We start from the raw sequence: 144,179 nt of genomic DNA on the forward strand, positions 1-144,179 counted from the left end.
GGTTTCAGATTTTGCATTTCATTTATATCATTGATAAAATAATAATTATTATTTATCATACTTAATTTTGATTATATTATTAGTATATAATATTATAGATGTTCCCAAAATTGTTTCATATTTTTCGTACTATTTTATTTTAAAAAAATTATTTTTAATTATACATCATGGGTTAACCTATTTGACTTGAAAGGTTGAACTACTAACCTACCCCCTAGATAGGAAGATGGTTTAATTTCCAATCGGTTTTAAGTTATATATTTGATGTCCACCATTGATAAAATTATGTCTATTTTATCATAGTTATTTTTTAATATGACAAATATATAATAATAGAAACGTATCCATTTTTCCAAAATTTCTTTTATTCAATATTTTTTTATTTTTTGTATTTCTGAATTTGTATTATTTATTTATGACATCATGAAATTAGCCATTTGACCTAAATGGTTGAAATACTTACCCACGACCTAGATGGAAAATATGATTTCATTTCTAGGTTTATTTTAAAAATATAAAATTTCATTCTTTTAATAATTATTGTATATGGATTTATTAGTGGAATTTAATGACGATAAACAAAATTATTTTTTAAATTCTAAATTTGTATTATTTATTTATGACATCATGAAATTACCCATTTGACTCAAATGGTTGAACTACTCATCTACGACCTAGATGAAAAATCTGATTTCATTTCTATGTTTATTTTAAAAATATAAAGTTTCATTCTATTAATAATTATTGTGTATGAATTTATTAGTGGAATTTAATGATGGTAAACAAAAGTATAAATGTTGGATTCAATGAGAGAGAATGTGATTTATAATTTGTATTATTTATTTATTACATCATGAAATTACCCATTTGACTAAAATGGTTGAACTATTTACCCACCACCTAGATGAAAAATATGATTTCATTTCTATGTTTATTTTAAAAATATAAATTTTCATTCTATTAATAATTATTATGTATGGATTTATTAGTGGAATTTAATAATGAGAAACAAAAGTATATATGTTGGATTCAATGAGAGAGAATGTGATTTATTTAATGACTTAAATGTGAGACTTAATGAGAGGTAATTGAATGTACTTAATGGTATTCTTTTAATTACATTTTTTTCGCTTTCAATGGAGATGAACTAAATTCAAGATGAGGGGTATTTTAGTAAAGAAAAATTCCAGAAGCCAATACCTCCTCATTCACACTTTTATAAGTAGTGTATATACATATATATATATATATATATATATATATATATATATATATATATATATATATATATGTGAAAGTGGGAAAATTCCCATATTCGTTAGGGTCTAAAAAATACAAACTAATGAAATCAAGCAAACTGATCAACTTGATCCGAGTTGGTCAGTTTTCTAGCATCTTCATTTGGCTTCAGTTTAGCAATTTCCCAACCCGACCAGGTTGGATTAATTTTGGTTTGGCCATTCATAAATCAACCAAAATCAAAATGATCCAAACACACACACACACACACACACACACACACACACACATATGTATATAATACAAGAAATTAGGAAATTCCCATATTTATTAGTCTAAAATATTTTATATTGTAAAATTAGTTTTTATTTTTAAATCTTTTTAATTGACCGACCAAACAAAAAACTGAATGAAATTGATACTTGTGTTTTCAACCCATTGTTAACCCGATCGGTTGAATTGTTCAAACTATTACTTAACCTTGATCTTGGGTAGGGATGACAATTTCTACCCAACTCGGTGGGTACCCGCCCCTACCCTCCCCAATGGGGTGGGTTTTTTTTGCTTGAAGGACAGGTTTTGGGGCGGGGACGGGTTTTAGGATTCTACAACCCGTACGGTATAATATTAGGATAAACCAGACCCTACTTGACCCACGTATTGTTGGAAAGGATATAAATTTTATGTACTAGGTGTTGAATTTAATAATATTTTTAATTTTATGTAAAGAATAATGGTTAGTTTGTGTTTTTTTCATGTCTTAATCAAATAATTGGAAATAAGTTATATATTTTTGTTGTTTTACTTATATATAACAAGAATTAATAGGAAATTAGATGTGGGTTCTAAACACAACCCACCCCTACCCTTGAATGCCGAGAGGGTATGTTCGGGGAGGATTTTGCATTTTCATGTGTGGGGGAGGGTTTGGATTCTCAAAATCCAACCCACTACGGGTCTCGGGGCAGGTATGGGTTTGGAGGTTTAGGAAGGCGGGTAGGGTCTAGAATTTACAAACCCTCACTGTTGCCATCCCTAACCTTGGGTCCCGTTTTATTGAAACTAGACTTGTTCATGGGCCGAGATGGGCTTTGCCTCTTTATCAACAGAAAATGTGCAAGCCCAAGCCTGAGCTCGACCCAACCATCGGGCCTAGATCTTGAGCTCGAGCCCGACCCTTATATAAAGCCCGAAGCTTGACCTATACACAAAATGTCTTATTTTCAGTGTACTTTTATAAACTAATATTATATTAATTTAGTACTAATTTAATAAATTAATAAACTAATTTGTATTTCCTAATAGTAAATTAATATTTATTAATAATTTAAGAAAAATATATATTATATATTTATTATATATAATATAAATGCTTTTTTATTATATATAATACTATCGGGCCAGTTTCGGGCCCGGGCTGGGCTTATTTGAGAAAGCCTGAGCCTGACCTGAAATATGACCGTGCCTAGTATTTAAAGCTCGAGCCCGAGCCTGTGGGCTTGCAGTTTTGTCCAAGCTTGAAAAATAACAAGCCGGGCCGTCGGGCTACCCGAGACATTCAACCTAGTCACTAGGTTGTGGGTTGAAAAATTAATGTATGTGTAAACTTTTGGAGGCCATAACTTTGCACTCAGATGTTCGATTGAGGCGATCCTTTATTAATTTTGGGTAACTTTTCGAGATCTATGCATCCCAAGGTGCCGTGGGCACCTTGCTCCACTGTTTTCATAAGAAACCCCTTTTGTGGCCTCAAATCATAATTTTTAATATTTTTATGAATAAACAATTAAAAACTAATTTAGAAAACATAAATTAAATATAAAATACTACATATATTATATGTAAAACATAATACACTATTTATTGATAAAATATGTATTTGTACACACACACACACATATATATACATATTATATGTATATAAATATATATTTATTTAAATATATAGAGCATTGACTGTTGATGTGGAACGGTCTGATCCATTCGACCTGGATGGTCAAATTGGTGAATCGTGACCCAGAGGCAAAAGCATCTCAAGCTTCGGGTTGACTTTTAAAACATTGACTGATGCAACTTGAGTTGGTTGATTTTCATTAATGGTCAATCAATTTCGGGTGACCAACTCCCCAACTCGACTAGGTCATTTTTTTAAATAATATTTAAAATATGACTTAGTTATCAATTTTTTTATATTTAAAATATTTAAAATAGTTACTTACAATATTATTTAGTTATTTAAATAATATTAACTATTAAAAATTTTAAAATATTAATTATTTATTGAATTTAATATTTTATAAAATTACAATTTATACTATTATTACATAATTTCATTTTAACTTTGGTAAAATATAAAATTACTAACAATTCAAGTATTGTGAAATCTATTATAATTAATTACTTTTTACTTTTAAGATTTTTTTTTTCAAATTTATTACATAATTTCATTGTTTTGACTATTTAAAATTTAGTATTGTTAGACAACTCATTATTTAAAACATTTAGTTATTGAAATGTTTAAATAACATGTAAAATATTTAAATTTTATTTATTTTAAAGTTATTGCATAATATTAAATATTGCGTTATATAATTATTTTGCTATTTTTAGTATTTTGTTATTTAAAGTATTTAGTTATTGAAATATTTAAATAATACTTTATTTTTATTTTTAATTTGTTTTTATTTGAATAGCATTTAAATAATTGTTATTTAAAATTTTAAAATACTATTTAATTAGTTATAGAATTGAATAATTGACAAAAATATTATTGTTGTTACATAATTTTGTTATGAATTTTATAAAAGTATTAATAATATAAATATTATTAAATCTATTCTAATTATTTTTGTGTTTTTAATAAATATTTTAAATTTATGACCTAATTTTATTATAATATTTAACTAATTCTTCAATTTTTAATTCTAGCTTTTTTGATAGATATATATATATATATATATATGAAAAGCGGGAGAGGATAAGTAGGAATTATAGATAATTTAGGAGAGAAACTCTCCACTAAATTAGAGATAATGTAGGAGGAAGTGAGGGATAGTGGTGCCACTTGACTAGATATTAGCAAAGCAAATCTCTCTTTCTTGCCTTGATAGCTCTCTTTCCACGTGGTCTAATGAGATGGCTGGATAGGGGGAAAGGAAGAATTAGAGAGCTCGAAAAAAGTAAGGGAGAAAGTTATGGAGAAATGAGAGAAGGGGGAATGGGAGAAGGAGATGGTTGCTAGCTTGGCGAGATCACATCTCCGCCCCACAAGGGGCCACCCCACAACGTCCCACAGCACATCCCCGCCGTGTATTGGGAACATCTCCCGATAATGACATCATCGGAAGATGTTCCCAATACATAGCAGGGATGTACTGTGGGATGTTGTGGGGCGGAGATGTGAACTCTAACGTGACCTATGTTACTATATAATATAGTATATATTATTTGATTGAACGCATATAAAGAAATTCTAAAAAGGAATAGAATAATTACATTTAGAAGCATACAAATATTGCTAATAGCAGGTTACAAAATAGGTGAAAATATTTCATAAAACTGCTGGTATCCTAAAAGAATGAAAGAATAAGACAATTAAACCCTTGTTTTGGCGACAAAGAAGAAAGGTAATGGGAGGAGGAAACCAAAAGAATATACAAAAAATAAACCTATATGTACCTGAAGTCGATCTAATCTAGGGGTGTACAATCAGTGGGTTCAGTTAGAAACAAGGACCTAACTGACTATTTGGTTTGACCATCTTCCCAAACCAAACAATCAAATTAGAGTTTATAACCAAACTGACCCTAACCTAATTCACTTCGGTTTGGTTCAGTTGGGCCCCTAGTTCCACATAAATGGAAGACATTCATCATAATTTCACATAGACAATTAATGGATAATTAAAATTTAATAAGTTTTATTAATTGAAAGTTAGAATGACCTCAAAGTCCAATGCTAATGGAGAATTGCTGAATTGACCATAATTCACAATCAATTAATGAACAACTAATAATTAATAAGTATAAAATATTAAATAGAATATTAATACTTAATTAAGTGAAACCACTAAACCAAACCGATAATAGATTAAATAAAACAACCAAACCGATACCCAAATTAACCAGACCGAACTAATTTATTCAGTTTGGTTTAGTTTAATTTTCGGTTTATAATCCAAATTTGAACACCCTTGATCTAATCTCCTGTTCTTCAAACGCCTCTGTTGAATCAATTTAGGCTTCTTCCGCTATTGTTATTTTGTTCTAATTCTTTGAAGTCTGAACTCTAACCCCCCTCAAAAGTATATATGTTTCTTCTAATTTGTCTGTCGTTATGACTTGGGCGGGAACCAACAAGAACCAGACTGGGCTTATTAGTTTGGGACTTACAGGGATTGGATTTAGATTTTTGGGTTCAAATGGGTCTCGCCCTCAAGACTGCCTAACCCTAAGGAAGTGGGAGTTACCTAAGCCTATTATTATACAAATTAGTAACACCTCCCACACATACATACACACGAAATCCAATTTGTCCTTCTCTAAGACTCTAACTTCATCTCTTGTTCCAAGTATTTCTCATCTTGGTTAACATTGGCAGTACTAGAAAACTAGGCCTCATCAAATGGATGTTAGTGGATCGGTTTAACCGTTTACGTGGAAATTCGTACTGACTCAATCCTATTAGGTTAGGATTTGGTTGACTTAATCAGGTTTTGGTTCAGGTTCAGGTTGAGGTGGACCCACGATGAACCCAGCCCGTTGGTGCTTGGTTGAGCAATGATGCACTATCTATGGGACAGATTGAGTCGAATTCAGCTTGAGCCAAAACTACACCGACCCCAACTCGCTGACATCCTTACATGCACGCCATGTTTGTACTAGAAATCAGCTCTTGGGCTGCGTTTATCCTAGATGCCCAAATAGAGCCCATTGGGAATATACCTGTCGTGGGCCGGGTAGCCCGATAGGCTAGCCTGACTTAGCCCGATCTAAGTTGGCTTAATAGGATTTTAGGCCTATGGACTCGAGTTTGGGCCTAAAACATTGGGCCCGGTATTTTTCACTGGGTTTGGATTTTTTCAAAAAAGTTAAATATGAACCCAAGTCCGACTTGATAATGTATTATATAATAAAAATATATTTTATAATATATATATATATATATATAATTTTTCTTTATATTCTTCTCTTTTTTAAGTAATAGTGAGATCTTTCATTATATTTTATATTTGAGGTCTTTTAATATGAATAAAAAAAGAAAAAAAATATTTTTTCTGATTTACTAGATGGGCCTAGGTTCATGCCAGGATTCAAGCTTTATATAAGGGTCGGGTTTGGGCTCAAGACCTAGGCCCGATGGTTTGGCTGAATTCAGGCTCGGGCTTGAATATATTCTGTTAATATTGAGATGAAGCCTGGCCCGAACCCGGCCTGACCCAGCCCATGAACAGATCTAATTGAAAACACTACTGAGTCTAGATTCCCTTAGATTAGGCCATTAAGAATCAGGGCCAATTTGAAATGATTTTTTGTATTGGGGGCAAGCTGCATTAACTAAGCTGTTTTGGTTGACCACCCATGTTCTAAATAAGCTCTTCAGAGTAGTTTCATGCTACATTCACGGTTCTGGCATTCAGAACGTCCATATTGACTTTCCAAATTTTCACCAAATACAACTCTAGAGGTTTCCATGTGGGGCCTAACTTAGAACACCAAAAGGTGCATCCTTAAAACCCTTTCAAAGGGGCAATCAGCCACCAAGAGAAAACTCTTGGGCCCAAAGCCTCCCTATACAAAACGTAGATCCAAGCTATATTTTATTAAACTAATATACATCTTTATCTTGTCCATGCACAAACCTAGCTGGGACTTTCTCTGACCCAGATTAGGCTCCATCAAAGGGAGAGCTAAGTGAATTTACGTAACTTAGATTAAGGCCCCGTTTATTTTTCGGTAAGTTATTTATCTGGGTAAATGCAATTATTTGAGTTAGTTTTTCCTGCAGAGCACTTATCCGGGTAAGTGCATTTACCCATGTTATTTTATTTCCTAGGTAAATAAGGTAATGATCATTTTAGCCTTAAAATCCATTATTAAAAGGGGCAGTTTTGTCCCATTCAAGTGTAGCAACTTTCCCCCTAGGTGGGTAAGTGATACCCAGGAAAATAAACTTTCCCTGGTCCCCACATAAATCTGAAAAAAGAACATGGGATTGTTGGTCAATGGGAACCAAAATCCTATTGACCAACTTTCCCCCTCTCAAAATCCAAAAAAGAACACCCCCTAAATGTTTGTAGCCCCACTAGTAAATGTATATGTGCTTTGCATGTGGCATTTTTTTATGATGATGATAATGATGATGATGGTAAATATATAATATATTTTCCAAAATTTCTATATATATATATATTTTTAATTTTTGTCTATAAAAATTATTCTTCTTTTTCACACTTATTTTTATTTAATATAATGAATATACAAAATTAGAGATGTACCTAAATGTTTTCTATAATTATTTATATCTTTTATATTTTTGTGTGCTTTCATCTTTTTAAATTTTTATTATTAGTTAACTCTAATATCAAGGGTTGATACATTTTGACCCAAAAAGTTGAATTGTTGACTAACCATCAAACAGAAAAACAACTCCATTATTTGATTGGTTTTAAATTTATATTTTATTTCTATTATTAATAAAAAATAATTATTCTTTGTTACACTTATTTAGTACCCCAATTTGTTCAAATTACATTTTTGTCGTTACAATTAAAAAGAAACTACATTAAAAATTAAGATATTTTAGTGAAACAAAATTTTTACACTCTTATTCACTCTTTCAACGCAAGTATAGATTATTAGGGATATTATCTTAGAGTGCATTCTCTGTTATCCTTCCCCTTGAACTTCATTTTCCATCTCAATCAGCTACTACTCAAGTGGATGTTCCCTAAAAGAAGTAAATGATTGTAAAGCAGCTTCCACTCGAGAAACAACCTTAATTTTCCTGTCATTATCTCCACCTAAAAGTTTATCTGTACACTGTGTAGTAGCCAAAAGAAGATAATAAGCTAGTATATTCATATCATCATGCTTTAGGACAAAGACTGTTGTCTTGTCTTGTTATTTTAATTCAATTACTACTAAGAAATCCTTGTTAGTGGACATAACTCAGTCTCACATCATACTATAGCAGTAAGAAATGGAGGTTAGCTTGTAACTTTGATGGGTGGAAAGATTTCCTGTTCTGAAAATGTGACATGAAGGAAAAAAGGTCACATTTGTTGATTTGCCTGTATTATGAGGAACCAGAACAATGTTTATTTATAATAAAAAAACATCACTGGATGGTAGATTAAATCTTCTTCCTACAACATGGATCATCGAAATTAAATGTAATCAAATCAAAACTTAATTTATTTTAACAGTAAATCCACTTATTAAATTTAAGGAAGAATGACCGATACCCCCAGTGTCAGAATTTGTAGATTCAATATACGATTGGGGTAGATGTCAGTTCGAAATTAATGTCAATTTATGGGTGGGTGTGGATGCATAGAATGTGGGTATCGGTCCATTTGAATGTTTATAGTCCTGCTGTGTAAATCAGAAATCTACATTGTACAAATTCATATGTTTCCATAAATTTAATTCCCCATTGCTTTAGATTGAAAAAGCAAATCAAAATAAGAACAAGGTACTCCATTATTTTATTTGAAATTGGCCCAAAACAACAATGGAATGTGAAGAAAGGTTATTATAAGCTTAGGGGCCAAACGCTTGATAATGGCTCAAGTTGCTGAGCTGAATAACTTATTGCAATTTGTCAGCCAATTTGGCTACCTGATTCAACCAACTAGTCTGTCAAATTGGATTTTGAATTGGCAAATTATAACTTGATTTAGTCTTGAGATAAGATTGTGTTATTAACCAGTTCATGAAAAGATAGAAGGAAATCAAGTAGCACTTCTTTTTCTTTTCTTTTTATTTGACTGATAAAGACATTTTGTAGATATTTTCTTTAGAGAAGGCAAAGAAGATTACTTCTAAAATGCAATATCCAGACTAGACATAGATGATGCCTCTATACCAGTTCAAGAGAGAGAACAAACATGATTGACGCCTTTATGCCAAACTTACACACCTCTCTAGCTAGCACTATTTATTTTTAGACCCATGATGGTTTTCTATTTCTCTTCTACCATCTTCGACCTCTTTCTATGGAAATAGAATGCTTTCTTATTTTTCTTTTCAAAGTTTTATGTTTCATCCATTGACCATGGGATCCAGTTTTATTTCCTTCATATAGGCAATATTCTTGGCCTGTCCAGTTTGGGGTAGTGATAATAGTAATTTATTATTATCCAAATTGTGTCCTTCTAATCTCTTCGTGCTTCATCAAATAATCATTCATTATTAAAGCGTACTTTATCAGTAAGTGAATGCCAAAAGTACATTATCAAATAAACACTTGCTAATAACGTTTTGAGCATTTTAGGGTTGTCACTCTCATGTGCTTTCCTTTGAATTTGAAGGATTTTGACCTTAAACCCTTGTGAATAAAGACATTTATATCACCATTTTAACCGGAAATTGTTGACACAATTGGGGTGCATGGGAGGGTGTGACCCAAAAATTTATATACAGTTTTTAGTGCATAAGAAAAAGGTATCACATCACATGGGCATTGTTTTGAGAAAGGGGCAATAGGCTGAGGATTTTGACATCAGGACTTGTGCATAATTTTCCCTTTTTTTTTTTTTTCTAGGCCTTTTTACAGTTCATTCCACTTCAGAATTGGAGAAATTATTTTTCTAAGTGTATTTATCCCCGACTCCCATTATAAACAGCATCCCGAACTCAAATTACCCCTTTCTTCTATGTAAATTGATGGATAGATAGGACATGGCTTCTCTGGCAGGTACAACCGCACAGCTCTAGAAGCTTAGCTAGCATCAGAAGAGGTATCTAGGTGTTTGTGACACAAGGTTCTCATTTAATTTGGAAAATTCCCCATCAGTGGCCATGGCCATGTCAAGATAAATTATTTTCATTTAGTAACAAATCTTGTTTAAAAAATGACATTAGTGGGGTTCACATGTTACAGCATATTCGGGGTTGAATTATCAGATAAATATAATATGAAAAGTGGAGGATTCTGGATTTCTGGGACCCTTGGATTAAATTTTCTTTGCATAAAGATAACTCCACATCTCTTTAATTGGTCACGCATTGAAAGAAAGGTCTATAAGGTTCACTAGCACATCTTGGGATTGATCTAGTTATTAAAATAACATATAACTAGGGTTTGAAGAGTGTCCTTGCTAAGTTGGTAACAACTAGGGAAGGGTTGGGCATGCTCCACCTTATAGGTAGGCCCCGTTGGTTTTTTTATTTAGTTATTTAGTTGGGTAAGTGCGTCATTTTTTTTTATTTTTTTAACTAATGAATGACTCTGTATTAAGTATGGAGATCGGTAAGGTTAAATTTACATTATGGAATCAATAATGTTAAATTTATATTTATTAATATTTTAAATAATTATTAAAATTTCAAGAAATATTTATTTCAAAAAATAGCTTTTCAGTTATTATGATAAGTAGAGGGTTAGTGATTAACTTAGATTGAATGAATATAGGCAGAAGTAATTGTGAACAACTATTTTTGTATTTTCTGCATTTTTTAAGAATGGATTAAACATGGTATTAGTGGGTTGTGGGTTTTAGCAGCAACTTGTTAGAAAATGCCATGAGTCTAGCTTTCTAGAAAATGAGAAGATCATGTGTCTAGTGGGCTGTGGGTTTTAGCAGGAATTTATCAGAAATTGTCACGTGTCTAGCTTTCTAAAAAATGAGAAGGCCATTTGTGTGAATAGTGATAGTGGACTGTGGGCTTTAACAATAAATTCTTAGAAAATGCCATGTGTCCAAATTTGAAAAAACCGCATGTTTGAATGATGGGGCAAACCTTCCTTTAATATATATAAGTTAAATGATAAAACAGTAAGTGATAGTCAGACAAAAATCATTTACCATGGGACCCATAATTTACAGAAAAAAGAACATAAAGTTATTGGTATCACCTTCTGATTGAACAACTCCCCCTCATTTACCTGAAAAACGAACAGGACCATAGTGGAAATTATATCTTTTTAATGATCTGTTTAAATTTATCGTCATGACTTCATCTAAAATATTGATCGATTGACCTATCTAACTGAACTTAAATTTCTAGGACATAAGAATCACAAAAATCATATTATGATTGATGATAATGGATGTGTGTGTGAGAGAGAGAGAGAGAAAGCCTTTGGGACTTTGATCTTACTAAATATAAAGCAAACTTACTAAAAAACCAAACAAAAGAAAAAAAATAGTAGAATTGGAGAGACTAGACTTTTTTTTTTCAGGCATGATTCATTGCTTCAAATCGATAGGTAATTGCACAGTTCTAGCATCCTCAGCTAGAATAGAATCAGTACAATTGGGAATGGACACTCCAACTTATAGGGGAATTTCACTTGAGACCCACTTGGGAGAGAGTGTGTGCTTGTGTGCTGCAGATTCCAAATCGTGTTCCTATAGCAAAACGAAGAGTCGAAATGATGAAGGAGATCCTTGCAATTGGCCAGCCAAAGTAGGTATAATTCGCCACTGTGAAGATGAAGACTTCTTCAACAGGGACTGATCGAACAATGTTCAAACTTCAAAGAGTCTCCTTCAATGATGATATTCTTCGAAAATTGAAGTTATATCCACTAGCAGTCCAGCACAAGTCCATATATTAAATCAATAACCTCAGCTTCAATAACGGAACACAACTGGTATGGGCTTTGCAAGCCCAACCACAAATTCACCGTGTCAGTCTCTCACTACTACTCCAGCCCCAGCTCTCTTCCATGAAAAATAAATATTAATACTTAATTTTTGGAAACAGTGCAAATATAAATATGTACAATACAAATACAAGATTTTAGAAATTCTATATATAGGGTTTTGCACTCTTCTCAAGCCTAGCTAATTGTCCTCAAAATGTCAACCTATTTGGGTTAATTGCAGTTTTCCTATTGAGCATCTAAGATCAGCAATTGTTCAAACAAAGTCAAATACAAATGATAATTTCAATTCAACTTGATTTAAGGACGTTAGCTTGCTTAGTTGGTAAGTTCATGCTTTTTGATAGTATGTATGTATATATGGACTAAAGTCTAAAATCCACCTCTGCTTGCTTAGTTATTCACCATTAATCCACTTGCCTTCACTAAAAACAAAGCTAAAACTGGAAGGAGATAAAATAAAATAAACTTCCTTGAACTGTAAAGTGGTGTGGCAAAGGACAAAAGCCATGTTCTTAGTTGTGAGTTTAGAGGTTCCCGAAAGTAAAGTTTGACTAGATCCAAGACCAAGTGCAAATAATAGATTGAATCACATTATTGAATTGACGAATAGAATTAGAGAATAATAATTAGGCTTAAACCCTAACTTTTGGGGGCAAAACCAAATTAACTTGCCAACCCCTAAATAATGGCCAAATGAAGTAATAAAGTAGAGGCTAGCAAACCTTAAAAACACCCAACTCAACAGACTATAAAAACATTACAATGCACATTATCACCTTCTAAAAAGAATTTTCCATTTCCTTCTGCACATTAGACAAGAACTTTCATAAGTGGGGGTGGTGAGGAGTATGGAATATTGGTGTTCCTGCGTCTTAACTTTCTAGCTTTCTCTTCACTTGTTCCAAATTCCAATGTACCTGTCCCCACAAATCTTTTCCACCTTTCTTTTATAAATCTCTGTTTATGGGAAATACAAAAGAAACTTGAACAAAAAGATAAAGAGAGAAAGAAAAGTAGAATCCAAGAGAACAAAGTGAAGCGAGAAGACCACCGAAAGTGAGCTGACGGAGGGAGGAGGAATAGTGGATTGCAATTCTGGGGATTTCAATTTCCACTTTCACTATTCATTTATTTACCTGCACAACAATTGCCCAGGTCAAGTGGGTGAACCAAGTGTCTTGTTTGTATGTTCTTTCTACAGACTTCACAGTGTAAAAGCATTATAAAAGCAAAAGAGAAAACAAAAGGGGGCTTACCTTTATCTCCACACAGCCTACTTAAGAAGGAAGCAAAAACAATGATCAAAGCCACCCCAGCTAATAGTCCGATGATAATTGCGAGAGTCTTCCCAACCTCATCAGAAGAATCTGTAATTCAAAGAGAAAAATGACTTCAATATTTCTTTTTTATCTTGGAATTTGATGATTTATAATAATTGAAGCTATTATTAATAACTATTTCATTTCTGTCATGAAAATAAGTGCACTCTTTATATTAAGGCTGGGTTTGTTTAAATAAAAAAATAAGAGAAACAGAATGAGAATTAGTTCATTCTTTCTGTTTCTCTCTTATCTATTAATTTCTCTGAAACCAAGCATAACCTAAGTTTTCTTGGGAAAGATAAATGGAGGTCGAGGCAGGCCCCAACTGCAATAACCACGAGGCTACCAATCATGCAATGTTCATATCAAGTTGATATAAGGACCACATGAAACCAGTAGTGCTATATTTCTCATTTAAATCGAACTTGCATACTGAATTGAAGTATCTTAGGGGCCAATTGATAACAGTTGAAGAGGCTGAACTGAATTATTATATTGGTTTGCCTTATAATGGATAAAAATAGTTTTTTTTTTTTTTGTTTCCTAACAATGGGTAAAAATAGTTACATGCATAATAAAATATTTAAAGGTCAATAATATACCTAATATACCATTTAGCCATTAAAGAGATTACAACCTACTTAGGCTGCGGCATTTCTTATTTCAAGGACTTAACTCCCTTTTACAGTTAAAATGGCCCTAAGAACACTGAATTTTTAAATGCAAAAAGGAGACAAATCTTTAAAATAAGAAATGCCAAATGCAGCCTTAATGACTTATATTCACTAAGAGATTAAGTAATAAGCCATTAAGCTCAGCCACTACAATCCTTCTCAAATGGCTCCTTTGTTTTAATGCCATTCCCATAATTAATACTTCAGGGGTATGGTTAGTGGCATATCTTTGGGTGTAAATTGGGGGGGGGGGGGGTGGGTTGTTTGGCTTCATTTCAAACAATTAAGGATTACTAATAATGCTTCTCTGACAATCACACCATCACCATTGCATTCTTCCTTTGTGTGATAAGACTCATAATGAGATTGTGATTCATTGTGGGCCCTTACATTATGCAGATAATAATGCTAAACAAATAAGTGATTGGAAAGAAACCTTCTAAGAACTTGTGACTAGAAAGTTGTTATATATTCAATACCAACCAGTCCAAAAGCATATTTCATGCCTTCCCCCTTAAAGAATTGTGTGGTGGAAAGTCACCTTACATCTTTTCATTGGCTAAGGCTAGCTTTTGAAAATGAAAGGTGCTATTGGGATTTACTATTTAATCTTTTTTTTTTCTTCACCCTCAGATCTTGTCAAATAGCTCTCATGCTTTAAAACTTGCTCACCACAATCACTATGACTGAAAGGAATTGGCTTAGGTGTGAAGACCCAAATGTCTCGTTATGATGTAGGGCCCCCATAGCTAGCCACCTGTTAAATATTTAGAGGGCCCACCATTAGAGTGCTTACACCTAAAACCAGCCTGATCAGATGGCCTTTAGCTACGTGATTTCTGCATTATCATTTTGAATATTCAAGGAATTGTGATATTCTCTCCCTCCAAATATAGGCTGACCAATCTGATTTCTTTGATGGGACCCAATTGTTGGTGGGGACTTGCCTGAAAAATGGCAAGTTAGCCTCCACTCCACCCCCGGTTTATGGGTGTTGTGTGGTACCAGCAGAGCCATTCCCATATAGACCAAACCAAACAACTAGCAAATCACTAAAGTTGGCTCTCAATAAGTCTATATTGTCTCTGTCAAGGCATGGAAAATTCAATCACAATAGGAGGACATTTTTGTAAATATGTACATTTAAGAACTCATCAACACACCACAAACCAGAATCAACGATACACACCAGAGAACACAAAAAGAAAGAACAAAAAATAAAAACAAGGAAAAAAATTACAAAATCTTCTTTAATATTTTGGATCCACTGAAACCACCCTGCAAATGATTCTTCTCATTTACAGGAGACACGTAAATTCAAAACCAGTTCAAGGAGATTGGTTTCAGCAAAATTTCATCAAGCACACAGACTCTCACTAATTAAACCCAAAGAAAATAATAATAAAACCAGAGAACCAGAAACCACCATCCGTGGTGGCAGAACTGCTTACCGTTATCCGCCTTGGAGTAATAATCCCCTATACCAACAGAGCTGGACGAGTACCTGACATAACACTTGGCCAAGAACATATCGCCGGAAGCAGCCGTGCCACAGTCAGTCCTCAACCGTCCGATCGCCTGCGACAAACAACCCTGACACTCGCTTGGGCTCAAGTCTCCGACACACTGGGCCACACCCTGAACATTCCCGGATCCCCCCACCCTGTATGTCCCACCTCCGCTCGACAGACCGGCCAGCACTGCATCTCTCCGGCTCAAGGTGTCCGAATTGTACCCAATCGACGCTCCACACTTCTTCAGCACAACCGTCTTGTCTTCGACGCCCAGGAACGTGGTGTTGTCATACTTGGCGAAGCACCCCTGCAGCTGCAACGCGCCACCGCAGGAGCCCATGCAGAGGACGCCGAGCTGGCGCACGGCGCTAGCGACGCACTGGGAGCAGTCGGGCATGGAGAGGTCGCCGCGGCATTGGTAAAGGCCGTAGACGACGTCCTGTGAGCTGGAGCCCACGATGGTGAAGTTGTTGTATGTAGAGTAGGAGGCGGAGTTGACCAGGGAGGTGAGGAGGGAGTTGAGGTTGGTCTCGTAAGCTGAGGCCGGGGTGTATTTGAGCTGAGAGCAGCCACCGTAGATGAAGGAGTCTATGCCGGAAAGCGCTGGGCTTGGGAGGAGAGAGAAGGCGAGCAGGAGAGATAACAGAAAGAAGAGAGAAGGAAGTCTAGGCCGAGCCATGTCGTCTTTTCGCTCTCTCTGGTTGGTATGTTTTCTTTGAGTCTTGACGACGAGAGCCAGAGAGAGAGAGCGAGAGAGCGAGAGAGCGAGAGAAAAAGAAAGAGAGATTAGTAGTCATGGATTTATGAAAGATGAGGGTAATCTGGGCCGTTGGTTGTGGAGGACCATGAAGCGTTGAACTTAGTAACATTCTCTCTTGTGTTAATTTCTGACACAGAGTTGCTTCGAGGGGAATTTACGTGCAACGGTTAGTAAACTCCAACGCGAGGTACCGAAAAAAAGGTTGATAAACTCGATTTTTCGTTGGACGGAATCGTCCTTTGTCTTTAGTGATAAGCTGTTTCATGTACTATCTTTATATTTTAATGCTGGTGTCTTCATTAGGACACGTGTCTTACTCAGAGTCACCATTAGTGGGGCCCATTTGGAAGGTAATGGGCCTCACATTCTGGTGTGAAATACATTTACCATGAATGAAAGGTCAGGATCTCATTTAAGTGGGACCCAAGACGGAGGTAGTGTAAATGACGAATTTGTCTTTGGAGCAACAAAGGGAAGCAGATGACGATAGAGGGTGTTATTGTCAGAAGAAGTTTCCTTGAGGTGGGACTGGGAATGGTTTGGTTACGTGGGTGAAGGAAATTTCTAGAAATTGCATGCTGTTTGTGAGAGAAACTACTTTTATCATATATTTTATTTCTTTTCTTGATTTCTTGATGAGCTTTGGCCTTTGGGGCTTCTGATTCACGGGTCAGATAACTGTATGTAAGCAAACTTGGATTCGGATTCAAATATGGGTCACTATAATATGAATTCCGATCCAAATCATGATTGAACTGTGTGGCGATTGGATGGAAGGGGCATGCAATATGGTAGTACTGATGCACCTTGACAAGATCCTTGTAGAAGTAGAACCAATGGGCCATGAGGCCCAAGGCGAACAAAGACAGCAAACTCTACTATTTTATTGACTACCTTTTTGGCTTTTTGCGGGTAGAAGATACAGCAAGAAGAAGCATTGACATTTCAAAATGAAGGGTTATTGGCTATTTGAGCATTTGGTCTCTCAAACTCTTCTTTTTTCCCAGTTTGCTTTTTCAATTATAAGCTTTCTGTCCATTGACCACACGATCCCCAACCAAGAGTCGAGACAGAAAGACAGCTACCTCCACCGACCTTCTTTCATGTCTCACTTGGCTGGTTCAGATCAGAATCATCAGACCAGTTTCAACCCAACTCCTATTAAGTACTGTAAAGGGACATGTTTACTTGAAATGCTTCAAATTTGATGATCCTAGAAGGCTAGAACTGGGTTGATTTCCCTTTTTGAGGGTATAATTGTCAGATGGATGAGTGATTGATTGATCCAGATGAACCTTGGTCTGACCAAGACTGAACCATTTTACCCCATGCATTGATTGCCTTAGAAGCACAAGAACTAGACTTTAATTGTATCACATGCTTCATTCTAGAGGTTAAAGCAGTCAATGGAACAAAATGGTCTATTCTTCCTTTCCAACCTGTGTAATTGTCGGTTAAAGTGGGGCCGAACAGGTGTTATTCAAGCTATAGTTAACCCTGACCAACCATTGCCACTTTGTCTTTTTTCCATTGCCACTTTGTCTTTTTTCCCTCTCAAGATAAAACTCTCGAATGACCAAGGGGCCACAACTATGTGTGTGTGTGAGAGAGAGATCTGGGTTACCATAGCCACATGAAATCTAATGGACAACCATGAGCCCTCCAATTGGCAGAGACAGGATAGGTATCAATTGAAAAATTGCCAAAGAAAGAGAGTTCTGAAGTGCCTAACTCCAGCAGTGCAATATGTTTTGGTATTAATCCCTTGTATAATTTACTAGACCGTGCTTATATGACTTCACTGGCTGAAATTAGACTTCGTTCACTCTCTCTGTTAATAAGGACCTCCCTGGAGGCTTGGACTTGGTGAGTTATGTCATCAAGCATCCATTTGTCCCACCAATCCCTAAAATACACCCAAAATAGAAATTCATTTTGCTGAAGGATCTTAACCATCTGATTGAGAGACTGCTGCAAATATTCTTACAGACCGTCATTCCAATAAAAGAAATGTGCAATTAAAGGAGATAAGCTGGAGATGCACACATATGCAGGTTGATCACAGAATTTGCACCTCTGGTACGCAACAGCTTCCATGGTGGTTGATTTGGTGTATCCTCCATTGAACACTGAGTACCTTGCGATATCAAAATCATGAAGAATTGTTGGAGTACTGAAATACTTAGGGTGGATTATAACAAAGAAAACCTTTATGCTTTGAACTGTATCACAATAGTTTGGGTCGCTCCTATCGAATGGAAGTAAGGTTCAGTTTGGAAGGCGTATAAATAGAAATATGTATAATGTAAAACCTTATATTTTATATATATTTATACCGTACATATTTATATTTATACTCTTTCTGAAACAAAGCCTAAATAAATAAAAGAAGAACAAGCTGACTGACAGAACATTTTAATGAAGTTTTAAAGTATCAGTATCACAATATGTATGGCTAAAATAGGGAATGGATATGTATCATGATTCATGATACACCTTGAATTTGCGTGGATATTCACCATTTGCCACTTCGTAGGATATGAACTTCGAGAATTCGTCGTTATGATTCATAATGCCACTTCAAATTGATGACCCATAAGAGTAGTGAAAAAATTAAGCATAGTTTCAATGCCTCCAATTCCAACTTGACATTTGCTATCTGCTACAGTCCCCTTGCTTTGTAATTGAACATGGATACCAACAGGTGGGAGGTGGCAAAATGAGATAAAATACTCCAATAGGTGTGACAAAATGAGAGAGAAAGGAAGTATACTTCTTATGAGCACCTCACTCATCTCCTTGAAATCTTCCCACTCGAAACAAAATGAACCTCCTGTATCCCTTGGGATCCGATTATTGAGAGCTCGTAGAACAGATTATATACATGAAAGGCAAAATCTCTCCTAAAGAGAAAAGGTAACTCTTATCAAAATCACTCTTGAAGTCTTTTTGCATACTTTCTTTCTCTTTTCCTTCTTCCTTTGCCAAGGTGGCAAAGAGACTGAAATAAAAAAGATCATGGTTTCATTTGTTTTTCTTTAAGTTATTTATCTATTTTCTAAGAAAGGTTTTCCCGGATAAGTGTATTTATCTATTTTCTTTTATAGAAAAAATTTCGATAAATATCTTGTACTTTAGGTCGAGTGCCAAATTAGCATCTGTACTTTAAATCGCAACAACCTAGCACCCCAAACTTTTAATTTGCGACAATTTAATACTTGGTGTTAAATTTTCGTCAATTTGAAGATAAAAAGTCCTAAAAACCCGTCAGTACGATTTAAATCGCAACAATCTAACACCAGAACTTTCAATTTGAGACAATTTGATACCTGAGTGTTAAATTTTCGTCAATTAGAAGATAAAAAGTCTTAAATACCCGCAACTATTTGATTATCGATTAAAATTACGAAAATAACCCATCATCTATTTTGATCGGTGCAAACCACTGTTCATACTTTATTTACAGAGAATCCGAAAACCAGCTCCCTCACGCCGGTGGTGTCAAGCCGGAAAAGTTGATTTCGATGGTCGTACACGATGCAGGAAAAGTTGAAGTTGAAGTCAAAGGATCTAGTAACATTGCTGGAGGACGATTCCTGTTGCACGTCGCTGGAACATTAATGCGCCCACTGTTTACTCAGCCATTGCCGGAGAAAGACGACTTGTTGCTGGCGCCGAAGAGACAACCGGAGAGGAGAGAGACTTCACTCAGTTCCGACCATTTTACCCGGCGTTAACTCCCTTTCTTCATTCTATGCACGCTACACTCAATTCTGGCGTCACATTTTGAGTGCTGGCTTCACACGGCGCTTCACCTGGCGCAGTACAAGTGCTGACTGGTAGTTTTTGAAAGGGGTGAGGGCATGCATTAAAGCTTCTCTACAATTGTCTCTATGCATTCTGTGATACTTGTTCGAAACTAGTTGTCTCAAGTCTCAACCCAACTTGAGCAAAAAGGTTTGCTTCGCCCATATATAGGAAAAGGGAGAAAGAAAAGCAATGGATTACCGGGAAGACACACAGACGGGCCTCTTCCGTTTCTTTCTCCGATTACATAACCGAAAAAGACCTCACAAACAAGGTAACACACTGAGATTGGCAGATTGGGTCTCTCCTTCCTCGTTTGGTTCGTCTAAAACATTGTTAAAATCGTTTTTGGATCTGATGAAGGAAGATTTGGCCCGACCTCGTAATCACTCAACACGTGGCAAAGGCAACAGCTCGACACAATAGCGCGCCCAAGGCGCGAGCACCGAAGGGAGGAATCAACAGTCCAAACTCCCTACCAGCAGTCCGAACTCCCTACTAGGAGCCCGAACTCCCTACAAGGAGCCCGAACTCTCCCTTAGGCCTCGAGCCTCACACAAGGCAATGACCTGAACTGGCCCGCCCCATGGCAGTTCGGGACACTCCCCTATCCGAACTCAAGACTTCACCTCACTCACCACTCCAGCGCTTCGCCTCCAGGACGCCGAACTGAACAAACGTACCATACCTGACACCGAGGAGGTCCGTATCCAAGGGCGGCGCACCTGACTGACTTAGGATCTGACGCTTGACAGCCGCACTTCAACGGCCACCTGCCACCGTCATCGCCAGTCGCAGAGATGACTCCGACAAAGAGAGCAGTGGCGGTTTTGTCCAGCAGAGGGGATGACACCCGAACTGGCAGGAGCTCAGAGATAATCATACCCGACCTGACAGAAGCTTAGAAGTGAGTGCACGAGGTGGTTATAAGAGGCTCCCTACCCCCCAAGAACAAGGTATGTGAACTTTGCGCCATCTGATTTTATTTTTCCTTTGAGAGAATTCTAACTTGAGCTTCGGAGCAATCTCACCGGGTTCCCCCCGGAGTTTCCTCATCTTCTCCGTTTCAGGTTCCCTGTAGCTCCGTTCAGAGGCAAGGTCATCGATAGGTAGGACCGGCCGGATTGCGCACCATCAATTGGCACTGTCTGTGGGAATACGCTTCTAAAAGCCTCCCTCTAAAACTCTCATAACCTCTTCTTTTTCCAAAAACCCTAACACTCATGGCTTCTTCCAGCAATGCTGGACGTGGCACAAAGATGAACACCATCGGGGAACAACTCCAAGTCCCCGTGGTGTGCATCGGACAGTTCACCATCCCCCTTTCGGTGGATGGGATCCCCAGCTTGAATGCGCCACAAACAGTGGCGCCCATAAACCTTCCTGCCATGAACGTCCCTCTTCCACTCCCTATCGAAACAACTTTTGCTGAAGCAACTGCTGTCCTCCTGGCGACCCGCTAGAACCAGTTTGACGACCTGATGCAATGCATGCGGGCAATGCAAGCCCAAATGCAACAATTCCAGCAGCATCAACTCCAGCAGCACCAAGTACTACACCACCTCTCTCAACATCACTATCAGCAGCAGTTCCCCCAACTACCCCTGAACCAGTCATTGCTTCCACCTCGGCACCCTGCTCCGAAGCCGGTTAAGGCCTCCCCTCAGGGTGGATGCCCTCACCGAGGAGAAGCCTCCCAACTCTAGAACCCCCCTAACAGCCAGGCCTCGTCCCCAGGCTGAAGGGAAAGGAAAATCACCCCCGCCTCGCAGCTCGCAGGTGGGTCGGGAACCTCGCCCGCAAAGTCAGCACCTCGGCGCTCCAAGCCTGAGTTCCCGCTCACAGAGAACCGATTCAGCGCCCTAGCAGCAAACTACCAATATTCCGGGCCCGTCGAGCTCGGCAACACAAAGGCCAGCAGCGCCAGTACCAAGCCCACTCAACAACGAAGGCGCCGGCGAAGTCACCGAACTGCCACCCGTGTCCTGCCCGAGATCAGAGGTAAGGAAGAGACGAGCTCAGACGAGGTAAAGGCTACCCCAATTCTCTCAGTTCCTTCCCTCCTCGCATCAGAATTCCTGGCAGTCCCCATGCCCAGAGACTTCAAGCTCCCACCTTTGGACAAGTATGATGGGTCCTTTGACCCCAACGACCACGTCGATGCTTTCTAGTCCCAAATCCACCTCGCTAGGGCCAGTGAATCATGCATGTGCGTGGCCTTCACCACCACCTTTAGGGGAGTGGCCCGCACCTGGTACAGGAACCTAGCCCCCGGGTCAATAAGAAGCTGGACCCAGTTCGTGCAGGTCTTCACCGCACACTTCGTTACCAGCAAGCGGTGCCCCAGAACCGAGGAAAGCATCTTCGGAGTAGTCCAGAGAGAAGGAGAATCCATCCGGGGCTACATCAAGCGGTTCAATGAAGCGTGCTTGCAGATACCGCAATTAGACCCCGTGGTACAGCTCGCGGCGGCCAAGAGAGGAGTAACGCACAAGGAGTTCAAATGACACATGGTAGCCAACCAGCCCGCGATCGTGGCCGAATTCCTCAAGCTCGCGGACAAGAACAGAGGAAGAGATCAACCAAAGGACCGAAGGCGGGGTCGAGAAAAGGAAAAGAGAAGGTGAGCCCTCCAACCCAGGTGACAGAAGAAACCCGGCCCGGGAGGCGAAGCCAAGCCAGCCGTCCCGAGCTCCCTTAGTAGTTCAGACGGATTACACATCGTTAAACACGAGGCAGACCTCTATCTTGATGACGATCAAAGACGCCCCATACGTAAAGTGGCCACCTCGCCTAAAGGGGAATCCAAACGAGAGAAATAAAAATTTGTACTGTAGTTTTCATAGAGATCACGGTCATAGTACCAAATAGTGTAATAATCTTCGGGACGGGATAGAAGGACTCATCCGTCGCGGATACTTGAGAAATTTTGTACAACATAATAATAATAATAACAATAAGGCAGGTCGGCAAGGGGAGCACGGAAAGGATGCCCCCGAATCCAGCAGCAGACCAGCCGAAGCGTTGCAACGACAGCCTCCGGAAGAGAGGCCAGTTCAGGGAACCATCCATGTGATAGTGGAAGGTTCGGTGGTAGCAGGGTGTACTTCGGCAGCAGCCCATACGTCAGTTCGCGAGGCAGCCCGAGAAGAACAAAACCCTCCAAAGAGGCCGAAGATAGAAGAACCGATCTTCTTCACGGAAGACGATGCACGAGGTGTCCACTACCCCCACGATGACGCGCTTGTCATAAAACTAAGGATCAACGACTTCGAAGTCAGGCACGTACTTGTGGATTCAGGTAGTTTGGCGGACATCCTCTTCAAGTTGGCATTTGACCAGCTACAGTTGCAGAGAAGCGAGTTGAAGCCCGCAAACACTCCTTTGGTGGGCTTTAGCGTAGAGGAAGTCAGGCCCCTTGGGAAGATAACAATACCTGTGGAAGTCGACACATGGCCTTGTGCAGCTAGACTCAACCACGATTTCCTGGTGGTCGCGACCCCCTCCCCATACATTGCCATAATAGGACGGCCAATTACGCATATTCTGCGGGCAGTGGTCTCCACCTACTATCTGGAAATGAAGTTCCCTACAGATTTCGGTGTGGGGGTAGAGCGGGGCGACCAGCTTGAGTCCCGCAAGTGTTATGTTGCCGCCCTGAAGGGAAAAACCAAGACGGCCGACGACCTCGAGCTGGAGCGGCCTACGGAGAAGATCGAGGAACGAGCTTCGCCCACAGAGGAAATGGTCGCAATCCCGACCGGCTACGGATCCGGCTCGAACGCTACAGATCGGTGCTTCCGTCAAGGAGCCTCTACGAACCGAATTGGTGAGTTTCTTACTTCAAAATTTAGATATTTTTGCATGGTCCGCGGCCGATATGCCCGGTATTGACTCTGGCCTTATAACTCACAAACTTAACACTGACCCTGTAGTCAGACCCATTAGACAGAAGAAACGCAACTTAGCCCCGGAGCGCTGGAGGGTGGTCGACGAGGAGGTCGAAAAGCTCCTCGTAGTAGACTTCATAAGGGAAGTTCATTACCCGAGCTGGGTAGCCAACCTAGTACTGGTGAAAAAGGCAAACGGAACGTGGCGTATGTGCGTCGACTACACCAACCTGAACCGAGCTTGCCCAAAAGACTGCTTCCCCTTCCCCATAATTGACCGCCTAGTGGACGCGACCTCGGGACATGAGTTGCTAAGCTTCTTGGACGCCTACTCAGGCTACAACCAAATCAGGATAGACCAGTCTGATGATGAAAAAACCAGCTTCATAACCAAGTTCGGCCTATACTGCTACAAGGTCATGCCCTTCGGACTGAAGAATGCTGGGGCAACCTTCCAAAGACTTGTAAATAAGCTATTTCGGCCCTTAATTGGAACGAAAATAGAATGTTATGTAGACAACATGGTCGTTAAGACGCAGTTCTCACAGGAATTAATACAAGACTTAGATTCTGTCTTCCAAATTCTGCGTCAATTTAGCATGAAACTGAACCCCAACAAATGTGTCTTCGGTGTCACTTCGGGTAAGTTTCTAGGGTACATTGTCAACCGGCGTGGCATTGAGGCCAACCCGGACAAGATAAAGGCCGTCCTAGATATGAGACCACCCCGTAAAGTAAAATAAGTTCAGAGGCTAAACGGCCGCATAGCCGCTCTGAGCCGCTTCATGTCCAAATCGGCAGACCGCTGTCTGCCTTTCTTTAAGGCAATTAAAGGCAAAGGGTTCGAATGGACCCGAGAGTGCCAGCTCGCGTTCGACAAGCTAAAGAGCTACCTCGCTACTGTGCCAACCTTAGCCAGACCCGAGGAGGGCGAGGTCTCAGAACTGTACCTCTCGGCAAGCGACGAGGTGGTCAGTTTGGTACTAATAAAAGAAGTAGATCGGGTCCAGCAGCCTGTCTATTATGTTAGTAAAATTCTGCAGGGAGTAGAGGCGAGATACCCGTAGATAGAAAAGCTAGCATATGCATTGGTAATTGCAGCTCGGAAACTCCGCCCATATTTCCAGGCTCACACTGTCATGGTCTTGACCGACAAACCTCTGAGGCAAGTCTTACTCAAGCCCGAGGTTTCCGGTCGGCTAACGAAGTGGGCCATTGAGCTCAGCGAGTACGATCTCCAGTATAAGCCATGAACTGCTATTAAGGCCCAAGCCTTAGCAGATTTTATCGCCGAGTGCACGTTTAGCCTCGAAGCCCCTGGGCCGGTTGAGCCCGAGATCCCCAGTTCGGGTGAGCCCGGAGCTCCCAAGCCAATAGAGTCTGGACCCCGTAAAGTAGCAGCCAGTGTGGCATCTCTCCTGGTTAGGCCAAACGCGAACTGGGATGAGGAGCCCTGGATCCTTCACGTAGATGGATCCTCGAACCAGCAGGGCAGCGGGGCTGGAATAGTCCTACGCGGCCTGGGTGGCACGAAATTGGAATACACACTACGCTTTGAGTTCGCAACATCCAACAACGAGGCGGAGTACGAGGCACTGATAGCCGGACTGAACCTAGCGCAAAAGGTAAGAGCAAAGCACATAGTTATCTGCAGTGATTTCCAACTCGTGGTCAACCAGGTTACGGGCGAATACAAAGCATGCGAGCTCACTATGATCACATACTTGGCAAAAGTAAAGGAGGCTCTGCTCAACTTCCAGTCACACTTTATCAGGCAAATCCCGAGGTCAGAGAACACTGAGGCCGATGTCCTGTCCCGGTTAGCCAGCACGAGTCACAACACCATGAGAACCGTGTACATAGAGGACTTACCTCGGCCTAGCATTCTTAGTGGGGCAGAGGAGGTCGCTCCCGTCTTTGAAGCAGAGCCGAGCTGGATCGACCCACTCGCGAGCTTCTTGCTAGATGAAACCCTCCCTGCGGACCGCAATGCAGCCAAGAGGGTGCATCGCCAGGCAGCCAAATACATCATAATAGACGAGCGGTTGTACCGACGGTCCTACACGCTCCCCTACCTGCATTGCTTGCGACCTGCTGAAGCCGAGCTCGTACTCCGCGACACTCATGAAGGTCTATGCGGCGGACACCTGGGGGGCAGAGCCCTTGCCCAAAAGGCACTTCGACAAGGATACTACTGGCCAACGATGAAGGCAAAGGCTGTCGAGCTCGTCAGAAAATGCGACAAGTGTCAGAAGCATGCCAATATCCACCATCAGCCTACTGCTGACCTCAAGTACCTCACCAGTCCATGTTCCTTTGCGCAATGGGGCATCGACCTCTTGGGGCCATTCCCGCCAGCAACAGGTGGGAGAAAGTTCCTAGTGGTGGTAGTAGATTACTTTACAAAGTGGATAGAAGTTGAACCTCTGGCAACAGTTATAGCCCGAAACATACAGAACTTCTTTTGGAAGAACATAGTATGTCGCTTCGGGCTACCTCGGGTACTAATCTCCAACAACGGCAAACAGTTCGAGGATATCAAGTTCCAAGAATGGTGCCTAGATATGGGAATTCGTCAGAACTTCACATCAGTCGTACACCCGCAGGCAAACGGTCAGACAGAAGTAATGAACAGAGCCATCCTCCGCGGACTGAAAGCACGACTAGACCGAGCTAAAGGGTTGTGGGCGGACGAGCTACTAAGTGTTCTATGGGCTCACCAAACTATGGAAAAAACCGCCACGGGAGAGACCCCCTTTAACCTCACCTACGACACTGAAGCGGTAATCCCGACGGAAATTGAAATACCTACACTACGACTAGAAGCATATGACGATCAGACAAACAGAGACGAGTTACGTACCAAACTTGACCTACTGAACGAGGTAAGAGACCTCGCGCACATTCGGACAGCGGCCTACCTTCCGCGTCGGCGACCTGGTTCTCCGTAAGATCATGGTACCCGAACCCGGCGTGGGCAAAGTTGGACCAAATTGGGAAGGGCCCTACAGAGTAAAGAGAGCGCTCGGGGGGGGCATACGAGCTCGAAACCTTATAGGGCAAACAAGTACCCCGAGCGTGGAACATCGTCAACTTAAGGCGATACTACCTATAGACCACCAAGCGAAGTGGACAAGTTGCTACTAGAGCCTAAGGGCTAGGGTGCCGAGCTAACGAAGGAACCTCGACATAGGCAAGCAAAGAAAAGTGTCAGTCAAAGCCGAAGCGGAGACAACGAACTAATAGGGACATCGACATCTCAGAGACTAAGTATTAACACCAAAACAGGCTGTGCGAGTGCAGTAACCCGGGCAAGAAACAGATCGGGCATATGGTCAGTTCGGAAAATACGGTCAGTTCGGGAGAAAGAATAACCAACACTTAGCCAAAAGAAAAGTCATTCCATTTCAAAATAACGGAGTGTACATTTCGAACAAAAAAAAATTTACATTTCACAGGCCCGAAGCTACTTCTTCATTATCAGAAGGCACTTCAACGATACCCGAAGGTCTTGCCTCGCCCTCGGAATCTGACTCACCATCAGCAGCATTGGCTATCTCTTGAGTTATGTGCAAAGTGGATATGACACTGATATCGAGCTTGGGGTACATATTCCGGATCATCCACCGGCTTAGTTTAAAACCCCTTCTGTACGAGTCCACCATCAGATTATCAAAGCGCGGCGAGGCGATGTACTCATCGACGACCTTCTTCTTGGCATCTTCGATGCCTTGAGGAAAGATCTGCGTCCTCTCCCTAATATCCTCCTGAAGGTTTTCAACCTGACGCTGCAGATCCAGCCTCAGGTCCACCATGTGCTTCACCACTACTCCCATGGCCTCGGCATCTCTTTGAGACCTCGCCTGCCTGGTTTGTGCAATGCGAGCAGCCACCTCAGCAGCGCGAGCAGCCGCCTCAGCAGCTCGGGAAGTCGTCTCGGCAACACGGAGAGCCTCTTCGGCAGCTCGCACCTGCCTCGAGCTCCTTTCCACTTGGGCCGCCAAGGCATGGATAGAAGAGTTCACCTACCAAAAGGAAAGAACAAGTGATCAGAAGAACGACAGCAAGAGGGATAAAAGCAAAAGAGCTCGACAAAAAATCTGACTTACCACCATGGCATGAGTGACAGCATGACAGGCCACCTGGTTCAAAGGGAGATCGGTCCATGCCGCGACCTCCTCGGGGTAAATGGCCTCCTACTCTTCTAAAGAGCGTGGTTCGGCGACAACACACTCCTGAATTCCCCTTGGGCTCCTGAGCCTGAGGGCCCAGCTCGCGTATAAGCAGACCCAGAGTAAGCGAGAGCACCAGAGTAAGTGGGAGCCCCCGTGTAAGTAGTCTCAACATAAGGGGCCCCTGCCGCTTCTTGCATTAGAGAAGCCATCTCAGGCTCCTTGGGCGGATCCTCTGATGGGTAGTCTGGTACCTCTGGCTCCGCATCCCGGGGCAGCTCGGCATGAGTTCGTTTGGCGATTCGCTTCCTCCTCTTCATGCCTTGAAACAAGTGCCCACCACGAGTCCTTTCTGAGTCCATTACACCTGCAAAAAGAGTTCGGCATCAGAAAAAACAAAAGAACAAAGCAAAACAAAAAACCTTTGAGTAAGGAACCTACTCGAACTCAGGCCGGCCGCAATGAGCTTGGCCTCCGTCAGATATTGATGGCATTTTAGCCCAAGCCGCGCCCATTGCCGGAGGCCCTTCACCGTCTCTTTATCAAGCGTAACACCGGAGTCAGGGGTGGCCATTCCCCACACGGTCTGAAACGGCCACCCCAATACACTTCGCACCCCGAAGTAGTCCCGCTTCCACGCCGGGACCTTGTTGGGAAGTTCTTGTAAAAGCTTAAAACCCGGGCGAGGAGACAGGTAATACGCCCGCCTATGCCCGGGAAGGGGACCCGCTTGCTTCTTAAGCATTAAAATGGAAGAGAAGATCTCCAAGTCTAAAGGAAAGCCCTGTTCGCAAAATAGGGAGATTGTCCCCACCAAGTTACGAATGAAGTTTGGGTGAAGCTGGCCGACAGTAACGCCGAAGTGGTTCATGACCTCGACAAAGAGAGGGTGGAAAGGCAAGCACAACCCCGCAGCGAGCTGCTCTCGGAATATCACGATCTCATCAGGACCGTGCTCCCAAGGGAAACTGCCCGAAGGTATGAAGTAGGTGTACTCCCCAGGCAGGTTAAACTGGGTAATAAGGGACTGAAGCCCCTCGGGCGTCATGGTCGAGGGCCCAAACTTGTCTAACATCCGACCTCGATGAGAGGTGGACGCCAAACTGCCCGAGGCGACTCGGCCTACGGGCTCGAATTCTTCCTCAAGTTCTTCCTCAGGTTCGCTAGGACCGTCGGGGGATGCAACTCGGTTCGTAGAACCTGCATCGGACCCCCTTGAAGAACTGTCTGAGCTATCCGAGCTAGACATCGGGAAGAGAAGATGGATTCCAAGAAAGTACTCACCCGGAAAAAGGCTTGAACGGACTGCGGAAACTTGAACACGAGCTAAAATCTTGAGTGCGAACTAAAAGCTTGGACGCGAGCTGAAACTTGGACGCGAGCTCAAGAAGCAAAGCGCAGAAGTGACAAAGCGACTAGGGTCCCCCACTATTTATACCCACAGTAACCGAGAATCAACAGCTCAGATCAAAGCCAATCCGACGGCCCGCAGTCGCGCTGGCCACACGTCTCTTGAAACCGAGATGTGACTGGCCACACGTCTCTCGAAACTGAAAGCGCACGTCTCCTCACATTAAATGCGGCAGCGGCACGTTTTCAAATTTGAAAAGACGCCTGCTGTCACATCCCCCAGCGACGCACTTTTTGAAATAAAGCGCGCGCTGTCACGTCTCCCAACGGCGCGCTTTTTGAATTTTTGAAATAAGGCGTGCGTTGTCACGTCTGTTAGCATTAGTAGGCAGGTCGACGCATTTCCCGTCTTTTGGGCACTCGAGAAACCCAAAGAACCTTGACAACGCCCCTCGCGCTATCAGTCAACCGAAATTCAAAGTGCGGGACAAATCCACCCGCCACCTTGCGAACTCCCCGCGCCAGGGCAAGACCCTTAGCACGAGGATTGGAGGCAATTGATGAAGGAAGATTTGGCCCGACCTCGTAATCACTCAACACGTGGCAAAGGCAACAGCTCGGCACAACAGCGCACCCAAGGCGCGAGCACCGAAGGGAGGAACCAGTAGTCCGAACTCCCTACCAGCAGTTTGAACTCCCTACAAGGAGCCCAAACTCTCCCTTAGGCCCCGAGCCTCACACAAGGCAATGACCCGAACTGGCCCGCTCCATGGCAGTTTGAGACACTCCTCTATCTGAACTCAAGACTTCACCTCGCTCACCACTCCAGCGCTTTGCCTCCAGGACGTCGAACTGAACAAACGTACCATACCTGACACCGAGGAGGTCCGTATCCAAGGGCGGCGCACCTGACTGACTTGGGATCTGACACTTGACAGTCGCACTTCAACGGCCACCTGCCACCGTCATCGCCAGTCGCAGAGATGGCTCCGACAAAGAGAGCAATGGCGGTTCTGTCCAGCAGAGGGGATGACACCCGAACTGGCAGGAGCTTAGAGATAATCTTACCCGACCTGACAGAAGCTTAGAAGTGAGTGCACGAGGTGGTTATAAAAGGCTCCCTACCCCCAAGAACAAGATATGTGAACTTTGCGCCATCTGGTTTTATCTTGCCTTTAAGAGAATTCTAACTTGAGCTTCGGAGCAATCTCACCGGGTTCCCCCCGGAGTTTCATCATCTTCTCCGTTTCAGGTTCCCTGTAGCTCGTTCAGAGGCAAGGTCGTCGACAGGTAGGACCGACCGGATTGCGCACCATCAGGATCTTTTCTAATATTTTGTGTCTTTTATTGTCCGTTTCTATGATTCAGATCTAGACGGAATTGATCTCCGTCATTGGGAGATAAGGGAAAAATGTTGCCACATAAGCAAGCCGAAGAAGCGATTATCTCGAACTTTAACGAGACGGAGCATGAAGGAAAGGAGGAGGAGAAGACAGATCAGTCCATGTTTAGCGTGAAGAGCCTCCTTTGGCATGGCAGCTCCGTTTATAACGCCTGGTTCAGTTGCGCTTCGAATCAAGTAAAACCCACAAAGACCGGGATAATAAAAATGAATTCCATTAGCTCCTTTGCTCAATCTTGTCTGAGGAAATTCAATCTTGCCTTTCATTACAGGTAGATCAGTCCACCTTTGGAGCTTGCTGTGCGACGACGGTGTTCATACCTTCCTTCCACAATTATCGGATTTGGTCTTTTCCAGCAACAACAGCTTACACCGCCTGTCTGGCCAAGCCCAGCAACAACAACTCCTGAATGATTTGTCATGCTTCTCTCAACCACATCTTAGTTCATCCACTGTTAATAGATCTGTTCGTTCCAAGACCCTGATCCCTTCAAACCTTGAGGATCACTTTACTGCTGAAATCTCCTCGTCGTCCCGGTATTCAGATCAGGCAGCATCAGAGGTCTTTTCCCCATCTCACAAATCAGCGATTCTCAACCAGTTCCAACAACAACAGAGCATGCCATCGCCAATCAACACGAATGTTTTTTCCCCAAAAATCGCTGATCATTCACTCTTATAGGCATCCTTTGGTGTTCCATCCCCGGGCAGGATGTCACCTCGAAGCATGGAACCTCTCTCCGATGAGCTCTCAACTCTTGCATCTTCTCAGTGTGAGAAGCAGCAGCAGCGGAGTACCTGTCGGAATTTCTCTCCCACTTGCAGAGAAATTATAGTTGGCGTCATTTTTGTAATTTCGATTGGGGATCCATGCATTATTCGAAATAGTTAGGGGTATTTAGGACTTTTTATCTTCTAACTGATAAAAAATATAAAGCTTGGGTATTAAATTGTCGCGATTTAAAGTACGGATATTTATTGGAAAATTTTCCTTTTTTTTATTTCTCATATAAATATTTATTATTAAATGGGATATTTTTGTCTAATTTAAGTATTGACAATATTGAATTAATGATAAAGAAAGAATATGAATTTTTTGTCTAATTAAATTAGACAATATTTTTGTCTAATTTAAGTATTAATGTAAGTGATAAAGAAAGAATATGAATTTTTTGATTAATGAGAATCAAAATCTCATTGATCAATTTTTAAGAGACGATTGTTGAGGTAGTTTACGGAGACAGTTAATTGAAACAAAGTTTGACATAAGAGATGGAGGTTGGGACCCCAAGGAGGTGACTTCATGTATAGATGTTAGTATGGATTATGGAACCGAATTTAGAAATCCTGTACCATCTTTATCAAGGAAATTTCCAATAAAGAATAAAAATTTCCAATAAAGAAGTGCATGGTGCAATCACAGACCTCTCTGAGACATCTTCTCATACTTGTTTGCTATGGCAAGAGGTAAAGAAGCAATGGTGCCCGAGCTTTAGGAACAGGCAGATAGTATAGCAGTTGGGAGTAGAAAGAATATACAAAACTGGGAAAATGGAAAAGTGGAAGGTTTCTTTCAACTCCAAAGCTACCAGCAAGACACTAACATAAATGACCTGAATTTGGGAGTGGGACAAACTGTTTAATCTAAAACCATTACCAAGATATTTGATTCTACCTCTTCTTTTTGACTTCCCATGCTATGTGGTTTGGGCACGTTGAATAGGGGTGTCCACGGTTCGGTTAACCGAATCATGCATAGCCATTTTTTGTAAACCGAATCAGTGGTATCAATTTTTTCATTTTGTCAAATCAATATCACCGATTAACTAGTCCGCCGGTTTTGGTTTTTGACCAATTCGATTCTTCGGTTTTTTATATTTATACATATAAATATAAATACCGGTCAGTTTAGTTAACCGTCGGTTTTAATATATTAAAAATATACATATAGACAAAATTATCGGCACTCCACTCCCATAACAATTTTATGGAATGTGTGGATGGAAAGGAATGGGATAATTTTTGAAAACCTGGAATCACAGGATGATTTCTTTGATCTCCGTGTGCAAAGAATGCCAGGATATTCAAGTTCTCTTTTTTTTTTCTTTTGATTCTGGACATGCATTTCATTTCTAGCTATTTCTTTAATTAGTCTGATAAGAGTCAAATGCTTAAATGTGTAGTCTCTCTGTCTAGGAATGTTTGTTCACCTATTGTACTTATTATTACATTTTATTTTACCTTTTCTCTAAAATTAAAAAAAAAATGATTTGGTTATGTACATGGAAACCTTTGGAAACCATCTATTGCAGAAGCAAGGAGTTATCTAATGCATGTTCAAGGTTCCAAAAGAGTTCCCGGAAGCCAAAAGAAAATATCTAATAACCCATAATCTGACAAAGTACATTGCCTTTTATATAGTATTAATACAATAAGAACTCATATTCTGACAGAGGATATCGCCTTTATGTAGTGGAAGCAAATAAGCTTTGTTATGTATATACCAGTTTTTTTTTTTGTGTGTTTTTTAATGATTAAATGAAGACAAACAATTACTGTTCTTACCAAGAAAATCTCAGCAAGAGTCACTTCATAGCAGTTAAACTGTTACTCATAATCAGTTATGACCTGTTGAAAATAATATTCAGGAATACTTTAGACATCCTGCAACACTCGACAGCGGTATTCTCCAAGGGCCCATATTGGAAAGATGTTCCGGTATGCAGCATAAGTGATCATACAGTTCTTATTGAACACTCCCGTAATTTCCTGCTACAAGAAAAAAGTATAAGATAAATGGTAATGGGGACTCTTAACTGAAATACAGAGACTTGAAAGTCAAATCTCTTGAACACTTATTAATTATTTTCCGATTAATGTTAGGTTTTTTGATAGTTTAACAATCATACTATACAAATGAGATGAAATTTGACCAGTAATACATTTCACGAGTGATTTGGAGAATTACCTCCTGTGGAAAATCACCATTCTCCATTTGGGAATTTATCAACAATCTTGCTGCCCGTTGCAATGGCGTTTGGTCCCTCTCAGCCTACTCAAGAGAAGATTTCAGAATAAATGAAGGAAAAAGGACACCTAAGCACATACACACGCACGCAGAAACAAGATGTTATATCTTTCTTCTTAAGTACCTCCTTAACAATGATCCATCATCCGTTTGTCAATACAAGTATTTGACATGAAAATGTCACCAAATTAAGATATTAGAGTTGTAAGTAAAGTTTGTACCATTTTATTACATTACAGGGATAGAGTTTGGTGAGAGTCATACAGAAACAAATTACTTTACTGCTAGCTCCTATGAGCTGATATAATGATGTGTGTCTCAAAACATCTGCCATGTTAATAATATGAAGGTATCTCACTAATATGGTAGGTACTTTTTCCATGTGACCAACAATAAAAATGCCTGCTACCATTGGCCTCCCATCATGGGTCACCTTGAGAAATATTCTACTACCCTGCTTCTACCATATTCATTTTTCTTTCTTTTTTTTTTATTTTTGTAAAAGAAGGCAGTTTATAAATCTAATAAGAAATGTAGGGGGTTCATGTCTGACCTTCCTTTCCTCAATATGACAAATGGGAAACAATGCTTGCGGTCACCCAACAATGTTAGAACAATCAGAAAATAATAGAACATACGTAACTGATTCTCACACATGAAGTGATAATTGCATTGATTGGTTTTTTAAGCATTAAACAATTAGATCAACATAATAAATAGTGGATAACTACGTATAATTTATTCAAAACCAAGTGCATCAATCTCAAATCAAAGGATTTTTGAGCAATCCAATCCCTCTAAGAAATGGGAAACAATGCTTTGCCTGGGTGCTGTCAATGGAAAACATATTGACTATTGACAATTTAAAATCTAGGGGCTTCCACATGGCTACTCTGTCTTGTGTACAAAAGATATGAGAATGATGTAAAATACTTGTTTTTCATTATAGTGGCAGATTTCATCCGGTCACATTCCATTGTTTTTTTTAATGATAATTAACAGATTACTTTTATCAAAGAACAGTGTTATGAATCATGTATGAAGGCATTATCCCTGCGATTGGACATATTTCATTGTATACAAGGAGCTGGAAGGAGAATGAAAATGTTTATCATGGAAACAATTGAACATCACATATAAAACATGCCAACAGCTTCATCATATGAAACAAATTCCAAATTCTAACTTTCTGGCCACAAAATAGCAGGATCTCTCCTGGAAATTCCATATATACCTGCCCAGAATCAATGAGAGCCAACATGGCCCATCCAGTATTTACAATATGTGCCTTGTTGCCCTCTAAATCTGTATAGACCTGTTGAACAGTCATTGAAATTATTTTCAATCAGGAACTGCAAGAACCATCAAAATTTGCATAAATTGTTCCATTGTTTCATATATTTTCAAGATTTCCATGATGCACTCCTTCAGATTATAGAAATCTTCGGTTAAAGTTGGTTAAGATGTCAGATGTCATAGGCCAAATACATGAATAAATAAAACAAAGTGATTTGGTTCTTCATCCACTGGTGCAGTCTCACCTCATCTCACTAATTGAGATTCTGTTTTTCTGTGTTATGAAGTATCTAAATGCTCTATTATTGTTGAGTGGGCCGATTTGTGTTTAGTTTATTTCCTTTTAAATTAAGATGTTGTTGGGCCTTGGGCCCATTAGTCTTTATTTTTTAAAGAGTTGTAATTACTTAGGTTGAGTTGCCGCCCTACTTAGGGCATCTTTGTAATATCTCATACTTAAGTTAATTATAAATAGAATGAGGGGCTAGCGGCTAGGGTTAAGTCAATCTATCCTAGTCGACCTTCTCTTTTCTTCCCTTTCCTTTGTCTCTTGCTGAAATCCCCCTTTCTACTCTTCCTTTCACAAGAAGCTTGGCCGAAATCAGCACATAAGGTTTTCTACTTGGTATCAAAGCGGGTTGAAGGTTCTTGAAGAGATTCGTTCCTGTAGCCCTAGATCGGCCGACTGCATGGAAATTTAAGAGGCTGATCGAAGCTTTCAGGTAAGCCCAGTTTTTGGATTTTCTTGGTGGATCTGTATGCCCTATAGCTGGTCTAGGGTTTCTCATCAGAATCAGGAAAAACTGGAGAAAGGGGAAGAGTCCTGATTTTGTTGGACTCTTCAATTTTGACCTAGGTAGTGGCGTCCTATTTTTTTAGGGTTCCTCTGGGTTTTTTGTAAGGGGCGATTCAAGTTCCATGTGGTTTGGAGGCCTCTAGAGAGGGCGGTTGCTTCTTCTCTCTCTTCTCCCCATCCCACCGAAAAGGAATCTTTCGTGGGAAGAAAGTCCAGGACACCAAAGGAGTGTTGTTGGTTCCAGAAGGTATTCTGTTTATTCTTGTTGCATTTTTTAGTTGTTTTCTGTACCTCTTTGAGACACATGGAGGGACACAGAGTTGAATATAAGCCCGGGAATGAAATGGGACCAGTGGGAGGAGGTGCTGGAGACCCCTTCGGAGCCGGAACCATTACTACAATTAGGTTGGATGGTACAAATTACTTGGAATGGTCCCAATCTGCAAAGATGGCCATTGGGGCTCGTGGAAAATTGGGGTATATTACTGGCGAAGAGGTAAAACCCGAAACTGGCAACTCCCGGTGGGTGCAAGAAAATTATATGGTAATGACATGGTTGTGTAATTCTATGTTGCCACATATAAGTAAAAACTTTTTATGGGCAAACACTGCTAAGGAGATATGGGATGGGGTGGCAGAGACCTATTCACAGAAGGAGAATGTTGCTAGGGCTTATCAACTAAGAAATCAGATTATTGCTACTAGGCAGGGAGATAGATCTGTTGCAGCTTATTTTTCAGTCCTTAAGACCCTGTGGCAGGAGATTGATCATCTAGAGACCTTTGCTTGCGAAACCACCAAGGATGCAGTTACCTATCAAAGACACTTAGAGAAGTATAGGGTGTTCGAATTCCTTGCTGGCCTTAACCCTGAGTATGACATTGCACGACATCATCTTCTTTCCAGGGACAGTGTCACTCTCTCCCAAGCATATGCATTCGTGTCAGGGGAGGAGTGCAGGAGGGATGTAAAAATGAAGAATCTCATGACCGATCAGTCTGCTATGGTAAGTGCTGTGAAACCTAAACAGAATGGCAACGGGAACAAGAAGGAAGACAAAAGGGACTTAGTCTGTGACTACTGTAAGAAACCGAAGCATACAAGAGATACTTGCTGGAAGCTTCACCCACATCTTGTGCCAACCAGATTGAAGAATAAGAAAGGAAATGCACATATGGCAGTTACTGGTGACACTCCGGCCCCTCCTACTACAGCTGCCTTGGAGTCTATTGCAGCTGCTGCAGTAAGGGCCGAGCTTGAGAGGTTTGGGTTACTTCTGAATCAAAGGGATACAGCTAGTTCCAATTCAGCCGCAACCGGACAACAAGGTACAAGTAGCACAGGTGGAACTCACTCTACCTCCCTTGCCCACACAGGTAGTCCACATGTCACTGCAAAATATGTTTCTGCTTCAGGTAAGGAGAGATCTCCTTGGATTATAGACTCTGGAGCCTCAGAGTATATGATCCATTGCTCCACCATTTTCTCCTCTTACCAGCTCAGTTCTGGCAGAGATAGGGTCTCTACAGCTGATGGATCCCATGTTCCTATTGCTGGGAAGGGATCTGTCAAGATTAATGATTCCATTTGTTTACCCTCTGTCCTCCATGTTCCTAGATTGAGCACCAACTTGTTATCTGTTAGTAGTTTGACTAAGAATCTGAACTGCCCAGTATTTTTTTCTCCTGGACATTGTATTTTGCAGGATCTGGATTCAAAGAGGACGATTGGGAGTGGTCGTGAAGTGAATGGAATCTACCTCCTGGATACTCTTCCAATTCACCAAAGTCATCATGTTTGCAAGGGCAGTGAGTCAAAACTTGTGAATCAGATTATACTTTGGCACAATCGTCTGGGCCATTTGTCTTTTTCTTCTTTAAGTTCTTTGTTTCCAAAACTGTTTGAGTCTGTGAGTCTGTCAAGGTTGAAGTGTGAAGGTTGTGAACTTGGAAAGCATTGTAGACACTCTTTTAAACCGAGTAATAAAAGATGTTCTTCTCTTTTTGATGTTATTCATTCGGATGTGTGGGGCCCTTATCATGTTCCCTCTATGGGTGGCTATCGCTATTTTCTCCTGTTTGTGGATGATTTCTCTCGATATTCCTGGATTTACTTGATGAAATCACGTGATGAGGTACCATCCTTGGTGAGACAATTCCATCAGATGGTATTAACACAGTTTGGAACTAGAATCAAGATGTTCAGATCTGACAATGCTAGGGAATATTTTGAGAGACATCTTGCCTCATATCTGTTGGAGTATGGTGTTGTCCATCAGAGTAGTTGTTCCTACAATCCACAACAGAATGGTGTTGCAGAGAGAAAGAACAGACACATTGTTGAGACGGCAAGAAGCATGATGATCACAACGATAGTTCCGGTTCGTTTTTGGGGTGATGTTGTTCTCACGGCAGTATATCTGATTAACAGGATGCCTTCTCGTATACTTGAATTCAGCACTCCATTCAGCCTTCTTTTTCCTCAGGGGGAGATGTTTCAATATTCCTCTAAGGGTGTTTGGGTGTGTTTGCTTTGCGCATATTCTTGGTCCTTACTGTTCGAAGCTTGATCCCAAGGCAAAGAAATGTGTCTTTCTTGGATATGCAGAGAATCAGAAAGGGTACTGCTGCTATGATCCAGTCTCTGGGAACCGGTTTGTTACTATGGACATCACTTTTTTCGAATCTACATACTTCTTCTCAAGGAATCCTTCTCAGGGGGAGTGTTTTGGGGAAGTAAGTCAGCAGTCTATCCCTCTCCCAATTCCAGTTCCTGTGCCTACTACTGTGCTTGACAACCATTCGATGTCACCTACCTTGCCCCCCCCCTTTGCGTTCTGTCTCACAGTATTACTCACGGCAGAGACTTCACAAGGAGATTGATTCCACTACAGCAGAACTCACACCACTTCCTGTCGATCCCTTGGAGACTCCAGATTCGGCTGATACAGATCCAGGTATTCCTCTTGATTCCTCTACTATTTCAGTTCCCATTAGTCCCACTAACACTGTTACGGATAACCTTGATCTCCCTATTGCTCTTAGAAAAGGGAAGAGGAAGTGCACTGCTCATTGCATATCACAATACTTATCCTACAGTGGACTTTCTCCTTCCTACCGTGCTTTTCTCTCTTCTCTTGATTCCGTGTCTATACCCAAGGGTGTTAGTGAGGCTCTCTCCAAACCTGAGTGGAAGGCAGCTATGCAAGAAGAGATGGAGGCTTTGATTAAGAATCAGACATGGGAGATTGTGGACCTACCAGAAGGCAAGGAGACAGTTGGATGCAGATGGGTTTACACAGTAAAGTATAAGGCAGATGGAAGCATAGAGAGGTACAAGGCAAGACTTGTTGCAAAAGGATACACACAGACCTATGGCATTGATTATCTAGAGACTTTTGCACCAGTTGCAAAGATGACCTCTGTTCGGATACTCCTTTCTCTTGCTGCCTCATACTCTTGGCCCTTGTTTCAACTGGATGTGAAGAATGCTTTCCTAAATGGGGATCTGCAAGAAGAGGTGTATATGGATCTTCCAGCTGGTTTTTATGATAATGCTAAAGAGGGAAAGGTATGCAAGCTGAAGAAGTCACTATATGGCTTGAAACAATCCCCTAGAGCATGGTTCGACAGATTCAGAAAGGCCCTGATTGTTTTTGGCTACACTCAAACTCAATCTGATCACACCTTGTTTGTGAAGCGCAGGGGATCCTTGGTGTCAATCCTAATTGTTTAAGTGGATGATATTGTTGTCACTGGGAATGATCTGAGTGAGATTGATAGTCTGAAGAGGACCCTGCATAAGGAATTTGAGATTAAGGACCTTGGAGAACTGAGATACTTCTTAGGCATTGAAGTTGCAAGATCGAAACATGGATTTTTTATCTCTCAAAGGAAGTATGTCTTGGACCTTCTCCAAGAAACAGGGAAACTTGGAACAAAGGCAGCTAGCACCCCCATTGATCAGAACCACAGAATCAGTGCATCAGAAGGTGAACTAGTAAAGGACCTTGGGAGGTACCAAAGACTTGTGGGTCGGCTACTATACTTATGCATGACAAGACCGGACATCTCCTATGCAGTAAGTGTAGTGAGCCAATACATGCATGCTCCACGAGACCAGCACTGGAAGGCAGTTGATAAGATCCTTGCTTATCTGAAGGGACATCCAGGCAGAGGCATATTGTTTACTGATCATGGATAGCTCAAGCTAGAGACCTATACAGATGCGGACTGGGCAGGATGCCTCGATGACAGAAGATTAACTTCAGGAGTGTGCACCCTAGTTGGGGGCAACCTAGTCTCATGGAAGAGTAAAAAACAAACAGTTGTGGCAAGATCAAGTGCAGAAGCCGAATATAGGGCCATGGCACATGGAGTTTCAGAACTTCTCTGGATCCGTTCTCTATTGGAAGAAATCGGTGTTCAGGCAGAAGAACCTATGATGCTATACTGCGATAACTAGGCAGCAATTAATATTGCTCATAATCCAGTCCAGCATGACTGAACTAAGCACATTGAAGTAGATAGACATTTTATCAGAGAAAGGGTAACTTCTGGAGAAGTTTGTCTTCCATACATTTCTTCTAATCTGCAGCTTGCTGATGTCCTCACAAAAGGCGTTGCAAAGAATAAGCTGGAGCATGATCTACGCAAGTTGGGGATGTATGACATCTACTCCCAACTTGAGGGGGAGTGTTGAGTGGGCCGATTTGTGTTTAGTTTATTTCCTTTTAAATTAAGATGTTGTTGGGCCTTGGGCCCATTAGTCTTTATTTTTTAAAGAGTTGTAATTACTTAGGTTGAGTTGCCGCCCTACTTAGGGCATCTTTGTAATATCTCATACTTAAGTTAATTATAAATAGAATGAGGGGCTGGCGGCTAGGGTTAAGTCAATCTATCCTAGTCGACCTTCTTCTCTTTTCTTCCCTTTCCTTTGTCTCTTGCTGAAATCCCCCTTTCTACTCTTCCTTTCACAAGAAGCTTGGCCGAAATCAGCACATAAGGTTTTCTACTATTATGATTTGTGTTATTCAAAAGTACAAGCAGGGAACAGAAGTACAGGTAGTTGAGAAAAGATTAAGGTATAGAACTCCAGTTCAACAATGAGTTGGTTTATTCATTTCTTTAGGTTGATAATAAAAGCATGTCCATGTTTTTGAGAAGAATGTACTTAGTTCTGTGTTTATGAAAATCAATTTTGAAAAACTAATAATGCCAAAAAGTCCAAGTTTTTCAATATATTCCAAATGGTCCAAGGTTAGCTCATTATTTCATGTATGTCTTGACGACAAAGGATTATCGAATGAAGAAATGAATCAACCTTGTTCTGACATGAAAGGTAGCTCTCTCCCCAGCCACCTGAATCCAGCTGTTTGGACAACAGAAAATCACAAGCTTTCCGAATGCTAGAGCTGTCCTTGAAGGTTTTCCCAGCAGTTATCAAACCCTTTATTCCAAACCATGTAGCATAGGTGAAACAGATGCCCCAAGAGCCATACCTAATAAAAGATTTTCCATAGAACTCTTTACTCCAATTATGAAAGATTAATTTCTTAAAAACTAAAAGAAAAGTACAAGCTTTGGTCTCCTTGAAGATATTAAAATATTAATTACCATAAGCATAAAAATGGGTACAAAACTAGGAGAACATCCAATTATATAATAGAAACATATAGTTGGAGGAAAAAAAGAAATACAGACCATGAACCATCTGCTGCTTGTATCTTTTCAATGAACTTGGCAGCTTTTCTAATACAATTTTCTATCTCTTCTCTCCGATGCCCTGGATACAATTTCTTAAATGATGCCAATGCTTGAATTGCTGCAGAGGTACACTCGACATAACTGTAATACCATTCAAGATAGCATACCATTTAGAAATTTTGATCAATAAGTTAATAGTCACAAAAATAAAATTTTAAATGTAAGTAGTGATCTCTTACGGATAATCAATAACAATGTCGCCAAAAGTTTCAGCAGGGTTGACTAACTGAAAATATAAAGGAAACAAAAAACAAAAATAGTATTACATTTTGAATAACCTAAATAAGATATGCTGCAGAAACTAACAACAAGAAATATCACAACTAGAGATGTACCGGAAAAATATTCTTAAGGAATACGTAGGGTAAAGGATAATTATTAATGACTAAGAAGTGCGACATCCTTAAACAAAATTAAAGAAAGGAAAAATAAGAATCTGCACAGCAATTATTTTTTTTATTGGCTATTTATATATGTATGTATGTAATGTACATATGCATATATATATATATATATATATATGGCAGCCCAGTGCATGAGGCTCCTGCCATGCGGGGTGTGGGGAGGGACAGATGTACGCAGCCTTACCCCTTGCATATACAGAGGCTGTTTCCAAGATTTGAACCCTGGTCATCCAGGTTACAATGGAGCAACCCAACCATTGCATCAAGGCCCATCCTCATATAACCATAAAAACAGAAAGCATAAGACAATAAGGTATTGAGCATTAAGACGGCTACCTCCAACCATGAGTAGGATCTAGTAAGTTCATAAGTTGCAAATCCACCATCTTTGTTCTGCACAAGTACAAAGAAAAGAAGAAAAAAGAAGTAAAGCAAAAGGATACTTTGTTGTAAACAAAGAACTGGGAGATCAATGGAGCAGAATGAGCAAGTGGATGAAGAATTGCAACTACAAAATGAGACATGAATGATAAAGTAACAAATTGCTTCTAGACTAAGCATAAGACTACTATTTGATGATTTTTCTTTTTTTTTTTTGTTTTGTTTAGATTAAAGGTTACAACCATAGTTGTCAAGGCGATGCCTAGGCAACAAGGCGCCCTTGGAGGCTCGCCTCGCCCAGTCGCCTAGCAGTTCTGTATACTGTCTTATAAAATATTTTTATATTGTCACTTTTTTGAGATTATAACTATAAAATAGACATTATTAAACAAAAATATTCATTTTTTGTGTTTATAAACTCATTTCTTTTTATTATTTTCTTATTTGTTAGGGTTTAATCAACACAAACATTGCTAACTGCTGTATTGAACCCTCAAAGACTTCAAAATTTGAACCAATACGTAAGGGAAAAACTTAAAGTTTTGTCTAATCAACACATTTCTTCCTCCACATCTTCTTCTTCTTCCACCTTTTCTTTTCTTCTTTTCCAATAACAAAAATAGGGGTTTAGTCTCCATATTTTTTGAAATTTCTTTTCTTTCTTCTTTTCGTCTCATAAATATGTTGATTTTCTAGACATAAACATGAAGTTTATAATTTTCTTATGAAAATTATGGATAGTTATTAAGGAAAGATGGTTATGGAACCTAGGGAACTACCTAGGATTTGTATTTTTCATTTAAAAAAATCCATCACCTAGGCACCCGCCTAGGCAACTAGGTGCCCCCCTGTCGCCTAGCCTCGCCTTGGCGCCTTGAAAACTATGGTTACAACTGATACTGGTTTACATGTTAGAATTTGACATTAGAACCCTTTTTGGTAATGAGATCTGTTAGAATGCTCGAGTCAGGGGTATTTTGGTCATTCTGGTTTATCTTCTTGAAAGTGAAAGGTCTATTGTATCTGAGTTTAAGTTATGTGTCCCATCTTCTATGAGGGACATAATTGTCTTTCTTGTAACTTTAACCTTTATGAATAAAATTCAAGTGGGTCGGCTAGGAGAGTGATTTTTCACATTCTCTCTTCTAGTCTGGCCGAAAACTCTTCTTCTCTCCTTCTTTCTCTTTTCTTTCTTCTTTCTTCTTTTCTACTTTAACCTAGAATCAACTAGGGTTTATTCACATGGTATCAGAGCATTAAGGTCTCGTGTTTTTCTTGCTGCTGTCTTCTTCCTGGGTTCGCTGCCAGCTTCACAGTAGGTTTCATCATCCTACAACTGACCTGATTGGAGACTTGAAAAAAGGCTGAAAAGGAGTTGCTGTTTTGAGGGCCTGGAGGTGAGAATGCCTCTGGCCGGTGCTGTGGTGGTCGTTGAAGTGGTATTCTAGACCCTCTATTCAGTGTACGAAGAGGGCTGGTCGTATACAGGTATGGACACTGCTGTCGTGTGTTCAGAAATGGACTGTGAATGCTAGTTTTTGTGCTTCAGAAGTTAGTTGTTGTGGTGCTGGGTGAGACTGATATACATATCAGTCATGTTCCTTTGTTTTTCTTGCTCGCATGTGTGCTGAAAGAAGAGTAGTAGACTGCTGATGTCCACGACAGCAGTGGTGTGGTGATGGTTGTGTTGTGGTGGCTGATATATCTATGATTCTAAATGCTTAAAAGTGAACTCCTAGACCTTGTGTGTAATCAGTTTTGTAGTGTGAAGAACAAGTGTTCGATGAAATGACCGAGTAACTTCAGCCATAGTGTGTTGATGGTAAATGGTTCTGCAGTGTGCAGTCCAAGTGTTTGATGTGTTGACTGAATGATTTCAGTTTAAAGTGTAGTGTGTAATGTGCAGTTGAAGAAGGTGGAGTTGGTGGTATCATAAGTGAGATAAGTCTTGTGAAGAGTGAGATTGTGGTGTATATTCAAAGGTGAAATAATTGAGATGGCTTCATTTGCAAATGGGAATGACAACAAAACTGGCATCATGCTATCTTCAGATTATCCAAGTGTTCAAATGACATCCATCAAGTTGAATGGTGAGAACTATGTACCATGGGCAAAATCCGTGGAGGTGTTCTTGAAGGCTAAAAGGAAAGTGAAACATGTGAGAGAGGAGAAACCTCCCTCTGATTCCCCTGGGTTCAGTGATTGGGAACAAGATGATGCACAGATAATGACATGGCTTTGGAACAGCATGGAACCAAAGATTAGTGTGAACTTCATGTTCCTAAATACGGCCAAAGAAATCTGGGATCATGCTAAAAAGTTGTATTCTGGACAAGACAACACAACTAGGGTATATCAGTTATACCAAGAGTACTTCAATTTGAAGCAAGGAAGTCAAAGCTTAGAAGAGTATTATGCAAGTTTGAGGAACATCCGCAATGAGCTGAATGTGTATCACCCTCTAACATCAGATGTCCAGATCCAACAACAGCAACGTGAACAACTTGATGTGACTAGGTTTCTTGTGGGCTTGAAGGTTGAGTATGAGCCTGTCGGAGCACAGATATTGGGGGGATCAGCTCTCCCTTCACTTGAAGAAGTTTTTGCTTGCCTTAAGAGAACATCCAGTGAGCCGGTAGAACATTCTTCCTTCTCTGATAGATCTGGTCTGGTAGTGACTAAAGGGAATGGCCGTGGAAGTAGAAGTGGTGGTGGCAGCAGTGGCCCTCCAAGCAATCGTGGTGGACACATGTTTAACCGGACTAGTGGCCGGACTGGAGGCCGAGAATCAGGGGGAGGCCATGGAAAAGGAAGGAGTAATCCTCAGAGAAAATGTACACATTGTGGCTTAGAGGGGCACACAGTTAATTTCTGCTATGATTTACGTGGTCCACCCAACACTTGGGCTAACCATGCTACATCTAAGGGTAGTAGTACCATTACTGAAAGCCAGCAAACTGACCCAACTCCCTCCACACCCGCTTGTGCCTCTGGACAGGAAATGGTGTGTACCACGGGCAGTATATGAGCAGTTCCTTCAAACATCTCAGCAGAATAAAGCTACGCTTGCCCACTCAGGTATGACTTGTTTAGCTTCCAAAGCCTCACCCCAGCAAACTGACCCAACTCCCTCCACACCCGCTTGTGCCTCTAGACAGGAAATGGTGTGTACCACGGGCAGTATATGAGCAGTTCCTTCAAACATCTCAGCAGAATAAAGCTATGCTTGCTCACTCAGGTATGACTTGTTTAGCTTCCAAAGCCTCACCCTGGATCATTGATTCTGGAGCCTCAGACCATATGTCTGGGAATTCTGATGTTTTTTCTTCCCTTTCTCGCTCCTCCACATCTCAGATAGTTACACTTGCTAATGTTTCTACATCTCCTGTTTGTGGTGTTGGGGATGTTGATCTCTCCTCCTTGTCTTTATCTTCTGTTTTATATGTTCCTAAGTTCCCTTTTAACCTTATGTCTGTTAGCAGATTAACCAAGTCCCTTAATTGTTCTGTAACCTTTTATCCTTCTTCTTGTGTGTTTCAGGATCTCAAGACGGGGAAGAAGATTGGTGGAGGGCATGAAACAGGTGGATTGTATTACCTTGATGGTGGTGGCCCCCCAGTGGCTTTTCAGTCCTCTCTTACTCCTCTCCAATGGCACTGCAGACTTGGTCATCCCTCTCTCAAGGCTTTGAAGCTGCTAGTTCCTTCCTTGAGTCATCTTTCATCATTAGATTGTGAGTCATGTCAGTTGGGAAAACATCATCGAGTCTCATTTAGTCCAAGAATTGATAGTCGCGTCTCAAGTCCTATTGCTTTAGTTCATTCTGATGTATGGGGTCCGGTTAAAGTGGTGTCATACAATGGGTTTAAGTATTTTGTAATCTTTGTTGATGACTTTTCAAGGATGACATGGATCTTTCTTATGAAAGACCGTAGTGAATTGTTCTCTATTTTTCAGAAATTTCATGCTGAAATACGCACTCAAATTGGTGTTCATATGAAAATACTTCGCTCCGATAATGCCAAAGAATACATCTCTTCACCATTTCAGCAATACCTAGAACATCATGGAATAATTCATCAAACTTCTTGTGCCTACACCCCGCAACAAAACGGTGTAGCTGAACGGAAAAATAGACATCTTCTTGAAATTGCTCGGTCCTTGATGATCAATACGCATGTTCCAAAGCATTTTTGGAGTGATGCTATTCTTACATCCTGTTATCTGATAAATAGGATGCCCATGTCAATCCTTGGAAGTCAATCCCCCTTCTCCATGTTGTTTCCCACTTTGTCTCCATTTCCTCTCACCACAAGAGTCTTTGGCTGTGTTTGTTTTGTTCAACACTTGGGGCCTGGAGTAGACAAGCTAGATGCTCGAGCTACGAAGTGTGTTTTTCTTGGCTACTCTAGGACTCAGAAAGGGTATAAGTGTTATAACCCAAAATTTCATAAATCGTTTGTGTGCTCTGATGTCACCTTCTTTGAATCAGTCCCATTTTTCTCAGATGCCGAGGTCTCTTCTTCTCCCTCTGTGGTTCCTCTTCCTGTACCGGTTGTGGACCCGCCTTCCGTAGCTCCCATTCCTACTGCAGATGCACATCATATGCCTGTTACTACAGAGAGGCCGCCAGTTACTCAAGTGTATACCCGCAGAAGTGCTTCAGCCCCTCCTCCACTTCAGCACCTGTCGATGGATCCTACTACTGCTCCTTCTCCCTCAGATCTTGATCTCCCTATTGCTTTGCGGAAAGGTAAACGTACTTGTACTTCTCATCCCATTTCAGACTATGTTTCCACTGCTCACCTTTCTGCTTCTCATTGCACGTTTATATCATTACTCTCATCGGTTCCCATTCCCAAGACTGTACAGGAAGCCCTTACCTCCCCAGTGAGGCAGCAAGCTATGGAAGAAGAACTCTCTGCTCTACAACATAATCACACGTGGGAACTCACCACTCTTCCCCCTAGTAAGCACACTGTTGGGTGTAAATGGGTCTATACAGTGAAGCATCTTCTTGATGGTAGTGTGGAACGATTGAAGGCACGGTTAGTGGCCAAGGGATATTCTCAGTTATATGGTGTGGACTATATGGAGACATTCTCTCCTGTGGCTAAAATTGGTTCAGTTCGGGTGTTGATCTCATTAGCTGCTATGTATGATTGGCCTCTCGTACAACTTGACATAAAAAATGCCTTTCTACATGGTGATCTTGTTGAGGAGGTGTATATGGAGCAACCACCAGGGTTTGTTGCTCAGGGGGAGGCTGGTAAGGTGTGCAGGCTCAAAAAGGAAATCTATGGACTGAAACAATCTCCACGTGCATGGTTTGGCAGGTTCAGGGAAGTGGTGAAGGCCTTTGGGATGAAACAGTGTCAGGTTGATCATTCTGTGTTCAGCTATAACTCAAAGGATGGGAAAATCTTGCTAGTCGTGTATGTGGATGATATTGTCATAACTGGAAGTGATAGCAATGGAATTGACAGACTGAAAAGATTCTTACAGGACCACTTCAATACGAAAGATCTGGGGAAGCTAAAGTATTTCCTAGGAATAGAGGTTGCGAGGTCAATACAGGGAATCAACCTATGTCAGAGAAAATATGTCCTTGATCTACTTGAAGAAACATGGTTGTTAGGTGCTAAACCAACAGAGACTCCTATGGAACTCAATGCCAAGTTAAGTGTGGATGCAGGTGAAGAGTTTGATGATCCTGGAAGATACAGAAGGTTGGTGGGAAAGTTGAACTACCTGACCATTACCCGACCAGATATATCATTTGCTGTGAGTGTGGTGAGTCAGTTTATGCAACATCCCCGGGTTCCTCACTAGGAAGCTGTTCTGAGAATTGTTAGATACCTAAAGGGTGCTCCAGGTCGTGGTTTGTTATACCAAAAGGGAGGAACTCTTGAGATAGTAGGGTACACAGATGCTGACTGGGCTGGCTCTATATCAGACAGGATGTCAACCATAGGGTATTGTACCTTCCTGGGTGGCAATCTTGTAACTTAGAAGAGCAATAAGCAAACAGTTGTGGCAAGAAGTAGTGTAGAAGCAGAGTACAGGGCTATGGCCCATACCACATGTGAACTAGTATGGTTGAAGAACTTACTACAGGAGATGGGATTCTCAATTGACAAACCCATGAAACTACACTGTGATAACCAAGCTACTGTTCACATCTCATCCAATCCCGTCTTCCATGAAAGAACTAAACATACTGAGGTGGATTGTCACTTTGTGAGAGAGAAAGTGATAAGTGGGGTAATAACTACATCTCATGTGAGCTCAGGAAATCAGTGGGCAGATCTCTTCACAAAGGGATTGTCTCGGGGAAGAATAGATTACATTTGTAACAAGCTGGGACTATATGATATATTCTCTCCAGCTTGAGGGGGAGTGTTAGAATGCTCGAGTCAGGGGTATTTTGGTCATTCTGGTTTATCTTCTTGAAAGTGAAAGGTCTATTGTATTTGAGTTTAAGTTATGTGTCCCATCTTCTATGAGGGACAAAATTGTCTTTCTTGTAACTCTAAGTTTTATGAATAAAATTCAAGTGGGTCGGTTAGGAGAGTGATTTTTCACATTCTCTCTTCTAGTCTGGCCGAATACTCTTCTTCTCTCCTTCTTCTTCTTTCTCTTTTCTTTCTTCTTTCTTCTTCTCTATTTTGACCTAGAATCAACTAGGGTTTATTCACAATTGATAAATTGGAAGTTACTTATAAAAAAATGCTGACTGGGCTAAGGGAGAGTAGTTTTCCTTGGGCTAGGATTTGGAGTACAGTTGCTCCTACTAAGCTTGCCATTTTGTTGTGGACTGTCACTCTCAACAAGCGTATGATAACTAATAATTCAATGAAAAGGTATTTTGTTGTATATAATGCTAACTGTATTTTTTGTAATGAGTTGGAAATGGTGAATTGCAGTTTTGTTAGAAGGTTATGGGCGAGGTGGTTTGACATTTTTGGAGTTTCATTGGTGTTTTCTGGAGACTCTGGTGGATGTTTTGAGAAGTTGGCATCTGTCTAAGCTGAGTAGGAAAGAAAAAGGTGATTTGGGGAGTCATGCCTTTGGCCCTAGTGTGGACTGTGTGCAATGAATTATAAAAAGAATTTAGAAGTTGATAAACCATTACAAAGGTGTAAAATACATACAAATAAAAAATAATGGCGATTTTAAAAAGGTGCATGCCCAGGTTAATGTGTGTGCCCAGGCACACCAATTATGTTCGAAAAGTGTGCCCAGAATTAAGTTGAGGCACTTGCCCTGAAATGGACCTTGCCTGCGGACCTAGGACACCTTTTAAAACATTGCTATAATAATCCAAATTCCTTACCTGAACCCAAATTACCGGTAGAAAAAGCCCCTTTTGGTTTGTCAAAGGTGAAGGAACCGGCTCAATCTACATTCTACTCATATCCTCCATTAGTGGAAGGTCCATCATCTTCTTTCATTATTGTAATTTCTTCTCATCCCTCAGACCCTCACCTTCATATATCTGTTTTCACATTCAAATTTTTTTCCATCCTCCTGATTGTTACAGGTTTCCTTCTACTTATGGTTCTTTGTTCACTTCTTTTTGATTGATATTTCTGATTTTCTTCTACTTATCAATAGGTTTCCAATGTTTCAAACTGCTCTTGAGTATGAAACAAAGTTATTTATTTTCCTCTCCCCACTGAATGCCTTTATTACTTGCAGTTAATGGGTCTCTTTACTCTTTAGTAAATCTAAGATCTCATGATAGTACTGATAGCTACAAGACCAGACTGTTATGTTAGCAGTGAATTGTCTTCCAGATGGAAGTTAATAATGAGATCCTCTATTACCACCACCTAGTGGAGATAATCTATATGAAGCTTCCTCCAGGATACTGTAGTGACAAGTCAAAATTTGGTATGAATTGAAGCAAGATACAAGGGTTTGGTTAGAAGTCAAAATTGGTATTCATTGAAGTAAGATACAAGCGATTGGTTAGAGCATTTAGACTCTAATAGAAGATCTATAACTTCCTAAATTCCGTATCTCCTGGAATGCACCAAGTTCTTAGGCACATAAGTAATGCAATTATTGTCACCTTAATTTGTCAAATAGCAGGGAAACAAAGTGTGGCAAAATAAAGAGGAAGAGAAGAAGAAATAAAGAGGGAGAGAAGAAGAAAATCTTCTGTATTGATAATGTGTTGATGAAACTGTGGACTACGAGAAACCAATGATGCTCTATTGTGACAACCAAGCTGCTATCAACATTGCACATAATCCTGTTCAACATGACAGAACTAAGCACATTGAGGTTGATAGGCATTTCATAAGAGAAAGAGTCTCTTCAGGAGAAATTTGTTTACCATTCATCACATCAGAAGAGCAACTAGCTGATATCTTGACCAAGGGAGTTCCAAGGGGGAAATTGATACACTATATAAGCAAGCTGGGCATGATTGACATCTATGCTCAGCTTGAGGGGGAGTGTAAAGAGACTGGGCCGAATGGACCCTAACAGCCTCTCTTGTAATATCTTTTATTTTATGTTGATGGGCCACACTTAATGGGCCTGTTATTTATTCTTGTTTATTTTCTTTATGTAACTGCCAAGCTGGCCGCCCACTTAAGGGCATTCTTGTCATCATTAAATTTTTAGATCTTAATAAAATAGGGTTAGAGGAGAATGGAGAATTATTCGACTCCTTTTCTTACCTCTTCTCTTCGCCATCTTCTTCTCTTATACAGTTATTCAGACCTGTTTTATTCTGCTAATCACTAAGTTTAACCTTGATATTAGAGGACTAATTTACATCTTGGTATCAGAGCAGGTTTAGTTCCTCTTCCTTCTTTTTCTTCGTTCCTGTACACTCTAAAATCAAGAGAGTGTATGGAGAGATAGGTTCTCTATAGTATAGAGAATCACTTGCCTAGTTGGTAGAAGGGTTTGGAGAGTTTAGTTCTGGCTAGATTTTGCCAAGAAGTGATGTTGTTCTGTTGCTGCCCGAAATCCTAGCCGACTAGAGATTTTTGAGGTTACCAAGAAAGGTGAAGCTCGGGTGTGGCGCTCTGTGCTTGGAAGGTGTCTTGTGAGTGCTAAAGGAGTGTCTTTATCAAGTCTTCATTGTGAATCATGTGAGCTGGCAAAGCATTGTAGACATTCCTATTCAATTAGCAATAAAAGATCACTTTCTCCTTTCCATATTGTTCACTTTGATGTGTGGGGGCCATATCACATGCCAACCATGGGGGGTTACAGGTACTTTATCCTTTTTATTGATGATTATTCACGTTACACTTGGATTTATCTCATGAAATCCAGGGATGAAGTACCAGCTATTGTGAAAAATTTTCATGAACTCATCCTCACCCAGTTTAATACTCGTATCAAAATATTCCGCTCTGACAATGCTAAGGAGTATTTTGAGAGAACCGTCTCCACCTATCTTGAAACTTTTGGGGTTACTCATCAAAGTTCTTGTTCCTACACTCCACAACAAAACGGGGTGGCGGAAAGAAAGAACAGGCATGCTGTTGAGGTTGCCAGATCCCTCTTGTTTGCATCCCATGTTCCTGTAAAGTTTTGGGGAGATGTTGTTCTTACTGCTACCTTTCTGATCAACCATATGCCCTCCCGGGTCCTTGGCTTTAAAACTCCTTTTAGTCTTCTCTTCCCGGATGAGGATCTCTTTTCTCTTCCTCTCCGTGTGTTTGGGTGTACTTGCTATGTGCATATTCATAGTCACCAAAGGCACAAGTTTGAACCTAAGGCTCATAAGTGTGTGTTTCTGGGATATGCTTCCACACAGAAGGGTTATTGCTGTTTTGATCCAGTTCGTGGCACCCGCTTTGTATCTCGGGATGTCACCTTTGCCGAGTTGACTCCCTTCTTTAGTATTCCTCCTGAGGGGGAGAAATCTAATGAGCCCTTTGCTAAGTCTCCAGCCGTTCCTCTTCCCATCCCTTGTGAGTCCGATCATGGGATGTCCACCTCTTCCACTGGACCTACCTCTGATATCCCTGCTCCTCCTACTTCTGCTCTTGCTCTCCAAAGGTGGTACCAAAGGCAGAGATTCGGACATGTGCAGGTTGTTTTCACTCCTTCAGAAGAGCATCTTGCCACTCCCATCATTCCTGAGGAAACAGGTCAGCCCTCTACTGACCCATCTCTGACTGTCACAGACCTTGACCTTCCTATTGCTCTTCGCAAGGGCAAGCGGAAGTGTACAGCCCATTGTATCTCCAAACACTTATCTTACAGCCTTCTCTCCCCTTCCTACTACTCCTTTCTTGCCTCTGTTTCTTCCCATGTGATACCCAGGTCTGTACCGGAAGCATTATCTCAAGCTGAATGGAGGGATGCTATGATGACTGAACTTGATGCATTGCATAAGAACCATACCTGGGATATTGTGGACTTGCTGGAAGGGAAGGAACCAGTGGGTTGTAAATGGGTGTTTACCATTAAGTATCACTCTGATGGCTCTGTTGAGAGGTGTAAGGCTCGGTTGGTTGCTAAGGGTTACACCCAAATGTATGGCATTGACTATCTTGAGACATTTGCTCCTGTTGCTAAGATGACTTCAGTCAGGGTTTTACTTTCTCTAGCAGCTACTTTTGACTGGCCCCTACACCAGTTTGATGTTAAAAATGCCTTCCTGAATGAAGACCTGCATGAAGAGGTCTATATGTCTCTACCTCCAGGAGTGTATGGGAAAGAAATGAAAGGCAAAGTGTGTAAACTACACAAATCTATTTATGGTCTCAAACAATCTCCTCGGGCTTGGTTTGAGAGATTTCGGGCTGCTCTTGTCTCCTTTGGCAACATTCAAACACAATCTGATCATACACTGTTCTTGAAGAAAAATGACTCTCTGGTGACCTTCTTGATTGTTTATGTTGATGACATTGTGGTCACGGGTAATGACATTGAAGAAGCCAGTAAACTAAAAGGATTTCTCAACTTTGAATTTGAAATCAAAGACTTGGGAAATCTTTGGTATTTCTTGGGCATTGAAGTTGCTCGATCTAAGGATGGTATCTTCATATCTTAGCGCAAATATGTCCTTGATCTTCTTGCTGAAACTGGTAAACTTGGAGCTAAACCCATCTCCACTCCCATTGATCCTAATCATAAGCTTTTTGCCACAGATGGTGAACCTTTGTCTGATAAGGGAGTGTTTCAGAGACTGCTTGGGAAGCTGTTATACCTTTGCATGACTCGGCCAGATATTTCCTATGCAGTAAGTGTTATTAGTCAGTTTATGCATTCTCCTAGAGATACTCATCTAGCTGCTACAAAAAGGGTTCTGTGCTACTTGAAAGGTACTCCAGGGAAAGGTATTCTATTTGCTAAGCATGGTCACATGAAGCTGGAAGCCTTTACTGATGCAGATTGGGCAGGATGTATTGATGACAGAAGGTCCACCTCTGGTTATTGTGCTCTGGTTGCTGGGAATATTGTGTCTTGGAGGAGTAAGAAACAATCAGTAGTTGCTAGATCCTCAACTGAAGTAGAATATAGGGCAATGGCTCATTGTGTGTCAGAATTACTATGGCTATGATCCCTTCTAGAGGAATTGGGGGTGGACTACGAGAAACCAATTATGCTCTATTGTGACAACCAAGCTGCTATCAACATTGCACATAATCCTATTCAACATGACAGAACTAAGCACATTGAGGTTGATCGGCATTTCATAAGAGAAAGAGTCTCTTCAGGAGAAGTTTGTTTACCATTCATCACATCAGAAGAGCAACTGGCTGATATCTTGACCAAGGGAGTTCCAAGGGGGAAATTGACACACTATATAAGCAAGTTGGGCATGATTGACATCTATGCTCAGCTTGAGGGGGAGTGTAAAGAGACTGGGCCGAATGGGCCTTAACAGCCTCTCTTGTAATATCTTTTATTTTATGTTGATGGGCCACACTTAATGGGCCTGTTATTTATTCTTGTTTATTTTCTTTATGTAACTGCCAAGCTAGCCGTCCACTTAAGGGCATTCTTGTCATCATTAAATTTTTAGATCTTAATAAAATAGGGTTAGAGGAGAATGGAGAATTATTTGACTCCTTCTCTTACCTCTTCTCTTCGCCATCTTCTTCTCTTATACATTTATTCAGACCTGTTTTATTCTGCTAATCACTAAGTTTAACCTTGATATTAGAGGACTAATTTACATCTGAAACATGTTGAGAATACAACTTAAATAAGAAAAGATAGGAGAGACAAACTCCTAGAATCTCTCTCAATTAGGGATTGATTAAATCTTTCCCTTAATCCTAGGATTTGACTTTCTTAATTTTATTCAAATCTAATCTTTCCTAAATTTATTCAAATCTGTAATCAATCTCAAATCTTTCTAAATTTGCAGCAAATCCTATCTTTCTTAATTTGCCGCAAATCCTATCTTGTCGACACTCCCCCTTAAGTTGGTGCAGAGATATCTATCATGCCCAACTTGCTAACTTGAAGTTCAAATGGTTGTCTCAACAAGCCCTTAGTCAAAACATCTGCAACTTGCTGCGTGGTTGGTACAAACGGAGTGCAAATTATTCCTTCTTCAAGCTTCTCCTTTATAAAGTGTCTGTCAATCTCAACATGTTTAGTCCTGTCATGTAGAACCGGATTATGAGCAATGCTGATAGCTGCCTTGTTATCATAATATAGTTTCATAGGAAAACTCACTGGTCTCTTAAGATCTGCTAGCACCCTTTAGCCAAAGAACCTCACACACTCCTTGAGCCATTGATCTGAATTCAGCCTCAACACTACTTCTAGCAACTACACTTTGCTTCTTGCTTTTCCAAGTAACTAAATTGCCCCAAAGAAATGTGCAGTACCCCAAAGTTGACCTTCTATCAGTGATCGAGCCTGCTCAATCCGCATCTGTATACACTTCAACCCCTCTCTTCTCATTTTTCTTGAAGAAGAGTCCTTTTCCTGGTGTGCCTTTTAGATACTTAAGAATTCGATACACAGCTTCAACATGTTCTTCGTACGGGGAGTGCATAAATTGACTCACCATGCTCACAGCGAAGGCAATGTTAGGACGTGTATATGACAAGTAAATCAATCTTCCTACTAGCCTTTGGTATCTACCCGCATCTACTGGAACCCCGTCTTTAACTTCTTCGAGCTTAGCCTTAACTTCTAAGGGAGTGTTTGAAGGTTTGCATCCACTCATTCCAGTTTCTTTCAAGAGGTCTAGAATATATTTTCGTTGCGAAACCACAATGCCCTTCTTTAATCTAGCCACTTCCATTCAAGAAAGTACCTTAGCTGGCCTAAGTCTTTAATCTCGAATTCCTTGGCTAAGCTCTGCTTTAGTCTGCTCATCTTGTCTTTGGTGGATCTTTTTGTGAAAAGAGTATGATCAGATTGTCCTTAACTATATCCCTGACCTTTAATGAACCTTGTAAATCTTTCAAACCAGGCTCTGGGAGATTGTTTAAGTCCATATAGAGACTTTTTTAGCTTGCATACCTTAGTTCCACACTTCTTAGTGAAACCAGGTGGAAGCTCCATATATACTTCTTCTTCCAAGTCTCCATTCAAAAAAGGCATTCTTCACATCCAGCTGATTCAATGGCCAGTCAAGATTAGCTGCAACAAATAAGAGTAGTCGAACTGTATTTAGTTTCGCCACTAGAGAAAATGTCTCAGAGTAGTCCACTCCATATGTCTGAGTAAAGCCTTTAGCTACTAGGTGGGCCTTGTATCTCTCCAAGGATCCATCTGAGTTGTACTTCAGAGTGAACACCCATTTACAACCAACAACTGTCTTTCCATCCGGCATATCCACTTTCTCCCAAGTAGCATTCTTTTCCAAAGCTCTCATCTCCGAAAAAATAGATTCTTTCCACTCAGGAACATTTAGAGCCTCCTGGATACTGTTAGGAATGGATACACTAGACACTTGTGAAATAAAGGCACAATATGAAGGTGAAATATTTTTGTAAGATACAAAATTTGATAGAGGATGTTTTGTACAAGACCTAACACCTTTCCTAAGAGCAATGGGAAGATCAAGCTGACTGGAAGAATTAGAATGACCTAAAGGAATATTTTCAGGGATTTTTGGAGAATTATCATGAATTTCATGATCCACCCTCAGATCAGATTCTTGTTGATGCTGCGGAATAGTGCCTCTCCTTTTCAGTGCTAGATGTTCCCTTGAATATACAAGACCTTTATACTGTTTCGCACGCATCTCTGTTGTTTCAGATTTTTCATTTTGAGATGGCATCACCAAAGGTTGTTCATTTTCAATATTTAATTCATTTGTTTCCACTGATTTTGTATTTTCTGCCTCACTTTCTGTCAGTGACTAGTTGTGAGGAACATCATTATGGACAAATTCAAACATTAAATTAGAACCATCTAAAAGACCATCTTCACTAGTGTTTCTCTCCCCCTGAAGATGGGAGTGTCTGTAGTATGAGGTTCCTTCAAAGAATGTGACATCCATAGTCACAAACATCCTTTTCAAAACTGGATCAAAGCATTTGTAACCTCTCTGATTAGTGGGATAGTCTACAAAAATACATTTATGTGCTTTTGGATCAAGTTTTGAATGTTTAGGATCATGGTTATGAATAAAGACCACACTTCCAAAAATTTTTAAGGGAATGTTTGTCACTAGCCGAGAGTTTGGAAAACAGTCAATGAAAATCTGTATGGGTGTTTTAAAATCCAAAATTCGTGTAGGCAGTCTGTTAATCAAATAAGTGGCTGTTAAAATGGCTTCTCCCCAAAGATACTTAGGAACCTTAGTTTGAAAACTTAGGGCTCTAACAACTTCAAGGAGATGTTTGTTTTTTCTTTCAGCCACCCCATTTTGTTGAGGTGTATTATTACACGAACTTTGGTGTACAATTCCTTTCTTAGCAAAAAAATTCCCCAACACATTGTTAAAAAATTCCTTTCCATTATCACTTCGAAAAATTTTAATCTGAGTCTGAAATTGTGTTTGAACCATGTTATAGAAAGTTTTAAACATAGTTTCAGCATTAGATTTCTCTTTTAAAAGGAAAACCCAAATGATCCTAGTATGATCATCAATAAAAGTAATGAACCAACGCTTTCCAGAAAGAGTTGTTAATCTAGAAGGACCCCAAACATCACTGTGAATCATGGTAAATGGTTTTGATTTTTTATATGGTTGAGACGGAAAAACAGCACGATGATGTTTTTCTAATTCACAAGATTCACACTTGAAAACCGAATGATTTTTATTCATGAATAACTTGGGAAATAGATGCTTTAAATATTGAAAGCTAGGATGTCCTAATCGATAATGCCATAACAAAACTTCACTGTCACTAGAAACAGAGATAGAATTTAAACAAGTCTGTCGGTCTTGCCTTCCAAAGGTTGGTCTTTTATAAAAGAGGTAGAGACCACCATCCTGTTTAGCACCCCCAATCATCTTCCCCGAGGTTAAATCCTGAAATTCACAACAAGAAGACCAAAAATTAACTCGACAATTATGATCAAGGGTTAGTTTGCTGACAGATAAGAGATTGTATGATAGGTTAGGAACATGCAGAACATCTTTGAGGTTTAGAGAAGGAGAAATAGACACAGTTCCTTTCCCAGCAACAGTAGCAAAGGAACCATCTGCAATTTTAACCTTTTGATTCCCTGCACAGGGTGTATGTGAAGAAAAGAATTGTGAAGTGTCGGTCATATGATCAGTGGCACCTGAATCTAATATCCAGGAGCCATTAGACCTGGTACAAGCAATGGCTGCAGTGAAAAAATTACCTGACTGGGCTAGAGAGCAGGATGGGTTAGAATTTCTTAACGATTGAGATTGAAACATTTTATATAAGTGCTCTATTTGTTCCTTTGTGAAAGGAAGAGACTCTGAGGATGATTGTTGTCACTGTCTGATTTTTTCTTCCAACCTGCTGGTTTCCCGTTCAGCTTCCAGCAGGTTTCCCGAGTATGCCATGGCTTTCTACAATGATCACACCAAGGCTTTTGCTTTCCTCCTCGTTTATCTCTGTCTACGTCTGCACCTCGGGCCACAAGAGCGGACCCTTCATTCTCAGTTTTTGTTTCATTAACATTCTTCAACATCACTTGCCGCCGTGCTTCTTCTCTACGCACTTCTGAAAAAACTTCTCTTATAGTAGGCAAGGGCTTTCGCCCTAAGATACGTCCCCCAACCTCATCGAGTTCTTTATTCAAACCAGCTAAGAAGACAAAGACTCGGCCTCTTTCTATCTTCTTTTTGTACCGAGCACTATCACTCGGACTTTCCCATTCTTCTTCTTCAAATAAATCCAGCTCCTGCCAAACAGCCATCATCTCATTATAATAAGCAGTTACTTCACGCTTACCTTGTTGCATCTCCCACATTCGGGTATTCAGTTCGAACAGTTGTGAATGATTGTCCAGATCTGAATAGGTTTCCCTAACAGCTTCCCACACATCGCGAGCCGTTGGCAGGAACATGAATGGTTTTCCATCCGCAGGATCCATAGAGTTGATCAACCAGGCGGTAACCATTGAATTTTCAGAACGCCACTGCCTGTACTTTGGATCATCAGTGGCTGGCAGTTTCACTTCGCCATTCAAATAGCCGAGTTTCCCTTTGTCGTCGATCACCAACCGCACGGACTGAGACCACTCGATAATTTTTTCCATTCAATTTGTGAATGGTAATTTGAAGAGAATTCTCAGAAAGATAAATGGCCGCTAACTGAATACCTCCCTCCGAAGACGTCACACCATTGGTAGCATCCGAAGAGGCTGAACCAAAGCCAACCATGGCGGCCTTAAAATTCATGATTGGACCCTAAAGCTCTGATACCATGTGGCAAAATAAAGAGGAAGAGAAGAAGAAATAAAGAGGGAGAGAAGAAGAAAATCTTCTGTATTGATAATGTGTTGATGAAACATGTTGAGCATACAACTTAAATAAGAAAAGAAAGGAGAGACAAACTCCTAGAATCTCTCTCAATTAGGGATTGATTAAATCTTTCCCTTAATCCTAGGATTTGACTTTCCTAATTTTATTCAAATCTAATCTTTCCTAAATTTATTCAAATCTGTAATCAGTCAAATCAAATCTTTCTAAATTTGCAGCAAATCCTATCTTTCTTAATTTGCCGCAAATCCTATCTTGCCGACACAAAGATATAAATAAACATAAATGTTTTTCTCAAAAAAGAAAAAGAAATGTTTTTCAATGTTGATGACTGATGGGGAAGATGGAGAGTAATGTACAATCTCACATATGATCCAAGAAAAATTAACTATGATTATTCTTTTGAAATTAATATTTTAAAGCAAAAATAGAAAAACTAAAAAGAAAAAACACGAAGACTTAAAAAATTGTAAGTTAAACAGGCATCTAGAAATTACATCTTCAAAGGTAAACGACACATTGCAGCAACAAACAAATAATTAGCAAATACTTTGCATGATACCAGAAATAAGTTCCCAATCTAATGAGCTCTACTTGACTCACCTGCAGGGAGAGAACAACATTTACAGCATCATACAACCTCCTTGAATCCAGTGGTTCACCCACAATGTTTGATGAAATCTTTGACAACAAGAGAACTGCCTGAACAAGAAAATTGAATACACTAAGAAGGTAGTATAAGAACTCCTGAGTCTATACAATAATTTACCTTCAGTCCTTCTGCTGTGCAGTCGGAGATGGGCCATCCATGATCTGCAGTTGAGAACGGCCATGCTCCTTTAGAAATATGGCGATACCAGTAGCTAAGATCACCAGGGCAATCTTCTAAAACCTTCAGTAGAAAAGAAAGCTGATCAAACAGGAAGAAAAGAGGAGTATATGATGGTATATGAGAAATATCTCTCTAAAGAATTAAGGATTAAAATCACCTGTGAGTTTTTTATGTACTCGTGTGCTTTTCTAAGAGTTGGACCATACTCTTCAGTGAGATTAGATGCAATAATTGCTTGAACAGCAAAAGCAGTGTCCCACAACTGACTTCCATTGTATCCCTGTAATTTTATCAAAATGTAAAATGGAACTAAAATTCAGAAATGAATTGAGAAAGTAGGGATATGCAGATAATTGCCAATGGAACCTGCAGTAGGATAAAGATAGATTCCACAGGGCAACGATGTTTTAAACAAGCATACTCTTAAAAGTAGGAATAATATACTTATGAAAATAAATAAAAGGACAAGCTGAGTATTATATCCAAACCTGCATCTTCATGCCATCTTCAGCAATCCACAAATAATCATATATTCTTGGGAGATGCAACTTGAATGCCTCTGTGTTAGGATCTTCTACCCAACAGCAGAGCATATTTAAAACCTGATATTTTTGGTAAAGATCAGTATCTCAGTTCAACAAATGAAGAAAAGATAAACAGGTTATATAATTTTGTTTCCTTGTTTTTTCCTGTTTCATTGGAATATGGAAAACATTCCATCTGTGTGCGGGCATTGGGTATGCATATTAAAGGGTGTAATATAAGACCTATTAGAAACCTATCAAACATAAGTGACATGAACACTAATAAATCATGTTTGTATATGCCACAAAAATCAATGCAGAAGCAAACCACAAATAGTTCATGAGATCATCTTGCCAAAAGAGCAAATAAAGTGATTCAGTTACAAGTTAAATTAATACTAAAGCTGAGATAGTGAATGAACAATATTTTCTCTGAAATTTCTGGATTTACAATTTCTGAAATATGGCCAATCTCCATCAACAAAACGAATTTTACACATGGAAAAAACAAAAAAAAAAATCATTGGTTTCCATGGTATTCATACCTTGTTTACAGGTCCAATGCATATATACCGAGTATTCTCATCTTCATAGTGTATATGTTGCATTACAGTGAATAGAGCTTTCTCCCTCAATTTTTTCCCAGGCCAGCTCATTAGGATAGGCTCAAGAACCTTGTGAAGAGATGCCCAAAGAAGATCCTGTACTAGGGGATGTGGGTAATATAGATCTTCCTGAAATAAAAGTATAAAAAATTTTTTCATGTCTACATGAAGAAGGAAGCAAGAACCATGAATTAAGGAATTATGAAACCGAAATCTTGTATAGAAATGTCTCTTCCTTTCTTCTATTTAATCATTTCTTGCTCATGAAAAAGACAATAGCACAAAGTTCCATTATTGATAAGAAAAGATAATACTGGTTGACAGTGTCAAAATATTAAAGATGATTTAGGATGAACAAACCACACATTTTATCACAACTAATAATAGAATCCATTTCTTCATTCTGATAATCCTCGTTCTATTCTATCTATTTAGTAAGTTATTTATATCCACTCAACAAAGAAAGCATTTGGTCCTTCCAACCAACAAAAACTTTCACTTAACAATTCTGGAAGTTAATGGGACTAAATGCCACTAATTAATTGAGGCAATTTAAATAACATTCGAGTTGCACATGACTGAATATCTCTCATTATAATAAAGAATAATAGAAAACAAGGTCTTCTAGCCTAAAAAACACAGCACAGTAGATGGCCTAGAAGATGGAAATAGAAACCCTTCAAACTAAGCATTGTTTATGGAGTTTGGGAATCACAATTAATTATTCTTGTTATTAGCTAACAATAAAATTTTATTGGAACAAGAAAGAAAAGAGTTATAATGTCATAAGGATACAGTATATTACCATGCATATCAAATCAATTTTATGCATATGACTAGAATTTTAAGAGAAATAAGAATAGGGGGTGCTGATCATACTCATTCTCTAAAAACATACAAGGACGTGAAATCAAGTCTACATGCTAAATAGGGATTCCGAATTTGGCTCCACATTCCACATAACCTAGTAAACCCTCTGGTCATTCTGGTGGCTTGATTGTTAGTTTTCTTGTTGCCTTCTTGCTACTGCACTTGAACAACTGTGGGTCTTCCTTTTCCTCTGTTATCCATCATCCATCGCATGTTGTATAATGCTACATGTTCCATTGTTATGTCTCTAGACATTAATGCAACATCAGGTCCCAACAAGAAAATAGATGATGAGAGAATTAGCACTAAGCATGCTATTATAATCATGGAGATTGGTTGATTGTCACCATACATTATGTTTTTTTTGGAAAGGTAATTGTCACTATACATTCTACGAAATATTTTCTTGATGCAGGGGTATTATAACTTTCTGCAACTTATTCACATGAATAGTTACTCAATAGATTATATGTGAATCCTTCACTTTGAACTATAAAGACATTCTCCTTATGATGTCTGGACACTCACAATAGTGGCCTTGTGCTTCCTTCTGAATGGTACACTAGTTGAACAAGCTCTTGCAATGCCTTTTCCTTCAAACATTGGCACTCAGAACTTGAAAACCGCTAGAATTTGATATACTAATCACAAAATCATACATCGTACTGGCAAATCATCCTTGTCATATATGCAACATTCAGGTTTCCAAGTTTTCTCAAGGAAAAGGTTACGCTTCCACCAACTCAACAAGATTAATTTGTTTGTTATTTTTTCTTTGGCCATGTGAAAACCTTTCTTTATGGATCATACATATATTAGTGGTCTTGAGCCAAATTTCCTTCTCCAGTGATTACTTGTCGAAGCTTAAAGTTTATGCTTTTGTCGCTAAGAGGAGCAACAATTAGAACTTAAACATTTAAGGGCTCAACTACAAGTCAATCTAAAGATACAAATCATGAGAATGCATGAAAGCACTTTGAAACATCAGATTTATTTTATCAATATTGACAACCAAAAGAATTTACTAATAGTGGACTTTTTGAATAGCAAAAATTAAATATTTGATATTGAGGGCCATATCCATAAGTTGACTTTTTCAAGACAGTTTCAGTTATGGTCATAATATTACTGCAAAAGCAGCAATTCCTGTCAATGTTGTGAGACATTTGTAAATATAGTAATGGAAAGACACCAAAGCACTTATTAAATTCGAAATCATACTGACAATATGTTGGTGGTATTTTTCGAAATTCTAGGATACATTGCATAACTAAATTTCATATAGTTCCTTTGGAAAAAGAAGTGAATGATATAACAAAGATATTGAAGATATTCAGGATCATGCATGACCAACCTTTGCACATTGGTTCCTTGCTTGATTCCAATCCACTTCATGATATGGGACTGTATAGAGCTCCTTTCTCAAGGACAAGATTGTTGGTGTGATTGGACCAACAAACCTCTTCCCGTACAAATATGACATTGGCAAATAAACCATCCTGCAGTGGCACCACATCCTTCCTATGCAGCCAGAAAAGTTGAAGCATTTAGAATTAGCATGTATAAGTTCTCCGATAAAAAGTTATATGTACAAAAAGATGTGTAAATCAGAGGAGGATGCTAAGTGGATGATGGGAAAGACCAGAAAGGATAGATTTAGAAACAGGCACAATCAGATAAAACAGAGGCACGTTCTTTTATACAACTCAATAAAGATTAAAAGTTAACAATTGAAAAACAAATAGTGCTCAGAAGTAGCCCCAATAGGTGAAAAGATAAGAAAAAGATAATTAAAATGGATTGCCATGTACATAGATGACAATGACTGCACCAATGAGGAGTGACTTGGTGCAAGTATAAAAAACAAGGGGAAGGCCAATGAAAATGGTGTACTGAAGTGGTAAAAAATGATCTAAAGGCTTATAACTGAGCAGAAAAAATGGCTCTTGATAGAGCATAGTGAGAGGAACAGATGTGTTTAGCTGACCTCAAATACTTGGGTCTTGGGGTTAAGTTTGAGTCGAGTTGACTTGAATTGAGTAAAGCAAATTTTCCTTTTTGATACAGAAAAAATGACAGTTATACTGCAGGAAATACAAAAGGTAATATAGAATGGACACTTTTCTCGAGGACTAGATATTAAGGTCTCAAAGTAAATTTGCTCTTAGTGAAGCAAATTGTCCTCTTTGATACAGAAAAAAATGACAGTTATATTGCAGGAAATAGAAAAGGTAATAGAGAACTGGTGCCTTTCTTTCTGTAGCCATAGATAAGGAGGAAAAAAAAAACACAAGCTTATAGAAATACTTTTGGAATTTTTAAGACTTGTCATGTAGCCATTATGCCTCCTACAAATCATTTGTGACTTCCTTTAACCTTTCTCATCCTGCTTCCTCCAGTGATTATCAACAAAAGAAAATGTAGAGAAACTGGTGTGGGCCCCACAGCTGTGGGGCCACTCTGTCCATAGGGTAGAATGTACCTAGTCTATCTGTCATGTTATTCTGTTATTCTAGTTGTTATTTACTTTTCAGTTTTATATTGTTAAGTATTATGATGTAAACACCAAGGGCAGATGTGTCCTTTCATGTAACTAGCATAACATATAAATATTAAATTGAAGTGGCGGCGGCAGATCATTCAGAATCTGTCCTTCCTTTCAAACCTGTGTTCTACTGCTCTCTCACTAATCTTTCTCCTCTTTCTTCTTCACTTTCTCTTCTGTTCGAACCTGAAATTCCTTAGTGCCCAAGACTGATAGCAGTCTTGATCATCTTCAGAAAAAAATTCCACCAACTTCTTTTTTTTATTTTTGGGTAAGTGGTCTGTGTATTTGTATTACTTAATAAGGGGCCACCCCCCAATCATCTACAGAGTATTGAATTGCATAATTTACTTATAAAAACCAAAAATAAAAATATGCACATTAGAACAATCTTCAAAAAATGGACTCCCAATGGAAATAGAGATGCTTGGTTGTGTAGAGAGACTGGGCCGAATGGGCTCTAGTATTTATTTTTTTATGTTTAAGCAGTGTTCCTTATGTTTTATGTGTTAATGGGCCTGTTAACCTCTTTTTACTTTTTCTTTAAGATCTTTCTTAGCTGGCTGCCCACTTAAAGGGAAGACTTGTAATTATCCATTTTAATTAAGATTAACAAAAGATTAGAGACGGAAGAGAGAAATCATTTGACTTCTCTTCTTCTCCATCTTCTTCTTCTATTCTGCTGTAATCCTTTTCTCTGTCATTCTTTTCCATTTTTCTCAGATTTTATTTCAGATTTGAAGGACATACTTGCATCTTGGTATTAGAGCAGTTCTTTCTTTTTTGTTTTTCCCTATTTTTTCCCATACACCCTTCAATTAGAAGTGTATGGAGAGATAAGTTCCTGACCAGTTGCAGTAGAGGGAAACTAGGGTATCTCATAGGCAATAAGGTGAAACCTGCAGAGACAGACCCTGCATATGAGAAATGGATGCATGAGAATTACACAGTGATTGGATGGTTGGTTAACTCTATGCAGACCCATGTAAGTCAGCATTATCTTTGGATGACCTCAGCCAAGGAGATTTGGGATAGTGCTACAGAAACATATTCACATAAGTTGAATGTTGCAAGAGCCTATAAGCTGAAGAGTGATGTGAACAATCTGAGACAGGGGGAGAAGAGTGTAGCAGTCTACTATTCCATGTTGAAATCATTATGGCAGGAGATTGATGTTATGGAGTCAGTTGTGTGGGAGAGTACTAAGGATGCAGAGATTTTTAGAAAATTGGTGGAACAAAATAGGGTGTTTGAGTTCCTTACAGGACTCAACCCTGAGTTCAACATTACTAGGCAGAAGAGCCTAGCCAAAGATGAGGTTACACTTGCTCAAGCATATGCTATGGTACGTAGTGAAAAGAGTAGGTAGCAAGTACAGTTACAGGGACCACCTACAAAACACTTAGTGCATGCCGGAATAAAGCCAAAGGGACCGAATGAGAAGAAAGAAGTGATATGTGAATACTGCAAGAAACCGAGGCATACTAAGAACACTTGTTGGAAACTTTACTCGGATCTTCTCCCAGATAGGTTTCAAAACAACAACAATAACAATGACTTTAATAAGAAGAATCGTTAGATTGGTAAGCCTAAGAATGTTAATGTTGCCACAGTGCTTGAGGGTGGAAATAAGGAAAGTGAAGAAAGATCATCTATGGAGCAGTTGACAGCTATGAAGGCAGAGTTTGAGAAGTATGGGAGGTTACTTAAATCACTTGGAGATCACTTTTTTAGCATCCAACCCTTCAGGCAACACCTCATCATCCACATTTGCTCACTTAGGTACTCGTGCTTAAATCACTATGGAGCAGTTGACAGCTATGAAGGCAGAGTTTGAGAAGTATGGGAGGTTACTTAAATCACTTGGAGATCACTTTTTTAGCATCCAACCCTTCAGGCAACACCTCATCATCCACATTTGCTCACTTAGGTACTCGTGCTTCTACAAATCATGCTACTGATTCAAGTAATCATAAAACCCCTTGGATTATTGATTCTGGTGCATTAGACCATATGACTAGTTTATCTAACCTCTTTTGTACATATCAGATCCTCTTTGGTAGAGAGAAGATATCCCTTGCTGATGGGTCTCTTTCTCCCATCTCTAGCAAAGGAGATATTAAGGCCTCTAACACTCTTGTCTTACCCTTTGCTCTTCATGTCCCCAAACTTAATACCAACCTTTTATCTGTTAGTAGCTTGACTAAATCCATGAACTGTAGCATAACCTTTTTTCCTACCCATTGTGTTTTTTAGGACCTGAAATCTCGGAGGAAGATTGGGAGTGACCATGAGACGAATGGAATATACTTGCTGGACACACCTGATAGAAATCTTGGACCACCTAACGGAGTAGCCTTGGAGTCTGTCTTGTTAGAGTATATTGATAGAGTCATGTTATGTCATTTTCAGTTTGGTCATTTACCTTTTTCTGCTTTAAGTCAGTTGTTTCCCGATATGTTTAAGGGAGTGTCTTTATCGAGTCTTCATTGTGAATCTTGTGAGCTTGCGAAGCATTGTTGACATTCTTATTCAGTAAGCAATAAAAGATCTATTTCTCCTTTTCATATCGTGCAATCTGGTGTGTGGGGGGTTACAAGTATTTTGTCTTCTTTATTGATGATTATTTTCATTATACTTGGATTTACCTCCTGAAATCCTGGGATGAAGTACCAACTATTGTGCAAAAGTTTCATGAACATGTTCTTACCCATTTTAACATTCGGATCAAAATATTTTGGTCTGGTAATGCTAAGGAATATATTGAGAAGAACCTTTCGTCCTACTTTGAGACTTTTGGAGTTATTCATCAAAGTTCTTGTCCTACACTCTTCTACAGAATAGAGTGGCAGAAAGGAAGAACCGCCATGTGGTTGAGGTTGCTAGATGCCTCCTTTTTGCATCTCATGTTCCTATTAAATTTTAGGGGGATGTTGTCCTTACTGCTACGTATTTGATTAACCTTATGCCCTCTTGGGTTCCAAATTTCAAAACCCTGTTTAGCCTTCTCTTTCCGGATGAGGATCTCTTTTCCCTTCCTCTCTGAGTCTTTGGGTGCACTTGCTATGTGCATGTTCATAATCATCAGAGACATAAATTTGAGCCTAAAGCACATAAGTGTGTCTTCTTGGGATATGCCTCCACACAAAAGGGATATTGTTGTTTTGGTCCAGTTCGTGGCCCTTACTTTGTTTCAAGGGATGTCACATTTGCTGAGTCTATTACTTTCTTTGGTATTTTTCCTAAGGGGGAGCATTCTGATGAACCATTTGCTATGTCTCCAGTTGTTCCTCTTCCAATTCCTTGTGAGTCTTCTGTTGAGTCCTCTTCTCCTAATGTCTTCCTTCCATTGTGTCTACCTCACATCTTCCTACTCCCTTTCCTCCAGCTTAATCTCCTATTTTTCCCTCACACCCTATTGTCCAAAGGTGGTACCAAAGACAAAGATTCAGGCATGGGCGAGTTGTTTCTACTCCTTCAATAGAGCCTCTTGTCCCTCACATCACTACTCAGGTAACAGTTCAGCCTTCCTCTGAACCATTTGCTACCTTCCTAGACCTTGACCTTCTTATTGCCTTTCACAAAGGCAAGCGGAAATGTACAACACATTGTATCTCTAAACACTTGTCTTATAGTCTTCTGTTCCCTACCTATTATTCTTTTCTTACCTCTATTTCTACCCATGTGATTCCCAGGTTTATACCAGAAGACTTGTCCAAACCTAAATGGAGGGATGCTATGATGGCTAAACTAGATGTTTTGCATAAGAACCAGAAGAAAAACAACCTACTGAAATAAACAAATTGATTAAAATAGTGCAGAAAACCAATAGAGAACAACAAAAACAGAGAATCAAGAAGAGAGAAGAGGAAGAAGAAGCTGACAACAATAAGGGTTCGAAGAGATATTTTCGAATGCTAATCCTCTCTTACACCCTAATCCCTTTTTTTTATCAGTGAGTATTCAGATTTATTAAATCAAAGCCAAAGATAGTACAACTTAGGGAGAGGCACGAGATGCTACCTCCCCTTTAAAGAGGGGAGATGGAAGAAACCATCAACCCTTTAGTTAAATAACATAACAAAGGAAGATGAAAATTACAATGAAGCCTAATACAATGAAACCCGAGTAGCCCCTTGTTTAGCAAGATAATCAACCAAGGCATTAGCCAATCTACCCAACCACTGAACTCTAATTGTCATGCCCCTCAATAGCCATTTGACCTTTTTTAAAATATCCTTAAAGTTCCAAGTGACAGTACCAGAGTCAGCCAACCATCCTACTACCACCTTGGAGTCTCCTTCAATTATTAAGTTTTGCACTTCGAGTTGATGGGCAATCTGTACCCCCTGTGCCGCAGCTAGGATTTCAGCCCTCACAAAGTCTCCTATTCCCACCAGTCCCAAAAAAAAGGCAATGATATTACTGTTCTCATCTCTCAGTACACCACCAATCCCAGACAGTCTTGGGTTACCCTGACTACTTCTGTCAAAGTTCAGCTTAACAAAACCCTCCATCAGTGGAGTCCAAGTTACTTGGACTCTAGGCTTCCTAGAGGAAGTGAGGGCAACTGCAGACCAATTCCTCATTAAATCCTCAAAGGAATAATCTTCAAAGAGCTTTAAGGATTTCAGCCACAAAATAGTCCTTGTAACAATACACTCTTTGACCTCAAGAATGCTTCTTTCCTTCTCCTAAAAGATTCTGGAATTTCTCTCTTCCCAAATAGTCCAAAGGAGAGCTGCTCTTATACACTTCAACATGACTCTCCCTCTTCTTGTTGTCCACACAAAGGTAGAAGGGGAAAACAGCAAATTTACCTCAGCTGGCAAGTTCCACCTGCACTCAAACAAATCAAATACCCAATTCCAAATGGCTGCAGTAGAAGGACAAGAAATCAATAAGTGGTAATAGTCCTCATTCTGCGCTTTGCACAAAATACACCAGTTAGGAGATAAACACAAAAAAGGTCTTTTCTTTTGCAGGTTATCCAACGTATTGATTTTACCCAAGTAAACTTCCCAACAAAATACAACAATTTTTGGGGGAATAGGCCTAGACCAAACTTCCTTAACTGGGAAAGCCCGAGGAGAAGAACTAGAGAAGAGGGAATTAAAGAAAGATGCACAAGTAAACAACCCTTTCGGAGTCAAATTCCAAATCCTCCTATCAGGATTTAGTGGGTCCAGGCAAGTAGAACCAAGTAACAATAGGAGCTCAGAAACTGATAAGGACTCCTCATCCCTCAACCCTCTACGGAATCCAAGGTCCCAATTTATCGACAAAGGGGTATATGGGGACAAAAGAAAGGAAGACACAGGTTCTTTCTTATAAAGGGAAATAGAGAAGAGAGAAGGGAACAAATCCTTAAGGGGAAAATTTCCCACCCAAGTGTCTTACCAGAAAAGAACACAAGTCCTAGAGCAAGCATCATACCTTACAAAGCGTAGGAACTGTGGGAGGATGCCATGAATTGCCTTCCAAGGTGTTGCAAGAGTTGCCCGTCTGGATACCCCTGCATCCCGACCATTTCCGGAATAGCCATGGATACTTGCCACCACTTCATGCCATTACCTCTCCCTCTCTAAAGGCCATTTCCACAACCACTTACCTAGAAGGGCTACATTCTTGAAAGTGATATTTCCTATTCCTAATCCTCCTTCCACCTTACTTTGACTAACTATCTCCCATCTAACCAAATGGTCCTTCTTCTCTTGCCCCGACTCCCACAAGAAGTCCCTCATCAATTTCTCTAACCTCTTAGCTTCCCTAGTAGGAATCTTAAAGACAGACAAATCCCTTTTCATTAACTTAATTTCAGTAATTACAAGGAGGCCCTTAACTGCGCAAATAATTTAAAGAAAACATAACTTAAGTAAGGCCCATGTTGAGGCCCATTACAGCAAAGAACATAAACAAAAGAAATAAGTAAGCAAGTAAGCACTCTATGGACCATTCGGCCCATCCTCTCTACACTCCCCCTCAAGCTGAGCATAGATGTCAATTATGCCAAGCTTGCTAGTATCATGCTGAAGTTTGGCCTTGGGGATGCCCTTGGTAAGGATATCAGCTAACTGTCCTTCAGAAGAGATAAATGGTAGACAAACATCTCTAGAAGCCACTCTTTCTCGGATAAAATGTTTGTCAACTTCAATATATTTGGTTCTGTCATGTTGCACCGGATTGTGAGCAATGTTGATTATCATAATATAACATTAATGGCTTATCATACTCAATACATAGTTCCTCCATCAAGGATCGAAGCCAAAGTAGCTCAAAAACTCCATGAGCCATGGCTCTGTATTCGGCTTCAGCTAAAGATCTAGCAACTGTTAGAATGCTTGAGTCAGGGGTATTTTGGTCATTCTGGTTTATTTTCTTGAAAGTGAAAGGTCTATTGTATCTGAGTTTAAGTTGTGTCCCATCTTCTATGAGGGACAGAATTGTCTTTCTTGTAACTCTAAGTTTTATGAATAAAATTCAAGTGGGTCGGCTAGGAGAGATTTTTTTCACATTCTCTCTTCTAGTCTGGCCGAATACTCTTCGTCTCTCCTTCTTTCTCTTTTCTTTCTTCTTTCTTCTTCTCTACTTTGACCTAGACTCAACTAGGGTTTATTCACATGGTATCAGAGCATTAAGGTCTCGTGTCTTCTTGCTGCTGTCTTCTTCCTGAGTTCGCCGCCAGCTTCACAGTAGGTTTCATCATCCTATAGCTGACCTGATTGGAGACTCGGTAAAGGGCTGAAAAGGAGTTGCCGTTTTGAGGGCCTGGAGGTGAGAATGCCTCTGGCCGGTGCTGTGGTGGTCGTTGAAGTGGTATACTAGACCCTCTATTCAGTGTACGAAGAGGGCTGGACGTATACAGGTATGGACAATGTTGTCGTGTGTTCAGAAATGGACTGTGAATGCTAATTTTTTTTGTGCTTCAAAAGTTAGTTGTTGTGGTGCTGGGTGAGATTGATACACATATCAGTCATGTTCCTTTGTTTTCTTGCTCGCATGTGTGCTGAATGAAGAGTAGTAGACTGCTGAAGTCCACGACAGCAGTGGTGTGGTGATGGTTGTGTTGTGGTGGCTGACATATCTATGATTCTAAATGCTTAAAAGTGAACCCCTAGACCTTGTGTGTATTCAGTTCTGCAGTATGAAGAACAAGTGTTCGATGAAATGACTGAGAAATTTCAGCCGTGGTGTGTTGATGGTAAATGGTTCTGCGGTGTGCAGTCCAAATGTTTGATGTGTTGACTGAATGATTTCAGCTTTAGAGTGTAGTGTGTAATGTGCAGTTGAAGAAGGTGGAGTTGGTGGTATCATAAGTGAGATAAGTCTAGTGAAGAGTGTGAGACTGTGGTGTATATTCAAAGGTGGAATAATTGAGATGGCTTCATCTGTAGATAGGAATGACAACAAAACCGGCATCATGCTTTCTCCAGATTATCTAAGTGTTCAAATGACATCCATCAAGTTGAATGGTGAGAACTATGTACCATGGGCAAAATCTGTGGAGGTGTTCTTGAAGACCAAGAGGAAAGTAAAACATGTGAGAGAGGAGAAACCTCCCTCTAATTTCCTTGGGTTTAGTGATTGGGAACAAGATGATGCACAAATAATGACATCGCTTCGGAACAGCATGGAACCAAAGATTAGTGTGAACTTCATGTACCTAGATACAACCAAAGAGATCTGGGATCATGCTAAAAAGTTGTACTCTGGACAAGACAACACAACTACGGTATATCAGTTATACCAAGAATACTTCAATTTGAAACAAGGAAGTCAAAGCTTAGAAGAGTATTATGCAAGTTTGAGGAGCATCCGCAATGAGCTAAATGTGTATCACCCTCTAACATCAGATGTCCAGATCCAACAACAGCAACGTGAATAGCTTGATGTGACTAGGTTTCTTGTAGGCTTGAAGGCTGAGTATGAGCCTGTTAGAGCACAGATATTGGGGGGATCAGCTCTCCCCTCACTTGAAGAAGTTTTTGCCCGTCTTAAGAGGACATCCATTGAGCCGGTGGAACATTCTTCCTTCTCTGATAGATCTGGTTTGGTAGTGACTAAAGGGAGTGGCCGTGTAGTAGAAGTGGTGGTGGCAGCAGTGGCACTCCAAGCAACCGTGGTGGACACATGTTTAACCGGGCTAGTGGCCGGACTAGAGGCCGAGAGTCAGGGGGAGGTCGTGGAAAACGAAGGAGTAATGCTCAGAGAAAATGTACACATTGTGGCTTAGAAGGGCACACAGTTAATTTCTGCTATGATTTGCGTGGTCCACCCAACACTTGGGCTAACCATGCTACATCTAAGAGTAGTAGCACAATTACTGAAAGCCAGCAAACTGCCCCAACCTCCTCCACACCCGTTTGTGCTTCCGAGCAGGAAATGGTGAGTGTACCAAGGGCAGTATATGAGCAGTTCCTTCAAACATCTCAGAAGAACACAACTACACTTGCCCATTCAGGTATGACTTGCTTAGCTTCTAAAGCCTCACCCAGGATCATTGATTCTGGAGCCTCAGACCATATGTCTGGGACTCTTGATGTATTTTCTTCCCTTTCTCGCTCCTCCACATCTCAGACAATTACACTTGCTAATGGTTCTACATCTCCTATTTGTGGTGTTGGTGATGTTGATCTCTCCTCCTTGTCTTTAGCATCTTTTTTATATGTTCCTAAGTTCCCTTTTAACCTTATGTCTGTTAGCAGATTAACAAAGTCCCTTAATTGTTCTGTAACCTTCTATCATTCTTTTTGTGTGTTTCAAGATCTCAAGACGGGGAAGAAGATTGGTGGAGGGCATGAAACAGGTGGATTGTATTACCTTGATGGTGGTGGCCCCCCAGTGGCTTTTCAGTCCTCTCTTACTCCTCTCCAATGGCACTGCAGACTTGGTCATCCCTCTCTCAAGGCTTTGAAGCTGCTAGTTCCTTCCTTGAGTCATCTTTCATCATTAGATTGTGAGTCATGTCAGTTGGGAAAACATCATCGAGTCTCATTTAGTCCAAGAATTGATAATCGTGTCTCAAGTCCTTTTGCTTAAGTTCATTATGATGTATGGGGTCCAGTTAAAGTGGTGTCATACAATGGGTTTAAGTATTTTGTAATTTTTGTTGATGACTTTTCAAGGATGACATGGATCTATCTTATGAAAGACCGTAGTGAATTGTTCTCTATTTTTCAGAACTTTCATGCTGAAATACGCACTCAATTTGGTGTTCATTTGAAAATATTTCGCTCCGATAATGCCAAAGAATACATCTCTTCACCATTTCAGCAATACCTAGAACATCATGGAATAATTCATCAAACTTCTTGTGCCTACACCCCGCAACAAAATGGTGTAGCTGAACGGAAAAATAGACATCTTCTTGAAACTGCTCGGTCCTTGGTGATCAATATGCATGTTCCAAAGCATTTTTTGAGTGATGCTGTTCTTACATCCTGTTATCTGATAAATAGGATGCCCATGTCAATCCTTGGAAGTCAATCCCCTTTCTCCGTGTTGTTTCCCACTTTGTCTCCATTTCCTCTCATCCCAAGAGTCTTTGGCTGTGTTTGTTTTGTTCAACACTTGGGGCCTAGAGTAAACAAGCTAGATGCTCGAGCTACGAAGTGTATTTTTCTTGGCTACTTTAGGACTCAGAAAGGGTATAAGTGTTATAACCCAAAATTTCATAAATCGTTTGTGTGCTCTGATGTCACCTTCTTTGAATCAGTCCCATTTTTCTCAGATGCCGGGGTCTCTTCTCCCTCTGTGGTTCCTCTTCCTGTACCGGTTGTGGACCCTCTTCCCGTAGCTCCCATTCCTACTGCAGATGCACATCATATGCCTGTTACTACAGAGAGGCCGCCAATTACTCAAGTGTATACCCGCAGAAGTGCTTTGGCCCCTCCTCCACTTCAGCACCTGTCGAGGGATCCTGCTACTGCTCCTTCTCCCTCAGATCTTGATCTCCCTATTGCTTTGCGGAAAGGTAAACGTACTTGTATTTCTCATCCCATTTCAGACTATGTTTCCACTGCTCACCTTTCTGCTTCTCATTGCAAGTTTATATCATTACTCTCATAGGTTCCCATTCCCAAGACTGTACAGGAAGCCCTTACCTCCCCAGGGTGGCGGCAAGCCATGGAAGAAGAACTCTCTACTCTACAACATAATCACACGTGGGAACTCACCACCCTTCCTCCTGGTAAGCACACTGTTGGGTGTAAATGGGTCTATACAGTGGAGCATCTTCCTGATGGCAGTGTGGAACGATTGAAGGCACGGTTAGTGGCCAAGGGCTATTCTCAGTTATATGGCGTGGACCATATGGAGACATTCTCTCCTGTGGCTAAAATTGGTTCAGTTCGGGTGTTGATCTCATTAGCTGCTATGTATGATTGACCTCTCGTACAACTTGACATAAAAAATGCCTTCCTACATGGTGATCTTGTTGAGGAGGTGTATATGGAGCAACCACCAGGGTTTGTTGCTCAGGGGGAGGCTGGTAAGGTGTGCAGGCTCAAAAAGGAAATCTATGGACTGAAACAATCTCCACGTGCATGGTTTGGTAGGTTCAGTGAAGTGGTGAAGGCCTTTGGGATGAAACAATGTCAGGTTGATCATTCTGTGTTCAGCTATAACTAAAGGATGGGAAAATCTTGCTAGTCGTGTATGTGGATGATATTGTCATAACTGGAAGTGGCAGCAATGGAATTGACAGACTGAAAAAATTCTTACAGGACCATTTCAATACGAAAGATCTGGGGAGGCTAAAGTATTTCCTAGGAATAGAGGTTGCGAGGTCAAAACAGAGGATCAACCTATGTCAGAGAAAATATGTTCTTGATCTACTTGAAGAAACGGGGTTGTTAGGTGCTAAACCAGCAGAGACTCCTATGGAACTCAATGCCAAGTTAAGTGTGGATGCAGGTGAAGAGTTTGATGATCCTGGAAGATACAAAAGGTTGGTGGGAAAGTTGAACTACCTGACCATTACCCGACCTGATATATCATTTGTTGTGAGTGTGGTGAGTCAGTTTATGCAACATCCCCGAGTTCCTCACTGGGAAGCTGTTCTGAGAATTGTTAGGTACCTAAAGGGTGCTCCAGGTCGTGGTTTGTTATACCAAAAGGGAGGAACTCTTGAGATAGTAGGGTACACAGATGCTGACTAGGCTGGCTCTATATCAGACAGGAGGTCAACCACAGGGTATTGTACCTTCCTGGGTGGCAATCTTGTAACTTGGAAGAGCAAGAAGCAAAGAGTGGTGGCAAGAAGTAGTGCAGAAGCAGAGTACAGGGCTATGGCCCATACCACATGTGAACTAGTATGGCTAAAGAACTTACTACAGGAGATGGGATTCTCAATTGACAAACCCATGAAACTATACTGTGATAACCAAGATGTTGTTCACATCTCATCCAATCCCGTCTTCCATGAAAGAACAAAACATATTGAGGTGGATTGTCACTTTGTGAGAGAGAAAGTGATAAATGGGGTAATAACTACATCTCATGTGAGCTCAGGAAATCAGTGGGCAGATCTCTTCACAAAGGGATTGTCTCGAGGAAGAATAGATTACATTTGTAACAAGCTGGGACTATATGATATATATTCTCTAGCTTGAGGGGGAGTGTTAGAATGCTCGAGTCAGGGGTATTTTGGTCATTCTGGTTTATCTTCTTGAAAGTGAAAGGTTTATTGTATCTGAGTTTTAAGTTATGTGTCCCATCTTCTATGAGGGACAGAATTGTCTTTCTTGTAACTCTAAGTTTTTTGAATAAAATTCAAGTGGGTCGGCTAGGAGAGTGATTTTTTTCACATTCTCTCTTCTAGTCTGGCCGAATACTCTTCTTCTCTCCTTCTTCTTCTTTCTCTTTTTTTTCTTCTTTCTTCTTCTCTACTTTGACCTAGAATCAACTAGGGTTTATTCACAGCAACAATTGATTGCTTCTTGCTTCTCCAAGAAACGATATTACCTACCACCAAGCTACAATACCCAGAAATTGACCTTTTATCATCAATGTTTTCGGCCCAATCAGCATTTCTGTAAGCCTCCAGTTTCATATGACCATGTTTAGCAAATAGAATTACCTTTCAAGGAGAACCCTTTAAATAACACAAAATTCGTTCTGCTGCTGCCATGTGAGAGTTCCTGGGAACATGCATGAATTGACTAATGCAGTTGACAGCATATGCAATGTCTGGTTGAGTCATGCACAGATAGAGCAGCTTCCCAAGTATCCTCTGGAAGACTCCCTTATCTTTCAACAATGCTCCACCTAAGGCAGAAAGTTTATGACTCGTATCAATAAGAGTAGCAAATGGTCTACCACCCATCTTCCCTGTTTCAGTGAGAAAGTCAAGCACATACTTTCGTTGAGAGATAAGGATTCCATCCTTAGACCAAACAACTTCTATGCCAAGAAAATACCTCAATTCCCCTAGATCTTTGATCTCAAACTCTGTATGAAGGAAAGATTAAAGATCATTAATCCCTGTTACATCATTACTAGTCACAACTATATCATCAACATATATGTGATTCATATGTGAAGATACAATATGGAAGCTTGAAGAAAAGAACAAAGTAAAATGTTAAAGACTACCTAAGGATGGGGTTCGTGCAAGCAAGTTGGTGGAGGAGATCCCTAAAGGTAGAAGCAAAAAATATTTTGATGGAAGAAATGAGAATCAAAGGGAAGGTAAGTCTGAAGGTAAGGGAAGAAAAAAGGGTACAATACTGCTGGAAGGGTTAGAAGTGGTTGAGTGGCTAAGAGGTTTCATAGCTGGAGCTTGTTCAAAAGGCAAGCAGATAAACTGGTATGAACTTAGTACATTAGAAGGGAGAAGATATGTAGTTGAATGAAAGAGGAACACAAAAGGATCCTTCATAGCTTTGATGAATACTTTGGCAAGGGACAAAGGCAACTGGTGTGTCTGCCAGCAGAAAAACAGAGCGAAGGTTGGGGAGAAGTTGACAGGTTGCTCAAAGAGTTCTTAGCTCAAAGAATATCAAGTGAAAAAGAAGACTTCACAGGGAAGGAGAAGGAATGCCAGAGCAACAACAGGGTAGAGCAAGAGCCATTGGTCATGGAAAAAACAAAAGGCCAATGCAGAATGGTAGGTAGTCTAGAGAGGAAAGATTGGGACAGTAAGTTTGTGATACAAACCAAGGAACAGGTCAAAGATTGGAAGAGGGTAGCTGATCTACTGAAAACTAGGCTGAAGCTGAAAAGAGTCTTCATAGTAACCCCTTTCAATAACTGCAGAGCCCTCTTAGACCCAATAGAGAATGAAGTGGAAATTTCAGCCCTCAATATTCAGGATGAGCTAGGATCATTCACAGTTTTCAAATGGAGTCCAACATCTAACTCCAAGGACTTTTTTGTCGAAGATGGTGTGGTGGTGCGTGTAATAGGTCTGCCATTTCATCTGTGGAAACAAGAAGTAGCAGAATCCATTGCAGTTTTGTGTGGAGGACTCTTAGAAGGAGCATTCTGGGATGACCTTTATTCAGCAGCAATAATACTAAGTGGTGTGAAGCCAGATGATATTCCACGAAAGGTAGAGGTACGAACAGAGGGGAGCTTCGTCTCTGTGTGGCTAGCATCTTCCATTGAAGCAGGGCTGTGGAAGGAGGTGAAAAGAAGTAAGAAGAAGCTTTACGTGGAGCTATGAGATTGGCTAGTTCAAATGGGAAGGCATGTTTCACTAAAATGAGCCAACAAGGTCTGGGAAACCAAAAAGGTTTGGGGCAGATGGAAGGTCAAAACTGTAGAGAGAAAGGAAGCTTTTTGACATGTGGCAGATCTTATGCGCAGGTGGCTTCAGGGGAAAAAGACAAAAATTTCCAAGTGCATAAGGGGGGAAGGTTGAACCAGCAACCTCAGTTTGGTTCAAAAGGGAAGGTTGCTGGTTTGTTGTTTAAAATAGGGGGGTGTGGCCTCTTAAAAGGTCACGTGAGAGAGAAAGGAGTAGAAAGTGGGCCCATTCGAGTGGACCCCATTCCTGGTGGGCCGAAGAAAATAGCCCAAGTAAAAAGTGCTCCTTTTAAAGGGTTTGAACCCAAGGCCCAATCCAGGAAAGTTGGGCCAAGGGAAATTTTAAAGACTCGCGTGACTAGGAGGAGGGATGAGTTGATGGACGATAACAAGCGTCTATCTTCTTCTACTTCGAATCCCTCCTTTCGGCTGAACGCTCAGGCGCAAGGTCTCAAGCTTCTCAGTCTCGTGACTCTCTACAATGGGTTCCCTCCAACATGGCGAATCGTTTTTTACCTGAAAGGCGCAATCCAAGAAGTCTGAAACATAGAGATACTAACAGAACAGAGCTTGAAGATTGGTCAAGTGATCAAGACAGCAGGGACGATTCTGATAGTGTTGAAACTGTAAGTTTGGGAAGTGTGAATCTGAAAAGCAACAACGAACTACTTGAAACAGAAAGTCTACATACAGAGCTGCTATTTATAGAGGAAGAGATCAAAATTGTAGGCTGCGAGAAGACTAGAAATGGTGAAGAAAGTGGTCCTAAAGCTGCGCAAGCTCCCCTCCCCTCCACCGAGGGAGCTGACCTGGAGTCTAATCAAATGCAATATTTTGGTGGAGAGGGACAAAAATATGCCGTGAGGATGGATGGGGGTAATCCAGTCTCGGAAACACAGAGAAAGGAATTCCAAGTGGGTAGGCTTTCAGGAAGTGATACTATCACTGCGTCTACTTCACAACAATGTCCAGAAAGGGGAAAGGCCCTTAAACCAAATGAAGCCTGTCAGCAACTCAAACCCAGTGATCCTAATCCAACCTTAGTCCTACCAGGTATGGGTGTCATTTCTTTTTTGGGTACTGACTTGTGTGCTAACAGATTGGGTACTGACTTGTGTGCTAACAGATTAGGATCACCCATACCCGGTATGGGTGATCCTAATCCAACCTTAGTCCTAACAGATATTCCAGGAGAGGCTGGTAGAAGGTAGTAACCGGGGGGGGATTAAGATACAATAGCTAAAGATTGCATAGGAAATTGCAATATCCAGCAATCAGTTACAATTCTGCCCAATACAATGAAGATCTATTTGCCCCTTGTTTTGCTAGGGTATCCGCCATCCCATTTACATCCCTTTTAACCCAACCAAACTGAGAGTTGAACTTCCTTGCAAGTGTGTCAATTTCTCTGAAAATAAACTTCAGCTTCCAAGGTGTTGATGTGATGTTTTTGGCCCAAGAGATGACCAATAGAGAGTCTCCTTCAATTTCTAAGTCTGTTGTTCCTGTCTGCTCAGCCATCTTTAGACCTTGAAGTAGGGCTAGAGATTCAGCCTGTATCGAGTCACCATAACCTATTGGTCCAGAGCAGAGTGCCACCACCACACCCAGATAATTTCTAAACACACCCCCTATGCCTGCCCTTCCAGGGTTGCCAAGAGAACTCCCATCAAAATTCAGTTTTAGTTTGTTCCGTGCTGGTGGCTTCCATTCCATGCTTACAAAAACTTTGGGTACATCTGTTTGTGCTATTTCAGCCCAATTCCTTAGTATCTCATTCGTGGAGTAGTTTCTAAAAATCTCCATGGTCTTCGCCCAATGTGCAGTTCTGATTTTTATGGCTTCAATAACTTCCTCCATTGTTTTGCTTTTTCCTGAAAAGATTCTTAGGTTTCTTTCCTCCCAAATTGTCCATACTGTAGCTACACTCACTGCCTTCCATATACATTTTCCCCTTTTCTTCCGTTGATATAGGAAAGAGGGGGCTGAATAGATTTACCACATCCTGTGGGGGAGCCCATCTGCACCCAAAGAGAGAACAAACAACATTCCAAATACCAGAAGCAAAAGAGCAAGATAATAGCAAGTGGGTTAGAGTTTCACCACATCCCAAACAAAGGACACACACATGAGGAGAGAGGCAATTGTTTGGCCTCCTTTTCTGTTGGGATCTGATTTGTGAATTGCTGGAGGAACAAAAAAAGGAGTCTTGGAGAACTGTTGTAGCCAATATGAGTGTGACCATGGTAACATTCTTTTTCAGACAGTAGATGGAAAGAATGGAGAAAAGGAAGATGTTTATTGTAGCCAATAAAGAAGAAAAAAAGATCTGAAGTGGAAAGGTTAATTTCAGATATTGAGGGAGATTTAGGATTTAGTGGCAGAGGAGAGAGGAGGAAGGGTCTAAAATAAGGAGACTAGGACTTCTTCATGGGTGTTTTGCTATTTTTGTCTCGATGAAAATTATCAGCTAGAATGTAAGAGGTCTAGGAAGTGCAAGAAAGAGAAGGGTTATAAAAGATCTACTTCGAAGGGAAAAACTTGATATTGTGCTATTACAAGAATCCAAACTGATGGAATTAGATGGGAGATGGGTTAGGAGTTTCTGGAGGTCTAGAGGTGGTTGGACTTCGCCTCCTTCCTGGGGAGCCTTGGAGGGGATTGTAACATTGTGGAGGGAGGATGCAGTGGAAGTAGTGGAAGAATTGATAGGCAGATTCTCCATTTACATTAAAGTTAAGAATGTTGAGGATGGGTGTGTATGGGAGTAACCAACGTTTATGGCCCTAACTCTTATAGAAAGAGAAATGAGATATGGGAGGAATTATATGCAATCAAGGGATTATGGGATGGCCCTTGGTGCCTGGGCGGGGATTTTAATGTCATTAGATTCTTTGAGGAAACCAGTAATCCCCAACAGGTAATCACAACAAGTATGAGGAAATTCAATGGCTTTATTGAAGATTGTGAGTTGAAGGAAATGCCTTTGTTGCAAACCAGTTTTACATGGTCCAACCTTCAGGAAACCCCTTTGTGTTTGAAGTTGGATAGATTCTTATTTAACCTAGCCTGGGAGAATAGTGTGGAAAACTTGGTTGCTAAAGCTTTACCTAGGGTCACCTCTGATCACTGCCCTGTCCAGATAGGCACTGAGACTTTTCCTACTGAACCCAAACCTTTTAGATTTGAAAATATGTGGCTTATCCATCAAAATTTTGTGAAAAAAGTGAAGGAATGGTGGGGTGAGGAGGTGAGGGGGGTAAGACGGAAGGGGGTCAAGTTTCATAAGAAGTTAAAGAGATTGAGGGCCAAAATAAAAGAATGGAATAGAGAACATTTTGGCAGAATTAAGGAGCAAAAAATGAGCCTAATTTTTCGAATAGAAAACCTGGATGTTAAGGAATCCCAAAATGTTTTGACTGAGGATGATAGAGTGATAAGGAGACAGCTGAAAAAGGATTTGGAAGAGGTGTTATTGAGGGAAGAAATTAGCTGGAGACAAAAATTTAGACACAAGTAGATCAAGGAAGGAGATGGGAACACTAGATTTTTCCATGACTTGGCCAATGAGAGACGAAGAAAGAATTTTGTGACCAAGCTAGAGATAGGAGAGGAGGTGATTACCAACCAGGATGATATAGCTAGAAAATTTGTGGACCATTTTAAATCGATCTATAGAAGACCTTTGAGTGAGAGAGCAATCGTGGGAGGGATGGAATGGCCAAGAATTGAGGACGGAATGGAAAGGTGGTTGGAAAGGAATTTTGAGGAAGAAGAGATTAAGAAAGTTGTCTTTCTAATGGATAGATCCAAGGCTCCAAGTCCATATGGCTTTATAATGGGCTTTTATCAAGACTACTGGAAGGTGCTGAAAGAGGATTTAGTTAAAGTGTTTAAGGAATTTGTAGATAATCATGTAATAAGCCCTAAAATCAATGCCACTTTTTTGGCCTTGATTCCTAAGAAGATTGATGCCAACCACCCAAAAGATTACAGGCGTATTAGTCTGGTGACAAGCATCTATAAAATTCTGGCTAAAGTGCTTTCTTTGAGGATCAAAACAATTCTCCCTTCTATCATTAGTGAGACTCAGGGGGCCTTCATTCAAGGGCGACAAATTATAGATCAGATCCTAATTGCGAATGAGTGCGTGGAGGAAATGAAAAGGTCTAGGCAAAGAGGCTTTATTTGTAAATTAGATCTTGAAAAGACCTATGACTTGGTAGACTGGGAGTTTTTATTAGAGGTGATGAGAAATTGTGGATTTGGGGACAAGTGGTGTAGTTGGATATTTGGGTGTATCAGTACCTGTCACTAGTCCATTTTGGTAAATGGTGTAGTGAGGGACTTTTTTCCAGCTTGCAGGGGTGTCAGGCAAGGGGATCCACTCTCACCCTTTCTTTTTGCATTAGTAGCCGATGTGATTCGTAGGATCATTACTAAGGCTGATAGTGAAGATGCCATTAGGGGTTGGAGAATAGGGAGGCACCAAATCCCAGTTACCCACCTTCAGTTTGCAGATGACCCAATGATCTTTTGTGAAGGAGGCTTTAGTGAGAAGGTAGCAAATCTAAAGGAGCTGATCAAAGGATTTGAAAGGATTTCTAATCTCAAAATAAATTTGGAAAAGAGTTGCATAGCAGGTATAAACTTGAAGGATGGGGAGATCAAGGTTATTGTGGATTGTCTTGAGTGTTCCATCTCTACCTGGCCTATGTCATACTTAGGGCTTCCATTAGGGGAAAACCCTAGGGAGAGTAGATTTTGGACCCCTAGTGTTAGAAAAGTTTGAGAAGAGATTAGCCTTGTGGAAGAAGAACTATATCTCTTTGGGAGAGAGAATTACTTTAATAAGAGCTACGTTGGCTAACTTACCTACTCACTTCTTGTTTGTCTTTAGGATACCAATTAGGGAAGCTAGGAAGTTGGAGAAGTTGATGAGAGACTTCTTGTGAGAGCTGAGACAAGAAAAAAATGATCATTTCATTAGTTGGGAAATTGTTTGTAGAAGTAAAGAAGAGAGGGGTTTGGGCCTTGGAAGGGTGATTGAAAAAAATCAAGCTTTATTAGGAAAATGGTTGTGGCGATGGTCATTGGAAAGTGAGAGGCTGTGGCATGAGGTGGTGGGAAGCATTCATGGGAGATCAGAGAATGGACGGGATGCTGGTGTATCAAGGTAGGCTAACCTGGCAGCACCTTGGAAGGCCATTCACAACACCCTTCCTCACTTTCTCAACTTTATCAGGTACGAAGTTTGTTCTGGCAACGTTGTTCGCTTTTGGGAGGATATCTAGTTAGGAGATACCCCCTTAAAGGACCTTTTCCCTTTGCTTTTTTCTGTTTCCTTGTATAAAATAGAGGTGGTTTCAAAATTTGTCTCACTTTTGGGAACACCCTTGGCTCCTAATTGGGATTTTGGGTTTCGTAGGGGACTCAGTGATGATGAAATTGAATCTCTTTCTGATTTGCTACATTGCCTTAATTAGGTTTGCTTGGATCCCTCCAAGCCTAATAAAAGGGTGTGGATTCCTAGACCCAAAGGAACCTTTACTTGTGCTTCTTACTTCAAGTCCATCTCTCAGCTTTCTGCTCAACAACATTTTCCTTCAAAGGAAATTTGGTGTAGGCCAGTTCCCCCAAAGATTATGGCATTTTGTTGGAAAGTATTCTATGGGAAAGTAAATACTCTAGATAACTTACAAAAGAGAAGACCCTTCCTCTATATTTCTCCCAATTGGTTCTATAGAGCCCACGGGGAGGATTGTTACCATCTACTAATATCCTATCCTTTTTTTGCAGACCTTTGGGCTTGGCTACCTTCGTTGTTTGGGAGTAGTTGGAATATGCCAGTAGAAGTTCACATGATCTTTAACCATTCTACTTTCTCTTGGCCTACAAGAAGAGGGAGAATTATGTGGAGATGTGCTTGTGCGGCCTTGATTTGGACTCTTTGGGAGGAAAGGAATGCTAGAATCTTTCAAGAAAAGGAAAGGAGCAATCAGGAATTGAAAGACTGTGTACTGCATAGGGCAATACATTGGTTGAAAACTATGGAAATCTTTCACCAATTCTCCTTTAATGAATGACCTTTGGAGAAACTGGTCAACAATAGCAAAGTGTTCACCCTCAAAAGGATAAGTCGATTACAAGCTGGTCTCCTCCATCTGAATGCTCACTGAAGCTGAACTTTGATGGAAGTAGCATGGGCAATCCAGGCTTATCCGGAATGGGGGGTGTCTTGAGAAACAAGAAGGGAGAGATTTTGTTGCTCTACTCGGGTCCCCTAGGAGTTGGGGATTCCATCCAGGCAGAGCTATTAGCTGCTATACAAGGGGTGCAACTTGCAAACCAGCTAGGGGTACAACATCTAGTAATTGGAGGAGATTCCAAAGTGGTAGTGGGCTGGTTGAAAAATCCTGAAGATGCTATATGGCGCTACAAGAATGAAATGAAGAAATTTAGTTGCTTGACAAGGAATATGATAGTCTCTTTACAGTGGGTGGGGAGATCAGCAAATACTTTGTCCGGGGTCTTAGCTAAGCAAGGGGTAAATCAGGAAGAATTGTTTTGGGCTCAACTGTGATTTCTGTTTTTCTTTCCTAGTGTTACTTGTAAGATTCAAGGAGGGGCTGCAACTCGCGCCCCTCCCTGGGATGTTGTATGAATTCACAACTCTAAATCAGTTTTTGATCAATAAATCTTACTATTATTCATAAAAAAAACACTATATCATCAACATAGACAATAAGATATACCGCCAAAGTGTCTCTCCTCTTCACAAAGAGGGTATGATCAGACTGAGTCTGTATATAGCACCCCAAACCTTTCAAACCATGCCGTAGGTGACTGTTTAAGTCCATAAAGAGATTTCTTCAGCTTGTATACTTTTCTCTCCATATCTGTGTCATACATCCCCGGAGGAACAGACATATAGACCTCCTCATGTAACTCTCCATTCAGGAATGCATTTTTCACATCCAGCTGGTAAAGTGGCCAATCTGAATGTGCAACCAGAGATAGCAGAACCCTCACAGAGGTCATCTTTGCAACAGGGGCAAAAGTCTCCAGATAGTCAATCCCATATGTCTGTGTATAACCTTTTGCAACCAGCCTAGCTTTGTACCTTCAATAGTGCCATCAGCATGATATTTGATGATGAAAACCCACTTACAGTGCACTAGTTCCTTCCCTTCAGGAAAATCAACCACTTCCCAAGTGTCATTCTTATGCAGGGCATCAATTTCCGTTCTCATAGCATCCCTCCATTCTGGAATAGTAAGAGCTTCTGACACTGACTTGGGTATTGCGTTAGAAACAACAGAAGAAAGATAGCCAAAACAGAGAGAGCAAACTATAAGAAAGGTGCTTGGAAATGCAATGTGCAGTACACTTCCTTTTACCTTTCCCGATAGCAATAGGGACATCAAGGTCTGGGAAGGATGTCTCCAAAGTGACTATATTAGTACCTGTTGTCTCTTCTGTGACTAGAAGTGTAGGAGGCTCATGTGATGTAGAGGAAACAATGTACCCACTTCTAATTCTCTAATGTTGGTACAACCTGGGATTAAAGAGAGGACGAGAAGGTAATGGAGGAGGAATAGGGATATTGGAAAGAGAATGAAATGATTGTTCCTCCCTTGACTCATTTGAAGTAGAAGGAGGCTCAAAAGAAGACTCAACTGGGATAGGAAGGGGGAGAGCAAACAATTGTGACAAATTCTCCTCCTTTGGACAATGCTTCTCCAGAGAAGGATCATAAAAAGAAGAAGACTCATCAAAGGTGACATCTATTGAGACAAACCGAGTTCCAGACTTTGGATCAAAACAAAAATAACCCTTTTGTGTGGAGGCATAGCCAAGGAAATGCACTTGTGGGCCTTTGGTTCAAATTTATGTCTCTGGGTACTTGGAATGTGTACATAACAAGTGCAGCCAAAGACACGAAGTGGAATAGGAAAAAGGTCCTTGCCCGATGAAGGAGACTTAAAACCTAACACCCTGGATGGCATACGGCTAATTAGGTAGGTTGCAGTGAGGACAGCATCCCCCTAAAATCTTGTAGAGATATGTGAGGCAAATGGGATACTTCTTGCAACTTCAACAATATGCCGATTTTTTCTTTCAGCAACTCCATTCTGTTATGGAATCTAACACAGGAACTTTGGTGAATAACCTCCAAATCAGTGATTCTAGTATCAAATTGGGTAAAAACAATACATGAAACTGCCTCACAAGTCTGGGAACTTCATCACAAGACTTCATCAAAAATAGCCAAGTATATTGTGAAAAAAAATCAATAAACAAGATAAAATATTTATATCCACCCATAGAGGGTAAGTGGTATGACCCCCACACATTAGAGTGCAAAATATGGAATGGAGAAGATCTTTTATTACTCAAAGGGTAACTGCTTCTACAATGTTTTGACAACTCACAAGATTCACAATGAAGACCAGACAAATTAATTCCCTTAAATAGTTCTAGGAATAAATGATTCAATGCAGAAAAAGAAAGATGACCCAAACGAAAATGAAATAACATGACATGACTAACAGACTCTGAAGATGTAGATCCAAAGGCAGCTTTCCCAGGTTGTCCTTGGCTCTGTCTAGAAGTATTCAGTAGATATATTCCATTCGCCTCATGGCCACTCCTAATCACTTTCTGAGACTCCAGATCTTGAAAAACACAGTAAAAAAGAAAAAATGTTACACTACAGTTCAAAGATTTAGTTAGACTACTTACAGATAACAATTTGTATTTAGTTTGGGGACATGAAGAGCAGAAGGAAGTAACAGAGAGTCTGTAGCCTTGATAGTTCCCTTTCCAAAGATAAGAGCAAGAGAGACATTGGCTAGGGTGATTTTATCACAGCTAGGAAGCAAATCATAAGAAATAAACAAGGTGGAAAGGCTGGTCATATGGTTATAAGCACCAAAATCAATAATCCAATGGATCCTACGGTTACCTGAGATAGTTGCATGATTGGCAAAAGCCTGTATACCAGAATGAGCAAATACAGAAGTTGAATTTCTCGAAGGGTTGGAAGAAGAGGCTACACTCTCTAGGTGGCTGATCATCCTTCCATACTTCTCATATTTTTCCTTCATAATTGCTAACTGTTCACTAGCAATCCTCTCTTTGGTTAAGCATCTGCCATTATTTGGACCAGTAGCAATGTTGGCACTTCCTGTCTTCACATTATCAATTTTCTTTTAGAAACGAGGGGGAAGAAGCTCCGGGAGCAGTTTCCAACACTTGTCTTTTGTATGCTTTGGTTTCTTATAGTACTCACAAATAACTTCCTTCTTACCCGAACCACCTGGACTTCCTATAGTTCCCTTAAGTTTCAGCCCCATGTTAGCAAAGTGGTCATTTAGACCAATCCCTTGAACCTGAACTAGTCTCCTGCATTCTTCACTACTCGCCAAGGCATAGGCTTGAGAAAATGAAACACTATCCTTGGATAAGATGTTTTGTTTTGTGATGTCATACTCGGGATTCAGCCCCATCAAGAATTCAAAAACCCTTATTCTCTCAACTAATTTTCTGTAGGTTTCAGCATCATTAGTACTTTCCCAGGCAACAGTTTCCATCAAATCAATTTCTTGTCAAACAGATTTCAGCATTGTGAAATAAACAGCCAAAGGTCTCTCCCCCTGCCTTAAATTTTTCACATCACTCCTCGGCTTATATGCCCTGGCTACATTCAGTTTCTAAGAATAGGTTTCAGCAACACTGTCCCATATTTCCTTTGTTGAATTCATCCATAAATAGTGTTGAATGATTTGAGGTTGCATTTACTAACCATCCAATTACAGTGTAATTTTCTTGCATCCATTTTTCATAAGATAAATCGTCTTCTGAGGGAGCCTTCTTGCTCCCAGAGATATACCCCCACTTGCCTCTACTACAGACATGAATTTTTTCTGATTGTGACCATGCCAGATAATTGGTTCCATCTAGCTTGACTATGGTCACATCTAGTAGAGAGTCAACAAAGGCCCCCGTAACCTCTCCGGATTCAGCAACATGCTTGTTTTCAACTTCCAAAGAATCCATCTTCTTAAAACACTCCAAAAATAACTTCTAACAACTTCAATTAACAATCAAGGAAGACAGGAAAAAATATATGTTGTGAATCAACCTCTATGCAGCCGTATCTGTCAACTGTGCCTCACCCGAAACCCGGGAGAAATAGAAAAAACCCAGCCGCACCTTGTAGACTTCACAGAACACTGAGCAACTTGAATCAATCTTCAAGATGAAGTACAAGAAGTCTTTCAATCACTGAGTGCCAAGGTCAAACTCCCTGTGGGGTCCGCAAGCAGATTTCTCAGTTAATTATGGTTTTGGGCAACACACCTGAGACTGTCAAAGTTACGACAAGGATGGCCTCCTCTCCAAAAACCACTAACAACTAGGCTGAAAAAAAAATTAACTATTCATTCGATTCAGTTCTCCATACACACCATGTATGGGAAGAAAGAGGAGAAAAGAGAGAAAAGGAGAGCCCGCTCTAATACTAAGAAGAAAAACAACCTTTTGAAATAAATGGACTAATTAAAATGGTGCAGAAAAGTGATAGAGAACAGCAAAAACAGAGAATCAAGAAGAGAGAAGAGGAAGAAGAAGGTGGCAGCAATAAGGGTTCAGAGAGAGATTTTCGAATGCTAATCCTCTCTTACACCCTAATCCCTTTTCATTAACTTAATTTCAGTAATTATAGGGAGGCCCTTAACTAGGCGAATAATTTAAAGAAAACATAACTTGAGTAAGGCCTATTACAGCAAAGAACATAAACAAAAGAAATAATTAAATAGTCTATGGGCCAGCCCATCCTCTCTACAGAACCATATCTATGATATTGTGGACCTGCCTAAAGGGAAGGAACCAGTGGGTTGTAAATGGGTTTTCACTATCAATTTTCATTCTGATGGCACTATTGAGAGGTTTAAGGCTCAATTGGTTGCTAAAGGCTACACTCAAATGTATGGTATTGATTACCTTGAAACTTTTGCTCCTGTGGCTAAAATGACTTCAGTTTGAGTTTTGTTGTCTCTAACTGCTACTTTTGATTGACCTCTTCACCAGTTTGATGTTAAAAATGCCTTCTTAAATGGAGATCTAAATGAGGAGGTCTATATGTCTTTACCTCCAAGGTGTATGGAAAGGAAATGCAAGGGAAGGTGTGTAAATTGAAGAAGTCCCTTTATGGTCACAAACAGTATCCTTGAGCTTGGTTTGAGAGATTTAGAGTTGCCCTTGTTTCTTTTGGTTACATACAGACTCAACCTAACCATACTTTTTTTGTGAAGAGAAGTAATTCTTTAGTGACTTTTCTGAATGTTTATGTTAATGACATTGTGGTTACAAGTAATGACACCCAGGAAGTGATTAAGCTCAAAAGATTTCTTAACACTGAATTTAAGATCAAAGATTTGGGGGATTTCAGATATTTCTTGGGAATTGAAGTTGCTAGATCTAAGAATGGCATCTTCATTTCTCAATGCAAGTATGTTCTTGATCTACTTGTAGAGACTGGTAAACTTGGTGCTAAACCGGCTTCCATTCCTATGGACAAAAACCATAATCTTTATGCTACTGATTGTGAACTGTTATCTGATAGGGGAGTGTCCTAGAGACTGCTCGGGAAGTTGTTATATCTTTGCATGACTCGGCCAAATATTTCCTATCCAGTGAGTGTTATTAGTTAGTTTATGCATTCCCCCAGAGATACACATTTAGCATCCACAGAAAGAGTTTTGTGCTACTTGAAAGGCACTCTAGGGAAAGGTATTCTATTTGCCAAGCATAGACATATCTAGTTGGAGGCATACACTGATGCTGACTAGGCTCGATGTATTGATGATAGGAGATCCACCTCAAGATATTGTGCTTTTGTGGTAGGGAACATTGTCTCATGGAGGAGTAAGAAATAGTCTGTAGTAGTTAGATCCTTAGGTGAAGTAGAGTACAATACAATGGCACATGGAGTGTCGGAGTTATTGTAGCTAAGATCACTTTTCGGAAAGTTGGGTATTGACTATGAAAAGCCAATGATGCTCTACTGTGACAACCAGGCAGCTATCAACATTGCACATAATCCTGTTCAGCATGCCAAAACTAAGCACATAGAAGTTGATAGATATTTTATATGGGAGAGAGTTGCTTCAGGGGAAGTTTGCTTGCCATTTATTGCGTCAGAAGAGCATTTGACTGATGTTTTGACTAAAGGTGTTCCCAAAGGAAAGCTAACACATTATATTAGCAAGTTGGGCATGATTGACATCTATGCTCAGCTTGAGGGGGAGTGTAGAGAAACTGGGCCAAATGGGCCTTAGTATTTATTTTTTATGTTTAAGCAATGTTTTTTTTTTTATGAATAATAGTAAGTTTATTGATTTAGAAGCAAATTAGAGTGAGTTCATACATCATCCCAGTGAGAGGCGCGAGCTGCAGCCCCTCCTTGAAACTTACAAGTAAACTAGGAAAGAAAAACAAGAATCACAACTGAGCCCAAAATAATTCTTCCCTATTTACCCCTTGCTTAGCTAACACATCTGACAAGGTATTTGCTGATCTCCCCATCCACTATACAATGACCAACATATTCCTTGTCAGCCAACTAAATTTCTTCATTTCATTCTTGTATTGCCACATAGCCTCTTCAGAATTTTTCAACCAACCCACCACCACTTTGGAATCCCCCTCGATTATTAGTTGTTGTACCCCCAACTGGTTTGCAAATTGGACCCCTTGTACAGTAGCTAAAAGTTCTGCCCTGATAGAATTCCCAATTCCCAAAGGACCTGAGTAGAGCAACAAAATCTCCCCCTTCTCATTTCTCAAAGCACCCCCCATTCCGGATAATCCTGGATTACCCATGCTACTTCCATCAAAGTTCAACTTAATTGAGCCTTCGGGTGGAGGAGACCAGCTTGTAATTGATTTGGCCTTTAAAGATGAGCACCTTGCTACTGCTAACCAATTTCTCCAAATGTCATTAAAGGAGAATTGACGAAAGATTTCCAAGGTCTTCAGCCAATGTATTGCCCTGTTTAACACACAGTCTTTCAAATCTTGGTTGTTCCTTTCCTTATCTTGAAAAATTCTGAGATTCCTTTCTTCCCAAAGAGTCCAAGTCAAGGCAGCACGAGCACATCTCCACATAATTCTCCCTATTTTTGTAGGCCAATAAAAGGTAGAATGGTTGAAGAGCATGTGAACTTCTGCTGGTAGACTCCAACTACCCGCAAACAACGAAAGTAGCCAAGCTCAAAGGTCTGCAGAAAAGGGACAAGATACTAATAGATTGTAACAATCCTCACCGTGAGCTCTACAGAGGATACACCAATTAGGAGAAATACAGAGAAAAGGTCTTCTCTTTTGTAGGTTGTCTAAAGTGTTTACTTTCCCATGGGAAACTTCCCAACAAAAAGCCATAATTTTTGGGGGGACTGGCCTACACCAAATTTCTTTTGACGGAAAGGGTTGGTGAGTAGAAAGTTGAGAGATGGACTTGAAAAAAGAAGCACAAGTGAAGGTTCCATTGGGTCTAGGAGTCCAAACCCTCTTATTTGTTAATGGGCCTGTTAACCTCTTTTTATTTTTTTATTTAAGTAAGTTCTTAGCTGGCCGCCCACTTAAAGGGCAGACTTGTAATTAGCCATTTTAATTAAAATTAACAAAAGATTAGAGAAGGAAGAGAGAAATAAATCGAACTCTCTTCTTCTCCATCTTCTTCTTCTTCTATTCTGCTGTAATCCTTTTCTCTGTCATTCTTTTCTATTTTTTTCTCAGATTTTATTTCAGATTTGAAGGACAGACATGCATCTGGCTGAAACATCTTGAAACTGTTTATCCACCGTCACCCAGCTCCCCGATATCAGGTGACTTTCATTCTATTGATAAGAACCTAGAAGATGGATGCCAAACTTAAAAAATGCTTAAAACATGAGGATTGGCATATGAAGCTGAAGCCATATTCTCATCCGAACTACCTATTTCATCCACATTTTATCTTTTCTTCAAACCATAGAGGTTTGCAGAATAAGCACCACCACCGCCATAATTTTCAGTGTTGTACTCATGGCATTACACCATTACCATAAAAAATTACTGGACTTGATTATTTTCAGAGACATTGAACTTCTCTATTATGTCTTTACCCTAGCACTTCATATAGGAGCTACTCGGTCTTGAAATTTCTCAAAGGTTCCAACTGGCTCAGTTGATAAGGTCTATGACTGATTGTAATGGAGACTTGGGTTCAATTCCCACCTTCATCCAGATTGGTGGCACTTTGAGTTTGGGGGATGAACTACCCCCTGTTGTGTAGCGCCATGAAGCCAAAAGGGTCATGTCATTTCTCCCATTTGAATGTACCATAAAATAGTATAATGTGATGCACAAAGTAGACATCAATAGACAAGAATATGTCAATGGGAACTATGTTTACTTAAGACAGAGGGGTCTACATTGAGGAGGTGATCCAGGGGAGGGATCACATTGGCCCATCTCCATTTGCCATCATAAAAACTTAATCCTGGAATAGTTCCCCACATGCATACAGGCCATTGAACTGGAACTAAAGCTGGATGGTAATCAGGATTTACAATTCAGTAATGCTGCTACCCATTCTAAGCTGTGAAATATTTTAACTCAGTGGAACTCCAATAAAGACTCAGCTATCATTAGATTGATTACCTACCAGATTCTAAAACCTTGATCCTGCATATTCACTGAGAAGGTAACCAAGTTAATCATATTGTCATTTTTGTAATTTTAATGAGGATTGTTGGTATTGCAAGAGCTTATGAAATGATGGATACATATAGTAAGCAATGTAATGACCTTTGCTTTGACATGAAATCAGCCACGAGGATGCCTGCTCCTATTAGCCAAAAATAACAAGTACTGAATAGATAAATTTGTCAAAGGATGGATATCAACTAACAAGAGGCAGTAGGGTGAGATTGTGAGACATATGTTTTTCATTTTTGTACTTAAATCTTGGTAATCAAGCATTTTTTGGTACTCTTCTTCAGTTCTTCCATTGATTGACAGTATTATGATTGGAATCCACTTAACTTTTTGTAATAGTTTCGTTTACCTCAATAAATATAAAATCACTTGTACCAGTCAAAATTAAATAAAATAAATGAATGAATAATTATTTATTTGGCAACCTTACCAACCCAAACCATATCTATTGATCAAGGTTCAAAATATCAAAATGTATTGGCGTGTATTGAGCATCTTGATATGTCAAACCTACTATTGAGTGTATCAATATGTCAAACCTTACTATTGATTTCATCATGACCATTAACCATATATACCCTTCATCCATCCAAGAGTTATTTGGAAACAGAGTGTAGTTCAATATTGTTGACCTAACCATATTAAATATTCATAGTCCGGACTGAAGTATTCTAATTGAATCATAATTGAGGCAAACATCCTTTGGTTATGCCCATCATGATTGAAGAAGTCAGTCTTAGTTGCAAGATTTTCTTGCAAAAGCATGCAAGGCTATTTGGTATGGTATCTAGTGACCATGGGACTGCTCTAAATATTGTTCTTCTCCTTGTAGCAAACGACCAAGAGCAAAACATATTACTCGAGCAAAAACAAGCAGCACATTGGGGACTGAACCAAAAATTTTTAGGTTGACAAATTTCCAGGAAGTTTTCTTTTTTAATTTCATTGAAAGAAATGAAACCTGATCTGAAACAATAATTTAGAAAATACCTGGATGAAAAGGAAGAAGATAAGAGCATAGCCATATCTCTGGGGGCAGTGGATTGTTGCCAGACCATTCAAATGCCCCAAGTACCTAGTAATAACAAGGAAAACGACATTAAATAAAATTCCCTACAGTACCTAAAAGGAACAGTGTTTCTGTGAAAACCAAAAATACAAACTTAATTCCTTTACCGAAAGCCACATTTTTCCCCATGATGTAATTTCTGTAGCACCACCATGGTCCAGAATCCATCTATGGCCCTTCTCCATCGCCCCTTGTCCACTGTCTGCTCCTTCACCAAGCAACCTCAAAGTAACATAGTTCAGAGCTGTACCAAACATGGTGCTTGGGCCTTCAATATGCAAACCCCAACCACCGTCTCTGTTCTGCAATTGAATTCAGATGTCAAGAATATAGAGTTTTTTTGCTTCCACATGTAAATAATGTGAAAAGCATAGTAACATATCCAGATGTTAAGACTGCAACAGATGACTCTTTCCTGATGATTGTAAATATAACGGCACATCTCTCTTTGATGTTCTTTTGTTAGGACTGCATTCAGTGTGCCAGTCACATGTAGGGTAATAACCTGTTGCATTATATAAACATAAAATTGAAAAAAAAAAACGTGAATATATCTGTTAATATGTAAACACATGCATATGCATACTAAATATGAAAAATGCTGATTATGGGTCAAAAGTTACCAAGCCAGGTAGTAGAAACATAGGACCTCCATAATCCCCTGGCCAGTGCCCATCATGTGCCTGGATAGTTGAATAGAAACTGATAGCCCTCCTCAATGTGATTGTTACTGCTTCTTCTGTAACATCTTCTGTATCTTGTACTTTGACTTGGGGTAGTTGTATATCAAATGGGTTCTCCTTTGTGAACTTGTTTTATAAAAGTAAATGTAAGCAAATGAAAGAATGATGAAAATGTAAGAAAATGAAACTATTTGAATCTTTACATCTTATTTACATTTAAACTGAAAAGTGAAAACATTACCAAAATGGCAAAACAGAGTAAAACATTTTCCCAGAATCCTAAGCCCAGTTCAACTGAGCATCTACCTTCTTCACTTTTGGGACCTAGGCCTTCTCTTTTGGGGCCAGTCCCATCACTTAAGGCCTATGGGCCTTTTCACGCAGCCCATGGCTGAGACTGATACAAAATAGAAAAATTACAAAATGAGAGTAAGGAAATATTCCAAAAGAAGATGCTTTGGGATTCTTTATAGCTTTTTATTTTGTTTGTTGTTTGTTATTTCTTTTTCTTACCAGGTTGCTTAAGTAGCAAGGCAGGATTAGGGTTTCTTGTAAAAAGACAGGGCCTCTATAAAAAGTGATCCTCACTTTGATATTGAAGTTAGTGAATGAAAAAAAAGAGAGAGGCAAAGCTTTAATTTCTTGCAACTCTTGCAGTTTGTGCATAAAGTCTCCACCCCCCCGCCCCAAAGAAAAAAGCTGCAATTGTTACACAATTTTTATATTTTATAATTCCATGTAGTCAGCAAGAGATATTGGTAAACAAATTACTTCTTTCCCTTTTCTTTTTGAACCAGCCATTTGTACAATGAGGTTCTGTAAAAAAACAACCACAGGGCACTTAATAGAACCAAAAAAATAAAATCACAGCCAAGAAAGTAGGACTAGTATTATCCACAGAAAGCTATTACAGTTCACCCAGGCCCTAACAAAGTCAAAAGAAGAGTTAATAACATTCTTAACTGGATGGTCCTCAGAATGGAAAGCCCAACTATTCCTTTCAAGCCAACTGCCCAGAGGACAGTCAAACGAACTAAAGAACAATAGAATTTTCCCTTTCAGCTCATCCCATTTACACTCTAACCATTGAGCAGCTCAATTACAGATTGTGGTTGACACCACTGAAGATGAATACTACCCAAGAAGTAAACAAAGTACTTCTTCAATGAATATAATCACTTGATATTCGAACATAAGCCCAGCCCATTGATCTCCATTAGTAATTTACAAGATTCAAAGTGAGATCAGTAACTTGTGAAAGATGTAGATTTTCATACCTACTAACAATTTTTTCTTTTTCCCCACCTACCCAGGGAGTTCAAAATATATCACATTAGTAAATCCTTAATATGTATGAAATTTTCATTTACTATCAATTCAGGTGGGAAATCAATTTAATATTGATGTACAAAAAGGAGTTTTTCTAAATGTAAGTCCAGAAACGAGAAATGGAACTGGAACAAGTGATACCAATAAAAGATGTCTGATTAGTTTTAGTTTATTTCTTTTTCCTTTTTTCCTCTGCTTACCTATCTCATTAATTTCAACATCCATTAGAATTTTGAGACTAGTTTTATCAAATGCTAAAACCGGTCATCAGAATTATTATCTTTTCATGTTCTTGTAAGAGCTAATAGAAACTGAATCAGCAATATGAACTGTTGACTGAGTTATTTTCAGTTTATTGTTATACTGGCAATAGGGGTAATTTAGTCTTTTTCTTTGTTGTAGCTGTAACAGGACAGCACAAATACCAAACATGCCTATGCAGTTCCTCTCAATTCTCTTCTTTTTCTTCTCCTCTTCTACTCATATCAATTACTTTCTAGTTTATTTCTCTTAGTGTAAGAGGATAGACTTTTATATCACTATAGTCCCCAACATTTTTACTTAGTTTTTATATCACTTGCACATTTCTACAGATGTAGGAAGTGACAGATTTTTTGTGAAGTCGGGAACAAATTCCCCCTCCCTCTTCTCCCTCTCTATGAGTCAACTTACATTTGGGCTATCCCTACAATGCTATTGGAGAGTGAGTACATGGTCTGTTGACTGATAATTGGTGGAGATAATATTCATTTTTAAATTACCTGAATTTAAATGATTTTTTGGTTAAAACAATGTTTTAAAACATGAGGCATGACGCGAGGCATTCCACTACCTAGAGGCGTGAGGCATAGTACAGAATGTAAGAGGCATAAGCCTCCTTAAGAGGAGGGGGATGAGGAGGAAGGAGGAGAGGAAGAAGAGGAAAGAGGATCTCATTTTTCTTTATTTTTAATAAAAAATCTTTGAAGATGAATAACACTAGTTGAAGGGGGGGTCTTGTCAAATCAAATTGGGCTCAATTGAAAAGGGGGGCTGAGGGGTCATGCCCCCCAGCCAAGGGTTTCGGGGGCAGAGCCCCCAGCCCACTTTCTTTCCCCTTATCCATTCTTCCCTTCCCTTTCCTTTTCTTTTTGTAATCATTCATGGAGAGAGAGAGACGAGAGAGAGAGAAAGAGAAGAAGAGGAAGATATGATTGAGAGACAAAAAACCTACTACTCCTTGTTTATATTAACTTAATATAAAAGGAATGGGAGATTACAAGTATGCCCCTGGTGGCACTCCCTAGAAACAAACCAATAAGAAAGAAAGAAAATAACTAACAGCAACTATAAAATAACAATTAAATAATCTCTCACAACACTCTCCCTCAAGTTGGGCTGAATATGTCTATCATGCCCATCTTGTCACATAACTCATTGTGCCGCGAGTAATGGAAGCCCTTTTGTGAGGACATCAGCGGGTTGTTCTTTGGAGCTGACATAAGGGATGCAAATTTCCCTTTTTTCCAATTTTTCCCTTATGAAGTGTTTGTCCACCTCAATGTGCTTGGTCCTCTCATGTAGGACATGGTTGTTGGCGATGTTTATGGCTGCCTTGTTGTCACAGTAAAGAGACATAGGATTATGAACAACAACTCCAAGCTCCCCTAAAAGATTTTTTAGCCAAAGGACTTCAGCCACCCCATGTGCCATAGATCTATATTCAGCTTCAGCCCTTGACCTTGCTACCACACTTTGTTTCTTGCTTTTCCAGGTCACTAGGTTTCCTCCCACAAATGTGCAATACCCACTCGTGGACTTTCTATCATCCACAACACCTGCCCAATCAGCATCTGTAAAGACTTCCACCTTTAGGTGATTATGTTTACTGAATAGTAGACCTGTTCCGAGATACTTTTTCAAGTATCTAAGAACTCTCTATGCTGCCTCTATGTGTGGTTTCTTAGGAGATGGCATGAATTGGCTTAGAACCCCAACTGAATAGGCAATGTCTGGATGGGTCATGGACAAATAAATCAGCTTTCCCACTAACCTTTGGAACTGTTTCACATCTTTGGTCGTGAACTTATTCATTTCAATTGAACACATTTGGTGATGCTTGTTGCTAACTTTTTGAGAAAAGTTAACAATTTTATTGAAGAAAGGAGAGGTACACAAGAGTGTGTACAAATACAAAAGAGGGGCTAGACCCCTGAGAATTACACAGGAGGACAGGAATCACAGTACAGATTCTCTAGAATAACTCCTAATTTTGCTAGACCATCTGCCATTGCATTTAGTTCCCTTGGGATCCAGGTTAGAGAAACATTCAAAGGAGCCAGGAGGTCCCTTGGCTCTAATAGGAAGTGACTAAGTCTCCAAGGTCCAGTTTCCTGTTGTTCCAACCATCTTATAGTATTGACCGAGTAACCTTCAATTGAGAAGCTTTGGATACCCAGTTTGCTGACTAGGCAAATCCCTGTTAGAGCTTCTAACACTTCTGCCTTTGTTGAGTCAGCAATCCCAATCGGACCACTATAAACCCAGCATGTGTGGCCATTCTCATCTCTTAGAATTCCTCCAATGCCAGCAACTCCGGGGTTACCATAAGCACTTCCATCAAAGCTGAGAGTCCAGATTCCTTCCCTTCTAACTAAAGGAGCTCTGGTAGAGAGTGGGGTAGGAGGGGAACAACCCTGGAAGTTATATATGTTTCTGCTGAGATCATTGATACTAACTCCTGTGAACTCCTCTGAACTAGAGGCCCACAAGTTGCAGTAGTGGTTGATGTGGTTGATCAGTTCACCTTTAGATTTGGACCTATTTTCAAACAGCTGATTGTTTCTTTCCTCCCAAATTCCCCAAAGAACAGCGTGCAGTATTATCAGCCAATAGGTCTTACCTCTCTTGCTCAGACCTATTCCTTGCCACTGAGAAATCAGATCTTGCAGATGCTTAGGAGCCACCCAACTGAAGCCGACTAACTGAAGAAAGAAGTTGCAGATGCTGCTAGCTACCTGGCAGTGTATGAAGAAGTGGTCTGATGTCTCTCCTTCACATAAGCATAGGATACAGGCGTGAGGGGAGATATAAAGTCTTCCAAGATTTTTCTTCTGCAGTAACTCACAAGCGTTCACTCGCTGCAGACAAGCCTCCCAAACAAAAAAACTCACTCTTGAGGGTATAACCTTGCACCAGATCTTCTTGTGAGGGAAATCAGTCTTGAGTATCTACAACCAGAGCTTCGAAGAAAGACTTGGACGAGAACTCACCTCTAGGGTGGGGTTTCCAGACTCAGGAATCTTGGGAATTTGGGGAGATGTAGGCTTCACTAAGAGAAAGGAGTTCAGTTAGCTCACTGATCTCCGGATCCCTTAAGGGTCTTCTGAAGTTCAGGTTTAGGTTTCTTTCATTGCTGGATATGGGAAGGCACTGGGAGATGGTTGCACCCTTATTTATAGTAAGGTTGTAGAGCCTGGGATACAGATCTGCTAATGTGGAGTTGTTCCACCGCAAATCCGTCCAGAATTTTATTCTATTACTGTTACCCACTTTGTATCTAATGAAGGAAAAAAAGAGGTTGTGAATAGCAGAAATACCTTTCCAGGGAATAGAGAGAGCTGATCGGTTTGATCGGAGATTGCAGTCCCAACCATTTGCATTCAACCCATACTTGCTGGTGATGATAGTTGCCCAAAGAGAATTTGATTCCATGGGGAATCTCCACAGCCATTTTCCAAGAAGGGCATTGTTTTTCTCTTTTAAATGCCCGATTCCTAATCCTCCAGCCTCTTTTGGTTTACAGACCTGATTCCAATTAACTAGATGCCCTTTCTTGACACCTCCACCTTCCCAAAGGAGATCTCTTTGGATTTTCTCGATCTGTGATCTGATTCTTACAGGGATCTGAAATACTGATAGGAAATAGACAGGCATGTTCGCAAGGGAGGCCTTAATAAGAGTGATTCTACCCCCTTTTGATAGATAGCAGCTTTTCCAAGTAGCTAACTTCTTTTCACACTTTTCCACCACAGGTTCCCAAAAGCTTGAATTTTTTGGGTTACCTCCTAGTGGCATGCCCAAATAAGAAAGGGGGAGATTTTCCACTCGACAATTCAGAGTTTCCTTGAAACTTTCCATCAAGGACCCTTCAATTTGGTTTATTGCTGCTAGGCTGCTCTTAGAGTAATTTACCTTCAGCCCTGATACTAGTTCAAAACACTGGAGCACTCTTTTCACATTTGAGATGTTCTCCGAATTGGCTTCTAGAAATAAGATGACATCATCAGCAAAGAGGAGGTGGGAAACATTTATGGCATCTCTTCCAACCTCAAAACCTTTGATCAAATTGAGGATTTTAGCTTTCTCCATAAGCTGGCTGAAAACATCCATTACCATTGTAAAGAGGAACGGGGAGAGGGGACATCCCTGCCGTAGACCCCTGCTGGCCTTAAACTAACCTTTTGGCTCTCCATTGATCATGATCGAGAACCAAGTAGAACTAATACAGCCTTTCATCCACTGCAGCCATTTTGAACCAAAACCCTTCAAGTTTAGAATCTGGAGCAGGCAATCCCAATCAACCTTATCATAAGCTTTTTCAAGGTCTAGTTTCACTAGAAGGCCCTTCCTTCCACTCTTCCTTCTCTCTTCTACAACTTCATTTGCAATAGGATGCTATCTACAATCTGTCTTCCTTTCACAAAAGCAAACTGGGTTTGAGAAACCAACTCTTTCAGGACTTCTCTAAGTTGTTTTGCCAACACCTTTGCCATTATTTTGTACACACTCCCTACTAGACTTATTGTCTTGTAGTCTTTTACTTCCAAGATACCATTTTTCTTTGGAATGAGGCATATGAAGGTGGAGTTAATTCCTTTATTGACCACCCCCGTGCAGTGGAATTCTTTAAAGACCTCCAGAAGTTCCTCTCTTACTACTTCCCAACAGATCTGGAAGAAGAAGATCGGGAACCCATCAGGCCCGGGTGCTCTATCTCCATCCATATCAAAGACTTCTTCTCTAATTTCTTGCTCTTCAAATTCCCTTTCAAGCCAAATTCTCTTGTCTTCTGCTAGAGTCAGCCCTTCCCAGTTTCTTAAGTTAAAGCACCTAGCCCTTTCCTTGGAGTAAAGATATTTGAAGTGGTTTAGAAAAGTCTTAGTGATCTCCTCTACATCTTCCACTTCCCTCTGGTCCACCTTAATTTTTGAGATGAGATTCTTTCTACACCTACCCGATGCATAGCTGTGGAAGAATTTTGTGTTGTTGTCTCCTTCCTTTAACCATCTGACCCTTAACCTTTGCCTCCAAAAATTTTTTTCTTTTCGGATTACCTTTTCCCACAAACTCCTTAGAGCATCTCTCCTCTTCTTCCTTCTCCATCCAGGTCTCCTGATTGCTCTTTTTTGTCTAACTCTTCCAGCTCCATGAGGATGGCATTTTTTTATTCTGTGAATGATTTGAAATCTTCTCTCACCCAGTACTTCAGTTTTCTTTTCAAGAATTTCAGCTTTTGCAGCAATCTGTACCCTACCCAGCCTTTGGCTTTACATTCCTTCCACCATAAAGCTACATTTTTTAGGAAATCTTTGTGATGAGTCCACATCTTCTCCAATCTGAATGGGTGTTTTCCTTTCAAATCCAGATCTGTTCTCAAGACTAGAGGCCAGTGGTCTGAAGTACAGCGAGGTCTGATTTCTTGGAGGAGATTTGGAAATTTCTCTGCCCAGTCCGAGGAAACCAGAAACCTATCTAGTCTGCAACTTATTGGATTCTCTTGAAGGTTTGACCAAGTGAACTGTCTGTTGTGGAGAGGAAGGTCATAGAGGTTGTACCTCGATATAAAACTGGAGAATCCTCTCATGCTTCTAGTTGTAGTTCTTCTATTGGAGTTTTCTTGAGGGAACCTTGTTACGTTAAAATCACCTCCTAGAACCCAAGGGATTCCATCAAACTCGTGGAGAGCATCCAATTCCTCACAAAAAATTTGCTTGTCTGAAGGTGCGCTAGGCCCGTATACTCCTGTCAGAATCCAACTAAATCCATCGGACTTATTGGTGAAAAGGACAGAGATTGAGTACTCTCCTCTGTCTATTTCAGTACCGGAAACCTCCTCTTCACTCCATGCTAGGATAATTCCCCCTGAGGCACCTAAAGCTGGATGAAAGACCCATTTCTTGCCACGGATTCCCCAAATTGCTCTCAGAAGCTTCCTATCCACTTCTTTTTTTGTTTCTTGAAGGATGACTATATCTGGTTTTTCTTCTCAGGGTTTCCTTTACCACACTTCTTTTTAGTTGGCCTCCCAACCCTCTGACATTCCAGCTTAATAATTTCATTGGGCTCCTATTGCTGATTTTCCCTTAACCGCCCTAGGCCTTGTTGTTTTATGATCTGACATTCCCCATTGAAGTCTCCTTAACTCCCTTTTTGAGGTCCCTTTACCGATGGTCACAAATTCAGCCTTCTGATCTGCTTCTTCCCCCTTTTTTGAGTCCTGTCCCTTTTCTTTGCTTATCCCCAATTTCCTGGCCATTTCGGTAACTTCTCTTCCTGGATTTTTGTGCCTTGCACATGTATGATGAGATTCCTGAAAAGCTATGAATTTCTTTCTAAAGGAGGGTTCTTTGTTATGGGTCACTTGTTTTGTGTTTCGTATTATATTATTATGTTATTTCTTTGTAGAAGGAGCTATTACTTGGTGTAATGGTAAAATCTCAAATTAGCAATTCATGAGAATGCTAGTTGAAGTTTGAGAATGACCAATTTGTGCAAAAGATCGCAAAAGGTTAGGACCGTATCCAATCTACCCCTCCCAAGACCCCAAATAGATGGGACCAATATTGTGTAATGGCCTTTCTAGGAAAGCTAGCTGGTTGTTATGGGCCCAACCTTGGCAATCCCACTTTGAAACTGTAGTTTCTTGTGATGATTGAGAGAGAGAGAGAGAAAGAGAGGTACGGATGATAGAAAGAAAAGCCAAAAAACACAGTACTGGCAGCTGCCAGTTTTCTATTTATATTAATCTTTATAACAAAGGCAAAATTACAAGTATGCCCCTGGCGGCATATCCTAGGATAAGAACAATAAGAAAAGAAAGAAAGAAAGGACTAGAACTGAAACTGTCCCACTAACATCAGTTACAAGGAACACTCAAGCCTTACAACACTCCCCCTCAAGTTGGGCAGAAGATGTCTATCATGCCCAGCTTGTCACATAGCTCATTGTGCCGCGAACACGGAAGTCCTTTTGTGAGGACATCAGCAAGTTGTTCCTTGGTGTTGACATAAGGGATACAAATTTCCCTTTTTTCCAGTTTCTCTCTTATGAAGTGCTTATCCACCTCAATATGCTTAGTCCTCTCATGTAGGACCGGGTTGCTAGCGATGTTTATTGCAACCTTGTTGTCACAGTAAAGAGACATAGGATTATGAACAGCAACTCCAAGCTCACCTAGGAGGTTCTTTAGCCAAAGGACTTCAGCCACCCCATGTGCCATAGCTCTATACTCAGCCTCTGCACTTGATCTTGCTACCACACTTTGCTTCTTGCTCTTCCAGGTCACCAAATTTCCTCCCACAAATGTGCAATACCCACTAGTGGACTTTCTATCATTCACTGCTCCTGCCCAATCAGCATCTGTAAAGACTTCCACCTTTAGGTGATTGTGTTTACTGAATAATAGGCATGTTCCTGGATGTTTCTTCAGGTATCTAAGGACTCTCTCTACTGCCTCCATGTGTGGCTTCTTAGGAGAGTGCATAAACTGGCTCAGAACTCCAACTGAATAGGCAATATCTGGACGGGTCATGGATAGATAAATCAGCTTTCCCACTAACCTTTGGAACTACTTTACATCTTTCAGAGGTTCACCAATACAGTCACCTAGCTTGTGGTTCGCATCCATAGGAGTGTCTGCCGGCCTTGCACCTAACTTACCTGTATCCCGTAATAGATCAAGGGTGTATTTCCTTTGAGAGACAAAGATACCCCTTTTTGAACGAGCAACTTCGATCCCAAGGAAATACTTTAGGAGTCCTAGATCTTTCACTTCAAATTTGGATGCAAGGAATTGTTTCAATTTCTGTATCTCTGAACTCCAACTCCCTGTAATGATGATATCGTCTACATACACTATCAATACGGCAACCTGCTCCTGACATCTCTTCACAAAAAGTGTATGATCAGACTGGCACTCTTGGAACCCCATCTCTTGAACTGCCATGTGAAACTTACTGAACCAGGCTCTGGGAGACTGTTTTAAGCCGTAGAGAGACTTTCGTAGCTTGCACACCTTGTTTTCACTTCCCTTGGCGGAGAATCCAGAAGGTTGAACCATGTATACCTCTTCTTCCAAGTCACCATTCAGGAAGGCATTCTTTATGTCCAGTTGATGCAATTCCCAATCAAAGTTAGTAGCTAAGGATAGGAGAACCCTAATCGAGTTCATCTTAGCCACCGGGGCAAAAGTCTCATCATAGTCAACTCCATATACCTGTGTGTACCCTTTGGCTATTAGTCTTGCTTTGTACCTTTCAACTGTTCCATCTGCCTTGTGCTTAACTATGAACACCCATTTGCACCCCACGGGTTCTTTCCCCTCTGGAGGATCCACCAATTCCCAAGTCTGATTTTTGTGGAGGGCATCAATCTCCTCCTTCATGGCATCTATCCACTCAGGGTATTTTAAGGCTTCTGCAACATTCTTGGGAACGGGGATGCAGTCAACTGCCGATAGGAAGGCTCGGTACGAGGGAGAGATGTGGTCATAGGAAACAAAGTGGGTAATGGGGTGTTTGGTAGTGCACGACCTGACTCCCTTTCGTTGAGCAATAGGGATGTCTAGGTCGTCCACAGTGGGAGAAGGGTTAGGGGTTGGACTTACCTCCTGGGATTCTAATGATGTCAGTTGCTCAGTGTTTGGCTGCTCCACATTTCTATCATTCTGTTGATCTCTTCGACGAGTACACTGGAAGACATGGAAGGGAGTGAGGTCCGGAATAGAAGGAAGGGACACCTGAACCTGCTTCTCCTCTTCCACAGTACGGCTCTCCCCCTGAGGAGGAGGGAAGAACAGCTCGGACTCAAAGAAGGACACATCCATAGATACAAAATATTTACGATTGACTGGATCAAAACACCGATATCCCTTTTGAGAGGATGGGTACCCCAGGAAGACACAAGGAATGGACCGAGGGTCTAACTTACCTCTGGATGGAGACAAATCATGGACAAAGGCCCGACAACCAAAGACTCTCATGGGAATGGAAAATAAAGGTGACTGAGGGTACAGTAACTGATGAGGGGCCATGTAATTTAATACTCTGGAGGGCATGCGGTTGATGACATACACAGCTGTAAGTATAGCATCCACCCAAAACCTTTTTGGGACATTCATGTGGAACATCATCCCGCGGGCTATCTCAAGGAGGTGTCTGTTTTTTCTTTCTGCAACCCCATTTTGCTGTGGTGTTCTGGCGCATGAGCTTCTATGAATAGACCCATGGGAGGCGAAGAACTCATTTAGCTCCCCATGGAAGTATTCCTTCGCATTATCGGATTGGAAGATCTGTATTTCAACATGGAACTGTGTAAACACCATCCTCTGGAAGTCTTGCACTATCTTTGGAACCTCGTCTCTGCTACGCATAGGGATTACCCATGTATAGCGAGAGTAATCATCAATCAATGTAATAAAATACCGATATCCACCCTCAGAGGTTACATTTGTAGGCCCCCATACATCAGAATACACAATATGAAAAGGAACATTTAATCTTTTATTGCTGGAATGAAAGGTTGTTCTACATTGTTCACTCAACTGACACGTTTGACACATGAACTCTAACACTGAACACGACTTAAATAAAAGTGGAAACAAACATTTTATTACTTCAAAAGAAACATGACCTAAACGACTGTGCCACAACAAAATTTGACTCTTATTTGATTGACTATGTGACTCTGAGGATGACACAGAAAGACCAGCTTTGTTGTCGAGAATGTAGAGACCGTCCACCAGGCTTCCTCTACCAATCGTCCTCCCAGAAGTTAGGTCCTGAAAAACACATGAATCAGCAAAAAAGGTTACACTACAGTTTAAAGAACTTGTAATGCTACTAATTGAAAGCAAATTTATAGGAAGTTGAGGGACATGCAATACACAATTCAGGTTAAGGCCATGGGGAAGGGATATCGATCCTTGACCTGCAATGGAAGAAAAGGAACCATCTGCAAGTCTCACTCTATCCCTTCCTAACAAAAGGCTATAAGAATGGAATAGGTTAGGCTTACCGGTCATGTGATTTGAGGCCCCTGAGTCAATAATCCAAGGGGAATCTATGGGAGTGACATGGAATGCAGAAGCCACATTACCTGAAGTGGATGCAAAGGAGGTAGAGGGAGTACCAGTGACTGAGCTATCCAATTGCCGCAATGCCCTACCATAAGATTCCAGATGCCCTCTTAATGAATTCATTATATCCTCCTTGGGGTTAGGTTTATTAGGCGAGTCCCAGGTACTACCGGCAACCTGAGTGCCTTGGGTTGCCACATGTGCTGCACTCGTTCTTTTCATGTGACCCTTACCCTATTCTTGATTCTTTGCTGCCCACTTGGGTTTCCCGTGGATGTCCCAACAGGTGTCACGTGTATGTCGTGACCTTCTACAGTGGGTACAAAAGAGTTTATCTTTATCATCTGCCTTCTTAGGATCACCTTTCTTCCCTGTTGGGTTGTTATTCACCGCAGCCAAGGCAACTTGTTGCTCCCCCTCGGCTGTAACCATCACACTCCGCCTGCTTTCTTCAGATTGGACAAGGGAGTATACTTCGTGTACTGTAGGCAATTCTTTGCTTCCTAGAATATGCACCCTTAATGGTTCATATACAGGGTTCAGCCCTAACAAGAAAGCAAACACTCGTTGCTGAGAGATCAGCTTCCTGTAGGCCTTAGCATCATCATCGTGCTTCCACTCTATGGCCTGATAATGGTCCAACTCCTTCCATATGGAGGTAAGAGCCGAATAATATGAGGACAAGCTACGGTTTCCCTGTTTACAGGTAGAGGACTCAGCTTGTAGTTGGTAAATCTTGGCATAATGCCTTTGCTCAGAATAGGTACTTCTGGCCTGTTCCCAGATCTCACTAGTGGTGTCTGCCCACATAAAATTCTTCACATCAGGTTCCATAGCTGCAAGGAGCCATGACATCACCATACTGTTTTCTTGGTCCCACCTATCATGTTCAGTTGTATCGCCCTTAGGTTCTTTCACCCTTCCATTGATGTAACCGGCCTTACCCCTTGCTGTTACATAGAGTTTTACACTCTTAGCCCACTCCAGGTAGTTCAGACCATTCAAGGAGGTGATTGGCATGGGAAAAACCATGGTTTCACCTCCCATACCTGCTGTGTTTGCGGGTTGAGGTCAGTTCCTGAATTGCCATTGAAAATTACAACCAACCAGTCCAAATGCCACCTAACAGCACAGCCGCCACAACTGGAATGTGGCAACTCAGGGTTTACTCCTAGAATGAGAGCAACAAGCTATGGAATATTACTGAGAGCACAAGAACTGTTGAGAATGAGAGACAGTCATCGGTTCAGTCACTACAACGTCCAAACAGAACAATAAATAGTCCAGTCATCGGTTCAGCACCACCAATACAGACCTTACTGTCAGTCCGAATGTGGCTCCCCCACTCTAACCATCCAATTATTCAAACTAGTAATCATATAATCAAGGCCTAAGCCCTATGCACCATTGGATAAAGAATACTGAGATAAACTGAAACAAAACCACATCTGTTCAACACTAGATCAGAACCTGCTAGGGTTTCATTGCACCATCAACACCCTCCTTCAATTAGGGTTTCAGCAGACCAACACCATCCCACGGCCAGACACAGCTAGGGTTTTCAGCAACTGTCGCATGGAGCCACTAGGGTTTCAGCAGAAGTACAGCCGCAGGACTTACTAGGGTTTCTGCAAGCACAGTCGCCAGAGAAAGTTGAAAAACACAAGCCGCCGCTAGGGTTTTTTTCCTTTTTCCTTCTGAAACAAAAGTAGCCACGTCCAATCCCCTTTGGAAAGACTGATGCTAGGATCATAGGTCTTCTCTAGCCCAGAAATTCCGCTCTGATACCATGTAGTTTCTTGTGATGATTGAGAGAGAGAGAGAGGTACGGATGATAGAAAGAAAAGCCAAAAAACACAGTACTGGCAGCCGCCAGTTTTCTATTTATATTAATCTTTATAACAAAGGCAAAATTACAAGTATGCCCCTGGCGGCATATCCTAGGATAAGAACAATAAGAAAAGAAAGAAAGAAAGGACTAGAACTGAAACTGTCCCACTAACATCAGTTACAAGGAACACTCAAGCCTTTCAACAGAAACCAATTACACCCAACAAACACCTTGACTGGACCGTGTGGCACTTACTCACTGGCGCAAGTAGAGTCAGCTTGTCCCTTGCCCAAAATTGACCTTCTTCAAATACTGGACAACACATGTGCACAATGGCTCCCACTAACCAAGCACACTAAGCACCACACTCCCATGCACACCACAATGCACACAATATTGGGGAAGGAATACCTGTATTATTCAGTAACAATACAAAGTATAATGGAGAAGCATTCAAGATCGAAGGCTTTAAAAGGCGTGGGAGGCATATGCCTGGAGCCACACCTCCAGGAAAGGTGCCCTCGAAACACCTAAAGCACATGCTGGAGATGTTGATGCCTTTGAGGCATATGCCTCAATGCCTCAAATGCCTTTTGGATGAAGCGTACACATCATGCATGCCTCATACAAAAAGAATGAAAAGAAAAGGCAAGGGGAGGGAAGAGAAAAGAAAGAAAGAAAGAGAAGGAAAAAAGAAAAAGGAATGAGAAGGGAAGCGAAAGAAAGTATAGGCTGGGGTGCTTTGCTCCCCAAGCCCCCACCCCACACCTTTCTAATGCACCCTAATCTGGTCTTTTGTGTAGGGGGCTCTTAATGGAAGACATCTTTTATCAAAAAGAAACCAGAAAATCAAGATGAGATCCTCCTCCTCCTCTTCTTCCTCCCCATACTCCTCCTTTGAGGAGGCTTACACATCTTTGTGCTTGGGAGGCTTACGCCTCTTGCATTCACCTCATGCTTCCAGGAAGTGCAGCGCCTTGTTTCATGCCTCCACATTTTAAAACATTGGATACAAATGAAGGAGGTGACTCCCATATATACGACATTACAACTCCACCTCCATACAAAAACACACTAGAAATTCTCCCCTATTGAACAGTCAAGATACCTATCTAGACTCTTCCACACAGACAAGTATTCAAGTATGTAGAAGAATGTTCTAGAGCAAATCCAAAACATTCTAGGCTTCACTAGCCCAAGAATGCCCTGGCCCCTGGATGAACCCACACTTTTCTAGAAGGCTCCACCATGATCCAGCCCAGTCTGGTCCCCTGAAAACATTCTAGAACGCCCAGGAAAGCCCTGCCCTTGCCTAGAATCTTCATGAAATGCCCAATTAACCTGTCACCACATGACGTGGAGCTAGCTTGAAGAGAGAGTGTTGGCTGTCTTGGTTATTTTTCGGTTTTATTGTTATACTGGTGAAAGAGGTAATTTAGGTTTTGTTTGATACTATTGCTGTTTCTACCTAAAACATTTTGAGTTAATCAATACAAATTGGTCAGAGGCATGTTTCGTCATATCACATATGACAGTTACTTTGTATAAACTGATTAGAATCCACAGCCTCCGACACATGCACTTTTAAGGTATGCCCATTTCAACTATAAACAGCCTCAAATAACAGTTATACTTTAAACAGAACAGGACTAACATATTTTGATCACTATACACAAACACACACACACACACACATAAAGGGGCACATGTCTATATAATCTTCTCAATTCTCTTCTTTTTCTTCTCCTCTTCTACTTCTCATTTCAATTATTTTATAATTTTTTCTCTTATTTTTTTATTTTTCTCTTCTTGAATCTAATCTGGTTTATTACTCAAACAACAAGATGAATCACCACTTTTTTTACCAATATCAGAGTTGGGTCTTTATTTATTTATTTGAGAAAGGTAAAATAATATATTGTATTGATCTCCCAAAGGCAAAAAACTCCTGTACAACAGGTTGCTGTACACAAGGTATATACAAGGCTACTCACTTTACAATATAGAACCAGCCCATAACTGTTTACAAAAAGGTTCTCAAAATATGAAAAAAAAAGGTGTTAGTATCTCTTCCTCTAAACAGCTTGTGACATGCCAACCAAGAGAACACCTTCCCCATGATTCTGTTAGTTACTACTTCTGTACTTGCTTTGTTTGCAAAAATCCCAATAATCCCTTCTTTCTGTAATGACCAAAACACAGTTGCAGGTAATTGCTCCCCATGCTATTTCCCATGTTTACTCAAATCTCTCAAATGCCAACACTTTAAAACTGGAGCTTGGAAGCAGTTTCTAGTTGCAAAAAGCTCTGCCATATACTGTAGAATCAAGTGGTTAACTGTCTTCAGATTTTCATCACAGAGAACAAAGTTTGTGTTGGCAACAGTGCCAGAGCTGGATCTTAAGCTGAGTTAGGTTTTGACACCAACTTTCTGCATTTGTCTGAGAAACTTGTTTAATGAACATAATCATTGATCACAATTAATTCAACCATATGCGAAAAAGGTGAAGAGAAAAAATAAAAAGGGGAAGAATAGGGACGAAGTCAGCAATCATGGGGTGATAACAACAATATGTTGCTTAAACAGATGTCAAGATAGAAAAGCATATACTGCTCATTCTAAAGATAAAGCAGGTCAAATGCAGAATCAGCAGCAGAAACACAAAGTTTGCCTTGTATCAAAGAAGATGTTTGCCTAGTAGTTATCATTGACAGAGTAAAATGGGAAACAAAAGATTAAACTGAAGAGAAAATAGATAAGATACTCATAATAGAAACACAAAGTTTCCCTTGTATTAAAGAAGATGTTTTCAATGATTTTTCGTGAAAAGACATTGTTTAGAGTGTAGTAGTTACCGTTGACAGAGTAAAATGAAAAACAGAAGATTAAACTGAAGAGGAAATTGATAATATACTCATGATAGAAAGCTGTCTAACAAGGAATTCAATTATGAAAATTCTATAAATTATTAATTTCTTTTTTACAGTACCTGGAGTCGCATGAGTAGATCTGAGCTATGCTTCTTCTCAAACCTAAGCTTTGTGAAATGATCACGAGCCTTCTCAACTTCCATAAGATGTTCTGGTGTTCTACTCTCAGGATCAAACTCCCAAACTTGCCTTCCAACATGGTTGTTCAGAGTACGAAGCCATGGACTTCCTCCTTCAGCAATCTTAAGCTTCCACATTATTGATCTAAAAACTGGATTCAAAGAACATAATGCCAATTATTTAGATTTTATTTTTAATCAATATCAAGTTAAAATTAATGGAAAATATCCTTTCAAGTACAAGTTAGCAAAACCAACAAAAAGAATTTGGATTTCAATAAAAAAGAAGCTTATAATTTAAAGAAAACATGAAGAAACCTATTAGAATTTAGCATCTCAATTGATTTAACCTTGATTTTGAATTTGAATTGAAATCTATTAGTATTTTAAACAAACCTGCCAGTAGCAGCAATGACTTCACCTACATTAGTTTGGTTTACCTTCAAAATTACAAGTTTATGTAGACTTATCACATAAGGTGATCTTCCTCATAGTTTTATTGAGAAAATAGCGCATGAAGCAAGAAAGGAGAGACAAATAAATCAAAGGCCTTGTTTTACCAATTCATGGATGACCATACATATCGCTTTCAGTCATGTTATTTTATCTAAAGCCATATCATTTGATAAATCATAACTTATCAATATTTTCTCATCACTTGAACCCATGTCCTGTTCAGCCATCCCAATGTCCTTTACAGCTTTCAATCACAAAGCACATTATAAGTACATATCAATTTCATTCATCCTATTAAAATCATATGGACCACATCATCTTAAATCACTTTGGTACCTTGTGTAACATTAAATAGAGGGGACTTAGTTGATCTGAAGCACCTTTCGCCCATCAATCTTAATTATTATATCATAACTGTTGTTTCCTATCTACATGTAATGTGTATTAGGTGAGTTCATTGTAAAAATGATTTAAAACTACTCTCAACAGATCTAGAATTTGACCTTTCTTTAGAAAACAAATATGCATGCATACTAGCTAACGATTTGTCAGTCCTGGGAGTATCACAACATTTGACTCTGTAGCTATCTACCATCAACTTATGATAAATGTTTCTTGACATCCTAGTTAAATGACATTATTTTATGTTATCTATCATGACTAGAGTACCCATCCATGTGGTTTTCTGGAACTATCAAATGTTTGCACTTTTCTAGATTTGGAAATGATGTTCTGTTTCCACCTGTGGCTTTACCATGGACAGCTTAGTAACTGAAAACTATTATTTCGGGTAATACCATCTTCTACTCCAAAATCAAGCCAAAACCTGGATGAGAAAAAGTTTATACCAGGAAAAGTTATGTCCTTGACTGCTTGAGTTACTCATACATGCCAGCAAATAGATTTGATACACAATTCTTTCTTGAAGAAAAAAGGGCGAGATTAAGAAAAAAGGGGACACACATTCCCCCATCCCATAATCTATAACACCCCTGAATTCTAGTGCATCCAGAATTATAACTCCAATCAAACACCCTCTAGTGATTCTGTAAAAGAACATCTTTGTAAAGCATCTAATGTTTCCCTTGATTTATAAAGCATTCCAACTTGATGTTTAAAGGTCACACAGCCATCCAATTCATTATCCAAATCGTGGAAGATAAATGAGTAGAAAACAACTAACCAGAGAAATAATAGCCCAATCTTCCTTGAGTTCCCCCAAGTGAAAGGAAAAATCTGGACACTTGCCCATAAACTATGAAGTATACTAAGATCCTCTTAATGGCTTTCTTGGAGATAATTTCTTATATAACAGATTGTTTGTAAACCTATGAAATAGAGAGGCATATATTGACTTAATTGTTCATGTAAAAAGGCCTAAGGCATTTGAAATTTTTAATTCGCCAATGCCAATGGTTCAATCACATAATCCATGTGGAAGTGTACCGTCTTACACTTTTATATCCTAGATTGTGATATCAAACCGTGGAACGTTGAAGTGGTCAGGGCCCTATTTGGCAGGTGCAACAAGTAGTCTAAGGTCTCAGAGGATATCTCCGTGTTTCTTAATTTCTTATTTCACAGCCCAAAATAATTAAATAACACAAATGGGGACATTCTTTTTCTTTTAGACAATCAAAATGTGAACATGAGAATCGGAAAATTAGCCTGCTGATAGCAAACTTCCATGGGGAAATTGAGAAGTTTCCCCAAGCCTCAATTTTTCCCAACTGTCAACAGTCCAATAAGGTCTCTAGCATTTGATATGGCAATTATATACTATTTCAGATTGCATAGCAATACTTGTGCTGGGCTTCAGTTTGGCACCAAATCAAGCTTGCAGACATCCACTTACAGATTCCAAATAAATTATTTCCAAAACTTCTCTGTTGAACAACATTTTCTTGCTCCGTCATAAACAATCAGATACTTTATTACCCCTCGAGTTGTACAGTACAATTCACAGCGAATTAAAACTATTTCCATCCAACTGATTATTCTCTTCTAATCCACATAGTTCAAACCTCAAACTAACAACATACTTAACCACATTTCTCATCAACAGAAGCATTCAATCAAAAAGGAAAAAGATAAAGAAAAGAAGAAACGTGATCAATGTGTCCATAGCCGGCATTAACTGACGTATCTAAAAAAATTGGGATAAAAAAAAAAAAAAACGAACAGAGGAATTCAAGAAATTAGAGATTCTGTATAGAGGTCGAAGAACCTGGAGAAGATGAAGAGAGAAGCTGAGTGATATTCTTGAAGATCAGAGCTCCCTAGGGATCACTGGAACTGGACCTTCAGAGGCACCAGCATAGTAGTAGATTGTATCATGTCAATTGCTAGTCGATCGATGTTTACAGTTGCTGGGCGTTTTATTCAATGGAACGCACCTGAAATCATCCATGGTTGCACGGAGAGTGCTGAACTAATTAAGATATGCCACGTAATTTAGAAAATGTGGGGATCATGTGTACGTTGTGGAACGAGTGTCACACACCTGGCATGGGATCGAGATTCCAATGGTGGTCCAGTCTCCCATGTTTGGGGTAATCCAGTAGTGTGCTCTCAGTAGGATTAGGCTGGGTTTAAGCTGTCTCTCATGTTAGTCTGATCAATTTGTCTACACTCTCTTCTAGATTCTAGAACGGTAGTCAAGATTGAAGAAATGAGTCAAATAACCTGTTTCAACGTCACTCCACCCACATCAGATTGTGGATTCAGTGCCCGTCAGGGACGGCTTTCAGTTTCAGATAGTGGCTTCTGGCTTTTAAAGAGGTGGACCCTGACTAAGCTGTCATGATCATGCTTATTTGGGCTATTCAGATTTTCCACCATGTATGGCTTATGGGCTATCTATGTGAGAACCAACCTTGGACAGGTAGAAGCCACTCCCCTTCAGCGGTTCAGCCCTCTCAAATAAGCATCGAAACAATTGTAGTTCACTAAAGATAGAAGCTTCTTTAGGCTGTGTTTGGGATTTCTTATTGCTTAAATAAGTGCAGCTTATGAGTTGGTGAAAAAGTGCATTCAAAACGGGGTAGTATAGGCATTTTGATAATTATGTGACACTAGCTGTGGCAGCTCAATACATGCCAAAAACGCAATAAGCACTTTTTAAACATGTACTTATAAAAAAAGGCTAAATACTGGATTTCTTCAAACTGGCTCATTCTCTTGAAAAAGCACTTATTGGTAAAATAAGCACTTTACCAAAAACCTACAAGTGTTATTTCATGTTGACCTTACATTAAATAAGAACTTAGAAGAAGCACACGCAAACAGCGGCTTAGTGGCTAAGCATGTCAATCAAAGCTTTAGCCTCCTAAACGAGCCTTCAATCTATTGTTTAATTTAATGAATCGCACCAAATGCGGCTACGTCTGCCTTCTCATTTGTGTGAGGAAATACATTGCATAATCCATTAAACCTTATTATTTCAAGTCATTAAATATTAAGTACAAATTTAAAATTTAAATGTCTCCAAGATTTAAATATCTTTCCAATACATTAATTGTAATTTTAAATCATTAAAAAGATTTAGGAAAAACTATCAAAAGGCTGAAAATTCAATTTCTTATGACCAAAAACAATATAGTACAAAAAATTCATTGCACTAATTTTCCCTATTTCTGAATTTATATCCACTAAGTTCTAGATAGAACAAATTAATCCAATTCTAAAATTACACCCATTTAAGTTCCAAATCTCTTGATACAATACAAGTTCTAGCAACTTGGACAAAGCCAAGGTGGAAGGATGGAGTGCACCGAGAGGATCTGTAAGCAAATAGAAAGTCAGAGGCCCGAGGATAAGGTCCCTAGGAAAGGTACTCTGACACTTAAATCAGTAATAAGATGATAAAGTCAATCGGGCCAAGCCATTAAGGACAAGCTGGTCCTAGTCGAGGAAGAAGCATGAGAGTTAAGAGAGTAAGAGAGTGAGAGAAGTAAAAGATGGCAAACCTTAAGGGAAATGCCTTTAAATAGCCGTGTGTTCATATTGTATTCAAACATGCTCCTTACGGGGTTGTTGGGATAAGGCAACTCATCGAGGTCTTTAGAAGGCTCCTCCTTCCCTGAAGTAGGGGGCCTTATCTTTGGGAGGCGGTGACACTTATCCGTGAGGAATTCTGCTTCTCTTCCAAGATCTCTAGCAACGTGATTATCCATGCTTCTTGGTGGGTAGCACTCTAATGTGGTCCGAGGACATCGGCCACAAAGGCACCCACGTAACAGTTTTGACTAGCTAAGGCACTACCCAAATACCAGTCCCCCAGTTCCAAAGTCAAGGAGTAAGGTGCTCAATGGAATAGAAGAGCTCCTGTAGTGCTTGATTGAGAAACTTAGTAGATTTTTTGGTTAGTCAAACCAGGTTAGAGAACCGTTGTGCCGAATCAGGGGTACTTTACCATTGATTGTACAATCCATCGGTGGTGTCATTTCATCTTCCTGAACTTGCACACATGTAAAGTGCAACAATGCATCTGGACCATTCGTCGTGTTTGATTTGGGTCATTTGGCTGCTTTTATAAAAGGAGGGGAGTAAGCCATTTACTTTGTCATTTTAAGCAAGGAGTTCAATTGGTGCTTGATTAGACTTCGTCCTTGTTAAGTGCTTTAGGTGTTCTATGTTTTTTTTTTTTTTTTTTTACTTTGGAAAGATGTCTTCCACCTTGTCCTTTCCTTCCTTTTCTTTGTTGAGGTTAGGTCCCCTGAGACCAATGTGGTTGTTGAGGTCGACAAGGAGCTAGGTTGTGAAGCCACGGCGAGGCCAAGGAGGCCAAAGTCATGAAGACTGATGAGGCCGAAGTTGAAATTCCATTGCAAGAGGAAGAAGAGTTGGGCAATTCTTTGAGGTTTGGAAAATGTTTCGCTTCAGCCCCTTGTAGGTTGTTGGTCGAAGACATGGCTTGGATAAGGGAGGCATATAGAATTCCTAAGAAATTTAAGCTGAGGTGTCTAGAGATAGGTGATAGGTGAGAGGGCAACATTGGTTCAGTTAAGCAAGATAAGTGAGAGGGCAACTCCTGAGGAGTTTGAGATCAATCTAATTACGGGCCTGAGGTTTCCACTAGATTGGAGCATCATGACCGTGTTGAAGTGACACCGCATCCAAGTCGTCTAACTGATGTCAAACTCCTTCTGATACTTAGTTGGACTCCTGTTCTATTATACTATTCATGACATTAAGATCACCCTATTGATGTTCAAGTACTTCCTTCACTTGAAAAAACACCAATAGGGCTATTACTACCTATTAACCTGGTCGAATGCCAAGGTGCTTTTTGGAGCCCTTTCCTTAGTTAAACACTGGAATGCGGGCTTCTTCTTTGTTAAGCATCAGGATGGTTGATCATTTCCTTCTGAGTTGGTTGTCCCAAGGACAAAAGAGAGGGCCCTAACTGAAGCCAAGCTATCGAAGGAGGAAGTGATGGCCTTAAGGCGAATTGTGAGGGTTCATGTTTAGGAGTACACCTTGTCCGACATGCTAATTCAAATTAGGTTGTTGCGGCCCCCAACTAGTTGTTTCTGGCTTAGCATGGCTTTGCACTCACTCTTTGGCTTCCTATCAAGTGTTGATTATTTCTCTTTTATGCCTTGTAGATACAGATATGGCTAATAGCAATGAGGAGAGAATGAAGCATTTCCAAGATGCGACTGAGAGGAAGGTGATGGTTGATGCACGTTGGTAGTGACACTCAACAGAGGGTTCTCCTCAGCAATCATTTACAGTTAACTCCTCGGAGGAGTCTTGAGGGGCAAGTCGTGGTTGAAGGGAGAGAAGAGGTTGGTGTCTACTCACTGACTTGGAATGTTTGTCCTAATGACACCTTGGAAACGGAGGGTGTGGCTAAATAGCTTGCTTAGGGCATTAGCCATCAGAGATAGCCACACAAGTAGGTTTCTGGAGAGTTTGGCCATGCACTAGACCATCACAATAAGTTTTCTTTATTTTTTTTTTACATCTTACTTTCTACAGCTATATGCTCGGGCGTTGGTCTAGTTGACCACATGCGAGGCCTTCGCCAAATGGCCGAGGCGAGAGGTTGAGAACATGTAGATGAAGGCGGAACTTGTCGAGGTGAAAAAGGCCCTGGAAGACAAGGAGGATGGCCTTAAGAAGTTGATGAGTCAGGTCCATGACCTAAAGGAGGTGAGGGAGAAGACAAAGAAGGTTACAAAGGAGGCAGATGTGAGAGTGGCTCAGGAAAAGGAAGAGGTCATTGCCAAGCACAAGGCTTCGAAGGTTTTTCTTATAGAATTAGATGACTATGCTATTGAATTTTAGCAAGGCGGCTTCGAATGATACAAGAGGAAGGTCATGCAATTATTCTCCAAGATCACTTCCATGGTGGATGAGTTTGGCTATTCAACCTCGAGGAAGCCAATTGGTCGGGGCTATTGTGCTACTAGAGACCCAAGAATGCACCAAAGACCCTCCATTGAGGATTGAAATCTGCTGAAGTGTCTCTGTTTTGTTTTATAATGTTGGTTTTTGTATAGCTTTGGATGTCGATCTCAAATACTTGTAAAAAATCTCTTATTGAATGAAATGCTCTCTGTTTTGCTCCAATCTTCCACCATGCTTTGTAGTTTTTTCTTGGCCTCAATCTTCGACTGGCTAAGGTCTCTGACATGATGGCTTTGATTTGTCTAGGCTTGCAACATGGCCTTGGTCTTTGGCTGGCTGAGGTCTTTGATGTGATGGCTTTGATTTTCTTGGACGTGCAACGTGGCCTCAGTCTTCAGATGGCCAAGGTCTCTAGCGCGATAGCTTTAATTTGCTTGGGCTTGCAATGTGGCCTCGATCTTCGACTAGTTGAGGCCTCTAACTTGATGGCTTTGATTTGCTTGGACTTGTAACATAGCCTTGGTCTTCAGTTGGCCAAGGTCTCTAACTTGATGGATCAAATAGCACCCAAGCTTAGTTAGATGAGGCACTTTGAAGATTCTAGGTTTCTTAGGGGGTTCAGTGGTGCCTAGTCATCTTAGAACTAATCGGTGACTCCTTAATGGGTCAACCAAAGTGCTCGACTAACTCTTCACTAAATGCCAAATCGAGGGACTTTCCATGGGTCCTCATCTCCTTGAGGCCATTATGACACCATGGATCAGTCTCCACTATTTGTCCTCAAGCCATGAGTGGTAGGAATACCATTCCCACTTCACCTAGTCCATGCTAGGAATCCCACGTGCCTGTGCTTGGCCATTAGGGCCTGCTCGAGTCACCATGGAGGGCACTTGATGTATGTAGTGTGGCGAACACATTTCAGTAGTGCGGATATATCTTGTCAAGGATCACTTTTTATTGCTAAAAAATCGGTTATAAGGAGTTCAATTGGTTTTGGTAGTAGTTGCCCTACAGAGGGGCTCTCCCTCCAAATGTTGCCCTGCTTAAGATGATAGTGATGACTCCAATTAAAGGTTGGCCCTGGTCATCAGGCACATTAGCTTGGCCTAAATTATCTTTGTCCAGAGCTCGATGGTCATCCATGGAGCCCCCAAGGTATCCTCTTCAGACGAGGTCCTCTATGTGGTTGCAGAGGTCCCAATAGTCTTCAATGTCATGGCCATGGTCTCAAAGAGACTCATAGTACTTGTCCATAGTCCTTTTTGCTTAAGACTTCAACTTCTTTAACCATCGGATGAACCAACAGTCATGAATATGAATCAACAACCTGATCTATTTCGAGCTAAGTGGGGTGAAATTTTGGAATGTTGGAAGTGGAGTCATCGGCCTACGATCTATGTGGTAGTTTGACCTCTTTTGGTCATGGGAGTCCTTGCCATCATCTTTTCCCTTACGCTTTTGATCGTGCCAACTTTCCTCTTCTTTCCTGCATTGTGCCTGAGCTTCCTCAGCATTGATGTATTTTTGCGTGTGTACTTTGAGTTTAGTTAATCCAGTAGAGGCTTCTTTTGCATCGAGAAGTTGAATCTAAATGTCCACAAACCGTTCATTATGGAGGCCACAACCATGGATTGGTTCAATCTCTGAACTGGGATGGACTTGGCATTGAACCACACCAAGTATTCGCGTAGGGACTTGCCCTCTTTTTGTCGGATCTGCATAAGGCTAGTTGAGGTCTTCTAGTGCTAATGGTTGTTCATGAAATGTGCTAAAAATTTTTCCTCAAAGTGATCCCAAGTAGCTATTGACCAGGGCAGGAGTATGACATACCACTGTTGAGCCACACCCTAGAGAGTGAATGCAAAGGCCTTGCACATATGGCCTCGGAAGTGTCATAGAAGAGCATGATGGCTTTGAACCCTTATAGGTGATTAAAGGGGTTTGAGGCACCATTGTACTTTTCAAATTGTGGGGGTCACCATCCTATTAAGGGTAGTTCGTCCATGATCTCTTATGAGAAAACTAGTTGCTTTGAGGGACAAGCTTTCGTGGTGGATTTGCTTTGGTTAACATGGCTTCACCAAAACTCATTCAACCGCTCCCGCATAATGGAACCGAGAGGGGGAGATCTGTAGTTATTGGCAATGTACTTGTGGTCTAAGGCATTTTTGACAAGAGCATGAACGCCAAAATGATGGGACCAAGAGTGAGTGGCATGGACTCGAATCTGAGTCTAAGACTCAAATTTATGAGATGGATGAGGTCATTCATGCTCAACCTTAGGCTTTAGAGGATCTATTGGGTGCGTTTTGGAGCCCTTAGCATGAGGATCAATTGCAATAGGCACCTATGGAGCAAGCAACTGTGTTGTCGGGGCATGTCATTGTTGCCCAACGCTATCATCATCACGATGAGGTGGTTGACTTTCTTCTGTAAGACGTTAAATTCTTTGAGGTTCACTCAATTTTCTTGTCGAGCCTCACAAGGAGGGGAGGTGCATCGAGAATGGGATCCTCAAGATGGGGATTGAGCACCAGAGTGGCTGGAGGTGTTTTTGGGATACATGATTGGTTTTAGTGCATGGGGAATTAAAAAAGAAGAAATTAAAAGCTTTTTGTGCCAATTCCCATAGGCAACGCCAATATGATGTAAAACAAATACGTAGTAGATAATCCTGCCAACTTGGACAAAGTTGAGGTAAAGAGACAGAGTTGTGCAACAAGAGGATCTCTAAGCAAATAGGAAGTTAGGTCTGAGGATGAGGTCTATGGGAAAGGTATTTTGGCGCTTAAGTTAGTAATAAGATGACAAAGTCAGTTGGACTGAACCGTTGAGGATGAACTGGTTTGAGTCAAGGAGGAGGCAAGAGAGCTAAGAGAGTAAGAGAGCGAGAGAGGTAAAACATGGCAAACATTAGGGAAGATGCCTTTAAATAGTTGTGTCTGTGTTGTATTTGGACATGCTTCTTGTGGGGTTGTAGGGATGAGGCCACCCATCGAGGTCTTTGGATGGCTTTGCCTTCCCCGATGGGGGCACTTATCTTTGGGAGGTGACACTTCTCCTTATGTGTGAGGGGTTGTGCTTCTCTTCCATATAATGTTAATATTGAATTAACATGAACCATTAGAATTTAAGAAATAAATACGTTTGGCAAAAAGGAAAGTAGAGAAGTTGGGCCAACTTGACACTAATTTAAGCCCAACCTGAACCCAATCCAACCCGATCCTAACTAAATCGAAGTTTTAGGGTTGGGGGTTTAACAACTTAGGTTGGGTTAAGATTGATTTCAACCCAACCTAACCGGGCCCGACTTGTACCCTTACATATTAGAAACACTAATTTATTTTTAAGAGAGTATTAACATGATTCCACGGTTGCCCAAAGGATGAAACTAGGTAATACAAGAGTTGTAGCCGTTTCTGGAACCAGGATTGGTTGACGTAGATGTAAAGAATGTCTTAGATGCCATGCCTATAACTATAGGGGTGTAAATGGATCGAATTCGAATCGGATAAGGCAATATCCGAATTTGAATCCGATTAGAAAATCAAATATCTGAATTCGATTCAACATCTGATAGATAGTAAAAAAATAATATACAAATTCTAATATGATTAAATATTCGAATATATTTGATTCGATTCGAATTTGATTAATTAATTATTTTAGATAATTAATACATATATAAAATAAATATTTTATTGATATAAAGTATATAAATATATAAATTATTTATATAACTTAAGTATTATATATAAATTATATAAAATATTTTATATATTATATATAAGAATTAAATAATTGGTTGAATTCAGATATTTATTGAATTGCATCAGGTCATATTTGAATTCAAATCCGATTAACTATTCGGAAAGAATAGGATATCCGAATTCGACCGATTATATATTCGAATTATCCAAATGCGATTTGATTATATCGAATATCAAATTCAAAATAGGATTTTTAAATAGCGTTGACACCCTATATAAATGTGATTAGATCTAAACAAAAAGAGCCTAAGCTCTAATATCATGAAAAAACATGGATGTGCAATTTTTGTCGTCATATGGGGCAGGTCAATGTCATCGTTTAATAATTAAAAAGGTCAATTTTAGGAAAGAAAATTTCATCTACTAATGGCACCCACCATAACTACTCGTATGGGATGATGGCCATTGGCCAACTAAGGAACTGTAGAAAAACTAGTAGGCTTTTATATTTCTTTTTCACTCAATTTCAACTTCTTTCTGAAGCCCTTATGATCCTAAAAGCAAATGGCCATGAAATTTCCATTCCCTAATCCAGTGAACAGTTGAGGAACAATTATGATACGACCTTGTATCGGATCCGACACTCTTCCGAGCGAGTGCTTACTCCTACGTGAAGGTAGAGGAAAGAAGAATGGGGAAGAAACAGAATGAGAGAAGGCAACTAGGAAGATTAGGCAGAAAGTTTGGATATTATTTCACTCATGATCCCATAATACAGCAAGGGACAATATATAGAGTCATGCAAAATAATTAACCAAAACAACTTAACAAATAAGAAGCAAATCTCCTTGATTATAGGCAATCATCATGACACAATTCTCTCCATCTGTTCTCCTTGATTATAGGTCCATCATCTCCACAAATCTGTCTTGACAACTTTCCTTTATTTGTAGATGTAATTATCATCCATCCAATGTGCCGCTTTCCTTACTCGGGTGGAATGTCTAACTTTGTGCTCATCTTGATTGATATTTTCCGGAATTGTTGGTGTATCATTCTCCTCCCCTTGTAGCACCACCTTGTCCTCAAGGTGTAGATTTGGATATAGCTGTTTAATTTCCTCAAGTGCTTCCCAGGTAGTGTCGTCGGGTGGCCCATCACTCCACTGTACAAGTACTTGATTTTCAACCTTCCCATGTTTGAGAACCTGCCGCATTGCACAAATTGCCACTGGTACCGAGACTGGTCTATTGTCCACTGCGTCTTTAGGCAATGCAAGTGGAGCACCGACTTCTTCTACTCGTAAGGGCTTTAACGCCAAAATATGAAAGACGGGGTGGATTTTAGAATCAGCAGGTAAATCCAAGCAATATGCCACCATGCCAATGCGCTCGAGGACTATAAATGGCCCATAATATTTTTTGGCCAGCTTGTTGGATGACTTGTGCGCCACGGAGGATTGTCTGTAAGGCTATAACTTGACCCATACCTTGGTCCCCGGTTCTAGACTTAGTTCCCTGCATTTCTTGTTAGCTTTTTGCTCCATGCGGTGTTGCGCCTCGCGGAGATGAATTTTCAACTGTTTAAGTAAGGAATCGCGTTCCTCCAACATCTCACCCAAAGCGTGGACCTTGCTGGTATTCTAGACATATGGTGGAATTGTTGGCGGCAGACGTCCGTACAAGGCTTGGAATGGAGTCATTTTGATACTACTATGGTAACTGGTATTATAGTTGAATTCTACCCACCCCAAATAATCATACCAACTCTTTGGTTTGTCTTGGGTGAAAGCGCGTAAGTACTGCTCCAAGCCGCGGTTTACCACCTCAGATTGGCCATCGGTTTGAGGGTGATATGCGCTGCTATGCTTTAACGTCGTCCCACTTAGCTCAAAAAATTTGCTCCAGAATTTGCTCACAAAAATGGGATCTCGGTCCGACACGATTGTGCTAGGGAAACCATGGAGCTTGACCACCATGGTGGTAAACAGGTCCGCAACCTTGATTGCCGAAAAATTCGTGGGTAATGCTCCAAAATGGGCGTACTTTGTTAGCCTGTCGACCACAACCATGATAACCATATAACCTTGGGATACGGGTAGAGCCACCACAAAATCCATCGTCAAGTCATCCCAAACTTGTGACGGAATAGGGAGCGGTTGAAGCAACCCCGCTGGCACCTGTGTTGAATGTTTAATCTGCTGACAGATCACGCACTCCGCCACAAATGTCTCCACATCCTTGCGCATTTTGGGCCAAAAGAAGTTGGTTGACAGCCGCACCAGAGTACGTTTCACGCCTACATGGCCCGCCATCAGGGTCGAATGAAACTCCTGTAGTAGTCTGTTCTTAAGCGCGGAGTCCGGACTAATAAAACCGCCCTTTGTAAATCAAGAGCCCATCATGTCTGGTATAGTCAGGGGGCAACGAACCAGTGTCAAGTTTTTGATGAAGTTGTATCAAGTCGGGTAGTGTACCATTCTCAATGCGCAGCTGATCCAAAAATGCCGGGGTCGAGAAACTCGTGATCATCATGGCTGTAGCAGGTTCAGACTTCGGTGGTTCATCTTCATGCATGTGGGACAAAGCGTCAGCCACCTGGTTAGCGCGCCCGGGCTTGTATTCAATCTGAAAGTTATAGCCCAATAGTTTTTGGACATAAATCTGTTGCTTTGGAGTTTGCACCACCTGCCGAAGAAGTTCCTTAATACTGTGGTGATCTATACGGATAATGAAGAAACGACCCAACAGATATTGTCGCCATTTGTGAACTGCCTCAACAATGGCGTAGAGTTCCTCCTGGTAAGTTGAGACGGCGCGCATTCGTATCCCCAACTTCTTGCTAAAGAAGGCGATTGGTTGGTTTTCTTGCATCAACACCGCACCCACCCCCACGTTGGACGCATCTGTTTCGATGATAAACGTGAGATCAAAGTTGTGTAGCCTTAGCACGGGAGCCTACGACATTGCCTCTTTTAACGCTTCGAATGCAACGTCTGTGTCTTCAGTCCATTTAAACCGGTCCTTCTTTAGCAATTCGGTCATCGGTGCCGCGATGTGGGCGTACCCCTTAATAAATCGGCGGTAGTAACCCGTAAGTCCCAAAAACCCACGAAGTTGTTTGAGAGTTGTAATTGGTGGCCAATTGAGCATAGTATCAACCTTCTTGGGCTCGGCATGCACACGTTCATCCACTATGTGACCCAAGTAATCAATGGAATGTTGACAAAAATGGCATTTGGAGAGCTTTACATAAAATTGATTAATTACCAAGCATTGAAGAACTTGTTGCAAGTGCTGGGCATGCTCCTCCTCATTGGCGCTGTATATCAGAATGTCGTCGAAGAAGATGACCACGGATTTACGTAAATGGGAAGCTAGCATCCTGTTCATGGTGGCCTGAAATGTGGACGGCGCGTCTGACAACCCAAACGGCATAACTAGGAACTCATAATGCCTTTCGTGAGTCCTAAATGCAGTTTTATAGATATCCTTTTCATGCAAATGTATTTGATGATAATTGGCATGGAGGTCCAATTTGGTAAACACTGTGCAGCCGCCCAGTTCATCAAATAACTCGTCAATGGTGGGGATAGGGAATTTATCCTTAACGGTTATTGCATTTAGGACCCTATAATCTACACAAAATCGGTACGTACCATCCTTTTTGCGAACCAAGAGAACCGGAGAGGAAAACGGGCTTTGGCTTGGACGAATGATCCCTTGATCCAGCATTTCTTTAACTAGCTTTTCCATTTCCGTCTTCTGGAAGTGAGGGTATCTGTACGGCCAGACATTCACTGGCTTTGTCCCCGGTAAGAGGTGAATTCGGTGTGTTTGAAACCGGTGAGGCGGGAGGTCTGTAGGAGGGTGAAATAAATGCTCGTAGTGCCGCAACACCTGAATAATTGCATCTGGTAATTCATCTGGAAATTAGATGATGGTGGTGTCACTTTTTGGTGATGCATCATGTTGTAAGTGGTACAATTTGTAGAGGTCCGTCACATCCTCGGCCGAGACAAGTGCCTGTAATTGATTGAAGGATATTCGTTTCGGGCTCAAAGCGTCGTCTCCCCATAACACAACTTTTTCCTCGTTCCATTGAAATTCCATTGATGGAATAGCGGAATTTTGAGCAACCACGCCTAGGTTTTGCAACCACTGGACACCTAACACCACGTCCGGGCCTTGAATGGGAAGGACGAATAATTCCACCGTGAATTGGTGACCCTGCATAGATAATAAGACCTGTTTGCACTTACAATTACACACCATGAAATCTCCATTGCCAATATAGACTTTGAAAGCCGAAATGAGTGTGGCCTGCAAGTGTAAACTCTATGCTAAGCTGGGTTGAATCAGATTGTGGGTACTCCCACTATCAATCAATACATGAACTCGTTGAGAATTAATTTTGCCCCATATTCGCAATGAATGAGGGCTACCCGATCCTGCCATGGAGTTGAGACTCGAAATATCACCGGTGACGACGGAATCATCTGGTTCCGCACTACCATTGTCCTCCGCGGTTACGACGTAGGCGTCATCCTCCTCTGTTACTAACAGCATGAAAGACTTGCTTTTGCATTTATGGTTGAGAGACCATTTTTGGTCGCAATTGTAGCATATTCCCTGTTTCCGCCGTTCTTGCATTTCACTCGGTGTCAACCGCTTAATGGGGATATTTGAATTGTTGACATGAGCTTGATGGCGCATGGTCGGATTAGGGGCCGGAAGAGCTGGGACGGTTGAGGGCGGAAGAACCGATTGCAAGGCTGGTTTATTGCTAGACAATGTAGGTGGCGGACCTGATATAGGTACTGTGATTGAAGATGAATGTTGGGCTGAACTTACATTCCTACTCTGCCACCTTGTTATCGAACCAGAGCTCGCGGGATTTCCATCGTACTTGGCTTCGAACATGCGAGCTAATGAGAAAGCTTCATTCAGGGATCTCAGCCGCGCAATTAACAACTCTCGCTGTAGCATCGGTTTTAGCCCGGATGTAAAAAAAGAGATCAGTAAGGACTCTGAAATACCGGTGACTCTGTTCATCAGCCGTTCAAACTTTGCTTGGTATTTGCTCACTGGCGCTCGTTGAATAAGTTTTGATAAGGCGCCTTGGTAATCCTCAAATTGTGAAGGTTCGAATCGTAACTTGACTTGTTGGAGGAAATCGGCTCATCCGGTCAGTAAGTTGTTATTGGACATCCACTGGAACCATTCGGACGCCATCCCTTCCATATTAAATGCCACGATCCGTAGCCTCTGTTCCTCTACGGTCCCAACAAAATCAAAATATTGTTGGATACGAAAGATCCATGTAAATGGGTCGGTACCGTCGAAGCGGAGAACTTCAAGTCTCAACGAACGGGCTGCCTCGGAATCACCTGTTGTTGTTGTTTGGTTTTGGAGCACTGGCAGTGCGGGGGTAGGTAGCAATCCTGAAGAGTTTCCTCCATTGGTATCAACTCCCTTGCCACGAGCCTGAGTTTGCAGTTGCCCAATTTGGTGTTGCATGGTTTTGAGTGATAATGTTTGAGAATCGTGTTTTGCTTGCAAGGATTGAATTTGAATATTCAAGGTGTCAAATTGTTGTTTCATGGCAGCAAGAAAGTTTTCTTGCATGGTGTTGAAAATTTCGGATTGGTCGGCCATAATTTCGAACGATAACAGGTGAAGATTGTATCTCAATGAGAGAACCAGTTGATACGACCTTGTATCGGATCCGGCACTCTTCCGAGCGAGTGCTTACTCCTACGTGAAAGTAGAGGAAAGAAGAATGGGGAAGAAATAGAATGAGAGAAGGCAACTAGGAAGATTAGGCAGAAAGTTTGGATATTATTACACTCATGATTTCATAATACAGCAAGGGACAATATATAGAGTCATGCAAAATAATTAACCAAAACAACTTAACAAATAAGAAGCAAATCTCCTTGATTATAGGCAATCATCATGACACAATTCTCTCCATCTGTTCTCCTTGATTATAGGTTCATCATCTCCACAAATCTGTCTTGACAGCTTTTCTTTATTTGTAGATGTAATTATCATCCATCCAATATGCCACTTTCCTTATTCAGGTGGAACGTTTAACTTTGTGCTCATCTTGATTGATATTTTCCGAAATTATTGGTGTATCAAATTATGAAAAAGCACTATTAATGTGAGCAAAGAAGTAGAGTTATCGATGATTTTGCATCTTTGGAAATTGGAATGTAGGTGATATGATGTATCCCTTAACAGATTATTATACCAATAGAAAGTTTTTTATGAGATAGAGCTCTCGATACGTATTTTTGCATGTTGAGAATATCATACTTTGAACTTTGATTAGCATCTAATAATAATAATTATATCAATTTCTTCTGACACTAATCCTGAACAACTAATAATAATACTAGGATGATGAAGAAACATCATGATCTTGTAAAATTTCCGACAATTGTTCTCAATTCTTAGGCTGTACCAAAGGAGTGAGATCTCCAATACACATGGAAATCACCTATCGTAAAGCAGGGCTTGACTGTCAATTCCTTCATGGTTCGACTATGATACCAAAAGAATATGATATCAGAAAAATTTATAACCAATTTGAAGAATTAATTGAGGGTTACCATGAGATTTAAATGCGATTAAAATTGAATTAGAGCTCAGATTAAAGCTCAATTTAATTATACGCTTAATAAAGGGGTTGATTGGTCAAATCCTCTCTGATATCATGCTTTTTTCCCCTAGCATAGATTTTTTCCTCCATTTGATTCCCACTGGATTCTTTAGTAGATTTGTTCCCACAAATTATGTCAAGCAGAATGGCGGAAAGTGCGAATTAATCACTCAAGCCAGCCACAATCAGTGCCCTGCACATTGCCCATCTTGACTCTTAGCTTGGCTTCCACCCAATTATGTTCAAATAGTCTAAATCAAAGTATTGCGTTGCAATGCTGTCAGTATGGACTAGATCAATCGGAACCTAAAGTCTTTGGTAGGGATGCATTTGTGATAGATGACAGATGGGATGGCTTGATTTCTTTCCTGGCTTGCACCGCCCAACCTCCTCCTAATTCTGAGTATTTCTGTGAATCCAAGCACTCATAAACTTATGAATTCAATTCATCTTGCCATGTCATTACATTGACCCTCGGGTTGCTACAAACAAAATGTGTAACACAGGCTATAAAAATTAATATTTAAAAGAAAATACACCATATGCTGGTACAGTGATACATCTAATAAGTGGGGTCCGAGTATGATTCTAGAAAGACATAAAATTAGAAAAATTTAGTTATAAGCAATCAATTGGTATCATAAATTGATAATTCAATTAAGTGGTATTTATCAAAATTTATAGGGGTCTTTCATTGGTCAAAACTTTTATCATATTATGTATTTTCGATATCATAAATTTTCTCTTGGGTTGAGTTTGGAAGGAGTACAAATGCAATAAGTACAGTGTAAATGCATATAAAATAGTATAAAATATAAGGTTTTGCACTCTACATATTTGTATTTGTACTCCTTCTAAATTCAGCCTTACGGCTGCATTTGGAATTGGTGTAAAAGTTTACACCGATTTGATTTTGTCTACTTTTGGAAGGAGAGTGTAATCATGATCGACGTAAAACTCCACTCCAGTTCAATTTTGCATATGTTTGGATGGAGTAGAGTTTTATGTCGATAATCGATATAAAACTTATCAAATATAAAGTTTTACATTGATTATGGATATAAATACTACATTGATTTTATCGATATAAAATTTTAGACTCTTCACTCATCGCATTTTTCAAAAAGCAACGATCACTTTTACAACGTTTTACACTGATTCCAAACACAGCCTAATAAGTATTTATTCAGACTGATGATAATAGCGATGTGGCCCATGTTAGATTTGGAGTCCATTTCCTTCACGAGTGAATCTCATAAACATAATCTTTTGTGCTAAGTTGTACACTAACAAATGAGAGTTCATCAAAATTCAGGATGGTGGTTTTGATGGGTTAAAATTCCCAAAGGTGAAAATGGGGAAGGTCTAACTTTTGAGAAGTCTGACCAATCAAAACCACCCCCGTGCCCCTCCAAATGTGGGAAGAGAGCGATAGGTCAGAAAACCATTCATCAATTACCTAAAGAAGCGAAAGTACATCCATTAAAAAAATGTGTCTGTATATTGTTTATTTTTTCTTTAATCAAGCAAGAATGAGCTAAAATTGCACCTTTCTTTTTCAATTAAACATTATGATTTGAAGTCATATTTTCTGTAGTTTCCCTATAGCCTATAACTAGGACTGTTAAAAGACCGAATATTGATCCAACCCAATCTGGTCCAATGAGTCCATTTCAGATGGACCTGGTCCAATCAAATCCTATGAATAATTTGAACCATTCTGGACTGGTCCAATTCAATGTCTGGACCATCTAATCCTTCAAATTGGTTTTAATTTAGATTGGGTCCAATAAAATTCTGGTCTATTGACACCCATATTCTTATTTTCTGACAATGGACTAAATATTGGTTCAATCTGTCCCAGTCCAATATAAGACCATTAAGTTTGGATTAATCCAGTTCAATATTTCTTAGTGGCCTATATACCCATTCAAATTTATTTTGATTTTACGGATCCAACCCAAACCAGGTCCATTGACACCCCTATCTATAGCCTTGCATTTAGGAGTTTATCATGTGCTGGTCTTCTATTTACCATTAAGAAGGTTATTCCTTGGATTACATTTATTGCATGTAGGATGAAAATGATTTTTTTAACCTCGCCCCCCTCCCCCCGAAAAAAAAAACACTGATTATGTAGGTCACAATTCTATTTTTTTTGTCTTGTTGACAGCTAAACAATTGTTTTTAGTTGCAGAAACCTGCTTAAATATTTGATTAGGTTGGGTTTGGATAAGCTTCAGGTTTTGTGTTTTAACAAGACTTTGTAATCTGGGACTCAAAAGCGTTTTAACTATAGATTATAATGTTTTAATAAACTTAATTCTTACCAAACACTCGAAAAAACACTTTTTTTTGCTCAATTTTCCTTTCCATAGCCCATAGCCCAAAGCTCAAAAGCAAAAACTTATCCAAATATTATGTTCTCAACGTTGTGGAATCCTGTAAGAAATGGATGCAAGATTATTTTGACAGTGCTATCATTGTGTTAGGTTGCTTAACCTCATTTACATTTTCAGGCTCAAAGGAATGTCTCAAAGCCTTGTATAGCTTTTCTTTTATGCCACCAGAATTATAGATGCCATTGGAGATCTGTCAATTGCTTTTGAAAAAAAAAAGGATAAATGGACTGCAATTTACTTCAGAAATCTGAATTGCAGCCCCTCCTAGTCTACTAGTAGCCCCCTATAAACTACATTTTGCCCATGGATTTAGTATCAATACACGCCAGGATTCAATCCACCCCTAGAAATCTTAACTCCACCCTTGGGGTTATTTATTGTCTATGATTTAACTTGGAATCCCAGGGGATGCTAAAGAGAGAGATCGCTAATTTTTCAATATGACATGACATAATCAGGTGTGTTTTCAAATGACTGAAAGAAGAGACTACTTTTATCTATTTATTTATTCGCCTTCTTCTAAGGCTTTGTTTGGTTTGTGGGAAGATTTGGGTGAGATGTGAAAAGATGGGATGGAAAACTGTAAAAATTTAATTTTTCATTGTTTGGTTTTATTGGGATGGAATGGGATGGGAAAGTGTAAAAGGGGGCCGAAGTATTAGAGGGAATCGACCGTTCATTCTCGTCGCCGTTCGAACCAGAGGAGCGGCAGCAATCTCTCTCCCTCTCTCCCTCCATTCTTTCTTTTATTTTCTATTTCTCCTCCCTCATCTAACTTCATGCCACATTCGCCGTCCCTATTTCTTCCTCCCTTTTCTGTAGCTCTTAGCAGCGGCAGCCTTATTTCTTCCTCCCTAATCACTGTCGCTGCAACTCTTAGCAGCGGTAGCCTTATTTCTTCCTCCCTGATCGCTGCCGCTGCAACTCTTAGCAACGGTGGCCTTATCCCGTTCATCGTTAGCCTCACCCGTACAGTGAAGATTGTTAGCCTTATCCAGTTCATCATTAGCCCTGCGAAACTAGTGAAGCTCGAATGGACGAGGCATGTGAAACCAATAAAGCTCAAAGCTCGAAACCAACTGAGTTGGCACTATTCACCTTCCTTGTTCGTTCGAGATGAACAGAGGTGAGTCAGGTGACGGCTACCCCCTTCATATCCCACCTCTCCCACTCTCTTTCTCCTCTCTTCTTCTTCTTCTTCTTGTTTCAATCTCTCTGTTTATTCTCGATTGCCATTGTAACTTGTATGGTTGTTCTCTTCTAACTTTGTTGTAACTTGTTCAGTCATCGTCGCTGCCGCCTTCGGCTCGTGCTCTTCTAAATTTGATGACGACGACCCCTCCGGCATGGTTGTGCTTTGACATCGCTACCACATTATAGGAGGAGGAAGGGAGGAGAGAGATCATAACTCAAATTTGCTTGAGTTTTTCCACCGGAGTCGCACTGTTTTGATGCAACCCCGAATCCATGATTTTGAAATCTCTCATCCCACCTTTTTCTCATCCCATCCCCTCTTTCCCTTAAAATAAATATGAAAAAAGACAATATTTTTGAAATATTCCATTTTTTTCATCCCCATCCCACAAACCAAACGGAGCCTAAGAAAAGAATGTGGATATCCATCTTATTATTGATTGTTGCTACTTTGAGAAGGCTAAAAATCAGAAGTATTTATGCAGGAGTGCTCACGTCTGGCACAAGTCTGGCACTGAAGAGCATTAATGCTGTCTTAAGTAGAAAAAATCGACCAAAGGTTCAAAATCAAGCCAAAACAAATTATTCAACCGAAATAACATCAGACCTAACACTAGAAAGACCTCAATATCAAGCCAAAGCCAACTATTTCAATCTAGATAACACCATACCCATTACCCATTTGTTGTCATCAACTAACAAATTGAAAAACCCTCTTTCCCTGCACCCAAAAAACATTCGTAAAAACCAATCCAAACAGACCTATAAAAGCTAAGCCCAAACCCGGCCCATGCTCATGAACAGGTCTAATTGCAGCCTTACAGGTCATTGTCCATACAAAATCATGGTCTAGGCTTATTTTCCAATCTAATGGGGAAATGAAACTAAAAAGCACCAAAAAACCTCATACCTTGAATTCCTTGTTCAAAGAATATATCCTCCACTCCCTAAATAAGTCATAAGTAGCATTTCTGACTTTGTTCACGCTTTTATATGTTTTAGTCATTTAATGATCTCCTAAATAAGGTTGCTTTGGATTAATTAATCCAAATTGCTGTTTTTAATTACCTGACATTTCAACTATAAACATCAATGATCAGTCCTACACATGCATTTTTTCCAACCGAAGTGAAGTGATTCTCAGTATTTACATAAAAAAAAAGAAGACTTGATGCAAAAATGCATATTTCTTATCAATTTGTTAAGAGAAAAACAGAAAAAGATGAAATCAAGTTCAGTAATTGCCACTATTTGAGCCAATTACTTTGCTTTGTGAGATGACCTACGCTCCTTCTCCATCTTTTCAAAGAGACTCCCATCATAAGCAGATCTAATGGTCTCTTTATGCAAGAAGCCATCCTTGTCCTTACACAGGTAATATAATATCGTCCACTCTCCCCAGGCTGCAAGCCTACAATCATTTTCATCATTTTCACCTTGTTAGATAATCTACTTCTTGTGAAGGCTACATAGCTTTTGATTAACTTGACAAACTGACCATCCATAGTAGTTTTTGGGAATCCGGTTGGACTTCAGCATTTGTGACAATTCCTTTGATGTTAAAGCGTTTGAACTAGAAGGAGCATGCTTGTGAAAGATCTCTTCAAACTTTGCTGGCACAAACCTACAAGAGTTGAAATTCACATCAAGGAAACAAATATAAAGAATACAAACTGTGATGTATTAGTGCAACTTGTGGAGCATGTTTGATATTTAGAAGATGCTTCTTAAATTGGACAATAGAAAGTATCAAACCATACCATTGACTAGATTCTTTGAAGTAGAGTAGACATTCTCATAAAAACAAATAAAGTGAATTAGTGTTATTACCCAATATTGGTACACACTGTCTAAGAGAGGCATGGACTGGATATGGAAACAACACAAAGTGGCCACTCTCTGACAAGGTTCAAAATATCGATACGCTCAATACGCCGGTAGGGTCGGTTTAAGGCGCTCCTCTACCCCCTGAACCGGTCAGAACCCCTGTAGGGGTGTATCGGGGAGCTCCCAAAATGATACGTATCAGCCGGTATCAGCCGGTATCAGCTGATATGTGCCAATACTTTGAACCTTGCCAACTAGAAACTGCATTATCACATTTATCAACCTGAGGTTTTTCTGTTGCACCAAGCAATAGCCCCTTTATGTTACTGCGGCCTGGTGTTTATGATGATCCAGGGCCTTAAAAGGTTGTGTGAGGCCCAAGTGGGCTAAGCCCTTAATGCTCAACCTTATGGGTCATGTTTCATGCAACTCAACTCAGGTTGGCCCAGGTTAGCATTTTACAAGGCCTAAAAGCACATTTAAATTTTGACAAAAGCCCAACCCCAGTCTGCCCATGTTGCACCCCTACCTTTATTGCAAAATATCATTCTCCAGTACATAAATAAGAAAATCAGAAGTGGACAAAGTAATGGGTCTAAAGAGAGTACGTCCGTACGAACAAATTTTGAAAAAACATGAGCTACTCAATCTTCCGCAATCACTTGCAACTAATTTATGAAGTCGCCATGAAACCTTAAGACTTGGGTTCAAGAGAACTTGTAGAACTGACTGACTGTGCGTCTCCTTCAAGACAGACAAAAAGAGGGAATATCTAAGGATTTGGCTAGGAGAAGGCCTTCCGAATAGCTGCAGCTGCAGCCTCAGTCACCTCCAATTGCCCCTACCTTCAGTGTTTAGAAAAATGCTAGTATAACCACATGTTTATGCAATTATAGCATTCTTTGCCATACAAACATGATGGGGCCCACGAACATACACACTATACAACAAAGTTGGACATGTGGCAAATAGAAAGAATAGTTGCATAAACTCAAGTGGAGCCCTTTTGGCCCCATACCATGTTGCCACATGGAACATCCCTGGTCCAATTAGAACTCTCTAAATGACTTGACTAGCTAGTCCATGTTTATTATGCATATTCAACTAATCTACTATAAACTCCTCTTGATGCGTTTTATTTAAGAGCTTCTCTAATGGGCAGTGAAGGGTTCTTCTGATCCTAAATGCATTGCAAGAGCTTCTCTAACTTCATTGTTTAATTTTTTTTTTCTTTTGTTGGAACTGATGTTGTGACTTTTCTCACCTTCTGGTGAAAATTGATTATTGCATATTGTTAGTGGTGTTAGTGAAGGGGTATTTCAGTCTTTGTACTTGTTGAGAGTGTTGATGTGTACTGTTATGTTAGTCCGAGTGCCTCTTAGTTAAAGAAGGGTACTCAAGTCTTTTCTAATAAGTTAATAATATAATAACAGGTCTGGCCGAATATAGGGATAACTTTTTTCTCTAATTCGAACCAGCCTTTCTCTCTTTCCTCTCTTTTCTCTCTTCTTCTTTCCTCTCCTACTTCTTGCTGTTTACTTTACTTTACAGTCAACGAACAAGACAGAATTCTAGGGCAGGTCAAACTTCAACATGGTATCAGAGCGAGGTTCACCAAATCAGACTTGCTATAATTCTGTCTTCTGCGCATTCAAATTAGGGTTTCTCTTGGGTTTCTCAATTGTGAATTGGAGACTGGGAAAAGGGCTGAAAAGGAGTGATCGCCCTCTTCCCTAGGAGGTTCCTATGCCTCCGATTGTGTCGTTGGTGATTGGTTGCTGTGGTTTCTAAGCCCTATTTAGGGCTGGTACGTGTGGTGCAGTGGTGTCTCAGCCCTTCATGTGGTTTTTTGCATATTTTTCTGTTATGGAATACATGAGAGGTGTAGTACAGTTCGCATGATGGGTTTTCAGATTGCAGTATGCTAGGGTTTATTCTGGTTTGTGTGTGATTCGAAGGGCAATAGTGTCTAGTTAATGGTGAAACTTCCTATAGTTGTGGATTAGTGTTGGTGGTGTTATAAGTGTGGTTTTCAGCATTTGATATCGCTGAAATCAGTGTGTAGACTTCAGTGAGTAGGGGTTGTGGTGTTGCAGTTTTTCAGCATTTAATACTGCTGAAATCAGTGTGCAGATTTCAGTGAGTGGGGTTTGTGGTGTTGCAGTTCTCAGCATTTATTATTGTTGAAATCAGTGTGCAGATTTCAGTGAAGTGTCTGTGTGTAGTGTGCAGTGTGTAGTGCTCATAATTCAGTGCTCAGAATTCAGTGATAAGGGAGTTCAGCAATGGCAGATAACAGTGATAGTAAACCTAGTGTCATGATATCTACTAACTACTTGAATGTCCAAATGACCTCCATTAAACTGAATGGAGAGAATTATGTCCCTTGGGCCAAGTCTGTAGAGGTTTTTCTGAAGGCGAAGAAGAAAGTGAAGCATATAAGAGAGGAGAAACCCCCCGCTAATTCTCAGGAGTATGAAGACTGGGAACAGGAAGATGCACAGATCATTACATGGTTGTAGAACAGTATGGAACCCAAAATCAGTGTGAACTTCATGTTTCTTGACACAACCAAAGAGGTGTGGGATCATGCTAAGAAACTGTATTTAAGTCAGGATAATACCACTAGGGTATATCAACTGTATCAGGAATACTTCAATCTGCAACAGGGAAATCAGAGCCTTGAGGAGTACCATGCCAGTGTGAGGAATATCCGTAATGAGTTAAATGTCTATCATCCTCTCACTTCAAATGTCAAAGTTCAACAGCAACAGCGAGAGCAGCTTGATGTGACACGGTTTCTGGTGGGGCTGAAGTCTGAGTATGAACCAGTACGAGCCCAGATACTAGGGGGATCTGCTCTTCCATCTTTAGAGGAGGTGTTTGCTCGTCTTCAGAGGGCTTCCATTGGATTTATGGACTCTAATGTCTCCGATAAATCAGCATTTGCAGTGTCGAGAGGTCGAGGTGGCAGAAGTGGGACTCGAGGAGCCCAGCTTGGCAGGAGTGGTAGTGGTGGACCTACACATATCCGTGGTGGTGGTCGTACTAGAGGCAGAGATTCAGGGGGAGCTCGTGGTAGAGGACGTGGCTCGGGTCCACGGAAGTATACTCATTGTGGTTTGGATGGACATGCCATTAACTACTGCTATGACTTACATGGTCCTCCCTCGACGTGGGCCAACCATGCCATGACTAGTGACACCAGTTTCAGCTCTAGACAGGAGAATCGGTCAGCTGACCCGATGCCTTCTACTCCCTCAGATGGTCCAGGCAAGGAGATGGTGAGTGTTCATCGGGATGAGTATGAGAGGTTTGTTCAATCCAAGTCGCAGCAGAACACAGCTTCCTTTGCACACTCAGGTATGGCTTGTTTGGCATCCACACCCAACCCCTGGATTATTGACTTTGGAGCCTCCGATCACATGACGGGAACTCCAGGTGTGTTTTCATCTCTCACTCATTACTCAACATCACAATCTGTTACCCTTGCTAATGGCTCCACATCATCTATCTATGGTGTTGGTAATGTTGACCTAGACCCTGTATCCCTATCCTCTGTTTTATATGTACCTAAGCTTCCATTTAATCTTATGTCTATTAGTAAGCTGACCAAGTCCCTTATGTGCTCCATCACATTTTACCCTTCTATGTGTGTTTTTCAGGATCTCAAGACGGGGATGAAGATTGGTGGAGGGCATGAAGCCGGTAGACTGTATTATCTTGATGGTGGTGGACGAACGTCAACGGCACTTCAGTCATCCATTTCTCCTCTCCAGTGGCATTGTAGATTTGGTCATCCTTCGTTGAAAGTGTTGCAGTCCTTAGTCCCTTCATTGAGTCAACTTTCTATTTTAGATTGTGAGTCATGTCAATTTGGGAAACACCATCGTGTTCCCTTTCGTTCTATGGTCGATAACCGTGTGATGAGTCTTTTTTCTTTAATTCATTCAGATGTTTGGAGTCCTTATAAAGTGATGTCATATAATGGATACTGATATTTTGTTATTTTTGTTGATGACTGTTCAAGAATGACATGGCTCTATTTAATGAAAGAAAGAAGTGAATTATTTGCCATATTCCAGAAATTTTATGCTGAGATCCGCAATCAATTTGGCGTTCACATCAAAATTTTCCGTTCTGATAATGGTCGTGAATACTTGTCTTCATCTTTTCAAGAATACTTGGACCAACATGGCATTATACACCAAACTTCATGTACCTACACTCCGCAACAAAATGGGGTTGCTGAGAGAAAGAACCGCCATCTTGTAGAAATGGCACGCTCCCTCATGCACCACATGAATGTTCCCAAAACCTTTTGGAGCGATGCAATGCTCACCTCTTGTTTCTTAATTAATCGGATGCCCACGTCTATCCTTGATGGTCGTTCTCCTTTTAGTGTCTTATTCCCCAACATGTCTCCATTTCCGCTTTCTCCTCGGGTATTTGGGTGTATCTGTTTCGTTCATAATCTGGGTCCCGGGACTGACAAGTTAGATGCACGTTCCCTGAAGTGTATCTTCCTTGGCTATTCCCGAACTCAGAAAGGGTACAAGTGTTATCATCCCAGTTCTCGTCGTTCCTTGGTATGTGCTGATGTTACATTCTTCGAGTCTACTCCGTTCTTCGTGGGGTCTAGTGCTGCTGCTTCCTTCACATCACCACCTCCTCTTCCTCTTCCTGTGGCTGATCCACCTCCTCTGGTTCCAGTCATGCCTACGTCCTTTCCTCCGGTGCCACCGTCGGTTGACCGTCCACTCATCCGTCACGTGTATACACATCGCCCGCGTGTACCGGCTGTAGCTCCTCCAACTTCATCACTGTCGACAGATCCAGCTCCAGCTCCGACACCAGCCTCCGACCTAGATCTTTCTATTGCCTTCCGGAAAGGTAAATGTACTTGCACCCTTCACCCTATTTCCAATTTTGTTTCACTTACCCACCTCTCCGCCTCCCATCGCCAGTTCATATCTTTGTTATCCTTCGTGGTTGTTCCTAAGGATGTCCAGGAAGCCCTTACCTCTCCAGAGTGGTGCCGTGCTATGGAAGAAGAGCTCTCTGCTCTGCATCATAATCACACTTGGGATCTCACCGCTCTTCCTCCTGGGAAGCAGGTTGTCGGTTGTAAGTGGGTGTATAGTGTTAAGTACTTGCCAGATGGTCGTGTTGAGCACCTGAAGGCGCGGCTGGTTGCCAAAGGGTACTCTCAAACCTATGGCATTGACTACATAGAGACATTCTCCCCGGTTGCTAAGATAGGGTCAGTTCGTGTCGTCATCTCTCTTGTAGCTATGTATGATTGGCCTCTCCATCAGCTAGATATCAGAAATGCCTTTTTGCATGGTGATTTGCTCGAGGAGGTCTACATGGAGCAACCACCCAGTTTTGTTGCTCAGGGGGAGGATGGTAAGGTATGTAGACTTAAGAAGGCTATTTATGGACTTAAACAGTCCCCTCGAGCATGGTTTGGTAGGTTCAGTGGGGTGGTCAAGAAGTTTGGTATGAAACAGTGCCAAGTTGATCACTCTGTCTTTAGTTTTGACTCTTCAGCAGGCAAAATAATATTGGTGGTGTATGTGGATGATATCGTTGTGACTGGGAATGATAAAATGGGCATTGACAGATTGAAGGCATTCCTATAGGAACACTTTCAGACAAAGGACCTTGGCAAGTTGAAATACTTTTTGGGCATAGAGGTAGCAAGATCTAAGCATGGCATTAATTTGTGCTAGAGGAAATATGTGCTTGATTTACTGGAAGAAATAGGGTTGTTGGGTACTAAACCGGCTGAGACACCTATGGAAACAGATACGAGGCTGAGCAGTGATATAGGTGAAGTATTTGAAGACCCTGATAGATACCGACGACTTGTAGGCAAACTAAACTATCTAACCATTACTCGGCCAGATATTTCATTTGCGGTTAGTGTGGTGAGTCAGTTCATGCAGAAACCTTTGGTCCCACATTGGAATGCAGTGCTAAGGATTGTGAGGTATCTGAAAGGAGCTCCTGGTCGTGGTTTGCTATACAGAAGTGGTGGAAAACTGGTAGTAGAAGGATACACCGATGCTGATTGGGCAGGTTCTATGTCTGATAGACGATCTACCACAGGCTATTGCACCTTTCTGGGGGTAACCTGGTAACATGGAAAAGTAAGAAGCAAACAGTTGTGGCAAGAAGCAGTGCAGAAGCATAATATAGGGCCATGGCACATACTGCTTGTGAATTAGTGTGGTTGAGGAACCTTCTACAGGAGATAGGATATGACATCAGTACTCCAATGAAGCTCTATTGTGACAATCAGGTAGCGGTTCATATCTCTTCCAATCCAGTGTTTCATGAAAGAACCAAACACATCGAAGTTGACTGTCATTTTGTGAGAGAGAAGGTGCTGAATGGGATGATAGAAACTGCATATGTTAGTACGAAAAACCAGTGGGTAGACTTGTTTACAAAAGGTTTGAGTCGGGGGAGAGTGGATTACATATGTAACAAGCTGGGATTATATGATATATACTCACCAGCTTAAGGGGGAGTGTTAGTGGTGTTAGTGAAGGGGTATTTTAGTCTTTGTACTTGTTGAGAGTGTTGATGTGTACTGTTATGTTAGTTCGAGTGCCTCTTACTTAAAGAAGGGTACTCAAGTCTTTTCCAATAAGTTAATAATATAATAACAGGTCTGGCCGAATCTAGGGATAACTTTTTTCTCTAATTCGATCCAACCTTTCTCTCTTTCCTCTCTTTTCTCTCTTCTTCTTTCCTCTCCTACTTCTTGCTGTTTACTTTACTTTACAGTCAACGAACAAGACAGAATTCTAGGGCAGGTCAAACTTCAACACATATTAACTTTGATTTTGTTAAAGAAAATCATTTACATATTTAACCAAAATAAAAGGTGTGAATTGGCAATATAGGAAAATATGCATCAAACAAGAACATTTTGAGAGTTTGGAAGAATGCTAGGAGAAGCTCAGCTGCATATGCAACACCCAACAGATACAATTGCGCCCAAAAAAGCATGCCTTTTTATGGGCTTCAACTTTGTCTGAATAGAGTGTTGCATATACAACTAGCTCCGGCAGAGATGCTAATATATGGCTGGAACATTTCTGTACAGTTTCATTTTGCATTCTCAATATCAAACAAGACAATGGCATTGAGAAAATGAGAGAAATACCTTCCTTCGGTATCATAGACTCCAGAATCGCTCCCATGCTTTGTTCTATGTATGTTTCTTATTTCAATAGGGAACAGAAGAGAAGGGAACTTCCCCTGCTTCATTGAGAACCACCATCAAACAGATTAGTTTTGTTGGTAAACGATAGAACGAGTCTTCTTAAAACAGACAAGCTTGAAATTCATTCATTGTTTGTTTCTTCTAAACATGGAGAAATAATAACATTGTTATGGGTCATATAGGGTTTTATTAGCATAACCAATAATTGTCATAATCATGTTGGAGAAACAAATATTTATGATATATTAAATTTTGATATCAATTAATCATGTTTTTTTTTTATTTTTTATAAGAAGCAAGAAATCAAAAACAAAAAGAAGAAGAGGCTACACACATCTCCAAATGTCAGCACAAGAAATACATTTTAAAGAAAAAAGAAAAAGAAGCAAGAGAAGAAAGGTTGAAATGAACACACTTAATAAGCCAATCAGCCACCCGATTGGTCTACTTTAACTTTCATTGATTTACATTTTATATTACTAACTTTTTTGTTGATTTACCTTTTGCATGGTTTACTTATCAATCACATTAAAGTATCAAAGATGTTAAAGCACGTTTTTCATTGATTCACCATGGCATTTTCCGATTCTGTATTGTTGTAGTGCTGTACATATTATTCTTGAATATTTATGTTGTATTGTTACAACATTGGTGTATAATACCAATCTCGGCCATGGGATCTCTTATAAGCAAAAACTCTGCACACATTGCAAGAATAGGCATATATTGAACATTGAGAACTTTATGAATTTATAACATACATGCCCCATGCACGCAGTTTTTACTTGCATGAGATAGGTTTTTAATCATGATCTTCGACGTAATTGTACGTGGAAATTAAAAAGTCTATGATGCTGCAAAGACATGATATCTGAAAAGTTCTAATCGAAAGCACATGTTATTATTATTATTATTATTATTATTATTATTATTTTATGATTAATTATAAGGCCCGTTTGGTTAGCAAGAATTGGGGTCTGGACTCTGGCCCGTTCCAGTTCCAACTGTTTGGTAACGGAATGATATTCCCCATTTGAGGGAATGACCATTCTCTCTCCCTCTCTTCGGAATTAAATCCTATTCCAATTGATTCTTCCTCCTCTCTTAGGAATGAAATCTCATTCCAGTTGATTCCAATTTTCATTTTGATTCCTACCTGAACCAAATAGATTATGATTAGTCAAATGGACCCTTTAAGTTTTTCTGATATCAGTGTTTCCAGCATTATAGTTGCTGTGTCTAGGAGTGTCAATGGACTGGTTTTGGATTGAACCCCATCCAAATCAAAATCAATTTGGACAGACTGGATAAACCAACAAGACATTAAATTGGATCAGTCCAGACTTAATAGTCCAAAGCAAGGTTCAAAATTTCGATACATATCGGGCCATCAGGGGCTTCCCAATACGCCCCTAAAAAAGTGCTTCAGGGTCTCAACTGGTTCAGAGAATGGACAAACCTTAAACCAACCCCTCTGAACCAGATTTGAGAAAAAACTAAAAAAAAATAAAAAAAACAGTGGCCGATACACTTTGATATACCGGTATGGATATTTTTGATTGGATTGAACCAATATCTTGATAGAAGATAAAAGTATAGGTGTCAATGGACCAGGTTTAGGTTAGATTCCATCTAAATGGCCCACATATTGAATTGGACCCGTTCAAAATGTTCTTTGATTAGATTGAATTGGACCTGATCTAGTGGACTGACATTGGACTGGATCGGATGGGAAGAAATCAGTCTAATTGACACCCTTAGCTGTGTCGAACTGTCGATGAACCCACGTAACGAATTTACCTCCGGAACGTTTGGTGTCAAGATTTCAAACACGTGGCATAAAAGGTCAGTTTGGTCAACAATGACTTCAATGTTAAATGCTTACTACCCACACGACCGAAATACCCACATGTTTCGTTTGAGTGCAGACAAATAGCCACATAGATAGCGGCAAACAATTGCATAATGGACACGTTAAAAACTTAAAATATTGTTAATGCCTTGGTAAAGAGACCATAATCCATAATTAAGGAACTTCAGAACCTTGCACACGCCATAACCCATAACCCACCAGTGCGCAATTTAGCAAAATACAGTGCAAAGCAGAAGAGAGAGAGAGAGACTGAGAGATGAGAGGACGGACCGGGCGACTTTGCCAACTGAGAACGCCATTGATGAAGATGGCAGCGGCGACGGACAAGGGGATGCCACACCCGATCGCACGAAACCCTGAAACATATATTAGCAAAAGTGCTCGATCGATAAGATAATTAATAGAGCGATCGACGATAAACATTAAAGAGAATAAAAAATAAAAAATCGCAGAGAAGGGAACCTTCGAAGGTCTCCCATGGATAAATAAGCCCATCTTTGTTTCTGTCGAAGAAGGCAACGTGCTTCTGGAGAGCAGTCTGATCGCCATTAATGGCCTCCCCGCCATTAACACCTGCAATGCTTTGCAGGCATTAATTAACCTTAAAAAAATAGGAGTAAAGACTATAAAATTAAACACAAAAATGAATAGAGAAAAAGAAGGTGAACTCGCTTCGTGTGTTAGCAGAGTTTGCTTTGGACCCAGTAGAGGGATTGGCAATGAATGCTTTATCTTTATTATTAAGGGAGAGATTGATGGAGAGAT

The 144,179-nt window shown here is 40.4% G+C and overlaps 4 protein-coding genes and 1 long non-coding RNA gene across 8 annotated transcripts in view; all 5 read right to left on the reverse strand.

Annotated features, from left to right (window-relative positions):
* Positions 1–12,654: 12,654 nt before the first annotated feature.
* Positions 12,655–16,366, reverse strand: LOC104607388 (plasmodesmata-located protein 7-like). The gene is made up of 3 exons (XM_010273028.3): positions 15,523–16,366; positions 13,332–13,442; positions 12,655–13,211 (listed from the first exon to the last, which is right to left on the reverse strand). Exons 1-3 carry the CDS (start codon positions 16,262–16,264, stop codon positions 13,204–13,206), a joined length of 861 nt encoding a protein of 286 aa, XP_010271330.1. The 5' UTR covers positions 16,265–16,366; the 3' UTR covers positions 12,655–13,203.
* Positions 16,367–27,453: 11,087 nt separating this feature from the next.
* Positions 27,454–30,933, reverse strand: LOC148792158 (uncharacterized). Of its 2 annotated transcripts, XR_016085400.1 has the most exons (3): positions 28,656–30,933; positions 28,152–28,581; positions 27,456–28,067 (listed from the first exon to the last, which is right to left on the reverse strand). XR_016085400.1 is itself a non-coding variant. In XM_088902915.1 (2 exons), the coding sequence occupies exons 1-2, from the start codon at positions 28,155–28,157 to the stop codon at positions 27,495–27,497; spliced, it is 579 nt and encodes a 192-aa protein (XP_088759041.1). In that variant the 5' UTR covers positions 28,158–30,933; the 3' UTR covers positions 27,454–27,494. The 2 variants fall into 2 exon arrangements, 1 of the variants encoding a protein (XP_088759041.1); XM_088902915.1 differs by having other exon boundaries at positions 27,454–28,067; positions 28,152–30,933.
* Positions 30,934–33,326: 2,393 nt separating this feature from the next.
* LOC104607389 (cycloartenol Synthase) lies at positions 33,327–114,782 on the reverse strand. Of its 2 annotated transcripts, none has more exons than XM_010273030.3 (20): positions 114,646–114,782; positions 114,370–114,538; positions 111,627–111,838; positions 95,081–95,266; positions 94,873–94,962; positions 94,565–94,759; positions 94,379–94,463; positions 63,683–63,849; positions 61,399–61,587; positions 60,818–60,931; positions 60,487–60,609; positions 60,267–60,389; positions 60,101–60,199; positions 42,592–42,648; positions 42,031–42,077; positions 41,789–41,932; positions 41,409–41,586; positions 35,229–35,309; positions 33,935–34,018; positions 33,327–33,735 (listed from the first exon to the last, which is right to left on the reverse strand). In XM_010273030.3, exons 3-20 carry the CDS (start codon positions 111,822–111,824, stop codon positions 33,622–33,624), a joined length of 2,274 nt encoding a protein of 757 aa, XP_010271332.1. In that variant the 5' UTR covers positions 111,825–111,838; positions 114,370–114,538; positions 114,646–114,782; the 3' UTR covers positions 33,327–33,621. The 2 variants fall into 2 exon arrangements, with proteins under 2 accessions (XP_010271332.1, XP_010271331.1); XM_010273029.3 differs by having other exon boundaries at positions 33,327–33,738.
* On the reverse strand, positions 77,002–77,607 carry LOC148792159 (uncharacterized). Its single transcript, XR_016085184.1, has 3 exons — positions 77,468–77,607; positions 77,233–77,323; positions 77,002–77,140 (listed from the first exon to the last, which is right to left on the reverse strand). It is a non-coding gene; the product is annotated as an uncharacterized LOC148792159 (long non-coding RNA).
* Positions 114,783–133,557: 18,775 nt separating the features above from the next.
* Positions 133,558–144,179, reverse strand: part of LOC104607392 (putative peroxygenase 4) — a 10,818-nt gene continuing 196 nt past the window's right edge. Inside the window, exons 1-6 of one of the 2 annotated variants that reach the window (XM_088902674.1) lie at positions 144,087–144,179; positions 143,877–143,987; positions 143,685–143,770; positions 141,482–141,579; positions 133,973–134,098; positions 133,558–133,885 (exon numbers count right to left, since the gene is read on the reverse strand). The exon at positions 144,087–144,179 is cut by the window's right edge and continues 196 nt beyond it. In XM_088902674.1, coding sequence (XP_088758800.1) covers positions 133,735–133,885; positions 133,973–134,098; positions 141,482–141,579; positions 143,685–143,770; positions 143,877–143,987; positions 144,087–144,179 — 665 coding nt within the window. In that variant the 3' untranslated portion in view covers positions 133,558–133,734. The remainder of the gene's footprint in view (positions 133,886–133,972; positions 134,099–141,481; positions 141,580–143,684; positions 143,771–143,876; positions 143,988–144,086) is intronic. The other variant, XM_088902675.1, reaches the window with a different exon arrangement.

Source organism: Nelumbo nucifera, chromosome 4 (assembly GCF_055504915.1).
Source record: "Nelumbo nucifera cultivar China Antique chromosome 4, China Antique-T2T, whole genome shotgun sequence".
Classification (NCBI taxonomy): Eukaryota; Viridiplantae; Streptophyta; class Magnoliopsida; order Proteales; family Nelumbonaceae; genus Nelumbo; species Nelumbo nucifera.

Excerpts from the sequence above, each read along its gene's own strand:
- LOC104607388 (XM_010273028.3), bottom strand. The coding sequence starts at position 16,264 with ATGGCTCGGCCTAGACTTCCTTCTCTCTTCTTTCTGTTATCTCTCCTG. Across the intron at positions 13,443-15,522 it reads TTACTCCAAGGCGGATAACG|ATTCTTCTGATGAGGTTGGG; the intron begins GTAAGCAGTTCT and ends TTTGAATTACAG.
- LOC104607389 (XM_010273029.3), bottom strand. The coding sequence starts at position 111,824 with ATGTGGAAGCTTAAGATTGCTGAAGGAGGAAGTCCATGGCTTCGTACT. Across the intron at positions 94,464-94,564 it reads GGGGAAAAATGTGGCTTTCG|GTACTTGGGGCATTTGAATG; the intron begins GTAAAGGAATTA and ends TGTTATTACTAG. Across the intron at positions 60,932-61,398 it reads GCATTGGACCTGTAAACAAG|GTTTTAAATATGCTCTGCTG; the intron begins GTATGAATACCA and ends CAAAAATATCAG.